The 144179-nt window shown below is 35.8% G+C and overlaps 1 protein-coding gene across 2 annotated transcripts; it reads right to left on the reverse strand.

Annotated features, from left to right (window-relative positions):
- Positions 1–6910: 6910 nt before the first annotated feature.
- EMCN (endomucin) lies at positions 6911–116150 on the reverse strand. 2 transcript variants are annotated; one of them, XM_063108498.1, is made up of 12 exons: positions 115988–116150; positions 80371–80496; positions 74083–74157; positions 62585–62701; positions 41397–41435; positions 25228–25320; positions 24934–24987; positions 22861–22956; positions 19426–19450; positions 18193–18254; positions 12565–12638; positions 6911–7984 (listed from the first exon to the last, which is right to left on the reverse strand). In XM_063108498.1, exons 1-11 carry the CDS (start codon positions 116055–116057, stop codon positions 12604–12606), a joined length of 792 nt encoding a protein of 263 aa, XP_062964568.1. In that variant the 5' UTR covers positions 116058–116150; the 3' UTR covers positions 6911–7984; positions 12565–12603. The 2 variants fall into 2 exon arrangements, with proteins under 2 accessions (XP_062964568.1, XP_062964569.1); XM_063108499.1 differs by lacking the exon at positions 24934–24987.
- Positions 116151–144179: the final 28029 nt, after the last annotated feature.

Here is a 144179-nt window from a genome sequence, read left to right on the forward strand (position 1 = left end):
CAGACAGTGAGATTGCATGCATATTTTTAACCTATTTTCAAAAGGAAAAATACATTTATAGTTTTTATATAGCAGAAGTCTTGCTAAGACTAAAGTATACTGAGTTTACCCTGTGCTCCTGAATACCAGCAAGAGATAATGACCTTAACTATTTCTGTTTTCAGTTCTTCTGGAATTCATCAATACCATTCTAAATAATAAGTATATTACTTTTTCTGTAACAACTTTAGACAGTGGCTATTAACCCCATGCTATGAATGAAAAAGAATTTAGCTCACTAACACTACTTCACACTTTCCCTCTTCTCACCTCCCAAGTTATATAGCCTATATTACTATTAAATACTGCTTATCCTTTTAACTTAATATAATTAAATTATAATTTTCTTTTTCATGAACTTAGGTAGTACCTTAAGATTTCTTTCTCTGTAAAATAATTGCTTTAGGGTCCCTAATTTGTCTTGTACCTCTCCTCTTTCTTTCCATCTCATAACTCCTTTGGACTATAACATTATTTTAAATCCTTAAAGTTTATAACATTTTAGGGTCAACCTTAAATTCTATCTACAGGATTATTCCAAAATCGAGAACTTATAAACACATCTTACATTTTTATGTTAGATAAAAAGTATTAATTGCAGAATCTAGTAGTGAGATTTACCTTCCCACAGGGGGTCTTTGGAAAACTTTGCTGGGACTTTCTTCTTGTGAACTTGACAAACCATACCTAGGTATGTTATATCAGGTCTTATGTTATTCTGTGCCAACATATAACTTGTGATTAAGATACTAGTGACAATACAAGATGCATCTAAGTCATCACAGCTTGCACTTGCATGAGAGTTTTTGCTTACTTGCAGCTTGGTAATGTCTTTTAGAGAAGAGTGGAAACCTGTTTCCCAATGCCCATAATATGAAGTACAGATCATAATTGATTTTTATTATGATTTTATTTTATTTTTATCATCTTGGGATAAGAGAAGTGGGAAGATCACCTAGCAAGACAGATGTGGTGATCTCTCAACCCTGATCCTGGATGAATTCAGTTTTTAAATCCACCCCTTTTAAGATAGGAGCAGAATGAGGTGAGTTACACAAAATCTCAGGCCTTTGAAACCATTATAGGAGAGAGACTCACCTGACTAAAGTTTGAGAATCAGGTGTGGGTAATAGTTGTTTATTAAATAATATTAAGATAAGTTGCAAATAAAAAGATTTTTCAAGAAATCTTTAGATTAATGTTTGTACCTTAAGGTGTGAACCTTTTACTGTCTTAGTAAAATACCTTGCTAATTAGTTGGGCTCAGCAAGGACAAGAGAGTTTTCCTTGACCTTTGGCTAAAATCTGTCTTCTAAAATAGACCAAGAGAAGAAAATGTAGTCCTGTATAATTAAATCGGACCACTTAAGGATGATATTTTAAGCATCAATATTGCATGTATTTGGAAATATCTTAACTGTGTGATTTCCCTTTTCTTCTTCAGCAAAAAAGCATAATAAAAAGATTTTCTTTTACATATTTCTTCTGTTTCTTGCTTCCATAAGATACTACCAAGTTGAAACACATTTAATGTTTCTTCAGTGCCTATAGGAAAAAAGCCCAAACTTTTACAGGATGTGACTTCTATTTATGGTCCAACTTTATGTGCCTAATTATTTGTCTGTATTAGCTCTCCGCTCCATTTAACTTTTTGCTTTGAAGTTATTATTTTCCATGCTTGGTTTATATGCCTGGCATTGTGCTAAATGATTTGCATGTATTATTTTACTTAATCATCTCAGAACTTTCATATCACCATTTTAGAATGGAGAGGATAACTGATGGAACCTAGACCTGAGCTCATGTCTAACTGCCTAACAGCTCATCATCTGTTCCACTACTGTGCAGTGGACTGTGTGCAGCTTGGAGTTTAAGCAATGCCACATAACTTTTAGGTTTTCAGATAGTCACTTCACTTCACTTGCCCATATTAAGAGTCAGTAAAGAAACACTATCCTAAGCTATATGCCTTATCTTCTATACTAGACAATAAGGTCTTGGTTGGAATTATTACTTAATATGTCTTTTTTTGTAGCTGCTGTGCATAAAACAATACCTTGAACTAGGAGGAGGTAATACAACATTATTGAAGATAATGATGTGACGAAGAAGATAATAACTATTAGCATTTGATATTAATAGATGATTTCAATTTCTCTTCCCTTCCCACACACATCTTAAAACTTCAACCTTTGAAAGCTTCCCACACTTCTCTATCCAGATAGCTTGACTTCAATTCCATACTTCAGACTTTGAACTTCCACAGAGTGGGAAGTTCAGCTATCAAAACTTTAGAGTTGCTGTTCTTCTTTTGAAATAAAACTTCTTGCCAATCCTGAGGAATAGGCCATGTCCCAGCAACAGCATAACGCTGAGACTGAGCACATCTTTCTAAGCTGCCAAAGTGAAGTTCAATATATTTCTAAACCATAATACTTAGATAATAGAGATATTAAAACCTGCCTCTTGTAGCACACACACCACAAACAGTGGCACTGAACTCAACAGATAAGTGGGCTTTACTGCAAAGCCAGAGGAAACCTCATTGATGCCGCCTCTGAATCTATCAGACCATCTAAGCCGTTTGAAGTAATTAAATGACATTGCAAAGGGAATAGCAATAGAGTGGCTGACAGTTTTTCTTTAAATGCTCTCATTTGCTTTAGTTTTAGTTTCAAGCAAAATGTTGTAAATCATGCAGAGTGCTTATTTATAATTTAAAAGCACATTATTATACTGTATTGCAGCATTATCAGGAGAAGTCCTGTGTTAATATATTGCCGACACACTAAAGAAGCTCTGTCCTTTATTGTAACACACACACACACACACTACCACACACACACACTACCACACACACACACTACCACACACACAGAGGTTTGGTTTATATTTGTGAGCAAGGGGGTGCATGGATATCCACAAAATCTGATACTGGAGAAGGCCTATCTAGACCTGACCTTAAATTTAGATGAATAGGTAAGGTTTTATACTTGAATCATTGCAAACATTATTTTATTTTAAGTGTGCTTAAATTGAGGTGCTTCAGGCCTACATTTGGCCATCAAAATGAATGTATTCCAGAAATCAAACAAATCCATCATTTAAAACAGTGTTTTCTCACATTACTCATCCTTGTTGTCGTCCTCCTCATTATCAAAACACATCCCTAAACATCAGCGATATTAAAAATATCTAATCATGGGTGTGGCATAGAGCAGTGACTTTTCAGAACCTGTTCCTTCACTTTTACCAGGTGTGGCTCCTTTAGGTGCTGGATCCTGGAGAAATCTGAGCATCTGAGGAAAGACACCAGGAGGGCATTTGGGAGAGGGAGAGGCTCAGGACAGAAATTATTTATTTGTAACTGCTGATATATTTCTGTATTATTCTCTACTAAAGCATTTCAATATTTTAACAGCTTATCACGCAAATGACAACCTTGCCAAAAGCTCATTTATATTAATAAGTGGAACTATAATCATGATGCTTGGAAATCTAGATGGTTCTAACCTAGTGGCAGGGTTTAGAAATTTTACAACTATTGGAAAGGAGTCTCAGGCTTGCCTGTCTATATTGAATATAAGCAAAAATATTTCTAGCCCTGCTAGTCACCGGGAAAACCTAGGACAAAAAAATGTTAATATTTTATGTCTCCTCAATACTTTATGTCTCCTCAAGCCATTTGTCACGCACCTATAATGTAAATAAATTCTTCTATTCTTTGACTTGTATTTTCAGTTTATTAATGCTCATTCGAAGAGCAGAAATTTTTAGTTTTGATAAAGGTCAATTTATCATTTTGTCTTTAGTTATGGTCTTTTTGTGTCCTATCTAGGAAATCTTTACTGACTCTAAAGAAGATAAATCTTTTTTATTTCTGCAGGATTTCATTGGCTAGGACTGCCCCTTACCCTGACTCCTTCAAACAATGTTGAATAGAAAAGGTAAGAATGAATATACATACTTTGTTTCTAATATAGATATGGATTTAATGTTTAGGTTTATAATACACGTTGAGTTATTTTGGGGTGTGGTGTGAGGTAAGTGCTGAGCTTAACTTTTTTACTTGGGGATCCTATTGTATGAGAGCCATTTGTTGAAAAGTCTGTCTTTTTCCCATTTAATTACTAAGCCCCCTCATCAAAAGTCAATTGACCATGTGTGTGTGTATAGGAGGAAAAGCACATATTTACTTATTTCTGGAATCTCTATTTTGTTTCATTGATTAAATTCTGTTAAGTCACTGTCACACTGTCTTGATTACTGCAGCTTTATAGTAAGTCTGTAAATCTAGCAGCCTTCCAAATTTATGCTTTAAAAAAACGTTTTAGCTATTCTAAGTCCTTTGCATTTCCATATAAATTTTAGAGCCATCTTATCAATTTCTACAAAGAGCAAAATTGGATTTGTGTTGAAATTGTGATGAATCTACAAATAGTTTAAGTATAAGCATCATGTTGATAATATTGAATCTTTTAATCCATGATTTGTTGTTCTTTAATTTCTCTCAGAAGTTTGACGGTTTTAAGTGTACAAGGAGTGCACATATTTTACAAAATTTGTCCCTAAGTATTTTGTATTTGTTGACATTTTTCTAGGCAGTATTTTTTTTTCAATTTTCATCTATTTTTGTTACTAGTAAAAGATAGCTAATTTTGTATACTGATCTTGTATCCTGCAACTACAACACATTCACTAATTAATTCCAGCAGCTTTTTTATAGATTTCATAGCGTTTATTCATGATCTTTTCATCTTTCTTTTTGACCTATATGTCTTTTTATTTTTGAATGATTTCATTGGTTTGGAACCCCCCCTGTCTCCACCCCCTTTGAATAAAAGAGGTAAGAATGAATATGCTTATTTCGTTTATAATTTTAGGGGAAAGCATTCAGTTTTTTTTTTATTACCATTTATGTAAGAATTTAGCTGTAGGTTTTTCATAACTGTGCTTCTTTATCAGATTGTGAAAGTTCCCTTTTATCTAGTTTTTGTGTTTTTTGGGGTTTTTTTTTTTTTTTTTTTGCTTTTTTTGCTTTTACTTAGTTTGATGAGAGATTTTATGATAAATGAATATTAAATTTTGTCAAGTGCTTTTTCTAGATCTATTGAGATAAGCATATGATTTTATCCTTTATTCTGTTAATATGCTGAATTGCAGTGATTTATTTTCAAATATTAGACAACTTTGAATTCCTGGGATAAATCTCACTTATTATTTTTTCAATTTACTGGATTTAATTTGCTAATATTTAATTAATAGTTTTGATGTTTATGTTCATGAGGGCTCTTAGCCTGTGTGTGTGTGTGTGTGTGTGTGTGTGTGTGTGTGTGTGTGTGTGTGTGTGTGTAGTTAATCACAATGTTGGATATCTTCATAGTCTAGAGGCTACAATCACTCAAAATACAAGTTTTAAAGGACTCATCCAGTTTCCTTTTTAGAATCCCATAAAATCCTGAATGAACAGAGATAATCAGGCAAAGCTAGTATGTTCATTGTTGAAGGTTTGACTATGTCCTAAGCTGATCCTCACAAACTTAAATATGGCAGGTAGACAGGAAATAAAACACAGATTTGTCACCCATATGTAAGGGAATATTTCAGTGCAGCAAGGGGAATTTAGAAGTCTTTCTCTGCTGGTTAATCATAGCCAGTGTGTCAGCCAACAACATCCACTTATTCACAGATGACAACAGTGCCAGTTAATTAGCTCTTGTTTATACTTAGACTATTGATAGACTTAAATTATATTCATGTTGTCATGCAGAACAAACACATAGAAAGTCTTGCCTTTGATCTAAATACAGGCTTTCTTGTGTTGCAGTGACATTTGAAATGTATATCAAAATAAAAAGCTTATAATAAGTCAGGCATAGAAAGTAGATCATCTAAATCAAATAATTTAAAAAACATCTGATTAATGATAATTTCGGCTTGGAAACAGAATACCCTATTTCTACAGAAGTCTAAGTAGGCTTATAAAGATGTAGACATTACCTTTGAGATTGATGCTACAAAATGCCATGAATATCTCTGTAAATTCCTCAATCCTCTTATCGCTTTGACCTTTTTAAAGATTCAGTGCTATATTTGTTAGTTTAATGCATATTCTTTGTGTACAGTTCTTGACCTGGAATGAATTTCATTCTTTCATGACCATTACAAAGTTTTGCCTCTTTCTGATTCTTCTAAACTCTCTTCTAACAATGCTCATGATAGGTAGAGAAAATGCTTTTTCTAGAAGCCAGAATAACATATCACTTGTAGTAATTTAAATTGCAGAAAAGTTTGTTTCTTTGCAATATGTAGCAAAGTTTTTTGAGAAGCTCAGTGAAGCATCCTAGCAGCATGGAGATTTCCTTCTGAAGATAATTGCCCCCTGTGTGGCACATTCCAGCCACTGTCCTGCCCATCTAAAGGCTTATCAGTTGTAATTAAGCATGGGCAAAGCAGTCCTTAAGTGAAGCATATGTAGTGGAGATCCTTGCCCTTTTCCCTCTCCTCTTCCTTTCCTTTTTTTTTTCTTTCTTTCTATTCCCTTTCTTTCTTCTCACAGAGACACCAATCAGAAATATAGATATGCTTGCTCATTGTCCTTGATTAGAAATAGCCCACGCATCGGGAAGCTAAAATTGGGATTATATTCTAGCTCCCCTAGAGCTGGAAGTTGTAAAATACAACAAAAGAAATGTTAAAAGGCAGTTTTAAATACGCCATTCATCTCCACCATACTGCCCTTGGATCACTAAGATAATTAAGCATTAAAATCAGCTTAGATAATCATATAAGTTAAAGAGCTGCCACTGGTAGCTTATTCGTTCCAAAGCTTTCTGCAGAAGCTCAACCTACCTGACATTTTGATCCCATGTGTCAAGGAAGTGGTCAAGATTGAGCAGTCAACTTTCAACAGAAGAATTTGCTCCTGATAGAGTGGCAGTTGTAATCATATGGTATTTTTAGGAAAGTGATACACTGAAAAATAATATCACAATTATGTATTTATGAAGTATTGGCTTTCTACAAACCGGAGATTTAGCAATGATTACTGGAACAAAGTATTACATTTCCAAAAGAAAGAAAAAATACACAGAGACGGTATCAACCAAATGGATTAATGAAAAATCTTGATCCTATTATCTTAATGAATGCAGTACAGAGTGTCATAAGTGCCCTCACCTCCTTGTTACATAGTGTGAATTACAAATAGAAAGACTAAAGAAATGGCAAATTTCCATCCCCCTAACAGGGTCTGATACGAGAATCCTTTGTCCCTTTCTCATTTATTACAGATGCCTTTCATCAGTGAGTACTCATATTCTAATAATCAATCCAAAAAAATCCGTAATTATAGAAAGATAATGCCATGGCTATTTTTACAGTCCTGTTATGATATTTTAGTGTATTGAGTACAGTAATTATTTATTAAAAGTAACACAAGAATATATGAATAAAAGATCTGTATGTACAAAGTGGCATGGTACGATTTCTACCTAATATTTAATAATACACTTGCAAATTTTTCCTGGAATAACATAGTGGAAAACAATAAATACAAACATTAGGTAACATAAGAACAAAAAGAAAGTAGGAAAGTTTCCATGGATAACAGTTGTTGGTCCCGGAAACTTTAAACTCCAGGGAAATGCATGCTGTCAGTGAGCCCACCTGCCTGGGTTGTCAGGAGTACTATTCATAAACACCCCTCCTAAAAGCTGCTCTCCTAGAAATCTTCCTATAAACTGGACTAATGTGCGTGTTTGGGTCGCAAAGGACAGGGGAGGTCCCAATTCTTCTTGATTCTATTAAATTATTGTATGTCATTTGGATGTCACTTGATTGGAATAGGCAACCGATACAGACTAGCGAGCAGGACTGGAAGTCAGGTGGTTCTGCAGGACTTTCTCCTTTTTTATCTCTGGAGTGTAGAGGCTGAAGATTAAGCCTGTGAACAACAACAACAAAAGTTCAGATTTCAAGAAAGTGAAGAAGTGGAGATGCTGGTGGAGACTGTTTCTTCGTAAGATATGTTAGTGACCAGCTGAATGTTTTCCACCCAGACATCCCTTGCATGTCTCACAACCACTTTAAACTCAATGTGTCTGAAAGGAAAGCCCTTGATTGTCTCCAGTCCTGTTCCACCTGACCCCATAATCCCAGTCATTTCTACGACCTCCATGTTGCATCCAGGCACCCAGGCCGGAAGCGTAGGTATCGTCCATAGTCCTGTTCTTCCTCATTCCCCACTGCCCAAACCCAATCAGTCACCACATCTTGAGATTTTTATCTTACAGACATTTCTCTGTTCTATCCTACCTCTTCATGTCCATCTCTCCTATAGCTGCAGCCCTAGTTTGAGCCCTTGTCACTTTCCAGTGGAATATTGCAATAGCCTCTGACCCCTCTGCTTCCCATCTAGCTCCTCTTGAATTAGTCTTCCACATTAAGCACACACTGGTGTATCTCAAGCACAGATCTCACCCTACTTTTTTTCCTGATTAACCGTATCCTATCACTAATGGGATACAGTTCAAGATCTGTTGCTTGGGGTGACAATGTGAGTAATTAAGAAATTCATGGGCAACTTTCATGCTTTGTTGTTGTGTACAGGAGGGATAGCCAGACCTCTGGTTTAGAACTTTGGATTTTTCTTGCTTGAAGTGCAGAAACAACTTTCTGTGTTGGTCCAGAAAAGGGTAAGGGATGGAGGCTTCTGTGCTGCAAGTGGGAAAGGGGCAGGGCCCGAACTGTGGCCTCAGTGGCAGGGTATATGGTGTTGTGCTGCTGATAGCAGTGCTGCTGGTATTTGGAGTCTGGGAAGAGAATGAAATGGTGTGTGGGGGCCTGGGCAGTGGTACCAGTGGTGGAGAACTGTACCCTGCTCTTTCATGGCATGGTTGATGGAGGCAGGACCTTTGATAGGAATGGCTGAACTGTTGCCTTACATGGGGGAAAGTTGGACTCTGGCTGCCATGGCCTAGGGGTAGCAACCACAGAATCCAACTCAAGTCTTTGGGTGTGCGAAGGACTATAGACCAGGGGTATCTCTGCCACACTCCTAGAGCATCTGTGCTGATAGACGGTCCAGCACATGCCAGAGCGTGGTGTAGCAGAAGGAGCACCATGATTATAAGAATGATTGCAGAGCAGGCCCCTACCTCAAATATTGGACTAATTTCATGGGTGTGTTTTATATCCATATTGGGGGTGGGGGATTTCCCTCAAAATGAACAAATGACTTCTTGGTGACATTCACAAATGAGGAAAGCTAGTGCTTCATTCTAACTTTGTAATGTCCTTTTTGGTTACCTTGGGAAATAAGGCCCGTCATGATCTGGTGCCTCTACTACTTCAGCCTCATTTCTTAGCCCTCCTGGCATAGAGCTATATTCTCTAGGCCAGTGCTGCTCAAGCTATCTACAGTGAAGGGCCATATTGATTTTTATAAATGTCTAATCATTTGCAAACTGACATTTTTAAAAGTATAAGAACATGAGTTGCATGTAACAGTAATATCAGATTGCTATGACAATTTTCAAACTTTTTATCATTTCTTTCCTATACCATGCAGTTTTACAATTTTTGCCTTTGCACATGCTGTTCTCTATGCCTAGAAAATCTCTCCTTTCTTCAGCTAGGCTATTTTTTTCCTCATTGTATAAGTCTCAGCTCAAATACCATCTCTAAGAAATTTGCCCTTCAACTTCAGGTTATAATGTCTGTCTTTACATAACACTGTCTTATCATTTATCATATTATACTAAAATATATGTTTTCCTCTCCACTTCTATAAGCTCCCTGAGGATAGCACCATGTCAGATCCCTCTTTATACCTGGCCCAGGATACTTGGCAAGGAATAGGTCTCTGTCACTTTTTCTTCAACTGAGCCATGCTCCTGTGCAGGTCAGTTTCCAAGTGAACTCAAGCGTTTAAAGCATAGTTCAATTATGTGAACATCCTAATTTGTGTGACTAGGATAAGGCTCACAATCAATCTTGTTTTAATCATTTTCTCAAAGATCAGCAAAATATATAGGGACAAACTGGAATTTCAACAGCATATATTCCACAATAACAAGCTTTCTCAAGAAATGGATCTTGCTTCGTTAGTGATTTTTTTTTCATTAGTTGATAGTTTCAGTTAGTATGTCTGTACCAATATCAGTATTTACTTTCTTTCACAATATTATAATACCTCTAAGATTCAGTGTGTTGGTTTCAATAATGACAATACAGGACTTAATGGTCCCTGAATTCCTCACCACCTAAAATTTTATAAATTTGTGATTTTTACAATGATTATTCTATGATAAAGTTTCATAATAGTCTTCTTTAACAATACTGACAACACTTTATAACAAAGAATCCAGTGGTCTTAGAAGGAAAGTCCATTTTGTTCTGGTTTTACAGATGTGGAATCCAGTGCAAAACATTATTAAGAAATTTGATTGGGCCTGTAGAGAAGGATCAGAAAATAAATTTTCTTGACTCATAATGTTTCCCTTTTAGCCCCTGTTATTATTATTTAAAAATGAAAGAAAAGTAATTGAGAAACATGTTAAGCTCCTCTGAAAGTTCACAAAGATGCTCTTAATCAGGGCACCATTTAGAAAATTACAGAAATACAGTGAATTGTATCTAGGAGAAAAATAGAAATGGCTAACATTCCACATGGCCAAAGGCCTGTGGGATGATACGAGCTGCTAGACTTGCCAGCGCCTCAACTCTTCATTGGTATGAAAGTCCCTTCACTTCCTAGCCTGCCAGGTGTCTTGGAACAGAAGGGACATGAGAGCTTGGTGAGGAACAAGCAGGTAGCAGCAGCTCTCTCCCTGACAACAGCACAGAATTGGTCACTCAACAAATGGCTATCAGTTCGGTTCTCAAATTGTTTTTTTCCATTTAACTTTATATCTCAGACATGTTTGCACGTTATTAAAAAATTGTCTTGAGAATTACTTTTGCTAGTTGTATAATGTCACTGAATGGAGGATAATTTATTTTATAATTTCCATATCATTGGACACTTAAATGTTTGCTCCCATTCTTTGTATATTAATATTTAATCACATTTCAAATAATTTCCTTATAAAAATTTCCCCAAAGTGAAGTTACTAGGTGACAAATGTAAATATTTTCAGTTGCTTAGTGAACACTACCAACTACTTTTCAGAAAGATTAATTTAATTTACACTTTCAACCCCTAATTGCTGGCTAGAGAGGAATGAGATTCTAATATTGATGTGTGTGTCTGAATGGCCCTGCTCTGTCTCTGTCTTCCGCTCCTGGCCAAAGTGCACCAGCTTTTCAACAAGAAGTTGCTGAGTGTCTGCAACAGCACCATATTAGTAGCTGGGCAGTAGACGTAGGAGTGGAAACAGTAATGATATTACTCACCCCAGACACTTTACCCAGGGTGACTACCACTGTGGTCAGGCCAATTGTGGGCATGTAAATATTCATTGGTTCTTTTGCTTTTTTATTATCTGTTGCCACAGCGTAGATTCTTCTGCAGGTTCTATAAAGCATCTAACACTAATTGTGAAAGCACTTAATCAATGCTTCTTGTGACAATTAAATTAAAGTCAGAATAAAAAGTCTCCTTACCCAGTTCTAGAAAAGCAAAAGGCAACTGAGCTGGGAGGGTTAATTGCAGAGCAGGCCTGAAATTGGCTTGATCTGTTTTACTAAAACAAGAAATGTACCTGCATTGCACTGACTGCTCCTCAAGGCGTGGAACATACTGAAGAATGGTGTTGCTTGTAACCATATTTTTGAGAAATTTCCATTGTTTATTGATTAACAATTATTGTAGAGATTAATCATCTGTATCTGGTCTTGTTAAGACACCTAGAAGCCTCTGTCACTCAGCTGGTTATATAGCAAGAATATGCTTAATGACCAGCTGGGTAAAAGAAACCCCAGCTGAGACTACATTTTAGGTCAATTTGAGGTATTTTGCACACACATCCATGTTTCCTGGAGCCAGAGAAAAGTGGGTCCTGGTATGGTCTTTACAAAGGGAGAGCAATTGGACCTTCCGTCTAGCTTCTCTGGACCCCTTGCCCTAAGGCAGTCTTTGGCTGTGATGCACATTCTTACTTTAATACAGCTTCTATGCTGTATCCTTTTCCTGCAATAAAATGCAAATTTGCAAACATTGTCACTTGGGTCTTCAGAGTCTTTGTTAGCAAAAAAGCCCTAACCGCCAATGTTAGTGTGTGTTTACTGACCCAGGTAAATGCAGGCTGCATTTACAAGGAAACATTATCAACAGGCAGAAGGAATGAATTTTGTCATTCCTAAGATAGGCAGAGCAACTGGAAGAATCTTCTACGACGACCAAGACATTTTTCTGGCAACTCTTCTCAGAGTTTGTTTTTAAACAAATAGACAATGATGGTTTCACTGACACAAACCATTAGCTTTTCAGCTTATAAAAGTCTTTAAAAATAACCTAAGCTGCAGCAGGCTAACAAAACAGATATTAATGAGTATCTCAGTGAATGAAATTAGGAAACTTACATATTTATTGCCCAGGTGTGGTGAGGATTCACCAAGCTGTCAGTTCTTTTTTTTTCCTTGCACAGAATGCTCACCTAAGAACAGAAGATACGTTTTGATCTATAAGCTCAGAGAGTGACTAAGGATGAAAATAAAGTCTCTTGGCTTGTTTTTGTTTTTCAAGAAAAGTCTGATTATCCTGCAAGAATATCATTAGAGCCACAATTTGCCTCTTGGTATTGCCTGGAGATTATTCACCAAGATTCATGAGTTTTTTCCAGCCATCGTCCATTTTCACCCTGAAGGAGCGATGCTAACTCACTCCCTGGGCGCGGGATGTGGGTTGGGAGATGATAACAACAGGGACATCCTGAGAATGAGTTATTGATTTTTGCTTGTTACATGTGCTGGCTGTGCCTAAGCCAACCCCGTATCATATATTTAAAGTGCCATTTTATCAGGAAGACATTCTAGGGTCTTTCTGTTTAAATAATTCATTGAGAGTTTTGCGAAAATGAGTTTATAGGCCAACACGAACACTTTGGTGACATACAGAATAGCACAGGTGACATTATTCAAAATGACAGTGTTATTCCACCAACCAATATAAAGATAAATATTAACCTAAGATGATGAAAAGCTTAGAGGCCCTAAGCATTCTTTTTTACAAGCCATGGAATTTGTGACGAACATATTTCACATTACTCATGTCCTTGAGTTAGAATCAAGCATCAACATTAGTCACACTATATAAAAGCAATATAGGTCAAAATCTCTAGCTTTTAGAGTAAATGTCATCATTTTATTCCAGCTTTTATCTGCCAGTGACTAGGAAACCTATCATCTGGGGACTCTGTGGATGTCACCTGTTACTTGCATGGTCATAGCAATAATAGATAGTGCCAGCGACCTCCGAGAAGAACAAACTCAGGGTTTCTAGTCAAGTACTCCCTAGGTCCTATGCTCTGAGAAATGCCAGACATGATGCCACAGCCCTCACAGCCTCTGCCCCACCACAACCTATTGCTCACTGTTCGTTTTGCAAAAAGCACAGCACCTGCCTGAAACCCATGGCTATAGAGTAAAGGAATGAGAAGTAAGCAAAATAAACATTTATTGCAAACCTACGATCTGCCAAAAGTCATGGAAAGCAAACCATGAGAAAATCATTACAATTCTTAATATCTCTCTTCAAGGTCTAATTGAGAATAGAAAATGTAACAAAGATTCAATAACAATATGATTTCTATAACAGTTATAATAATGTTATCTATGGTAAAAGCAAATGAAACACACATATACCTAGAGAAAAAACAACTCTATGGAAATATACCAAATGCCAATAATGTTTGTATCAAGGTTGTGTTTCATGGGTAATTTTGAATTCTTTTCTATTTTCCATTTTTTTTCCCTATTTTCCATTATGTATAATGTGGGCAAATATTAAAATGGAAGTTTAAGCCATGAAGAAATATTATAAGGCTGTAATATATATTAATTTGCCAAATTAACAATACATTAAGATGAGAGAAAGACCTTTTAGAGCTGGAAGAGTCAAGGAAGACTTGGTGGAAATAAAGAGAATGAGTCAAATGTTGAAGGGCTGAGAAGACAGAAGATGAATCTATAAATTGCTTTATAAATCTCTCAATGTTTTACTCATTTTTACCCTTTTGTTTATTTCTTGTTGTTAATAAGTTTTATATGTAAAAATAAGTAGATGTGCTAAGGTGTTTGAACTTAACCTGAGGTAATACAAATTTATCAGAGTTTTCTAAGCAGAGGCATATTATAATAAACTCATGTCTGCTTTTGCTTACTCTAAATGGTTCAAAATCAACTAGTGCTTTGAAACTAAGATCAATGATATGATGTCTTCCTTCTTCTGTAGAGTCGTGTACTCTCTAAGAAGTTTTCTTCATAATTCTTATAGTCTTACATATTAAAAATGAGATAAAGTATATTGACTCTCTGAGATGTGATGTAAGTGAAAATCACGTTCAAAATGCATCACATCACATATACAAGCATTTTTCAGTCAATCATGGTGATGTTTAACTTGGCAGGGTTTCTTACTAAAGCTAAGTGGGATCTTGCATGCTCTCATAAAGGGCTCCTTGATCTGATACATTTGGTGCTCAACTTTTTCTGAAAGCATCTTCTTGTTATACCCTACCTAGTAGGCGTTCTCTTTTGCATTAAAGAAAGCTCCAAATTTAAACAGGCATGGGCTACATTTTCAGCAGACGACCCTGCTTGAGAGAGAGCATATTTAAAGGAAGCAGGTAGGGTGAGTGAATGAATACCCATGACATTAGGTCCTGTGTGACCTAATCAGAGGAAGAGGACTTAGCAGCAAGGAACTGTCTTCCTAGGAGAAAATGACCAGAACTCTGACCGTGGCTCATCAAGGCTGTTAGAAACTCAGAAAATTAAGTATCCACTGGCATTTTCCCTGAAGTTGGGTTGCTCAGATTTCTGTTTCCTTGAAAACATTATTTATTGGCCTCCAATAAATGGTACAATTTATTTTGAGATAAAAGTTCAGAATTTCTGTATTGAATTAATGACCAATCCAAAGAATTTTTATGGCCACTGAAGCTCAAATTTCATTGTGTTTTTCACTTCTGCATGTTAATTAACATTATATTTCTTAGGCCTTGAAGCAAACCAGAGGTGGGAAAGGGGGAGGGGGAGAGGGTAAAAGAGGAATTGCTAAATGGCCACAAAAAATGATCAAATTGTATAATGTTGAATATGCTAATTATCCTGATTTGAGCATCACATATTGCACACAGGTATTGATATTCAACTCTGTACCCCACAGATATGTACAATCAACTATGTTACAATAATATTTAAAAAAGGTAAATTGTAATAATCATCAATTCTGAGAGGTGGGCAGTCAGATACTTACTCTCTCAAATTCTTTTCTGTATTTTTAAAATATTTAAATATTTTTATACAGGTGATAGTAGAAAAATTAGGCAAAGCTTGTGAACTTGTATCAAACCTAATCATTTCAGGTTTTCTAGTATTTTTAAAACGATGTTAGTATTGGGCAAGAGATACTTAACTAAAAATAATTTCAATCATGTAATTTTGTTGGGGGTGTTGAACATAGTTTTATATAGAAACTATATTTTAATATGTTTTGAAAGACAGTGGGAAGAGATTTGTTTGTGAATGTTTTAGAAATCATTGAGTCCTGCTAATGATAGACTAATAAAAATTGTGGCAGTGGAAGGAGCATTTGGAGATCATTATGCTTGAGATTATTAATTCTGAACTATTGAAATCTACTCTGAATCACCAATTTCAGTTTTGCTCTATCACCAAATATTTTCCATGGTAATCAGCTGGGTTGATAACCTTTAGAGGTTATTTTGTTAAAAGCAGTGTGATTCCTAAATTGAAGTTGGTAGAAATAAAAGTACCAGAGAACATATCTTATTATTTCCATGATAATATTTCCTTCTTAGACCTGTGACCTGAAAAGTTACTTTTGAAGAAGAGTAAATTTGGAGGGTTAAGGATCTACTTAACTATCCTGCCATGGTCTATTCCACTTACTACTGCAGTCACAACAGGAGTGGGAGACAGCCTATGTAGAATTTTCCCTGGGCCTTACAGAAGGGTCTGCTATTAAATTTGCAACCAAGAAACGTGAGGTTCTCTGAGGTTTTCCCCTGGAAGCTGTGGTTCTGTTGTCAGTAGTCATTTCCTTAATAGAAATGGGTACTAGAAAGCTGCAGGTGGTCCTGATCCAAGTTCCCTCCTCACAAGAAGAGCCAGGAGCTCCTACACAGGGCTACTTCCAGGTGCTGGTTAGCATCCCAGCCACAGCTTGGAGAGCCCAGGAGACTGCAGAGTGTTTGGTTAAATTCCTAAGGCAGTGAGGAAGAATGCATGAAATTATTGTTACACCTGCTTGCAAGCCACAGGCAGATTCTCAGAACTCACGCTCAGGGTCCCTCTTGAGCTTACTCAGACTAGTTCACATTTAGGCTTCTTAACCAATTTCTAGCTCTTTTCCCTGACCTAGTAGAGTAGGCTTGGCTACTGAGTCAAGGCTGGTGAATAGCTAGAGAAGCCAGAGTGGCTTCTGACAGCACTCATTCCTTCATACTTGCTGGTGATTTATTCCAGGACTCCTCCCGTCCCCCTGCCCCTTCTTCCAGGGTACCACAATCTACGGATTCTCAAGTCTCTGATCTAAAATGGTGTAGTATTTGCATACAACCTAACCTATGCACATCCTCCAGTATATTTTAAATCATCTCTAGATTACTTATAATACCTAATACAATGTAAATGCTCTGTAAATAACAGTTATACTATATAGTTTTTTAAAATTTGTATTATTTTTTATTGTCTTGTTTTTTGGGGGGAATATTTTTGATCCACAATTGGTTGAATCCACAGATGTAGAACCCATGTATATGGAGGGCTAAATGTTTTCTATGAATAAATTTTGCTTATTTGCCCTTTCAGATGGTTACAACTAGAGAACGAATAATATGAAAATAAAGGAAATGTGTGCATCAAAGAGTGAAGAGAGACAGGAATGAAAGAGATTTCTCTTAAAAGAAAATGCTCACATATGGGGTCTGTTGTGTCCGTGCAGGTTTTGGATGTCCCGCTCTTCACGTATTCTGTTTGCCTGTTGTACTTTATTCTAGTTTGAATGTCCATAAAATTGGGACCACATTCAGCCTTTGATATCTTGCTTTTGATTTGGGACAGTATTTATAGTTTTCTGTTTTGCAAAATTGTTTTTAGCTACCAGAAATATCTCTAATGTAGTTATCATTCTGTAGTTCTCACTTTATGTAACACATGTATTCTGGGACTCTTTTGTATAAGTAAAATGTGGGGGAATGAATATTGTGAATGTATTAATGTAATTTGATATTTAAATTAAAGCCACACGATTATTTTGTAAAACTAATAAGTAGTTTTCTCTGTTTTGTGATATCAATGTTTTAAATATCTGATCTACTCAAAGTGAGAAAAATCTGTACTTTTTATATTCTTAAAAGCTATCTACCATCTAATTTTTCATTGTTATTGATACAACTCTAACCCATACAAATCACATCTATATTTTCAAAAACCTTTACATTTTAAATCAAATGACTATACCTGTGAAATTGGAAAAAGAAACGCAAATTTTTTCAACAGGTAATTGTGTCTTGTCTTTATTAGGAAGCTCGATTAAAATTATATCAAATGATATAAAACATGATTTACATTTTAACTGATGGATACATCCTGGTTCCAGTTGAGTACACACAGCCATTACCAAAAATGAAACAAAACAATAATAAAAAACCCATTAATAAACTTAATGGTCTTTCTGCCACTCCAGCAAAATAGGAAATGCCCCCACCCCATCATTGCAACACATCTACGCATCTATAAAAAACAACTTCTAAGGGCCAGAGAGCCCAATATTCTTACCAAAAATGAAATGTCTAGGGCCTATCTTTCCTTCATAGGCGAATTTTGTACTTATTAAGCATTACTAATTGACTATTTCTAAAGAAGTTATGCTTTTTGGTTATGTTTCACAAGCATAAAATCCAAGCTTATAGTTAGGTTTTGAAATGATCATTTTTTTATCTAACCAACTGTCCGGGAACTTACCAGACTCGTGAGAAATTGTCTTAACAGTGAGAAGCTTCACACCCTCTTTATCGGACTGAGGTCTATTTGAAACAAAAACATTAAGTTAGAACCACAGTAATTAGGAATGACTTCTGTGAAAAAGAGTAAATGTGCCAAAACAGAATGAAGATACACATGTACATATATATTTACATGTTTCTATGGAAAAATTCTTGTCTCTTGACTAGAAATACACATATACTTTTTAGCGCTTTCCATTTCTGGAATCAAGCCAATAAATCTCTGTCACTTAGTTACGTGGTGATTATCAGCTAAATTAAACATCAATATGGATCATGTGAAACGTTTGTCACAAGGTCCATACTGCCCGTCTCCTGTTCTGAATTATGAAGTGTAAGACATAGAAACATTTCCAAACCTTTTGGGCTGATGCTGAGTTCTGGGGATCTCCCTTTACATAAAGTCCCGAGTCACTGCAGTACTACTGTGTCTGAACTGTCTGTTTTAACCGAGAGTTTACACCTATTCCTTCTCAGATTTCAAACAGTTTCAAATCCTAATTCCTTCCCTTGGACATCTTGATTGTCTCCATTTCTAATTTAGATGTGTGGGTGACAGACAGATATTATTTCTAGAGGTTACAACCTGATGAAATACAAAAACACTTAAATAACGGAACGCTACAAATTCATACAAACAAAGAAAACCTGGCCACAGAATTTGTTTTTCACATGGAAACAATTCGTCATGTCTCCTTGCCCCACTTTGGTTACAACAGTTCCCTGCACTGCTAACAACTGCTTTGTTTGTTTTAATAAAGTCAAAGTAGAGTAACTATCTACATTTAAGGCAAAGCCACTCAGAGCCAGCTCACGGTAGTGTAGATGTGGGTTTCCCTAACTGGGATAAACATACTGAAAATTTAACTGGGAAAACTATTTCAAAACTCTAGATATGTTCTCTATAACATTTTCCCTCATAGTTATATTCATTCTTCTACTTTTCCATTTCATCTTTTTATTTCCCATTTTACCTCTTTATCCAAGTTTAAGAGCAGTTTTCTCTTTTAGTTGTTGGAATTTCTCTGTATAGTAGAGAGCTCTGACAAATAGCTGAATCCCAAATATAGTGCTTTCTACACAAATCTCTTTTAAAAACAATTTAAAAAATATAAGTAGAGGATCAATAATTTTCCTTATCTAAACAGTAGGGTCAGAACTCCTAGGAAAAAAATGATGTGGCCTTACTTACTGATCATTTCCATTTTCCGGCATGCCTAGGAAAAAAGAGAATTGTTATTAGAGTTGGAAAGAGCTTGGCCGCAAAAAAACCTGAAACCCTGACAGCTTTTAGGATAGAGATGTTTCTAAAGCCAGTATTTCTTTTTTTTTTTTTTTATCCCCCACAGACCATTTCCTCAACTATGGTTAATGCACATCTTGACATTCAGGGGATAATCCTAATCAGGTTAACTACACTTAACTGAGTTCTGGACTAATTTTGATCTCATAGTTTCACAGCATTATGTGAAACTACTGTACATTATCATACATCCCACAGACACTAGATAATGTCTCAGTTTATTTCAGAATCTCCGAAAAAATTATCCTCAAACTATTGAATTACCTTTTTATACCAGAGAATTGAATTTCTACATTCCTTTATATATTCCTCTTTCTTGGGATGCAAATCACTGTATTTGTGGTGAGCTACAACGTAGATATTGTTTGTAATTGCATCTTAAGCCCACTGATTCAGCCTCTCAAAAGTGCCCTGCAAAATGTCACTGAGACTACTAATCGTAACTAATCTTTTGTATGCTTTGCCAGGTTGCTTCACAAGTGTCTTCTGGAAAAACGTTGGGTTTAGAGTGAGAACTCAGAATGATTCATTCTGCTCAAGGACATGGTCTTTCTGGAGTGGATGTTGGTGGTTGAACCCTGCATTAATCTGTGGCCAATTAGGCCAGCTTCTCAATGTGATAGCTTAAGGTCCTTCTTATTTTGCTACTGATTTTGCTCTGGTTTTATTCCATTGCTAATCAGCTCTTGCTTCTTGAATTTCTTTTCAGAACTAATCTAGCTGTCACTGGGATATGCCCTTGGAATATAATTCTCCTGGCTTTGACCACTCTTGTTTTATAAAAACCTTGACTTCCACTAATATTTTGGCTGCTTCTATTTCTGTCACCTTGGCTAAGATACCCCATCATAACTCTTAATCCCCAGGATTTAATCCATGGCACCAAAATGCTGTTCACCAGCTAGATTGGACTCCATCTTCTCTCTATCAGTAGGGTATTAACAGCATTTTTTGATTCCGATGAGTGTCATAAACAGTATCACCCGTGATGCTCATAGCTCTGTTTCAAAATGAGTGGATATATTTTATATGCCTGTTTTAATATTTTTTCCTAGAATGCTATAATGATGGAGGTATTAACAGATAGATGCATGCCAATCGACTACTTTCTATGTATATACCATTCTTATTTGGGTTAAAGCTCAGCCCACTGTCAACATTGTCCAGATAACTTAATTTCATACTAAAATCTGATTCATTTTGTCTTCTAGAGAGCAGAGTGGGTTTATTAATTTTCTGAACTTAATGAAGTCTCATCCACACACTTGAAAAATGAGTAACTGCAGATGTTTAATGGTGCTAATTTAATGACAACAATGCTGTAAATTCTGTTTGGAAAATAAAGTTAACAGTAACCAAATAGATTTGGCTAACTGTATTGCCAAACTTGCTTTTAAAGTACTGTATATCTTCAGAATAACTCACCACAATGACAGGAGTTTTATATACTCACAGAGTCCTCTTTAGTAGAAAATGTCAACTTTTCAAATAATGTATTTTCAAATCTTCCTATGCAAAGCAGTTTTTCAGTACAGGGTATTTTTACAAATGTTTTTAGCACACTAATTTCTGCCTATCATATATACTCAACAGCCACAGGCTTCAACTCAGATGGCTGATTTCCCATAAAACATATAGGATAGGCAGTTTAGAAACTTAGAGAAATTAAAATAATTTATAAAAATGCTATTTCCCCTCCAGAAACTGGGTAAGGAAACGTATTTCAGACATTATTATGAAGTTTATCCACTTGCTCCCAAAGGAAAAGACATTGGTTAGTTTTCTTCTTATTTTTCATCAAGAGCTAAAATGAGCACCACTGTTTGGTCTCCTAACATTTCCTTGTACTGTCATGATCATGGTCAGTTGCTGGCCTGGGGAAGGGCATTCATTAGTGTCCTGGGGGCATACTGTCCATGGGGTAAACAAAGCATAGTGCAGCTTATATAGCTTATAAAAATAATTGCTTTTTATCTTTTAACAGTTTATGAGACAGGTAGAATTTTGTTAGTGAAATATTTAGAATCACAGTGGGGAAAGTGAGGTTTCTATTTTATTGAACATTTAAAAATTTAACTCAACAAGCATATAGTAAGGGTCTGCTATATATGAGAGTACTTCAAAAAATTCATGGAAAACTAGAATTAAAAGGTACTATGAATCTTCACATGTATTTTTTGATGGGCCCTCATGTTAGGGACAAGGCAATGTGCATAGCATGTGGTTTGCAACTTGGAGGGTGCCTGACTTGCAGGGGAGGCAGGCACATAAGTAAGTAACTGTACTATAGGAAGATGAATGAGATCATCAAATTCTGTACAATTAAAATTAAAGAAATAATCCATTTTGCTTGAAGAAGTGGAGTGATATAAAAAGATGGAGTAAATTTGTGTTTCAGCTGGATCCTAATGGATAAGTTGGAGATTAGGGGTGTTATAAAAGCTATGAGGTGGGCTGGACATTCCAGGAGAAGAAATAGTATGGACGAAGGCTCAGACACATGACTCTGCATCACACAACCACAGCAGGGGTCTGGAATGGAAAGACTGGAGGTAAGTTAACATAGGGGACAACTGAGCCATGGGAGCCGAAGAGGGATTCAGATGAAGCCTTGAGTAGAAAGAGAGCTAAAGTTCCTGGAACAGAAAAAAAGACTGAATAAAGACTGAAATAAATCTGAATGCAGTAGAGAATTTAGTTAATAATAATTTATCAGTATTGGCTCATTCATTGTAACAAATATTTCACACTAACATATCAATAATAAGGGAAACTAAGTGTGGAGTATATGGGAACTCCCTGTACTGTCTTTGCAACTTTTCTGTAAATCTAAATCTCTTCTGAAATAGAAAGTTTATTTTTAAACAAGAATAAAAAACATAACTGTCATGGAAGGAAGCTGTGCCTCCGTGGAGGGAAGTAAGTCACAGAACACTCTTCGTGAGATTATGGGCCCCTAAACTGAATGCTTAGCAAGCTTTCCCTTTATTCTCTGTTACATGGAAAAGGAATTAATCCTCACTTTAGATAAGGCATGTCACTATGCCCACTTTACTACCATATTCCCCTGATGACTCACAAAATTTGGGCTACTTCACTGAAAAAAGGTGCCCATATTTGATAATACCTACCAGTAGTACTTAATCCCCATTCCTTACATTCACTAGCATTCAATGGATTTCTCTGCCCCTTTTCCTCTATTTCTGTGATCAGGCAATATGGCATTTTATTCCTTTCTAGAACTCCTCTTTTCCTGTAAGAGTTTAAGACTGAGCAAATATTCATTCTCCTTTCAGGAAAACAAAACGAGACACTGTTACCTACCTGGGTCTGTCTTCCAGCACATTCGATACAAACCCACCAGAACAAATACTGAAAGTGTTATTGCAATCAAAGCAATAACCACAGGCAACATAACACCTAAAAAGTATTGGGGACATTGTCAATCAGAGTGACTATTGAATTTCACAGTTTATTAACTGAGCAAAAGCATGCATGTTTCCTTTCTTCTTTACGTATCATTCTATTAAAACTATATTTTAGGCAAAGAAGACTTATTTAGTTTAAAGGTTTTGCACTAGTTGTCATTTTTGACACATCCACTTGATGTCAGTCTTGTAGCCTTTCTGAAACAAAATTCCAAACCAAAGAGAGCTAGTTCTCCCACATCCCTGGAGACTGGAGGAGTGAGGAGATGGAAGACTGCAGAGGCAGAAGATGTTCTCTAGATTATAATTAAACCCACACTCACACATTATATTCCTCAGTTCTTTATAATAAAGTTACTGGAAAAAAAAATATATATGTAGCCCATTTGGGACTACATTAGTCCTAATTCTGGCTTTCTAAAAAACAAATATCTTTCTATAATACTATCTTAAAACTGGAAAAGGCATAAAATAACAAAACTATATACCACAGTGGATGTGATTCTTAAAAACGAACAACACAGTTCGGGAGAAGTGTGTGTGTGTGTATGTGTGTGTGTGTGTGTGTGTGTGTGTTTGTGTGTGTGTGTGTGTCTGTTTTGGGGAGTGGTGTTGCTGCAGTAACCTAGAGTGAATTTTTCCTAATTTCACTGAGAGGAAGGTTTTTGCTGGGGTATTTAGCATCTGTCTTCTTTTCTGATGGTCACTCCCCAGGTTAAAATTATAATGATGGCAAACAAGCTGTCACAGGGATACAACTGGAGGAAGTTAAGGTTACTGCATTTAGTTACATATTCTCATCTACTTGCATATGTGCTCCTCATACATTTATCAGGGGGTGGGAATAATTCTCCAATTCATTGATAGGGTGGTTTATACTTCCACTGTCAGGGTTAAGTGTTTGCGTTAAGTAAGTTCTGCTGATTTCATAGTAGACCTTGAGTGAGGTCATTATTGCCTCCTAAAATGAAGATGCGATGCATCAGCAGGTCAATAATTTCCATGCTGACTTATTTAATGGAATTAAATCTTCTTATTCTCAATTGCTAAGAAAATGATTGAGTATTCTCTATTCAGTGTTAGCATACATGTAAGTGTTATGTGACGTATATGTTTTAGCTAAAATGGAATGTTTGTTAAAGGCCATTTTTAACATTAAGATAAAGTTCTGTCAAGGTGAAAAACTCATTATTTTGTATAATTTACCTTCTCATCTTTTAATTTAAAAATATTTAACAGACAAACAAAGATAGAATATATTCAGGGTATACAACATGATGATTTGGCAACAATTCATTTTTATGGGGATCTCTGCCAGTGTACTTTGGTATATCTGAAACTAGTCCCATCAAGTCATCCCTGACTCTTGGTGGTAATCAATTAGTACTAACGTAAAAAAGAAAAGAAAAGAAAAGAAAAAAGTCACCAAGGTATGCTCATTAAGACCAGGCTTACAAAGTTCTGTAAAATGGAGAAAAAACTGTGATATAGTTTGGATGTACCCCCAGAGCTCATGTCAAAATCTGATCCCCAACTTGGCAATGTTGGGAGTGGTTTGGGTCATGGGAGCGGATCCCTCATGAATGGATTAATGCTGTCCCTTGGGGGTAGGGACAGTGAGTGAGTTCTTGCCCTATTATTTCCTGTGACAGCTGGTTGTTTAAAAGACCCTGGCACCTCCCCTCTCTCTTGCTTCCTCTCATCATGTGATCTGCTTGTACCCGCCGGCTGCCTGCTGCTTTCTTCCATGAGTAGAAGCAGCCTGAGGCCCGCACAAGATGCAGCTGTTGCAGAGTCATAAGCCAAATAAACCTCTGTTCTTTATAAATCACCCAGTCTGAGGTATTGTTATAGTAGCACACAAATGGACTAATATAGACTGACCATAATCTAGTCCTTTCCCCTTATTGGTCACATTTAAACATACTGCATATCTACTACCATGAATGAAGATGTGTCTGTGACTCACTGGAATAAGAGGAGCTAGTTGCTGAAGAGCTGGCATTTTTTCCGACCTCAGTGCCTATTATTTTAAGAAAAAAAAAAAAAAAAAGTCACCTCTGGTGAATATGTGCCAATCCTCACAATCTTCCCTCCACCCTTATTTAAGGAAGCATCTGTGATTTATAGATATGATGTTGCAAGTGCAATAGTCTATCTCATTCTTGCAGAACTCTATTTTGTGAATTAAGATTGGTAGTGCCTTCTTGATGAGGAAGGGTAAAGTAGAGCAAGTTGCCATACATGCCTGTAGAAATCATACCTTGAGACTTTGAGTTGTTTTCTGGAACTGTTACTGATATGGAGGGTAACGTACTGGATGTAGTAAGTGATGCATCTGGTTGTAGAGTGTTAACTGTAGGAAAATCACAAGTCCAGAGTCAAACTATGATGTTACCTCTTCATACAAAATTTCGTTTCAGATTCAGTTTACATTTCTGAAGATCTGTGAAAACCGTTTATTGTCGGTTGTATAGTGTGGATACATACGATTGTAACACTAAATCATAACTTCATCTACTCCTCCTGCAAAGATGATTAAATTTAGAATTACAAAACCTAGGTATCAGTATTACATCTTTAAGAACTGGTCAAAAAAACTCGATCAAGTCTTTTACCCTAGGGTACATCTTGTATAACCTACTGCATAAGATTCTTGTGGGATGCAAATTTATGCAAAAGCATTATTCAAATTTCAGATACTATAACTTCAGGTAATAGTGATTTTTCCTATCACACATACATACACCCATGGACATAAAGTATAGGACTTAAGATTTTATAGTATTTCTCAGTGGTTGAAAAGATTGCAATTGAGGCTTTAGTTAAAAGGATTGAGGAAAAATCAAAGAGAACTCCTTCAGTTTCATTCCTAAAGCTAAGCAGTTGTTTACGCTGTAGGCCTTAGGTAGAGTTACTGTTGCTTGGTTATATTTCCACTACTGTCCATGCTTATTTTTTCCAAGGAAAATGTTAATTAAGTTTATTATTATTATTTGTTTAGTTAACATTTGTCATCTTCAATGAGAAGGAATAAAAACAAAATTATTAATAAAATATTTTTATCCAAAATTTATACATCTGGGCAGGAACCAAGGGCCACCCCCCCCCCCCAACCAGGCAAGGAGCACACTGAAAACACTACTTCCAGACAGGTGGCCTTCCACAGTCACCACCATAGTCACAGCTGCCACAAAAGAAGCTCAACACCACAACAGTAGCCACAGCCACCACACAGGTGGCCCACCAGACACTCAACTGCATTGACAGAAGGAGAGTCACCAGTGGAGACCAGAAAAAGAAGAGGACATCTATTTTTATCTCAAAGTACTCCTCAATTTCCCTGTGATTTTTCTTTTTATACATTGTTTATTTAGGACAGTGTTAATTTCCACATATTCTTGAATTTTCTAAATTTCCTTCTCTTATCGTGGTCAGAGAGCATATTTTTTATGATCTTAGTCTTTTTAAGTGTATTAAGACTTGTTTGATGGCCAAAAATAAAAAAAAAATTAAAAAAACCCACAAAATTTACACATTTTAATAAGTTTAAGGGAAATATGGATAAATGTTTTATAAGGTTATAGAATTTGTTCTTGTGAATTTGAGATAAAATGTAATTCGTATTGGGCCAGCCCATGGAGAGTGTGGTGCTGATAACACAAAGGCCATGGGTTCAGATCCTATATAGGGATGGCCAGTTGGCTCACTTGCTGAGTGTGATGCTGACAACACCAAGGCAAGAGTTGAGATCCCCTTACCAGTCATCTTTAAAAAAAAAAAAAAAAATGTAATTTGTATTTAAAAAATTTTAGAAAATTGTTTCTCTTTCTCTTCCAGTAGGAAGTGTTCTATTTTTCTCATACCTGTTTGCCTTGTCTCTCTACTGGATTGAAAATTCCTGGGGCACAAAGGCCATAACTCTCACCACACTCCACGTGGAGCTCTGGCCACAGTAGGAGTGCAGTAAAATGTAGCTGGCTGATCAGCTGAACTAAGAGGTATCTCTTATGATTAAGACCCCTTAGGAGTATTGAGGTCACATATAATTGTACCAAGGAAATTGATATCTCTGTGACTGCCTTGGCTCTTTCTGTCTTTGCCACCCACAGCCCAGCATGCACTGCATGCTCATGCACTTTTGACACCTGTGGGGGAAGAATAATGTTTAGAGTCTGTACCATTCTTGCCATGCAAGAGATCTGTGGGAGGAAGCTAGATATATGCCCATAAGAACAAAGAAAACGTCAGACTAGTACACCAAGCGGGCAGAAAAAAGGAATATGAAATGAAAGAGTGGGAACTAGCTGAAACCTTGGTACATTTAGTTGCTTTTGCCAATGTTAAGTGCTCTAGTGAGGATGAATGCTCTTTCATTGTGTTGGTAGAGAACAAGATGACTGATTAGATAACCAATGGCATTAATCCTCCTGGAACTTCCCAAGGGTTAGTTTTCAAGACTCCATGTCCTATCTTATTACCTTCTCATAGAGAGGCTAAGAGGTAGCCTCAGGACTGAATATAATCTATCTGGTTCAAATGGAACTCCAAGCTTTCCTATTTAAAACTTGTTGATTGTTCAGTGCCTACAGTTATTGCTAATAATCCACAGGTAGGCAACAGAATTAAGCCTTCTTAATGAAAGGATTTAGTAGCTCCTTGAACAGAGACTTTAAATTTTTTTAACTGCAACCCTCAGTTAAGAAATCATTTCTGAATCTAGCACACACACACACAATTTACCTCTATTATGTGTAATGCCTCTGTTATTTTCTTTTCTTTTCTCTTTTATAGCATTTTTTAAAATACTGGTTATGACCCACTGAGGAGAATTAACCCACAATTTGAGAAACCTCGTCCTCTAGCATGATCATATTGCTGAGATCAAGATACTTGGCTGAATTCACAAATTGTGAGCCTAATGCTACTCTTTCTGTGACTAAGACAGTAGATTCATGATGTGCCCAGAGTTAATGAACTCCATTGGTTTTGTTGAGACTGCATTATCCTACATCACTACCACAATAAAATTGGCAGAGGGAGGTGCAGGAGAGGATTAGTGGAGTAGTTAAGAGCATGATTCTGAAGACAGAGTGCTTGGGTTCAAATTCAACTCTAGCTCTTAGTCCTTCTGGAATCTTAGGCAAGTCACTTAACCTCTTTGTACCTAAGTCTCCACATAGGTAAATGGAGCTTATAATAGTTTTACATCATAGTGTTGTTGTGAGAATTAAGTGAGTTAAAATAAATTTAAGCTGCTTAGAAGATTACTTGATGCCAATATATATACATTATATAATACACAGTACTGTATTATTATATGACATGATAATAATATTCTATTATCATATTATGATTATGCCTCCAGAGAGTTGAACTTTCAACCTAAGTCAATTTGTCTAACCTTCTCAAACTTTCAAAGTATAAAAATACGTGAAGTAAACTGTTCAGACATTTCTGTTTTCGGATGCTTCCTTACTCTAGAGAGGACTTGTAGAAACTGGAGTATAATATGGTGTTTTTAGAGGACATAGGTTAGCTTTTGGACCCTAACTTTAGGTGATTGTGATGATTATTGAATGTTGAATACACTGCATCACTATTTAAATCCAGTTTGTAAATTTCAGGTCAGAATTTGGAAGAGACCCTCATAGCCAAGTCTGTCGTATTAATGTGTACCTTAATTTACCCCATCTATGTCTGACAGTGGTACGTGTTTGGCCCTTGCTGTAAACCAATTATCTGATAAATCATTCGAAGTTTTAAAGACAGAAGCCTTTATTGATGTCCCAGGGCACCTGTGGTTGCCCCGAGAATGCCCTTCATAGAACTCCAACTACAGACAGCTAAGTGTTCAAGGTTCCCCACCTGCTCTCTGAAACCCCTTGCTGTGTTTGCCTCCCCAAGGCTGCTCCCAGCAATGAGTGGAAATGGCAGGGACACTAGGGGTCTGGGATGCTTCCATCCAGTATTCCTGCCCTCTCTCCTCTCCATGTCAGACCTGCATCATGGTCAAATGGCTCTCCCAGCCTCTCCCAGTGCCCTAGCCATTTTCTCTCTCAGGCATTCTTCCAAATAAAATCCTGTGCCTTTTAAAAAATTATTATTTTTATCATTTTTAAAAATTGAAACATGATCAATTTTACATATCTGTGGGGTACAGCTTTGAATATCAATATCTGTGTGCAATAAGTGGTGATCAAATCAGGATAATTAGTATATTCAACATTACACAATGTAATCATGTCTTTGCATGTTGAACTCTGCTTCTCTGAAAATCCAGACTAAAGCAGACTCCACCTGTTTAAAACAGACTGGCATCTGTTTAAAAGATCAAAATGGAGGCTCAGTAGTTTTAGACTGGAACCAGAAGACTCAGGCACTGGAATTACCTGGCTCCTATCTTTCTTTATTCTGTAAGCCACCCAGTATTCTTTTAGTTAAAAAGAAATCTTTATTTGACTTAAATTAGTGAGAGTCAAGTTCTGTTGTTTCCAACCAAATCATCTTGAATATTTTATTTAAATATTGTTTCTTTCTTTTGCCTAATGGTATATAATAGTTTGGGACTTAAGTCCTTCTCTGCAAGAATTTGGAGTCAGAACTGGTCAAGAATATGGTCATGCATTCAGACAGAATAAAATTTGAGCCCCTTATCAGCAGATTACTTACGTGTTTATATATATATATATATATAAAGTTACTTATATATGTATGTATATGTATGTGTGTGTGTATTTGTGTATGTACACACACACACACACACACACACACACACACACACACACACACACACACACACACATATATATATATTCATATATATACATCTTAACCTCTGTAAGTTTTGGTTTATCTCAATCAGTAAAATGGGAATAAAGAAAATATGTGCCTCTGGAGCCAGGGTTGACCCCTCCTCCCACATCCAGGCAAGGAGCACACCAAAAACACCACTTCCATGTGGGTGGCCCACCACAGCCACCACAATAGCCACAGATGCCGCAAAAGTGGCTAGATGCCACAACCACCATGCAGATGGACTGCCAACCACTCAAGTGCATTGACACAAGGAGAGTCACCAGTGGAGGCCAAAGAAAAGAAGAGGATGTCTCTCTCCATAAAGCCCATTCCAGAGTGATAGAAGCAGCATGTATTCTACGATAATAGTGGGGGACCTGAACACATCTCTCTCAGCATTGGACAGATCATCTAGCCAACAAATCGGCAGAATAACTGTTACTCTTTCAGAAGGAGAGAAGAAATCTTGGGTTATCAGAGGTGGGAGGGGGAAGGGAGAGGGAAGTGGGGAGAGATTGGGTAAGGGGCAGAAAGAAAAAGTATGATTTGTAATAATACATATGCTAATAACACTGATTTGATCAACATACATCAGTGTTGAATCCCCAAAATATGTATACCGATTATGACTCAATAATAAAATAAATAAAATAAAATAAAGTACATGCTTCAAAAATCATTGTAAAAATAAAAGGCAATACATGCAAGAGGCTCATGCAAACTTTCAAATTTAGCTAATTTTAATTAATTAATTAATTAGATTAGTATTTGTTGAGGACCTACTATGAGTTAGACCTTGTGCTAGATGTTAGAAGTTGAATTATTGATAAATGCACCTTTTGTTCTGAAAGAAAATACTTTATCAAACCAAAGAATTACTATCATAGTCATGGTATCCAGTTCCTTGAAGCAATGTGATCTTTGGATAGAATGGCAAATCATTTTCATTGTGAGTACAAACCATAATGTATTGGTGGTGACTGTGGAATGCTGTGTTCAGAAATATTATGAAGCCATATCTGAGCAAAAAGTGACATGGTCAATTTGCTATGGGAATGAGAGGAGTTGAGTGGCAGCATCATGGCACACATTTCTAGCCCTGACTTGTCCAAATCTTTTACTTTGTCTGTGACACAACTGAGGCCTGGAGAGGTTTGAAGGGTTTTGTCAAGATCTTGCAGCTATGTAGTGATTGAGCCATACTAGCACCTGGATCTCCTGACTGCTCTTTCCATGTTTTTTCCACTATCCACATTCCCTCTTCTGATTGTGACCAAGCACACAGGGGTCATTCCTTTCTCTTTAGTAAAATCACTGGCCATCTGCACCATATGATTTAAAATGTGTACAAAGCTCCCCCATGCACACTTCAATGCCCCCAAACATCCTCTACTAATCTTTAAGACATAATCTTCATTCTCATTCCAGTCTGGGCTAAAATCTCCCCCTTAGATTTATTGCCTAACCTACACAATAAAGTTGATGGCACCCTCCCTAAGAAAATTGTTATAATTTTGTAACCAGATTTTCCTAAACACTATTGATTTTTTTTTTTTTAATACAACAGTTTTATTCACGGAAAGATCTAAGAATAAAGTTTTGTCATATTTTCACTGTAAAAATAGGGTTTTTTTTCTTCTTTTTTTCCCTTTTTTTCTTTTTTTTTCCTCTCTTTTTTTTTTTTCTTTTTTTAAAAATTTTATTTTGTCGATATACATTGTGGCTGATTATTGCTCCCCATCACCAAAACCTCCCTCCCTTCTCCCTCCCCCCTCCCCCCAACAATGTCTTTTCTGTTTGCTTGTCGTATCAACTTCAAGTAATTGTGGTTGTTTTATCTTCTCCCCCCCCCGGTTTTGTGTGTGTGTGTGTGTGTGTGTGTGTGTGTGTGTGTGTGTGTGTGTGTGTGTGTGTGTGTGTGTGAATTTATATATTAATTTTTAGCTCCCACCAATAAGTGAGAACATGTGGTATTTCTCTTTCTGTGCCTGACTTGTTTCACTTAATATAATTCTCTCAAGGTCCATCCATGTTGTTGCAAATGGCAGTATTTCATTCGTTTTTATAGCTGAGTAGTATTCCATCGTGTAGATGTACCACATTTTCCGTCTCCACTCATCTGATGATAGATATTTGGGCTGGTTCCAACTCTTGGCTGTTGTAAAGAGTGCTGCGATGAACATTGGGGAACAGGTATACCTTCAACTTGATGATTTCCATTCCTCTGGGTATATTCCCAACAGTGGGATAGCTGGGTCGTATGGTAGATCTGTCTGCAATTGTTTGAGGAACCTCCATACCATTTTCCATAGAGGCTGCACCATTTTGCAGACCCACCAACAATGTATGAGAGTTCCTTTGATTTTAATTGTTCCATCAGAATATGTCACATTTATATCCAAGTTGTTTTTAGAATATATAGCTATGATTCCTAGAAAGATTACATGTTAGCCCAGTATTAACATATAAGCTGACATAACACTCAGGCACAACTGAGTTAATCATATTAGATAATTAAAATTTGAAAATTAGAATTAAGGAATTGAGAAGACGTATGAGATACATAGATATTAATGGGAGATAAGTGTGGGAGGCAATAGAGGATAAAATATTCTAGTGTTAGAAAGAAAATAAAACTGAGTGTCATTTTTATTTCCCTTATGCTGCCTACACATCTTTTTAGTATATGGGATTTAATATGTATGTGCCTGAGGGGTTAAACTTCATTGAATCAAGCAATTATTAATTGTTTTACATTATTTATAAATAGTTGGAACTGGTCTCTAATTGCAATTTGACGGATTCCTATCCCATTTTAAAGAAGAACTTCTCAGCCTTTGACACACTAAATCAATCAACTTCTCCTTAACACATTTGCTTCATGTGCTTTCAGCAGGGCGCAGTTGGTTTTTCCACGGCTTATTCTTCTTGGTCTCCTTGGTTGGTCCCTCTTCTTCTCTCTGAATTATAATTTCAGAGTGACCCAGGGCTTAGTCTTGGTCCTTATCCCTAAATAAACTCATTTATTTGGTGATTTTATTCACTTTCAAGGTTTAAATACAACACCAATGCCAATGATCCTCCAATTTATACTTCCAGCCCAGACCTCCTTCCTGAGATCCAGCTGCAGAAATTCACTTGCCTACTTAGCAAATAATAAATATTTTAAACTCAACATGTCTACACTAGAAGTTCTGCTTTATCTGCAGCCTTCTTATCTTGAGGGCAACCATTCCTTCCAATTACTTAGGCCAAAGACCTATTTTTGACTCATCTCTTTCTATCCTATCCTACATTCAATCATCAGGAATATCTGTTGGCTCCACCTCCAAAATACATCCAGAATTTGGAGATTTCGTACCACTTATCCTGCAATCAGCCTGATACAAGATACCATCATTTCTCTTCTAGATGATTTATAAAAGGTATCCTTGCTTCAACCGACAGTTTCTCCTCTGCTCTCAGAGTTATAAAACACGAGACAGATCATGTAACTCCTCTGCATTTACAGAATAAGCTGAAGTCCTGACACAGCTCACAAAACCGTAGGTAATCTGCCTGGCACCCCCCCTGCCCCAACCCTGCCCACTTACTTAGGGCAGTCCTCTCCTCAAGCACGCCAGGCCTCTCCTCAAGTTCTAGCTCTATCTGGCTGCTCTTCCACCACGTATTGATTGGGTGACTCATTTCCTTCTCATATTTACTCAAATCTTTTCAGGCAGCTTCACCTTGACCACTTTTTTCAATCCAACTGGTCCCCACCTCTCCAGCTCTTGTGACCCCTCCCTCCTATAGGTACTTATCACCTTCTCACTTACTATATAATCTAGCAGGTTGTTATTTTTATTAATTATAGTTTGTCTTCCCTACTAGAATACAAGATCCTTGAGGGAAAGGATCTTTATTTCACTCACTGAGGTTTCCCAATTGTTAAAACAATGTCTAGAAGTAGGGCCCATCAGTGTTTGCTAAATGAATAAACAAACTTTTTGGCAGCGGTAGTGACTACTGTTAAAGATAAAGTAAATTCATTAAATTACTTTTTAGTTTAATATTAGGACTGGTATGTATTTAAAATCATTATATTGTTAGTTTTTTTCATTCATCGAACAATAACACACAAAAAAATAGAAACCTACTCTGGGTCCAACATTAGGTGTTGAAGGAAATACAACAGAGTACACCTGTTGTAGCTATCGCACTAAAGGAGCTGACATTCTAGTGGGGGAGGTGAGAAGCACACCTCAAAATTGACAGATGTGAAATAAGAGGTAAAGAACAAGATAAACAGTGTGCCAATGGTCAAAATGAAGGAGACTATGTTATTGTTTATTGAATTTTACTTATAACTCTTAAAAGGATTTGAGGACTTAAGCAATAATATACACTATAAGATGAATAAAATCAAAATAGGTAAACAGCAAATGCAAATGGAAGAAGTAAACGGGCTCCTTCTAAGAATTAATACCAAGCATTAGTACAATTGCTGGTGTTGACCATAGGAATGGACTTTGAGAATCCTGGCACTAGGAAAAGGAAGTACAGTCTATTCTGGGCTCTCATTGGAAAGGAAAATGGTCTGTTATGGAAGGCAGTGGTACACAGGTGGCACAGACAATAAAGGCTATGAGTATAGGCAGTACGATTCATGCTTTGGGAGGGGAATATGCTGATATGATTTTCGATTCTTGTCAAGGTTCTTTTTAATTCATGACTTTGTCACAGCTAGTATGTATTTTCACCTACAATGGCACTTTCTATCTACTTAATAGGCAGAATATCAAAGGGGAAGTTTTCTGCCTTCACATGAAGAAAGTAAACTTCTTCTGTCATCAGACCTTACCTTTCTGACTTATTTGTTCCCTTACAGCAATGCGAAAAAAGGTTTTACATCAAGTTTTCTTCACTTTAGTTTGGGCCATCAATGTGACCATCCTTAGGTGATAACATCTTCTAACCTAGTAACAACTGCAAATGGAGACTTATTTACTTTCGGCAACTCTGCAGAAATGTATGTTGAGGAAGGAGGATGTATTTTTCTTTTTTGATTTGACTAGTTATTAGTTTCCAGAAAATTATGTACAATATACAAAGAATCAATGAGGAACTGTGCTAATTACTTTTGTATGTGCTGATCCATTTTATTCTTAAGCAAACATTTTTTAATTTAATTTTTTTTATTTTAATATTTACTTGTACATATTTGTGGAGTACACTGTGTTGTTTCAATACATGCATGCACTGCACGATGATTCACTTTGGGTAGATAGCATAGTTTTATACCTGCTGGTAGACCACTTCTCTCCCCTGCCCTCACTCCCCTCCCAGCCTCTGGTAACCATTATTCTACTCTACTTCCATGAGGACCACTTTTTTTCCTCTTCTTAGATTCCACATATGAGATCATGTGGTATTTGTCTTTCTGTGCCTGACTTACTTCACTTAACATGATGATTTCCATTTCCATTCATGTTGCTGCGAATGATAGGATTTCATTTTTTAAAAAAGTAGCTGAATAGTATTCCATTGTGCACAGTTTTTTTTTTTATTAATTCATCCATTGATGGCATTTAGGTTGGTTCCATCGCTTGGCTATTATGAATAGGGCTGCCATGAACATGGGAGTGCAGGTATCTTTTTGATATATTGATTTAATTTCCTTTGGGTATATATACTCAGTAGTGAGATAGCTGATGGTAAGGTAGATCTATTTTCAGTTCTTTGAGGAATCTCCATACTGTTTTCCACTGTGGCTGTACTAATTTACATTCCCACCAACAATGCAGCAGAGTTTCTTTTTCTCCGCATCCTCACCAGCATTTGCTATTTTCTTTCGTGTTGATAATAATCAGTCTAACTGATGATATCTCAATGTGCTTTTAATTTACATTTCTCTGATGATTAGTGATGTAGAGCATTTTTTCATGTGCCTGTTGTTCATCTGTATGTCTGTGCAGTTTCTTTGCCTATTTTCTACTTGGGTTACTTGTTTTTTGTTGTTAAGCTGCTTGAGTTCCTTATATATTCTGGATATTAGCCCCTTGTCTGATGTGTAGTTTGCAAACAATTTCTCCCATTCTGTACGTTCTCTCTTCACTTTGTTGACAGTGTCCCTTGCTGTGCAGAAGCTTTTTAGTTAGATGAAGTTCCATTTATGTACTTTTGCTTTATTGCCTGTACCTTTCTAGTCTTGCTCAAAAAAGGCGTGCCAACTCCTATTTTGTGTAGTGTTTGCCCTATGTTTTGTTCTAGCAGTTTCACAATTTTGAGTCTTAAATTTAGGTCTTTGATCCATTTGGAGTTGATTTTCTGTGTGTGCTAAGGGATAGGGGTCTAGTTTCAATCTTGTGCATGTGGATATCCAGTTGTCCAGGCACTATTTATTGAAGAAGCTTTCCTTTCCACAATGTATATTCTTGGCATCTTTTTGAAAATCAGTTGGCTGTAAGTACATGAGTTTACTTCTGGACTCTCTATCCTCTCCCATTGGTCTATTTGTGTGTTTTTATTCCAGTATCATGCTGTTTTTGTTACTATAGCTTTATAGTATATTTTGAACTCAGGAAATATGATGCCTCCAACTCTGTTCTTTTTGTTCAAGATTGCTTTGGCCATACAGGTTCTTTTGTGTTTCCATACGAATTTTAAGATCATTTTCTCTGTGAAGAATGTCAAAATACCAAGTATTTTGATAGGGATTGCACTGAATCTATAGATTGTCTTAAGTGAACATGTCTAATCCTGTGTTTTAAAGATGAGAGATACTATGGATCAGAGAAATAATGTGACATGCCTGACAGTAGTGGAAGAGCTAAAACATAGGCCAAATATGACTCAAAACCCTTTCCATTATTCCATCTAAGCAATAGATTTTAAGTAAGTTTATCTTACTTGCTTTTGGCATCATTATCAACAAGATCAATATAATTTGTTCTTAGCATTCTCAAAGGTTTCAAATGTTCTCACACCCTCCCTCAATGTGGATATGGATATGAAAACATTAAAAAGGATTTTATTTTTAAACCCTTATGGAACATTATGTGCTAGGCATTGTTCTAAGTGTTTCAGAAATGTTAACACACTCAATTATTGTTTTATTAATATTTGCATTTTACAAAGTGGAAACTGAAGGCCAGAGTGATTAAGTGATTTATCCAAGGTCACACAGCAAGGTGGCAGAGCAAGGATTTGAATGAGGGCTCTAAAGTGTAGGCTGTCAACCATGACTTTATGCTGCCTAAGCTTCTGCATTTCAGCAGGAATAAATCATAAGGACATGTCTCTTATTTTTGTTATGTGAGATATAATCTATTTTCAGTTTAGGCCCCAATCAAGAAGGTATTCTTCCCATGAAAGCAAACTGAACACTTCCATCCTTCAACAAGTCAAACTAGATCATGCAGATAAATACAAAAAGACAGGGAGAATTATTGTTAATGTATTAAATAAAGCAAATTGTAGAGTTCATTAGAGGACCATACCTCCTTATCAATACCATCAAAATATGTTGGTTCCTAAAGGGAATGTTGGGCAGCTCATCAGTTAAGACTATGAGTTTTTATAACCTTTCAGTGAAGACCAGAGTGGTACAAGAACAGTGCAAATTGCTTCTTTGAGACTTAGTAGATCGCTAAACTAGACCAAGAAAACCACTTAGCCATACCCAGAATCTGTACAATTTCCTAAGTGCAAGTTTATGCTGACCTGATCACACTAAACATTGATATATTTATCATTCCATGAGTGATTTCTTTTATCCACAACTAATCTTTTAAATATCATAAAACCCCAAGTTAAAAAAATCCCCAAACTTTAGGTATTACTTTGCTATAGGTATATGTCTAGCTTGAGTGGATCCTAATGGCAACAGCATCAAGATTTTGTCATTCAAAATTAGAAAACTCAGATATGCAACCCTCTGTATAGAATGATTCATGCTTCATTTTATATGAATTCCTGGAGATCAGCAACCAATACCTGGAAAAACAGAGTGCCCAGCACAATTAATATGCTTAGATAGAATGGCATGTCCTCCTTTCCAAAGGCCAGAGGTCAAGTTTTAAGGGACTTGTAATGTTTTTTGTAGTTTCTGTTTTCTACTAAATTTAATGTCCACAATGCAATTAAGGCTCTGAAACACAATTAAAGAAAGTGAGGAAGACAGGTATAGTGAGATCTTTCACAAGTTGTGCTGGTCACTATGGGAATGTTGTTGTGATGGCTAATTTTTTATGTAAACTTGACTGAGCCACAGGGTGCCCAGATATTTGGTGAAGCATTATTTTGAGTGTCTCTGGGAGGGTGTTTTTGGATAAAATTAACATTGGAATCAGTAACCTGAGCAAAGCAGATTGCCCTTCCTAATATGGGTGAGCCTTATTGAACCAGTTGAAGTCCTAGATAGAACAAAGAGGGAATTCTTCCTGCCTAACTGCCTTGAAGTGGAACATTAATCTTTCCCTGTGTTAGGACTCAAACTGAAACAATGGCTCCTCTTGAGTACTGAGTCTGCCAACTTTTGGACTGAAACTTGCACCATCAGCCACCTGGTTCTCAGACCTTTGGACTCAGGCAAAAACTACAGCTTGCCTGGGTCGCCAGCTTGCTGACTGCAGGTCTTGAGACTTCTCAGCCTCCATAATTGTGTGGTCCAAATTTTTATAATGAATCGCTCTCTCTCTCTCTTTCAACACACACACACACACACACACACACACACACACACACACACACACACACACACACACACTATTGGTTCTTTATTTAGAGAACCCTGACTACTATACTTGTTTTTCCCCAAAAATCAAGGACAAATAGTCTATTTCTTTTCCAATATGCCGAGACTCAATGATGCAGTGTTAGCTTGTATGATGCAATGGTGAATGGAAGGAAGGGTTGACTGCTACAGTGTGCTGGAGGCCTGAGGTCCCTAGTGGACAAAACGACACTTTAGATTAGCCCTAAGGGGAGGGTTCACCAGCAACTGGAATCAGGTGAAGGGATGGAGCAATTATGTGGTAAGCTTGGCCCTACAGAGAAGGATATAGAAGCAGCTTGGCTTGGGGATGGTGCAGCACTACCAGATGAGCATGTTGTAGTGGTGGCAAAGCATCAGGGATGAAGGGCTGCAATGGCTACTGTCACCCAGAGCAGGATGCACTCCAGCAGTGGCTCCAGTTCCAAGGTGGCACAGCATGGGCCATGGCAAGGGGTGGGGGACACAGAGTTTGCTCCTTCTCTGGGAGTAGCTTAGCATGTGAGCTTTCTTTGGGGAGAGCCCTCAGCTGGACTCAGCCTATGTGGACTGCAGAAGTCTCTGGTAGCAAAAACTGCAGGTGTCTGTGGTGAAGATGGGGGCTTCTGTGGTCCTCTTGATTATGTTTTCCCTGCAGGAAAGAGTCCCTCCTGGTTCAGAGCTGATCCCAACTGGAGGGATGGGATGGCAGAAGTGAGGTGTTTCCTTCCCTTTCTTATGCAGCCATCTTGGGCTTCTGTGCTCTGCAGGATTTCTGCTGCTGCTTTGTTGTTCTCTGGAGCTTTTCTTCAGTTATTTTGGTCAAGACACAGTTGTTTATTTGTTATTTTTTTTTTGAGGGGGTAGAGTCAGCCATCTTACTGACTCAGCATGGATCTATTTTTATTTTATAATGTGAAAACATTATATCCATTTATAACTGCATATAATTCAAATTTTATAGAGTTGCCTTACTTATTCCTCATACCCAAAAAGGTCCCATGCAAAATAACCATCAATTTCTAGACCCTTAACAATTTTTGAAGTAGGTGTAAAAATGTAATTTTGGGGGGAAATTAAAGCTAATATGAAAGAATGATAAGATGTATAATATGAAAGAAAATATCACATGTGAGAACTATATATTCATATATTCAAAGACTAAATACATATTAGCTCATATTTATAGAACACAGTACTAGTAATTCAATGGGCTAGACTTCTATGTCAACTTCTACTTAAAAGATAAATACTAATTATTTTTAATAATACACCTATCCTTTATCCTATAAATAAATATTTCACAAATTTGATATTTTAACATCTTGATGACAAATACATGAGACTAAAGAAGACTTTAATCTGCAAATACAAATTATTAGAGTTGTTAACAGAAGTATAAGGAATACCCTGTTAGTAAATTTGTTAATTCTTCTTTGTGTGTGTGTGTGTGTGTGTGTGTGTGTGTGTGTGTGTGTGTGTGTGTGTGGCAGGGGGCAGTGAATCTGGAATTAGTCTTTAGCCACAGCATATATCTGAAGTTTGAATGTGAAGAAATAAGAATGACTTTTCTTGTAACTTACTGAAGCAGTTTCATTTCTTTCTAGTCCACTATTCAAATCAATGGTTTGTCTATTACCTATTTTAGGAGAACTAGTTTATATAACTCAAAAATTAAAATAACCTAAATGAGCTTTTTATTTCATCTAAAATCAATTATAATTATAGCTGGCATTTTGTAAATACAATCTTTTAAATGAAATGAAAGATACTTCAATCCCTTGTTAAAAGGAGTTGACAACTTGGCAGCTTCTCCATATTCCTCCATCTTTGACTTCTCCTTGACATTCATGGCAGAGGGAAAGACTCCTCCTAGAACTGTTTCAGCTCTCTGTGCCTGAGTCACTGCTTTTGTGCCTTGCTTTGCTTTGACTTCTCTAATGCACGCCCTTTCTAGGCTATGAAGATGGAAGTAAGAAAACATACAATGATGAGGTGGAATAAAGAGAATTAATAATATAAAAATAATTATAATATTAATAAGATATATTACACAGCAGAAGATAATAATTAAAAGTTAAAAGCAAAATAATTTATTTCAAATGCCTTGAACACAGGAGGTAGAAAGCAGACTAAGATGATTATTTAGGACATTTGCTGTGAAAATGGTATTAGAGACACTCATAATTTTATTTTTACTTTGTCTGATTTTTTAAAGTTACATAATCTTCTAGGTTTATTTCACATTTTTGTTTTATATCCATCAAAGTTGACCAGAATTGAGAGCCTATGTGATTTGTTATTCAGGTAATTACCAGGCAGGATATAGGAAGATTAAAGTCCCCTACTTAGTTATAATATCAAAATAACAGGAAGACTCAACATTCCCATTTTTCCCTGCCCAATGATCTTTTTCAACTCCTGTTGCTCCATCATCAAAAATTTAAAACTAAGTTTAAAACTAAGGGAAGATAAGACATAAGCACTTCTTGGAATGTTAACATTTAAATTATTAACTATGGCTTCCAACATCATCTTTTTTGGATGCCAAGACCAGACTTTGTCAGAAAGTACAAAGACACCATGTACTTCTGGGAGCGGGCACACGGACAACAGAAACAGACCACGAACAGCGGGTTCTGGGCAGAGGACATTCCACAAGTGTCACAAGTTCACTAGGGCTGCTTCACTCACCTCAGTCACAGAGCACTCGGGCACATCCTCGTATGTTCTCCTGGTCTGTGTGTTCATTTTTAACCCAAGGTCTCCTAGACATTTTACTTGCCACGTAAAGATTTTCTTTGTGTTCTTTCATCCTGCTCTCAGACTGATTGATCTACTTTGTCTCATTCTTGGGACTTTACTCATGAAGATACTCAGAGAAAAGAAAATTAACTTACCTAGTCTTTTTGTTGTGTTGATCGAACTCTGATTCTCAGCTTTAGAGAAAAGAAAAGAAAAAAATCACTAAAATTAAACGTTGCATATCAGATCTACTCTCACAATTGTTTCAGGTGGTAAATGCAAATGAATTTTCGTGCATTTCTGATTCACTTTTCCTCAAATCATAAAATAATGATGCTTCATGACTAGAAAAAACTTTAGAGCAGGTTCAACCTTTTCTTAAAGGACCAAATATTTTCGGCTTTGTGGGTCACAAGTCTCTGCTGCAACTAGTCGACTCTGCCATTTGGTGTGTATAGCAGCTACACATAATACCTAAAGAAGGGGAATGGTTGTGTTCCAATAAAACTTTATTTAGAAAAATAGGTAGGGGGCTAGATTTGGACTGTGGGCCACAGTTTGCATAATCCCTCTTTAGAACTTCTGGTTCAACTTCATATCTTGAGTACCCCAAGATTATTTAGAGCACAACCAATCCTTCAGTAGGTGTTTCGTTAAGTGGGGCTGCCATGCGTTGTAATCATACTAAGACATGATGCATCTCACAACCTGGAGATGATGCAGGAAAGTTCAGCCAGATACTTTTGATAGTCAGGGAATTCCTTTACAGTAAATATAGTCCAGGAAAGCTTTCTGCAAGGAAAATCACTTGAGAGAATTATAATCAAAGATTAATTCAGCAACTTGGAGTATATGCAGCATGAACAGGATTTGCCACGTGAAAGTACAGAAAATAATTTCAAAACAAATAGAAGCACAATAATGACATTTAAAAATATCCATTTGCCTTCTTTGTATATTTACTTGACTGTCCATATCAGTGTATCAAATTTAACATGCCAAAAACAGAATTCTTGACTGGCATCCTCAAATCTGCCTCTTCCTCCACCTTCTTAGATCAATGCATGGTACCATGGTCTCCCAGTTGCACAAGACAAAAAGCTAGTGGCCTTTCTTGAGTGTTCTCTTTATCTCACCCTTATTAGCTCTAATTTCAAAATATATTCCACATTCAAACATATCCCACCATTTGCTCTGCCACTGCCCACCCAGCACCAATATCTCTCCCCTCGGTACCTAGAAACAGCTGCCTAGAAAAATCGCTTTAAATTTAAACTTGATTGCTCCAGTGACTCTATTCCTCTCCTTGCCATGGCTGGCAAGTCTTTACAGGACCGGCCCTGCCTTGCTCCTCAGTGCTTCCCCAACCTTCAGGCCCCTGTTTCACCCTGCTCCACTTTGTGGCTTTGCTTTGGTTGATCAAAGACACGGGGCTCTTTCTGCAGCAGATGTCCTTTCTTACTCTTCTCTATGCCTCAATATTCCTCTGTTCGGACTACACTGGCTTCCTTCTTCCTTCCTTTCATGACTCTGCTCAGATGTTGCCACTTAGAGACATCTTCCCGACCACCTTATCCAAATTGTCCCCTCATACTAGTCCATCAACCTGCTTCATTAGCTCAGCAGCACTTTTATTGCTACAATGACATTTACTTTCTTTAAAAAATGTTTACTTTCTGCAGATCTGCAAATATTAACTGAGAGAAGTGAAATTACTTTTTCGTGGGGAGAACCAGGATTATAATTCAGATCTGCTGGTTCCAAATTATGTCTTCTTTCACTAAAATACGCAGCTTCTCCTTCCACTAAAGTGGTCCCAATGGAAAGCTTATGCAATTAATTCCGACTTTTGATAACTAGTTAAAGTACTTCTGAACATGGTATAATACTGCATTTGGAAGATACAGATAAATAAATATTAGTTGCTAGCGGATTAGAATACAAAGAAAATCAAAACCCTTTGTTCTTCTTATTACCAGGTCATAACCTTTCTTGCTGGCAGACTTAATTGAGAATGAAAAATTTTAAACTTGTATCAGATAAACATTCTGACTATCCTTTATTTGAATTTTTTCAGCCTCCAAAAATGTGTAATAATTTTAGAGGAATATAGAATATAAGAAATACATCTGTACCTTAAGATATAGCTGAATCTTTAAAAAATAACATATATCAATTCAAAACCCTTATGAGTGTGCTAAGGGGTCCTGACTTTTATATACATGAATAAATAAATTGATATTCTGAGGACAAAATTCTGCAAATATTAAATATTTAATCAAGACTGGAATATAAGACTTTTTTTCTGAAATCAGGGAGATATCTTAAAGATGTTAAAGTGTTTTCATGTGACTCTAACTTTCAAATTTGGACTCAGTTCTGTGGATATAAAAGCTTAATAGAGATGAATGCTATCGAATATGGCTCAAGTTGTGAAAATTAATGAAAAGTGAAGACATTCATGATTACTCCTGGTTTTTATTTACATTTTTCATGAAACACCTGTGTTTGGAGAAAAGGCCAACCTCTGATCAACAGAGGAAATGAGGGAAGTCCAGTGGCATGTGAGTGCAGTGTGCTGCTGTCTGTCGTGCTCGAACCTGGATGCTTAGGAAGACCAAACCTTAGTCAGGGTGGTTGGCAACTCAAAATTTGATTGTCAAGATTTTTTTTAATTGAACATAATTGATTATACATATTTGTAGAGTACAAAGATGACTATTAATACTTGTCCACAATATGTGACGATCAAATGAGTAAATTAGCATATTCATCATTACAAAAAGTAATCATTCCTTGTGTTCATTAACCAATTTCTTGCTACCCTCTCCACATCTGGTAACCACAGTTCTGCTCTCTCCTGAAAGTTCGACATATTATTGTGATTACTCTTTCCTTATTCCTTCCTTCCTTCCTTCCTTCCTTCCTTCCTTCCTTCCTTCCTTCCTCTCTCTCTCATTCCCTCTCTCCTCTCTCTCTTTCTTTCTTAGCTCCCTCTTATGAGTGAGGACATGAGGTATTTACCTGTTGAGTTTGGCTCTCTGAACACCAAAATGCTGATCTCATTAATCCAAAGCTGAACTTTGTCCAAAAATTTAATTTTTAAATAAGAAAGCTTAAACAGCAATACAGCAAATAATTTTGCTAAATATTGTGTTTGTAGCTAAAAAAGTATAATTACACATAAAACATGAAAATATCATTAGCAGGTATAGGAGAAAGAGTATATACAGCTATTTCCATATATAATTCTTTCCTGATTTGCTACAGAATAATTTAGTATGACCAATTCAAGTTCTCTTTATCATTTTCCCATACAGCATTGATTGAGTCATTGGACATGAGATTATTTCTAGTTTACCTAAACCATGACTTGTTTGGACTTTATTTATTTATTTTTTTTGACATTTCTTGACATTTCTTTTTCTATTTTTATTAATTTTAGTTTCTTTTAATTTCTCAAGATACATTGTAGTTGATTTTCATGACTCTTTACCCGTTCCTCTTCCCCCTTCCCTCTCTCCCCTCTCCCCCACATCATATCTGTTCACTTGTCTTAACAAATTCAAGGAATTGTGATTGTTGTGTCTTCCTCTCCCTCCCCACCCTTTATTTGTTTGTGTTTTTATTTATTTATTTATTTTTAGCTCCCACAAATAAGTGAGAACATGTGGTATTTCTCTTTTTGTGCCTGACTTGTTTCACTTAAGATAATTTTCTCAAAGTCTATCCATGTTGCTGCAAATGGTAGTATTTCATTCTTTTTTATAGCAGAGTAGAATCCATTGTGTAGATGTACCACAGTTTCCTTATCCACTCATCTGATGATGGACATTTAGGCTGATTCCAACACTTGGCTATTGTAAATAGGGCTGCAGTAAACATTGGAGTACAGATATCCCTTTGGCATGATGATTTCCATTCCTCTGGGTATATTCCCAGCAGTGGAATAGCTGGGTTATATGGTAGATCTATCTGTAATTGTTTGAGAAACCTCCATACCATTTTCCATAAAGGTTGTACCATTTTGCAGTCCCATCAACAATGTATGAGAGTCCCTTTTTCTCCACAACCTCGCCAGCACTTATCATTCTCAGTCTTTTGGATATTAGCCATCCTGACTGGAGTGAGATGGTATCTCAAAGTGGTCTTGATTTGAATTTCCCAGGTGCTGAGTGATGCTGAGCATTTTTTCATGTGTCTGTTGGCCATTCGTATATATTCCTTTGAGAAATGCCTATTCAGCTCCTTTGCCCATTTTTTAATGGGGTTATTTGTTTTTTTGCTGTAAAGTTGATTGAGTTCCTTGTATATTTGGGACATTAATCCTTTGTCAGATGTCTATTTTGCAAATATTTTCTCCCACTCTGTCGGTGGTCTTTTCACTCTGTTGATTGTTTCCTTTGCTGTGCAGAAGCTTTTTAGTTTGATATAATCCCATTTGTTTATTTTTTCTTTTGTTACTTGTGCTTTTGGGGTCTTATTCATAAAGTCTTTGCCCAGTCCTACATCCTACAGAGTTTTCCCTGTTTTCTTTTAGGAGTTTTATAGTTGCAGGTCTTACGCTTAAGTCTTTAATCCATTTTGAGTTGATTTTTCCAACAATCCCACTTCTGGATATATACCCAAAAGATTGGAAATCATCATAGTGAAGGGATACCTGTATTCTCATGTTCATCACAGTTCTATTTACAATAGCCAAAATATAGAACCAACCTAAATGTCCACTAACAGAAAATGTGGATAAGGAAAATGAGGTATATATATATATACAATGGAATACCACTCAGCCAAAAAAAGAATGAAATTCTGCCATTCACAGAAACATGGATAAGCTTAATTACGTTAAGTGAAATAAGCCAGGCACGGAAAGAGAAATATCACATGTCCTCACTCATAAGTGGGAGCTAAGAAATAAGGAATGAAAGACCATAATAAAACATTAAACTTTCAGAAGGAGAGAACAGATCTATAGTTACTAAAGGTGGAGAAGGGGGAGGAAAAGAGGGGTAGGGAATAACTGGTTGAGGGACACAAAAAGTAATTATGATTTGTAATGATGTACATGCTAATAATATTGATTTGATCATCACATACTGTACACAAATACGGATAGTCAACTCTGTACCCCATAAATATGTATAAATAAAAACAGTAAAAATAAAGATAAATAAAAATAAACTTGGCCAAGTCATTTTGTCTTTCTAAACCTGTTTCTTATTTATAAAACTGGTATCATGAATACCTATTTTGCCTAACTTTTGTAAGAATTACTATTAATAAAATAATAGCTAACATTTACCGTGTTTACTTGCCAGAGACTGTTTTTAGATTTTTATGTTTTATCTCTTGTAATCTGCCCAAGGATCCTGTGAGGGTGTAATCTTATTATGACCATTTTACAGATGAGGAAACTGAGGCACAGAGAAGTGGCTGTTAAGTAGGAGTTAGGTGGTACAAATAAATGGCTGTGCTATTTTTTGAAACTAATAAATCTGACTTCAGAATGATTATTCATAGCCAATAAGCCTAACTTCCTCTTGGCATGATTGGAGTGACCAATTTTTATTTCATAAAGGGTGTGGTGCCTTGAAGAACAAAGGCTTGGATGGAAGCCATTCTCATGTTCAGCCAGTAGCATATCTAAAATGTCTACTTGGTTACTGTATCTATGCTTTTTGCATAAGTATAAACTTTATATTAAGCTAGTATAAATTATGCACCAAAGGAATATATTTGATAATCTCCTTATTATATATAAATGTCATTAACTCCTGCTTAATAACCTACTGGTTACTTATAAATGTTATTCATTTCTACTAAACAAAAGCCAGATCCTCTCTTCAAATTTCAAGTCTGTAAGATTGTGTATTCTGTGGTAGCAGAAGCTCTGGCTTGGCCAAGCCCTTAGAGGTATCACTATCCAAGTACTTGAAGCAGTAGAACTCAGTATTGGAGTTCTTCCCATCTCAATTTAATGTCTATCTATAATCTTATTCCACATTCTTTCCTTGGCCAAGTCCGAATTTAACCTGAAGAAAGGAGAAAGAGCAAAAGTCTCTCCTTCCCTGCCAATCTCTTGCAGATGCCTGCTTTCAAATACGGTTATAGATTTGAAATTACCAGAATGACTAAGTATCATCAAGAAAAGCATCTATTTTGCTTTCTCCCCTCCATCTCTTCCTCTTTCCTTTCTCTTCTCTCCTAAGAAACCATCAGGATGTACAAAGGAAATAAAAAAGACTCAAAGAGGATGCCACATTTTCAAGCCATTAGCAAAAAATAGAGAACTGAGGAAGAGGAAACTTGTAGTTTTACCAGGAGTTTTGCAACCAATTCCTCCACAATTAGAATTATTGGAGGGTGGAGACTGTTGTGATCAATGCTTTCTTTGAATCACCCCTCAGTGTCCAGCAAGGTAGCTCTTATATAGTCAATGATAAATGCATGGATGACGAAGTCTTCTAGGTGTAGGAAGGGTTAATGCAGGGGCCTGGTTTGTAGTGGGTTAAATGGTAACACCCTTCCCCAGTCCCCCAAAATATGTGGACCTGGAACCTGTGATCTTATTTGGAAAAAAGGTCTTTGCAGATGTAATTAAGTTAAGGATCTTGAGATGAGATCATTCAGATTAGGCTCTAAATCCAATGACAAGTGTCCTTATAAGAATAGAAGACAGACTAGGAGACACAGAAGAGAAGACCATACGAAGACACCCAGAGAAAAAGGTGATGTGACAATGGAGACAGAGATTAAAGTGATGCATCTACGAGTCATGAAGCTTAGGAAGAGGTCTTAGCTTCTCCCTCAGAGCCTCTGGAACCAACCCTGCAGACACCTTAATTTCAAACTTCTGGCCACTAGAACTGTTAGGGAATTAGTTTTGCTGTTGGAGCTACTCAGTATGCGATACTTTGTTATAGCAGCCCTAGCGAACTAACAGGAGGGGTTTTCAAAAAGGTCAGGAAAAGATTTGTATTAGTTTTTAATTCGATTTTTCCACAAATTTTCTAAAGTACCCTCATATATGATTCAAAACATCCAGGCAAGTATTTATAAACTTCTCTTTACTGTAGAGCTAAAGGAGTTATAAAATATTTTACTATATTTGTATCAATATAGTACATTTAGCTTCATTATTCACTTTTAAAAAATTCTCTCAGTAAACAAATTTGTTTATAGTAATTTTTAAAAGTTGGCATATTCATTCACATTTTCTGATTTCCATACTCTGAGATCTTTTGTAGATTATTTTGCAATTATTAATATTGTTTCTTTGTAAATGTCTGACATTCTTCCACAAGTCTGTAAGTTCCTTTAGGTCAGGACTTCGCGTCCTAAATTTTGATACTCTATACGTTAAGAGCTCCAAACCTCCACTCTTTCCCCAATATACAACTCAGATTTAAAAATAGAATGCGTAAAAATTCAAGATTTTTAGATTTTATTTCACAACACAAAGTGTTTCTTTGATTGAGTGTCAATCATCTAAAATTTGGACAATCATAAATAGAAAATAATTTAGGGGTTTGTGGTATCAATAAAGGACGTTAGACAGGTAACCTCTGCTTCTTACCATGGATATGTGGTATGTTTCTATCTGATTAGCAAGAATGTAAAATGAAAATATTTCATTGAGATAATGTGAGATTTCTACTGTAAGTAATATAAACATAAAAGTCACTGTCCTCTTTTATGAGCATATACTTTTTTTCCCTTTTTTTCCTGCAGAATGTGCTTAGAGTGAGAATACTGGATAACTGCCACCAAAGATGTCAAAGTTTAGACCTTTGTATAAAATGTTATTTAAATATTCAGTGTTTTGTATTTTTCTTCAGAAAGTCAGAGTAGAAATGACCCATTTTATCCCTGCTAAAATTTCTTCCTCTGAAAACTTCTCTTTCATATTAATATAGCCCCTTCAGCTTTCTTTTAATTAGTTTTAACAAAGTATACCTTTCCCTGTCTTTTACCTTTTTTTGGCAGCTGGCTGGTACAGGGATTGAACCCTGGACCTTGGTGTTATCAGCACCCACTAACCAACAGAGATAACCAGCCAGCCCCTCCTGTCTTACTTCTAATAAATTTATATTTAAAGCGAGTTTCTTGAATACTGCATATAGTTGGGTCATGCTTTTTATCTAATCTGACAATCTCACCTTTATAATCGAAATATTTAAACCATTTCATTTTATGTAATTATCATTATAATCGGTTTTAAATATACAATTCCATTTTTTTTTAATTCCACCCGTTTTGTTTCTTTCTTTTTTTTCTTATTGCCTCCTTTTGGATTAATCAAGTGTTTTTTAAGATTCTAGTTTATCTCTGTTATTTAACTTACGACAGTACATCTATAATCTTTCTCCTATTCTGTTGTTTGTGCTATTGTGCTATTGTTGTTATACATTCTCTTTCTATGTATATTTTAAAACTTCAGTACACTTTTGTTATTTTTTTTCTTTAAGCAATCAATTATCTTTTGAAGAGACTAAAAACGAGATAAATGTATTTTATATTTACTCACATATTTATCTTTTCTAATGCTCTTCATACCTTTATTTAGATTCAAATTTCCATCTGGCATCATATTTTCCTCTTCCTGAATGTCTTTCCTGATCGTGAATATTCTCAGCTTTTGTATGGATGAAAAAATATTTATAGAACTCTAGGGGGACAATTTTTTTTCCCTTCCAGTACTAAAGATACTTCATTGTTTTCTGACATGCATTGTTCGTAATGAGACTCTGCTGTCATTTTTATCTTTGTTCCTCTCTACTTAATGTGTCTTTTTTTTTTTTAAACAGCTCTTTCAAGATTTTCTCTTTGTCTCTCGTTTTCCATTATTTGATTATGATGTGCTTTATTTGGTTGGTATGGTTTTGTTCCTGTTTTTCAGCTCATTGAGTTCCCTGATTCTATAAGTTTATGGTTTTTATCACATTTGGAAAATATTTCTTCAAATATTTTTCTGTCCATTCTTCTCATCTCTTTTTCTGGAACTTCAATTATATGTATGTTGGGCCCCTTCATATTGTTCCAAAACTTGTTGATATTTCATTCTTATTTTTCCATTTTTCTGCCCTTTGTTTCATTTCATTTTACTTTTTTTTTAGTTTCTATTGCTGTCTTCATGTTCAAACCAAATTTTTATGTTGTTGATTCACTGTATTGTATATTTACTTTCTAATGCATTAATTTCTATTCTTATTTTTATTATTTTCTTCCTTCCACTTTCTTTGGATTTATTCTTTTTTTTCTAACTTCTTGAGATGATTGTTCAAATAATCGAGTTTGAAACATTCTTTTTTCTCTCTAATATATGCATTTTAGAATTATAAATTTCATTGTTAGACCAACTTAATATGCACAAATTTTAATGTCATATTTTCATTATCATTTAGTTCAAAGTATTTGCCGATTGCCATTGGATTACTTCTTTGACCCACAGATTACTGAGTAGTATATTTTGAAATTTATGAGCATATGCAGAGATTGTAGTTACCTTTTAGGTTTTGATGTCTAGATTAATTACTCCATGGTCAAGAGACACATTCTTTATGATTTATTTAAAATGTGTCGAGTCTTGCTTTATGACACAGGCTATGAGCTACTACAGTAAAGGATTCTTGTCTTTTTTTTTTTTCAAGATGGCCAACTAGAGAGGTCTGGTGCTAGTCCCTTCCCCATAAAAGGAGACCCAACAACAGGCAAACAAATATGTTTTACTGGAACCTGAGGGAACATGATGCAGGACACCGAGAGTGAGGAGATTCTTGCAAAGTGTGGAATAAGGAAACGGCATTATAGAGAGCAGAATAGAGGGCATCCAGCCTCAGCTCTGCCACAGGGCCCAGCCCAGAACCAGGCGGAGAGAAGGCAAGCTGGAAAAGACCCTGACTATTCCCACTGCCATCACAAATACCAGAAGTCGCTGCCCCAGAGTCCACATCTGAACTCACTCAGCACTCTCTCTCCCCCCAGGTGAGCAGGCAGACCTGCTGAGCAGAAAATCCACAGGAGTGATGTGGTTCCCCATATTCACAGTCTGCCTTGCACAGCTCATGTGGGCTGAGCCCACAGGTGCCAGCACAGCCCATGACTAGGTCAGTGGAGGTTCTGCCTCCAAGCAGAAACCTCTACACACTCACTCCAGTACTTACATTCAAGCTGTTTGGAGACTGGACTCTGGTGCCAGAGGCCAGCCTGTGTCCCTTTGTCTGAAGGCACTGCCTGTATTCCACATCATGCACTTGGGTGCCAGTGGTGTCAGGGCACAGGCTGTCTGGACTCTGGAACAGACAGTAACTGAAATCCCAGTGTCTGAACTCACTCAGCCCCCGTCGCCCCCCCCCCCCAGGCAAGCAGGCAGATTGCCTGAGCAGAAAATCCACTGGAGTGCAGTGGTTTTTATATTTGCAGTCTGCCTTGCATGTCGAGTAGGAGCTGAGAACACGGGTGCCCACACAACCCATGGCTAGCGCAGTGGAAGCCCAGCCTCCCCTGGAACCCTCTACATACTCACTCAGGCACTGGCATCTCAGCTATTTGGAGCCTAGACCCTTTCACTGGACCCAGCAAAGCCTGAGTCACTTTGTCTGAAGGCTCTGCCTGCATTCTGCTGTGCTTGCTCACGCACAGGTGGAACAAAGGCACAGGCTGCCTGGAGCCTAAGACAGATGGAAGGACTGAGACCCAAATGTCTGAACACATACAGCACACTATCCCAAAAGCAGTCCTCTATAGTGCTGCTGAGCTTGGCTGTACCCTTGCAGGCTCACATTAGGTTCAACAGCGACTGGGTAGCAGCTTTGCCTTCCTACAACACACCTCCAGAGAGCCACTGGGTCCTACATCATTCACACATGCTTGCTTCAGGCTCAACAGCTGAGCCAGGGGTCCTCTACCGAGCTCCCAGGACCTGTTGCCTCAGAGTACATCTGCTCCCAGACCAACTGCAGACCAGATATGGTCTCTGATGCCCCAAGGCAGGCCTCTGCAGAGCTGCTGACCTCAGCTGCACCCTTACACTCTTGCATCAGGCTCAACAGCTGAATAGGTAGTCACCTTCAAAGCTGCCAGGCCCTGTGACAGCAGTGTACACCTACTTCCAAAGCAACAGCTGATTGGTAGAAGACGTTCTTTCTTACAGCACCCTGTCGAAAGTTGCTGTGTCCCACAAAGGCTTGTTCCATACTCAACAGCTGAGCCAGTGTCTCTCTATAGATCTACCAGGAACTCCTGCCATGGTACACACCTACCCAGTGACTAACAGAAGACCATCCACCCCAACAACAAAAAACTCACCAAGAAAACCATCTATAAGAAACTGCCAAGGGCTCCTCCACCTAGGCCACGAGGACACCCAACAGCAATTCTACTCTAAGATTAAATGGAATTTAAGAAGTCACATGAAGGCAGCACTACCACACTCACCCAGATCCAAACATAAAAGCCAAACATGACTACAGATATAGACTACTTCTACAGGAAAGAGTCTCCCTCTTCCAAAGTGACTCCTAGAATTAAAAGAAGTTACTTCACCAACAGATGCTCAGATATCAATGCAGAGATATGAGAAGCATGAAGAAACAAGGAAGTTGACTCACCCAGAATAAGACTACAATTCTCCAGTACCAGACCCCATACAATAGGAAATAGATGAATTGCCTGAGGAAGAATCCCAAAGGGCAATACTAAGGAAACTCAAAATGATGGATGAAAAATAAATAGAAATCACAATGAAGTAAAAAAGAAATTTGAGGGCATGTATGAGAAATTCAAGAAAGAGATATAAGCACTTTTAGAAAATCTAGCAGAAATCTCAAAACTGAAGAATTTATTCAAAGAAATAAAAATACAACTGAGAACATAAACAGCAGACTAGAACAAGCAGAAGAAAGAATCTCTGAACTAGAGGACAGACTTTTTGAATTAACATAGTTGGACCAAAAAAAGAAAAAAGAATTTTTAAAAATGAATTAAATCTGCAAAATCTTTCTGATCATCTTAAGCATACAAGCATCCATATTGCAGACATACAGGAAGGGGAAGAGAAATGAAAAGGCATTGAGAGCCTATTTAATGAAATAATAGCTGAAAACTTTCCAAATATTGGGAGAGAGATGGTTTTACAGATCCAAGAAGCTCAAAGATCCCCAAACAGATTCAACCCAAAAAGGAACTCCCCAAGACACACTGTAGTCAAATTATCAAAAGTCAAAGACAAAGAAGAATTCTAAAAACATCAAGAGAAGCTTCAAATCACCTATAAGTGGGTCCTCATCAGGCTAACAGCATACTTCTCCACAGAGACCCTACAGGCCAGGAGACAGTGGAATGACATATTCAAAGTGCTAAAGGAAAATCAAAACAAAACAAAAAAAACTGCCATCCAAGAATACTATATCTAGCAAAGCTTTCCTTCACAAGTGAAGGAAAGACAGTATCTTTCCCAGATAAACAAAAACTGTGGGAATTCACCACCACAAGGCTGGTCCTTCAACTAATCCTCAAGGGAGTCCCATGTCTGGAATCAAAAGAGATATAGGTCACCATAAATACATGAGAAAGAATAAAAACTGATAATGCAAATGAGAAAGAGAAAGAAGATACATTTTATCACTACAAAAAGCTCCAACAGCAAACATAAACAATAAAATGGAAAGAAAGGAGCATAAGAAATATAAAACAACTGTAGACAAATTAACAAAATGGCAAGAATAAGGCAATACCTTTCAACAGCAGCCCTTAATATAAATGGACTAAATTCCCCACTTAAAAGATATAGTCTGGCTGAACAGATTAAAAATCTAGACCAACCATATGCTGACTGCAAGAAACTCACTTCACCAATAAAGACACACATAGACACATAGTGAAGGGATGGAAAATGACATTTCATGCAAATGTAAACCAAAAATGAGCAGGAGTTGCCATACTTATACCAGATAAAATGGACTTCAAACCAAGAACTATAAAATGAGACAAAGATGGACATTACATAATGACAAAAGATCAACGCAGCAAGAAGATGTAACAATCATAAATATATATGCCCCCAACATTGGAACACCCAGGTATATATAGTAACTGTTATTGGAACTAAGGGGAGAAGTAGATCCCAAAACAGTAGTAGCTGAGTACTTCAACACACTGTTCTCAGAATTGGACAGATCCTCTAGACAAAGAACCAGCAGAGAAATATTGGATTTAAACAACCCCTTAAACCAAATAGACTTGACAGACATATACAGAGCATTTCTTCCAATGACAGAACATACATTCTTCTCATCAGCACACAGATCATTCTCCAGGACAGGCCACATGTTAGGTCACAAATTAAGTCTCAATAAATTTTAAAACACTGAAATCATATCAAGTATATTTTCAGGCCACAATGGAATGAAATGACAAATTAATAACAAACAAAACTATGGAAACTATACAAATTCATGGAAATTAAACAATATGTTAACAACCAGTGGGTCAAAGAAGAAGTAAAGCAGGAAATCAAAAAATTCCTCGAAATGGATGAAAATACAAGTACAACTTACCAAAACCTATGGGATACTGCAAAAGTAGTACTATGAAGGAATTTTATTGCAATAAATGCTTACATTTAAAGAATAGAAAGGCTTCAAATAAACATTTAATCTCAACATTAAATCTCAAAGAGCTACAACAGCAATCCCAAAACTAGTAGATGGAAGGAAATAATTAAAATCGGAGCAGAACTAAATGCAACAGAGACCAAAAGAATGGTAGAAAAAAAATCAACATAACAAAAATTTGGTTTTTTGAGAGGATAAACAAAATAGACAAGCCATTGGCCAGAGAGTAGGCACAGTAACAAAAAATCAGAAATGAAAAAGGAGACATTGCAACTGATATCACAGAAATACAAAGAATCATTAGAAACTATTATGAACAAGTATACATGAACAAATTCAAAAACTTGGAAGAAATGGAGAAATTTCTGGAACCACATAAACTACCAAGACTGAACAAAGAAGAAATAGAAAACCTGAACAGACCAATAACAAGCAATGAGATTGAAGCAGTAGCAGCAGTCTCCCAACAAAGAAAATCCCAGGTCCAGATGGCTTCACCACTGAATTCTACCAAACCTTTATAGAATTGAGACCAATCCTTCTCAAACCATTCCAAAAAATTGAAACAGAGGCCATTCTCCCAAATTCATTCTATGAGGCCAGCATCACCCTGATACCAAAACCAGACAAAGACACAACAAAAAGAAAAGAAAGCTACAGGCCAATATTCTTGATGAACATAAATGTGAAAATCCTTAACAAGCTATTACAAACAGAATACAATAGCACATCAAAAAGATTATACACCATGATCAAGTGGGATTCATCCCAGGGATGCAAGGTTGGTTCATCATATGCAAATCAATAAATATGATACACCACACAACAAAAACAAGGACAAAAACCATATGATTATCTCAATAGACACAGAAAACACATTTGACAAAATTCAGCATCGCTTTATGATAAAGGCTGTCAACAAATTAGGCATAGGAGGAAAATGTCTCAACACAATAAAAGCCATATGTGACAAACCCACCACCCAAATCATCCTGAATGGGGAAAAGTTGAAAGGCTTTCCTTTAAGAACAGGAACAAGATAAGGATGCTCACTCTCACCACTCCTATTCAACATAGTTTTGGAAGTATTAGCCAGAGCAATCAGACAAGATAAAGAAATAAAGGGCATCTAAGCTGGAAAAGAAGAGTCAAATTGTCCCTGTTCACACATGACATGATCCTATATATAGAAAAGTCCATAAACTCTAGCAAAAAACTCCTAGAGCTGATAAATGAATTAAGTAAAGTTGCAGGATACAAAATCAATACACAAAAATATTATACACCAAGAATGAACAAGCAGAAAAAGAAATCAAGAAAGCAAGTTCATTTACAAGAGCTACCCAAAGAATAAAATACCTTGGAATAAATTAAACCATAGAGGTGAAAGATCTCTACAATGAGAACTACAAAATTCTTCTGAGAGAAATTAAAGAGGAAACAAAATGATAGAGACATCCCTCGTTCATGGATTGGAAGAATTCATGTTGTGAATATGTCCATACTACCCCAAATGATCTACAGATTTGATGAAATTCCCATCAAAAAACCAATGACATTCTTCACAGAACTAGAAAAAACAATCCTAAAATTCATATGGAACAATGAAAGACCCCCAAATAGCCAAAGCAATCTTGAGCACAAAGAAATAAAATCAGAGACACTACACTACTTGACTTCAAATTATACTACAAAGCTGCAGTAACCAAAACAGCATGGTACTGGCATAAAAACAGACACATGGACCAGGGCAAAAGAATAGAGAACCCAGAAATCAATCCAGGTACTTAAAGCCAGCTGATCTTTGACAAAGGTGCCAAGAACTTACATTGGAGAAAAGACAGCCTCTTCCATAAACAGTGCCATGAAAACTGGATATCTGTGTGTAGACAAATGACACTAGACCTGTACCTCTTGCCATATGCCAAAATCAACTCAAAACAGATTAAAGAGTTAAGTATAAGACCTGAAACTATAAAACTCCTAGAAGAAACATAGGGGAAATACTTCATGATGTAGGATTGAGCAAAGACTTTATGAACAACACCTCAAAAGCACAGGCAACAAAAGAGAAAATAAATGGGATTATATCAAACTAAAAAGCTTCTGCACAGCAAAGGAAATAATCATCAGAGTGAAAAGAAAACCTACTGAATGGGTGAAAATATTTGGAAACCATACATCTGACAAAAGATTAATATCTAGAATATAAAAGCCATTCAAATTACTTCACAATAAAAATAAACGCAAATAATCCAGTTAAAACAGGGGCAAAGAAGCTGAATAGACATTTTTCTAAGGAAGACTCATGGTTGGCCAACAGGTGCATGAGAAAATGCTCAACATCACTAGTCATCAGGGAAATGCAAATCAAAACCACCTTGGGGTATCATCTCACCCCAGCTAGACTGGCTACTATCAAAAAGACTGAGAATAACATGCTGGTGAGGATGTAGAGACAAGGGAACACTTCGCTGTTGGTGGGACAGTAAATTAGTACAGTCATTATGAAGAACAGTACGGAAGTTCATCAAAGAACTACAGATACAACTACCATATGATCCAGCAATCCCACTTCTGGTATTTACCGAAAGGAATGGAAATCATTATGTCAAAGGGATACCTGCACTACCGTGTTCCTTGCAGCTCTATATGCAATAGCCAAGATATGGAACCAACCTAAATGTCCATTGCTGGATGACTGGATAAGAAAAATATGGTATATATGCTCAATGGAATATTACTCTGCTATACAAAAGAATGAAATTCTTCCTTTTGCAGCAACATGGATGAGCTTGGAGAAAATTGTTAAGTGAAATAAGCCAAGCACAGGAAGAGAAATATTCCATGTCCTCACTCATAAATGGTAGGAAGGAAAGAGAGAGAGAGAGAGAAAGAGAGAGAAAGACCATAATAATATATTGAACTTTCAGAAAGAGAGCACTGACCTGTAGTTACTAGAGGTGTGAGAGGGGGAGCAGGAGGGGAGTAGGGAGTAACTGGGTGAGGAAACAAAAAATAATTACAATTTGTAAGGATGAGCATGCTAATTTTGATCTGATCGTCACATACTGTACACAAATACTGAGTCAGTCAACTCTGTACCCCATAAATATGTACAAATAAATTTTTTAAAAGATGTTTATCTACTTGAAAATAATTTGCTTTCTGTAGTTGAGGTGCAGTGTTCCACAATGTCCACTAAATTAAGATTGTTAATTGTGTTGGTTACGTCTGTATTATTACTGATTTGCTTGTTTTGTGAACTACTGAGAAAGGTATGTGAAAATGTTCACAGTAATTGTGGACTTGTCTTCTTTATGAAAGTTTTGCTTTATCCATTTTTAGGCTATATTATTGCATATATAAAAATTTTAACTTGTTTTATTTTCTGAAAAGTTAAATATTTTAATACCCATGAAATAACCCTGTTTATCTCCATTTAGTTTTCTTTGCCTTAAATTCTACTTTTTCTCATATTAATGTATTTTTATCATCTTTATTTAATTAGGGTTTTCAGGGTATATCTTTTTTCATCCTTTTAAATTCAACTGTTGTGTGTCTTTTGTAAACAGCATATGGTTGGGTAGGGGAAATGTGTTTCATTCTGACAATATTTTTTTTTTAATTTAGAATATCTAGACCATTGACTTTAATTATAGTTACTTATATATAGGTAGTGTTTTATTCACCATCTTATTCCTTGCTTTTTATTTGTCCTACCTGTGGTATATTCCTGTTTTAAATAACTTTTTAAACGTTATTTTGAATTGAGTACACGGCTTTTTATTTTTCTCTATTTCTCTTTATTTTGGGTATTTTCTTCTGATCTATTTCCAGCATAATGATTCTTTTTCACTTGTCTCTAAACTACTTTGAAGCTCATTAAATTCTTACATTTCACATATTAAGTTTTAGCTCTAAAACTAGAGCTAAATTTCCATTGGGTTTTTTTTTCCCCTATCATTTCTAAAACTGGTGAAATCATCAATCTCCTATTTAATGTCCCTTTGAACACATTATGAATATCTAATAAATTCAATATACGCTTCTCCTGTCTGCTTGTTTCTATTATCTGTTGTCCTTTCTCCTCTTGGTTTTTAATCAAATGGTGCTGTTCCCCATACTATCTAGCTATTTTTTATTTAGTCCAAAGTACAGTATTTAAAAATGTAGAGATAATTTGAGATCTGCTATGATGTTATGTTCTTCCAAAAAAGAGTTATGTTTGTTTCTGGAAGCCCTACGCCCACTAGCTACCCTAGGTCATCCTAACCCAGGAACCCAGGAATTGAGATGATTTATAATTGAGCTTCAGTGTCTGAGGGCAGCTTATTTCTGCTTCACCTTTACTCAGCTATTTGGGATTCCTACCCATTCAAGAGAGATTTGTCAGTGCCCTTTCTCCTTCATAGGACCCGAACTCCACTTTTTAGTTCTTCTAAACTTGAGAGGAATGTGGTCAAAATTTCCCTTTAATTCCCAGCTTCTCATTAGCCTGTTTGAGAGGAGCAGATTATTCTAGAAGAAAAGCTGTCTCTAATACCAACCCATATCTGTGAACTTCTTCTTTCAGGAACTTGATCCTATAATCTATACTACCTTATTAAATCTTAATTCTTTCAACATATATATATATATATATATATGTTAATATATATATATATATGTTAATATATATATATGTTAATATATATATATATATGTTAATATATATATATAATATATTCTTCCCAACTTTTCTAATTTTCTGAATGGGAGAAGGTAACAAAACTATTGGAAGCAGACAGAAGACTCTGGATTGATTTTATTTTAATCCACTTCCTAGGTGCTTTTTGTTTTTGTTTTTATTTGTATTTGTTTTATTGTGGTCAAAACCACAAAACATACAAGTTTCATCTTAACAAGTGTACAGTCCAATAGTGTTAACATTGTTGCAGAACAAATCTCTAGAACTTTTTTATCTTGTAAACTTCAAGTTCTGTATTCGTTGAACAATTCCCTTTTCTCCCTTTATTCAGCCCCCTAGCAACTACCATTCCACATTGACTACTTCAGATACTTCCTGTAAATGGAATCACACAGTGTTTGTGTTTTTTGTAACTGGCTTATTTCACTTAGCATGGTGTCCTCAAGGTTCATTCATGTTGCAGCATATGACAGTTTCCTTCTTTTTTTAAAGGCTGAATAATATTTCACTGTATGTGTATACTTGCCATCTCCCTCTACCTTAGAGGTCTACCAAGAAGAGTCTTAGAGACTGAGTCATCTGTCACTGCTTCTTATTAAGGGCTATGGACATGCCAAAAATGCACTCATCATTTATAATGAATGATAAGGCTATTGTTGTTGGCTCTTCTAGTCAGAATATTTTGACTATATATACAGATTACCTATATCATGGAGGCCAGAATGTGGGAAATACTTGTTGTAAGGATGTATGTGGACTGGGACTGGAAAGCTGTCAGAAATCAGGGGAGGTCTAGGTTCTGCTACTTTCTCTGTCTCTCATGAGCAATTTAATTTTGCTCTTGAAGTCTCTCCATCTCCCCACATACACTCCATTCTTCTCTACCAATTCTACTTATAATATCTGCTTCCTTATGCCATAGGCATGCACATAAATCACCATGACCATCTCAGCCTCACTCTACTATAATTTTGTAGCTTCAGTTCCCATAGCTAACTCCTTTTTTGTTTGTTTGGGTTTTCTACCTCAGTTTACTCAGAAAGAAAATTTGGTTGGCTGAGTTCAGCATTTTCTTTCCTTTTGTTTTTAAATAAAGCTTTAAAAAGATAGTATTTTTATACCACTAAATTTTCTCATTTTAAGCATACAACCAATATTTTTTAGTATATTTTCAGAGTTGTGCAAACCATCACCATAATACAGTTTTAGAACATATCCATTAACATGAAAAACTTCCTTAAGCCTTCTTGCAGTTGATTTCCACTCCCACTTCTAGTTGCAGGCAACCATTTATCTGCTTTCTGTTTCTATAAAAATGTTTTTTCTGTACATTTAACATAAATAGAATCATACTGCATTTCATATTTTGTGCATGACTTCTTTCACTGAGCATAATGTTTTTGAGGTTCATACTTGATTACCATAGCTTTAGAGTAACTTTGGAAATTGGGTTATGTAAGTCTTCCAACTTTGTTGTTCTTTTTCAAAAACGTCTTGGCTATTCTAGGTCCTTTTCATTTCCATACATATTTGCAGAACAACTCATCAATTCCTTAAAAAACGTTTTGGGATTCTGATAAGGGTTGCATTTAATATATTAATCATTATTGATCAACTTGAGGAGAAGTGCCCTTTAAAATATCTAGTCTTCAATTCATGAATATGTGACATTTCTCTATTTAGCTATTTAATTTTTCACCATAATGCTTTGTAGTTTAGTGTACAAATTTTGCACTTCTGTTGTTAAATTTATTCCTAAATATTTTATACTTTTTGATATTATTATGAATGGAATTATTTTCTCAATTTTATTTTGTGTTGCTATCACTAACATACAAAACTATGATTTATTTTCATACACCTCTGTTCTGTGATACAAACTACTCTTCATTGGTCCTGGTAGTTCTATTGTAAATCCTTTGAATTTTCTACATAGATGATTTTATATCTGTTCATGAAAACTTTTATTTCTTCCTTTCCAATCTAGATGAATCTATTTATTTATTGTCCTATTGTACTATCTAGAACCTCTGGTTATAATGTTCAATAGAAGTGACGAGAATGGACATTTTTGCTGTGTTCCAGATCTTAGGGGAAAAACATTAAATCTTTCACTATTACGTGTGATGTTAGCTATATCTTTTTTGTAGATGTCCTTTATCAGGTTGAGGAAGTTCCGTTTTATTTCTAGTTTATTGAGAGTTTTTATTTTGAGTGAGTTTTAGGTTTTTGTCAAATGCTCTGTTTTGCATGTACTGATTCTACTAATATGGTGTATATTATACCATTGGAATTTCATTTGTTAAACCAACCTTGAATTTCTGGGATAAATCCCACTTGTTCATTATTTATATTTCTTTTTGATGTGCTACTGAATTTGCTAATATTTTATTAAGGATATTTGCATCCATGTTCATGAGGGATATTGGGCTGTAGTTTTCTTTCCTTGCTTTTCCTTTTCATTCTGTTATAGCTTTGGTATCAGAGTAATACTGGCCTCAGGGGATTACTTGTGCAGTGTTTCCTCCTCCTCTACTTTCTGAAAGAGTTTGGGAAGAATTGGTATTATTTCTTTGGAAAATATCTTATAGAATTTACAATTAAATCCATCTTGGCTTTTAAATAAAATACAACTTATGGGAATATTTTAAATTTCTATTTCAAAGTCTTTAATTGTTATAGGTATTTTCAGACTTTCATTTCTTCTTGAGTTAGTTTTAGCAATTTGTTTCTAAGAATTTTCTCATTTCATCAAAGTTGTCTAATTTGTTGGCTAAGCTGTCCTCTTTCTGCCAGTTGGTATCATAGATTACTGAGAACCTTGAACTAATCTTCCTTGGCACCCACCCATTTGTTAGTACAGTGGAATCTAGTATCACTGTAAAAACAAGGTTTCCGAATGGTTCTCCAATATGGTAGAGACTAGGAGAGAATATAAGTAGGGCATAGCTCCATGGTAGCTGTGGGGTGGAAAACATTCTGAGGTTAGTCCTATTCAACACACTAGTTTATCATTGTCAGCATGAATCCTCATACTTACTCTTGTTCTGGGGACTTTGGATTGTTGAAACAGCATTTGGAGGTGGAAGATTTGTCACTGTTGTATTTGTAGTGATGGACTCATTCTTCATGACTCCATTGGTTTTGGTTCCTAATTCTGTAAAAAGAATGAGCAGCCATGAGAGCTATAACAAATCATTACATAGTCTTATTAATATTCATATTAGCATCCAGTTACAATTTAAAGATTAATTGCTGAACATCTTCTGACAAAGTTCTAGAAATCCAGCATTTTAAGGTTCACCTTTTGGTGATCCAGTTACTTACTTTAAAGAAACAGAGGACATTAGACTTGCTTGCTATAGGTGATCATATTTGATCAGCACAGTAATCCTATGAATTAAGTAATTATTATGATCATTATTTTATACATAAGACCCTAAGAAGTTAATTAATTCCCCACAGTCACATAACTTGTAATAGGAGAGAGCCGTGACCTGAATCTAAACCTTTCTGATGCAAAAGTTAATCACTCAGCTACTCTGAGAAGGGTATAGTAAGGAAATGGTGGTAGTTACAGATGGCACTGAGGGTCTCATGCTGCCGGGAAGGAATTTTCAGGAAGATGGAATAGCCATGGGAGGAGGGATAACAGGAACTAAATAAACTAAATACACTTTAAATTATACTTAGTGTTTTTTAAAAATTAGCAGCAAATAAAAAATAAGCTTAGCTTTTCAAAAATAACATTGAAATAAGATGACTTGAAACAATCTATATTTGCATAAATACTGTAAAAACAAAATGATTGATGCCCTTTAGTCTGTTCAAAGTTTAGTATGGGGAACACTGGGCTAGTGAAGAAAAGACAGACATGCCATTTAGTACATGCTTGGTATTAGCTAGACAAATGTTAGCTGGAGATGGGAGTAATGCAGTTTAGTAGATTCCTATCACAGAGTAGGATGGGGTGTGAGTTGCTGGTGCCTTCAGGAAATGCCAGTCAGTTTTCATTCTATGGCAATAAGAATCTACTGTGTAATGCAAATTCTTAGTGCAGTTGAGAGATTCATGCTAGAGAAACTGATAGTTTGCAAAAACACATGGACAGTAAATAGATACGTTTTCAGGTAAAATGACTTCAGGAATTGGTATGCAAACAAAAATGAAAAATTCAAATATAGACTACAGTGTTAACCTTGCATGTGGAGGAAGAATGAGTGGAAATGGACACCAACCTCAGAGGCATTGTGGAGTATTAAGTTGAGAGGTAAACACTTGAGCAAGTAGAAGTATGTTTTATTGTAGGAGAAAAGCAGAATTTGGTGCTCATTTTAGCATGGAAGTGGGAAAGGTCACCCAAAGTGTTGAAACTCAACACCTGATGATGGAAGAACACTTGGGGGTAAAGAATCTGCTTCTTACTGAAACCTCAACATATGCATGAAATATATCAGAACAGGAGTTCCTCTTTAGAAATCTGTGGAGAATTTTTCAGCTAAGCTAAAATTGGAAAGCATGAAAAAGCTATCCTGATAGCCTAAAGAATTCCCTAGAGCAAAGCAGTCTTAAGTTGGGGTGGTGGAAAAGAGAATACAGTATGTAGCTAAGAAAGATGTGGAGGGCTGCCAAGCTGGAAAAATACAAAAAGAAGAGTAAAATAATGGAATAGCAGGGGATACAATGCAAAATATTTTGCTTAGAGAATTACCTACTGTTATTGCGAAATATAGTTTACAAATGAGAGTGGAGTTAGAGCCACACTTAGTTCAGGGCAGGTTGTCAATTACACAGCATCAAGTAGGCAGTGAAGGGAATCTTGAACTCTTCAAAGGTAAATCAAAATACTTTTAAATATACATGGTTGAACCATAATGAAAAGAATGAAAGATGTGAAGACTAATGCTGCCATAGCCATTAACTTGTCTAAAGAAACGCTTCTTCAAATCGTAGTCTCAGGAGAAAAGGATTTATGCCTGGGTGACTACCATTTATTGTGATATGAGAATGATAGTCTTTGTTAACATCCTTTTGGGGAAATTTTCCCAATTGTACTTTGGGCTCACACGTAGCAGATTCTGGACTACTGCTGAGTGATTGACAGCTCAGAGAAAAATAAAATCAATCTTAAAGCTGATCTTTAAGCTTAAATACTCTGGTCTCTTTCAGTTTTTCTGTCTGGCCACTTTCACATGAATAACAATATGTATCTGCTTTGGTCTGCAGGTGTGAACCGCACTGTAAGTCTAGATAATAATATATGTATTAGGTTTGCCAAACATAATTTTGCTTGAGAAATACTAATTTTTAAGAGAACTGCATCATCGAGATAACATTAGCTTTACTTTTAGGACTTGTGTTTTTGATATTCATGGCCTTTTAAATCTTAGATTTTGGTGTAGGTGGAATGCATGAAAGGCAAAACATAAGGAATTATCATCTATATTTTAGTTGGAATAAAGAAAATTTAACACAAGAGATGCTATCGGGATTCATATCAGTACCAGGCTGTAAGTTTACAGAAGAAATCTTAACTTTATATCCTTAAGTGAAACCACTGCCTCCAGTTGAGCAAAAGAGTATGAGGGAGACAGGCTGTTTTATAATTGTCTTGGAATTATTAATCTGAGATTCATTTTTTATATTTTGAAGAATTAAATTTATTGAAGGAAACAACGTGTGGGGACATTAATTACATTAGTAATTTAATGTGTGGTTACAACAGATTGACTTGAAAGTAAGAGTTTATGGATTTTAATTGTTTGGGGGGATTAGGAGCTTTGTTCCTTTGGAATTATATTATTGGAATTTCAGTATTGTTTAATCTTATCCTCATGAAAAAAGTGTCTGGCCACTTTGTCTTAAGAAATAAAATAAGGGGAAGTGACTTTTTGACAAAGTTAGCATTACTAAACTATGTACTGTAGAATCCTTGTGTTGTGGTATGATATTTGGTTTTATATTTTGAAAAGTTGTAAAAATACTTAGGAATAAATTTAATCAAGGAAGTATTAGATCTATGCACTGAGATCTATAAAACATTGAAGAAATTGAAGACGACATGCAAAAAAATGGAAAGATATTCTGTGTTCAAGGATTAGAATTAATATTGTTAAAATATCCACACAACCCACAGCAACATACAGATTCAATGCAATCCCTATCAAAATCTCAATAGCATTCCTCACAGAAATAGAAAAGAACAGTCCTAAAATTTGTATGGAAACATGAAAGACTCCAAATAGCCAAATCAATCCTTAGAAAGAAAAACAAAGTTGGAGGCCTCACATTTCCTGATTAAAATTATATTACAAAGTTATAGCAATCAAAACTGTATAGCAGAAAAACAGACATGCAGACCAGTGGAACAGAATAGAGAAACCAGATATAATCCTTTATGAGGTGACTTTCCAAATACATACAGCCAATTAATTTTTGACAAGGGCACCAAAAGGTCACAGTGGGGAAAGGGAGTCTTTTCAATAAATCATGCTGAAAAAACTAGATTTGCAATTGCAAAAGAGTGAAATCAGACCCTTATCTTACACCATACACAAAAATCAACTCAACTAAACATAAGATCTGAAACCATAATATTTTTAGAAGAGACCATAGGGGAAAAGCTCTTGGACATTATTATTATTATTATTTTTTTTTTGCATATCGTGCTAAAATCTGAAACCACGAACGCAAAAATAAACAAATGGGACTAAATCAAACTAGAAAGCTTCTGCACAGGAAAAAAAAAAATCAACAAAATAAAATAGCCACCTACGGACAGATTGGGAAAAATATTTGCAAAACATACATCTGATAAGATCCAAGATTTTTTAAATGGGCAAAATAAATAAACAGACATTTCTTCAAAGAAGACATGAGAATTGCCAAAAGGTATGTGAAAAGGTGCTAAACATCATTAATCATGAGAGAAAGGCAAACCAAAACCACTATGAGATATCACTTTACACCCGTTAGGATGGCTGTTATCAAAATGTCAAGTGATAACAAGTGTTGGAAAGACTGTAAAGAAAAGGGAACTCTTGCACACTGTTGGTAGAAATGTAGATTGGTGCAGCCACTATAGAAAACAGTATGGAGGTCCCTAAAGAAATTAAAAATATAGATACCATATAACACAGCAATTCTTCTTTGGGTTATATACCCAAATAAAATGAAATCACCACCTCATAAAGGTATCTGCATTCTCATGCTCATTTCAGCGTTATTCTCAATAGCCAAGTAATGGACACAACCTAAGTGTCCATCTACAGAACAACAGACAAAGAAACTGTGGTGTGTATATATATACACAATGGTATATTATTCCATCATGGAAAAGGAGATAATGTCATTTGCCACAACCTGAATGAACTTGGAAGGCATGCTAAGTGAAATAAGACAGACACAGAAAGAAAAATATTGCATGACTTCACTTATATGTGGACTCTTTAAAAAAGTCAAGTGCACAGAGATAGAGAATAAAAAAGTGGCTACTAGATATAGAGAGAATGTAAGTCAGAGGATACAAAGTAGCAGATGTGCAGGATGAACAAGTCTAGAGGTCTAATGTAGGACATGAGGACTATAGTTAACACACACTGTGTTGGGGATTTCTGCTAAATGAGCAGATGTTAGTTGCTCTTCCCACATAAAAAAAATGGATAATGATGTGAGATAATGGATATGTTAATTTACTTTACTATAGTAAATATTTTACTGTTTATATGTATCCCATAACTTCACGTTGTATACCTTAAATACGCAAAATAAAATTTAAGGAAAAGTTGTTGGTATAGTCAAATTAATTCAGAGCTGCATAGATTTAAAAAGTTAAGTGGATTCCATTACATTAAGACTGCAAAATTTAAAAAAAAATTATAGTGCATTATAAAAACCTAGGAGGGTAAAATTTCTAAAGTAATTTGCTCAAGGACCTCCATTTTCAAGGACCATTTTATGAGTGAGTGCTCCATAGAGATTCTGTCCCCATGACAAGGAGTGTAGTCTGGGGTAAACTTAAAGTAATGTCTTGATTTATTTCAGTGACTTCCAGGATAATATTAAAGAGCCATTTGCAGAAAGATTGTGAGAAGCCTAAATGTTCATATCAATGATCCTAGGAAAATGTTCCTAAGCATTGGCAAAGACTGTAAAAGAAGTTTCTTGAAGATTTTGCTTAGACTTTTTTGATCTCTCCCCTTGGGGTGAAAAGCAATGCCACAGACTATAAATAAATTTCAGTAAGTCCAAGAGAAAAAAAAAAAGATGTGAAGGAATGTAGGTAAAACACTTGAAAAATCTAAGGAGAACTTAAGATTCGTCTCCTCCAGTGTTTCACTCGTAGGGAAGAAGACATTAGACAATGCAATCAGGCTACAGTGAAGTCCCAAGGGTTCTGAAGAGAACAAAAAAACCTTAATGGAAACACATAGAGCTTAGTTGGAGATAAAAAGGAGCAACGGTTTCATTTCTCTGTAAGTTTCATATCTCTTTCTTATTTTCCCTGTCACTTAGATGATGGGTTAAGGTAGGCATTAAGGCTTCTTTGGAATTGCATGTGCAGCAATGTCCTTGCTCTTGCAAGACTGGGTAGGTTCTGGATATAACCCTAGAGAGCAGACCACCAAGTGCTCCCTGCCATTCAGGCCTTGGCTAACAGGGTAATTAGGTGTCTCCAGATCTATCCATTACTAACCCTGTTTACCAAGATAGGTTCACATAGGAATTTAGGGCTTATTCCAGGCCAGGAATAAAGTTATATTTGTACTTAAAGTGACCCTTTATATATAATCCCAAGAAACCAAATGGGTTGGGGTAGTTTGATGGCCTCAGAGGAATCCAGTAATTTTGGATTTTTTAAAATCCTTCTGCTCTTTCTTCAAGACTACATTAACACATAGATGTTGACTTGACTCTTTTTTAAAGTTCATTTTAACAGTGTTTCTTTGGAGTCATAGTAAATATTGGTAGGGGATTTTCCTTTGTTTTCTCAGATTTATTAATTCTATTTACCCACAAAGTCTTACATATCAGTAAATAATTAGCAACAGTGCTTATGGGAACTTTAAAAGCTTCTGGAACATTTGAACTGCCCTTTTTGAAAACTGTGGTTCACAACAACTACCAATGGGGTCAGGTGGTGGGTGAAAATGAGTTGCTTTGTTTGTTTTCTGGTTGTAGAATGCACATTAATTTTTTTTATTTTACTGAGAATAGGATTGAAATAAACATTAAAACCTTATTTCAGTCATTTAAAACTGTATTCCTGAAGTCCTAAGAGCTCAGTGGGGAAGCCTCAAGGACTGCTTTTGGTGCTGAGAGAAAAACAGGTAGAAGTCCCACTTGCTCACACACACCACCACTATCCTGCTTCACACAGAGCAGTTGCAGTGGATTGAATGGCCCCCCAAAGTCATTGGAGCTGAATCCCCACTGTAACTGTTGAGGGTGGGAAATCCTATTATGGTAATTGAAAGGTAGGGCCTAGAAGAGGAGATTAGATTATAAGGACCATGCCATAGTAAATAGATTAATAATGGTGGTCATGGGTGTGGTTCTGAAGGCTTTAGAAGGAGAGCATGTGAGAGTCTCTCTCTCTCTCTCTCTCTCTGCTCCACCATTTTCTATATGTGAAAACCTAGCATTGCTGTAAAGTCACCACCAAAGAAGAACCTCCCTGAACTTTGAACTTCCCAGCCTCTGAAATTTTAAACAATAAATTTTGTTTTCTTTATAAATCATTTAGTTTCAGATATTTATGTTATAAGAAACACAAACAGATTAATAACAGCAGTTAAACTCCAAATTGTTTGAAATATTGGCATTTCAAATTTCCTTATAATATTTTTTGAAGAACTGTTTCTGCAGATTAAAAAAAAAAAAATTAGACAACAATTGCTTTACTTAATAGTGAGGCTCCTAAATAGTAACCTTGCCTATCCACACTCAAAGTAAGATGAAGAACATCACAGCTGGCAGAAATAACAAGATCTATTGTGAAGTTCATGTGTTAATATTCCTACACTATGCTCAAGAATAAGGGTTTTCACCTAGACTTATTTACTCTTTTCTAGATACAGTGCTAACAAGTTTGGTGTGTGTGTGTGTGTGTGCACGAGCATGTGTGTGTGTGTATCCCACTTAAAATAAAGTAGCAACTTAAGAGAAATAACCAGCCACAGCAGGCTGGCAATCTAACCAAAGTGACAGCCTGAAAGCAGAACAAGAGCATACACTAAAAACAGAAAAGAAAAGCAAAAAATTACAGAATTTGGTGACTATTTTGTGCAGAAAGAAAAAAAAATGCCCTATAAGCCTTGTTTATATCTAAGGAGCTCACTATATAATAACCAAATGTAGTAATAATACTGACCCATTAAAAAAATAGTTAATTTTGAATTAGTTAAATAATAAGAAAAAAATTCAAAGTCAAAGAACCAGGTTTCAAATTCCAAATTATTATTATAAATTTTTTGCTTTTTCTTGTTATTATGTTAATTTCTCTGAAATTCAGATTTTTGTCTTTAGATAATAATATGTAAATAATTTTAAACAATCTTTTCAATATGATAATACGTCCCTTAAAATGAGTACCAAATGCACTATTGAAAAAATAGTGCTTTCGAACAAATTGCAGGTCACTTGCAGATCAAGTTTGTTATGCTTTTCTTAATGTGGCAAGGATGTACAATATGCTTTAAAATAGTCTTCATACCATTTTTAAAATGTAATTTAATTTAATTTTAAGATTGGATGATTAAACAAGGTAACATCTGACAGGTAGTAAATACATTAAAATGAAAAGAATAATTTTTTTAAAACATTGTGGAAATAAATTCATGAATATGTGCCAATTGAGTAATACACTCCTCAATAACCAATGGGTCAAGGAATAAATCACATGAAGTATTAGAAAATATTCTGAGACAAATGAACTTGGAAACACAACACATCAAAATTTATGAATTGCAGAGAAAGCAACACTGAGGGAAATTTATAGGAGTTAATACCTATATTAAAAAAGAAGAAAGTTATCAAATCAAAGTCCTAATCTGTCAACTAAGAAACTAGAAGAAGAGAAAACTAAATCCAGAGCAAGAAGGAGAAAAGAAATACTAAGGATTAAAGAAGAAAGAAAGAAAATAGAGAATAGAAAGACAATAGAGAAAACAATAAAATCAAAAGTTGGTTCTTTGAAAAGATCAACAAAATTGACAGACCTTTAGTTAACTAAGAAAGAAAAAAGGAGAGAGGACTCAAATTACCATAATCATGAATGAAAGAGGACTTATTACTACTAAACTTACAGAAATAAGAAGGGTTCTAAGGTAATTCTATAAATAATTGTATGCCAACAAATTAGATAACCTAGATGAAAGGAACAAATTCCTAGAAAATCACCAACTATGAAAACTGAGGCAAGAAGGAATGGAAAATCTAATAGAGCTGTAACAAGTAAAGAGATTGTTAGTAATAATAAGTTTTTAAAAAAACTTTCCAAAAAGAAAAGCCCAGGAATAGATGGCTTCACTCATAAATTCCACCAAAATTTAAAGAACAATTATCACCAATCACCACAAACTTTACCAATAATTAGTGGAGGAGAGAACACATCCAAATCATTCTATTAGCTAGTTACCCTGATACCAAAAACCAGACAAAGATAGCACAAGAAAAGAGAACTACAAACTTACATCTCTAATAAATATAGACACAAAAATCCTTAACAAAATAATACAAATAAATCTAGCCCCATATAAAAAGAATTATTCACGACCAAGTTGGATTTATCTCAGGAATGCAAGGTTGGTTCAATATACAGAAATCAATATCAACTCCATATTAATAAAATAAAGGATAATAACCACATGATAATCTCAATGTACTAAGAAAAGGTATTGCATGATAAAAACATTCAACAAACTAGTAATAGAAAGGAACTTCCTCATCATGATAAAGGGGATTTCTGTGATTTAAATGTCACCTCAAAAACTCATGTTGACGTGTAATTGCCGATTTAATGGTATTGGGAGGTGGAGCCGTTAAGAGGTGATTAGGTCATGAGAACTCTGCCTTTATGAATGGATTAATGTTATTATTGTGGGAATGGGCTCCTGATAAAAGGATAAGTTTGGCCCGCATCTTGTTTCTTGGTCTGGCATGTTCACTTGCCCTTCCACCATAAGATAACACAGCATGAAGGCCCTTGCCAGATGCAAGCACCATGTTCTTAGACTTCCCAGACTCCAGAACCATGAGCCAAATAAACTTCTGTTTTTTATAAATGACCCAGTCTGTAGTATTCTGTTATAGTAGAAAATGAACTAAGACAGCATCTGTGAAAAATTCATAGCTAACATTATACTTATTGGTGAAAGACTGACTGCTTTTCCTTATAATTAGGAACAAGACAAGGATGTCCCCTCTCACCACTTCTATTTAATATTGTATTGGAGGTTCTAACCTGGGCAATTAGGCAAAAATAAAATAAATAAAATAAAATAAAATAAAATAAAACAGGCATTCACACTTAAAAGGAAGAAGTAACACTATCTCTATTTGCAGATGGCTTGATCTTGTATATAGAAAATCCTAAGAAACACACACACACACACATGAATTAGAATCATTAAACAAGTTTATCAATGTAGCAGGATATAATATCAATATATAAAAATAAACTGTATTTCTATGCAGTAGCAATGAACAACCCAAAACTGAAATTAAGAAAAATGATTCCACTTATAAAAACATTAGGAATAAATTAAACAAAAGAAGTGTGAGTCTTGTACATGGAAAACTATAAACATGATCAAAAAAAATTAAAGATGACTTTGGTAAATGAAAAGACATCCTGTGCCCATGGATTGGAAGACTTAAGATTTTTAAGGCGAAAATACTCCCCAAATTGATCTACAGATCCAATGCAATCCCTATCACAATCCCAGGTGGCTTTTTGCAGACATTGAAAAGTTGATCATAAAATTCATACTGAAATTTAAGTGACCCAGAATAGCCAAATAATCTAGAAAAAGAAAAAAAAAGTTGGAGGATACACATATTCTGTTTTCAAAACTTAATACAAAGCTATATTAATCAAGAATCTGGCATAATGATAGACATACAGATAAATGGAGTAGATTTAGGAGTCCAGAAAAAAAAAAAAAACATACATTTATAGTCAATTGATGTTCATCAAGGGTGCAAGGTGATTCAAATGGGAAAAGAATAATCTTTTCAACAAATGGTGCTAGGAAACTGGATATCTACATGCAAAAGAAAGCAGTTGGATGTCTACCTCACACTATATGCAAAAATTAACCTTAAATGTAAGAGCTAAAACTATGGAACTCTTAGAAGAAAACAATATTGTTATAAATCTTTGTGACCTTGAATTAGGCAATGATTTCTTAGGTTTGACTAAGAAACTAATACAAAAGTGATGCGTCAAAGGATACTGTCAAGGAAATAAGAAGACAATCTATAGAATGGAAGAAAATATTTGCAGATTATCTATCAGATAAGTATCTAGTCTCTAATATATAAAGAACTCTTGCAACTCAACAAGAAGACAAGTAGCCCAATTTTTTTAAATGGGCAAAAATTTGAAAAGACATTTATTCAGAGAAAATATATGAATGGATAACAAGCACATGAAATATGTTCAACATCATTCGTCATTAGGGAAATGTAAATCAAAATCAAAAAAGAGCTACCACTTCATACCCACTAGGATGAATATAATGAAAAAGACAGACAACAAGTATTGGCTAGAATATGAAGATATTGGAACTCTCATACATTGCTGGTAGGAATGTAATACAGTATAGCTACTTTGGAAATCAGTTCCTCAAAATGTTACCTTTTTTTTTTTTTTTGGCTGCTGGCCCACATGGGGACTTTAACCTTGGTGTTACCAACACCATGCTCTAACCAAATGAGCTAACCAGCCAGCCATTTCCTCAAAATGTTAAACACAGTTACCATATAACTCAGCAATTCCACTCCAGCATACATACTCAAGAGAAATGACAAACATGTAGGCACACAAAAAACTTGTACACAAATGTTTACAGCAGCATTATTTATTATCAACAAAAGTCCATAATCTAATACATAAAGAAAATGTAGTATATCTATACAATGAAATATTAAAGTCATAAAAAATGAACTACAGATTCATGCTACAACACAGATGAACCTGAGAACATTATGCTAAGTGAAAGAAGCCAGACAGAAAAGGTCATGTATTGTATGATTTAATTTACATGAAATGTACAGAATAGGCAAATTTTTAGAGGCAGAAAGTAGGTTAGTGATTATCAGAGGCTGGAGAAAGAGGGAGAAGGGGAGTGATTGGTAATGGATACAAGGTTTCCTTGGGGGGAGATGAAAATATTCTGGAATTAGATAGCGGTGATGGTTGCACAATCTTATGAACATACTAAAAACCACTGAATTGTATGCTTTAAAAGGTCACCATTATGGTGTGTGAATTATATATTTAACAAAATGGTGGCAAAATGAATCACTACTCACCTTCACCTTTAGCAGTTGTTAACGCAGGAGTTGTTGGCGTTAGAGATGTTTCTAATAATTTGCTGTTGGCTGTTCCTAGTTTGATAAGATAGATGACATTATTATTAATCATAATCTCATCTCACCTGCCAAGGGATAAATAGAAATAAATCATATCTGGAGGTTGACTGGAATCTCTCTGCAGAAGTATTGGTAAGCCTTTGTCCATCTTTAGTTTTTCCATTTTTTAGCACCTTTTGTCCAAAGAGAAAAGTAAGTATTGAATGCTTGGGGGCTGATTTAAAAAAAAAAAAAAACAAACATAGTTTTGTAGGAAAGGCCCCCAAACTAAATTTCCACTGTCGATTGTTACCTAGGTATCTTTAAAGATGCAAAAAGTTATTGCAAAAAACTCTAAACACTAATAATTTAAAATCATTTTATTTTTTTCTGTGGGAAAAATGACTTAGTCAATGCAACCTAAGAATATCATGCCCTTTCTTTAGAATCACTTTTCATTTTGTTGATTTAGTTATGGCATTGAAATTTTCAAAATACATAAATCATAAAGAAACTCGTAAACTCCTGTAATTACTTTGTTCATTCATAAAATGTACTTTGGGTTCCTACTACATGCCAGGTCCCCTCTCAGACTCTCGAGGGCAGTAGCCAAATCTTTGTCATCTTTTTATACTAAAGAATAATTCCTGGCATATAGTAGGCATTTAGGAAAGGTTGTTTCAAATAAGGGGGTACTCATGCAGGACATGACGATCAATGAAGGGATAAAGAACTGCCTGAAGTAGTTGACGTGACTCATTAGATACCTACTCTCTGTAATATCAGCATTCCCTTCTTAAAACACTTTCGAATGTCCTTTTGTGATTAGATCGCAGGTCTCATATTCACTATGTAACATATGTAAAAACTTAGTTCTTATATGTATGCATGCTAAATTTGGCTCTGCACAGTTAATCTAATGCTTTAAAACCCTAGTCCAGAGGAAGATTTTAAAGGATAAGTTGGCTGGAGCTGTACATCAGAGTATATGTAAGGAATCACAAGAGGAAAATAAGAGCTGTGGAAGATTACTGAGGACAAACTTTCAAGGAGGCAGTGAAAATTTTGTCTAATGCTTATTCATCTGTCCTCGCTGCTGATTAGGGGATACAGATTATTATAGCAATGGAAAGTGGCCGTCATAGGCAGATTCTGTGAATTATATTGTAATATGGACAGCACCTAAGCACTTATGACTTTAGGACTCTCATGTGGTTGTATTTCAAAAGAAGAATCAAACAAAGGAAACCTTATTCCTAAAAGCTATGTTTGAGATTTTGCATTGCTCACTCACATGATGCCAGCATTTCATAGGTAAGGATGTCCCCTCTAGCCAGACATGATGCTTTTGTTTTCACTTCATCACTATTCATGGGATTATTGGTACCAATAACAGGCTGAATTAAATTTTTAAGATCACTTTCCCATTACTTTTCACTGGCATATATCTCATATATTGCTTGAAAATTCAAAACATAAAGATCAATTAGGACATATAAAATGATAATAATGAACATAAATGCAGGAAGTTTCAAGTGTGTGCAGTCTTTGAGTTTTCAAAGCCTTGACCTTTTTCTTTTATACCTATCCTGACTTTATGTTTGATAAGGGGAAGAAATGTAACAAAGTGGATATTTGGACTCAGTATTCAGTCAGAATTTTTCATGTGGCTTCAGTTTCAGCCTTGGGCTTTGCAAAACTGAAGATCTAAGCATTTCTGCTGCTCCTAAATTTGTGAGTGAACAGTGATCTTATGATCATGTTGATGATCATTATACATAATCTGTGTAAAAATAGCTATAACATAAATGGGACACAAGTTATTTTATTTTTTTTAATGTTACTTTTTCTAGCTTTAGTGAGTTACAATTGACAAATAAAAATTTTACATATTTGAAGTGTACAATATGATGTTTTGACATATGCATACTTCATGAAATTATTACTACAACCAATCTAATTAACCTATCTATCACCTCAAATAGTATTTTTTTGGGGGGGGATGGTGAGAACAGAGACACTATTTTATATTTATTGTTAATGTATGAACATTCACTTTCAAACACAAGTAAGCATTCTACATATAAGCTATAGTGAAATCCTCCTAATGTGCTAGATATGTTAAAATTCTGAACTATAAATGCATATTTATTATTGTAAGAGTAAAATGTTGCAATAACTAATGATAAGTGTGTTTTCTGTTAATTTTATGAGCAAAAATGATTAAATACTTTCAAGTAGTTAATTAGAGAAATAGATTGAAGTTAATATAAACTTAAAGAGAATACTATAGCATTCTCTGTGAAACTAGACTTTAAGGATATTACATCATTTTGAGTCAACAAATGTTTATAGAAGATTACATCATTAGAATATCATAATTCTACTCTCTGTAAAATTGTTCAGTGAACTAGAATTCATAACATTTTCCCAAATGAGAACTGTGTTAAATTCCATTTGGGTGACAAGTATTTCAAGAAAATGTCTAATTTGTCAACATTTCATACTTTGTGAGGATAAACTAAAAGCAAAATTTTAACCTTACTACTTCAAAGTTCTATGAAAAGGAGGAACAAGAAAATCATAAACAAAGATATCCCAGGTAGTCAATTTTCAAAATTCAAACTTAACAAGGAATGGAAAGACAATGGATACAAAGAGGAAGAGTATGGAGAAAAATAAGGTACCCAAACCCATTTTTTCCAACCAATCATACAATAAAATTACAAGAATGCTTTTAGAATGTATGTTATTTATAGTTTTATCTAGTCAGTTTCTACAGGGAGGATGTGAAACTAGACATTGCCATATCTAGCATATGTGAGATAGATGGCCAAAATATCTGGTTCTTCTACTGACCTCAATTGAAATTGAATATCTATTTAGTATCAGGAATTTTTAGTATCAGTGCTGAGAAATTTTTATTCCTGAATTATAATCCAACTCATTAAAAAGAACTATTAAATGTGTGTAAAATCAAGCTGAAGAATATACACATTTTTAAAGTAAAATTTCAAGTCCATATCCTAGAAATTCATTTTATGATGGTGATATGCAATGTCTGCCAAATGTTGATTTTTAACTCTGGCCATTTGGCCTCTGCACATCGTGTGCAGTGTTCTTGATGTATATCTAGCAAAAGGTCAAGTCCCATCTCTCTAATTTGGTAAATTTCTGAAAGCAAGCCCTGCTCTGGGCAAAGCTCTATCAATCACTTCTGTCACTGTTACTATGTTGCTGCAAGAAGAATTCTAATCTCAGTTGCACAATTTCCACTTTTTTGATGATAGAATTTCTGCCATTGGCAAGAAAAAGAAAATTTATATGCTTTAGATAGACATAGGCACTATTAAACCAACTGTTTTTCACCTTTAAACAAAAAATATCTGATTGGGAAGCCTTAAAATGAAAATAAAGAAGCTTCCTCATGTTTTTTTTTAGTAAATACTTTATTATGGCTAAGAGAGCCAAACTGGCCATGAGGAACGGAGAATAAAGAACTGCTTCACTATAGATAAGTTTTTGGGGTATTATTGTATAATTTTTAAATCGTTAGTTTGGAGAATGAGACAATGTATAAAACTCCTCCAAATTTAAACCCCTCACAGGCCTGAAATTAGGAATCCAAGTATACTGATGCTCTAATTAGAGCATGAGAACTTGAGACAAATTTTCCATTGTCTTCATTACCGTGTATTAGTTATGTTGTCTTTAGGATCATGGGCATAATATCCAGTATACGTAGTCCAACTCACCTACACCCTTAATACACAAATGGTGATCAAGTAAGCTGGACAAAAAGGAGTTCCTTTCTCTGTCTGCCTCCTCCAATGTTTTCCTTCCTTTCTTTTATAAGCACAATAGACCATCCCTCTCCCCCAACTGCCTGACAGCTCCATTCAGCCCTACCACCATGTCCAACTTTCTGTTTCTCATACTGGACCCAAGCAGCTGTGGACATCAGGGCATACCTTTGGTGCCATGTCTCCCTTCCAGCTCACTCTCTCAGCTGGTCTCACAAGAGACCCCAGAAGGGATTCACTTCCTTCCCTTAAACCTCCTCCCACTGCTATATTCATGGTTACTAGATGCAAACTCTAAAACTTCTCTAAATGGATATTAGATGATATTACAGAATTATTATTAATTTGATGAGTTTGATAATGTCATTAAATGCCCATGTTTTTTGAGATGCAAAATTAGTGTGTAGAGGTAAAATGGTATGAAGTTGGGACTCCTTCCAAAATACTTTGACAAACAAATAAAAAGAAAGAGAGAAAAGAAAAGAAAAGAAAAAAAAGGAAGGAGAAAAAACAAAAAAGGAAGCAAATGTAAAGACTAGACAAATATTGATTTTGGGAGATGAATATATTGAAATTAAGTACAGTAATCTCTACTTTTGGATGTATGTGAACATTTTTATAATAAAAATTAATAAAAAGTAAAACTTCTCTGGCCTATTACAATTTTTACAATTGAATGTGAATAATTTAAAATTCATCTGGATCGCTTTTGAAGAACACAGACCAGAGTTTATAATTTCTATTAACTGGGTAATATAAATCAGTGAAAGTGTCCAGAAAAAAAGGAATTAAAGGAACATGCGTGCAGGTGTGTACATATAAGCTCAAGTGTTCTATGCACTTGCTTCAGAGAGGGGTGCTTAAGTGTCCCACTCCAGGAGCTACCAATGGTAAAGTTGCCAGAAAGGTCTCCTACATATGTTTTGCATGAACAGGTTCTGAAGTAACCTGTCGGAGCCAGCAAGATAAAATGCATTCTTGGTATCACAAATTACAATCCTGCCTGAATTTCTTCTGAACCCTCACTTCTGCCCTTTCATAGCTGCTTAACATAGTGGTTAGTGTTTGTGTTATTATTTGGACAGTGGTATTCACCAAAGATCCTTATACGCCAGGCTAGGAATCTACTCACTGAGAAAGTGTAAGTTCGCAGCAGTTAACATAAAAATTGTGGAACTTCAAACTTTTAGATCTGCATGCAACGTCAGCACCTACCTTCTCTGTAGTGGTACTTTTGGGGGGATATTATTACCAAATAAGTGACAGTTTTATGCCAAGGACTCAGCTGGTAATTCACAGACAGAAAGAGAGAGGGAGACAAGCAAATAGATATATTTTTGTAAACATGCAAGGATGCCTCTGCTTGAAACCTGGGAACACAAGACTAATATAATTTTTAAAAATAAAATTAAAAATACAGTGTGCAGGAGTTGGCTGGAGGCTTCATGGGCCCTGCCTTTCTGATTATGTCATTTAGAATTTCCCTTGACTGGAAATATACGTTGCACAGTATTCGGGGAATAAAATCCCCTTTGCTGCCCTCATTGTGTAATGCTTTCTCCTGGTTTGGTAGAGAAGTTCTAGGAAAACTGGTTTGGTTTCATCTGAGAATCAAAAATTGCAGAAATAATGCACAATGATCATGATATCTTTTATCTCTGAGAATCACCACCCCATTCAAGCCCAGTGAACTAGCCCTCATTGGTCCTCTGCATGTGTTTGAGTTTAGTCTTAGAATGAAAATTAAGGGAAAAATGGAGAAGTGAGAAAGACAGCAGTAGGAATTTCAGTAATCCATTCATCAGGTTTATGAGTTCTGGTCTTTCTAACCAGAGTTTCTGCCCATAAGGGATCAACCAACATTTCTATTTTTCTCCTCCATTGATTATGGCACCTGAATGATATGCCTCATTTTACGTGTATTGCAGGACAGGAAATGTGGTATGCATTAGATTGATAACCTGCTGAGTTTAACTGAATGATTCTAATGGCTTTTTAAATTTTTATGGATGATAAGGTAATCCCCTTTAATACCTAGCCAGAAAACATGATAAAGCTGTTGTCACTCAGTTCAGTAACAATAATGATAATATTGCTACTGAAACCTACAAATTAAATCTATTGGATATTTAGAAAGATATTTTTATGACTTGGGACATGGTAACTTTTTTCTTTTCTAAAAATAAACTTTGTGCATGTAACATTCACAATACAATCATTCTCAAACAGGAAGTTATCCAAAAGAATATCATCAAAGAAGCCCTCTGAGAACTCAGGGTTCTGCAAGCAACCCAAAATAACACATGGATTTCAAAATAATGAAATAGCACAGACTTTCATAACATTCAAACATAAGATCCTGAATTATTTTCCTGTATTAAATTACATAGGTACTCTAATTTTGCTTGTTAAAGTTAAAATAAATTCTACTAAGAGTTAATCATACCTTTAGGAGATGTTTCAGACGTTGCTTTGGTAACAAGAATTGGTAATGATGTTGTGTTTGGTGTTGTTACAAAGGTTTTTGTTGTAGGAATAGATGATGGTGATACAGAAAATGTGTTTGTAACACCTGAAAAAAAGCAAATTTTGTTAGCGTAGCTGCATTAACATTTTGCATTTATTTTATTTATTTATTTTATTTTAACTTCTCAATAAACGTTGTAGTTGATTTTCGTGACCCGTTACCCATTCCTCTTTCTACCTCTCTCCCCCCACACATCATACCTGTTCACTTGTCTGAACAAGTTCAAGGAATTGTTGTGATTGTTGTGTCTTCTTCCCCCCTACCCTTTATTTTTTTGTTTGGTTATTTATTTATTTATTTATTTTTAGCTCCCACAAATAAGTTAGAACACACTTTTTGTGCCTGATATGTTTCATTTAATATAATTTTCTCTAAGTCCATCCATGTTGTTGCAAATGGTAGTATTTCATTCTTTTTTATAGCAGAGTAGTATTCCATTGTGTAGATATACCACATTTTCCTTATTCACTCATCTGATGATGGACATTTGGGCTGGTTCCAACTCTTGGCTATTGTAAATAGTGCTGCAATAAACATGGGAGCACAGGTATCCCTTTGGCATGATAATTTCCATTCTTCTGGGTATATTCCCAGCAGTGGAATAGCTGGTTCATATGGTAGATCTATCTGTAATTGTTTGAGGAACCTCCATACCATTTTCCGTAAAGGCTGCACCATATTGCAGTCCCACTATCAGTGTACAAGAGTTCCTTTTTTTCTGCAACCTCTCCAGCATTTATCATTCTCAGTCTTTTGGATATTAGCCATCCTGACTGGAGTGAGATGGTATCTCAAAGTGGTCTGGATTTACATTTCCTGAATGCTGAGTGATGTTGAGCATTTTTTCATGTGTCTGTTGGCTATTTGTATATCTTCCTTTGAGAAATGCCACATTTTGCATTTCTTTTGACAATCAATAGACTAGTATATTTAAAAAAAAAGTATATATACTTCTGCCAACCCAGTCACTAGAGCATGGATTTGGAACTAATTTTCTAGTTGTGATGAATTCATCCTTAGGTCAGTATCATTCACTAACTCCATCTGCTTCTCATCAATAGCCTGAATTTTCAAGGTGGCTAGCAGGAACAGTCTGTGGTTCTGAAACTATATAATATCTGAGAAAACTAATAAGAAATAAATGTATAAATTTGAAGTTTAACAATATTTTTAAGCCAACTGTACTAACCTTGCTAGATGAAATAACTAAATGGGCACTCTCTGGGCAATGGATGCTTTACTAAATATTTTCATAGCACATTAAAGTTATTAAGTAGTAAAATGTCATTAGTATTTATCTTTTTGATATAAACCACTCTCTCTCTCCATATAATATACTATGTATAAAGTATAAAATTTTCAATATTGTGTATATAAAGATAAATTCCAAAGAAATGCAGTAAACTTTAAAGAAATTCAACAGTTGCAACCTTTTTACATTTTTGGTGATGGAGCCACCAAAAATATGCATTTTCAAATTGCTTATCTCTCTAAATTATAACAGTATTTGGGCAACAAAAGCCACAGAAATGAAGGTAATATATTGTGTTCCATATTATATATTTCTTTTTAACAATAATTCTTAAAATTTTCATTGAAATATATGAGGGAACAAGCCTTCTATAAAAGCAGGTTGTCAAAATCATCACTTTATTATTATTTTTTTCAAAGTGAAGTATGTAGGGCTTAACTCTCATTGTCCTATGAAAAGATTTGCTTCACATAAAATTGTAATAATTTATTAGCATTTCTATATTTTAATTCTATATTTTATTGGTCTTATATCTGAACATTCACTGCCATGTTAAAGATCAAAATACAGGAAGAAAATGTTTACAAAGGGTTTGGGAAAAGTATTCAGATCTATGGAAAACATTGTTTTCTGTATTGCTACTTAGTCCGTATAGAGCATATGAGTATATGGTACTAGTATAGCATGTTAGTTAAGAAGATGGACTTTGTATAACAAAGACTTATGTTCAAATCCTAGTCAAATGGGGGATGTCAGTAAATATATGTAATTAGTATGACTTCTCAAATTTAAATTACATTCAAAATTTCCTCTTTGAATTTGAGAAAAACCAATAATATGACATGTCAGTGAAAACCAATATCTCAGATGTCATGGGATAGAGTAAATCCTGTTTTACTTTATAGGCTTGGGTGTATGGAAGTGTTAGCTCTTGGCACTGACTTTGTTTATGGACACAGTACATGGAAATTGCTTAATGTATTCAGCACATAGAGATGTGTTCAGCACATATACAAATGACAGAACTGCATTTTCACAGCCTTTGTGGAAATCAAGTTAAAAGTTTTTTTCACCTTTGGAGGTACACTTCACACCCTTGGTCTAACCCTGCCCCACCCCCCAATAATTCAGCAGAGAGCAGGACACAGCCTGTATGAGATTATGTTTTCTCATTTAGCCATTTTGATCTAGCTATCTTTCTTTTACTCCTAGATTTCATGATGTAACACTAATTTTAAGCTTATATTGAAATTGAAGAAATTACTTAAATATATCACTTAGACTAGAAAATTCACCTGTAAATAGTTCGACTGTCTGTTGACTTCCTAATTAGCAACAATCCTAATTTTTGAGCATAATCAACATCTCCAGAGATCATTTCCTTACTTCCTTTCCTTCTCTCTCCTTCCCTTCCTTTCTTCCTTCCTTCCGTCCTTCTTTTCTTCCACAATACTTATTGGGAAATGATCTATATGAAAATCATGATTAGACACAGTAAAAGACTCTATGATGCACTACATAGTATCACCCTTGGGTAACTTTCAGTCTGGTAGGGAACATAACACCTATGCACAATAAACAATATAGGATATTCTATATGGGTCGTACAGACCAGTGTTTTTCAAACTGCACATTGTGATACAATTAAAGGGTAATTAAATCTCTTTAGTGGATTGCAGTCAGAACTTTTGCCACATTAAAAAAAAAAGAGACAATATTAGAGTGGTATTGCAAATAAAGTGGGTAAGTATTGTTCATGAAGCTTTTGTGTAGGTGTGTGAGTGTGGTTGGTGGGTGTGAGTCTGCATGAAATGTGTGCCAAGAAAATGCATTACTGTGACTCCAATTAAAAATCTGAAAGCTGCTGGACCAATAATAAATTGGGCAAAAGTTCATGAGATAAAAGACAACCACCCTGCTGACATGAGCAAGGAATACTTCATGAGAGAGTTGACATAGGAGCTGGACGTTGAAGCCTAAGTATGTCCTCACAAAGGAAAGGACATGAGCAAAGCTTCAGAGTGAGAAAATGAGATATTTGAGAAGATACAAACAGTGCTGTTTGGTTGGACTGCAGTGTGCTATAAAAGGGCATAGTGGAAGTTGTCTGGGAAAATAATGGAGGCCAGATTGTACAGGTTCATGAACAAAAAGCCCAGGACTTTGGATTTTATCAAGTCAGTGGGGAGCCATGGAAAGTGACCAAACAGAAATTCCACTGTAGGAAAAATGATGGGGAAATGGGTGGGACAGAGAATGAGCACACAACAGTTGAATTGGACTGCAAGACTTCGTTTTTATATTTACCAGTGTCCTCTGCCCTCTTGAGGTCATCATGTGATATCAGTGAGTTCACTTCCATAAAATGACTTGATGCAAACTACAAGTAGGCAAATTTGTAACCACCGGTGTGGTAACATTGAGACGTACTGCAAGGCTTTTTCTCCTTCCATCCTTAAACATATTTGGCCTCTGATTTCTCCTGAGTAAAACTTTAATCCACTAGCATGCTTTAACATCTTCATTATCAGTTCTTTGGACTGTTCAGCAGGGACCATGCCCTCTTTTGGGCAAGGGCTAACAACTCCTACAAGTACTGAGTGTGCCATGCACCAGGTTCAATGTAAGCACTTTCTATGGATTATCTAATTTAATCCTGGCAAAGACACTAAGAGACCCATACTTTTATGATCATACTTTTACGGATGAGGACACTGAGGCTCAAAAAGGGAAGATAGCTTGCCCACACTTTACACTGGAAAGGGATATAGTTGGCATTTTAATTCAGACAGCCTTGACTCCAGAGAATATACCTTTAGCCACCACACTTCTGGCCATGGGAAGGTAGTGCCAAGCAAAGCTACTACCCGGCTTCCCTGTGCTCTGCTGTAGACAGGGTATAACATAAAAGGGAAGCAAGTGACTAGACACACAGTTGTTTTGCCCTTATGTACCTATAATGAGGAAATAGACAAAATATCTCATTTTTTCTTAAAAAATAAACACTTCATGTTGTCACATATATGTATGTATATACGTATATACACACAAACACATAAAATGTTTCCATACTAGAATTAACGCTTTAAAGGAAATTTTCCATTGACTAAATCTATTTATATTTAAAAAATAAAAATAGAGGTTTCTTCAATTTGAAAAAACTCTGCAACTGGAAAATTTCTCTTACAATGTGGGAAGAATTATTTCCTCTAACTACTGCAGTTGAAGGTTATATTGACCATGACGCAAGTAACCACCAGCCTTACTTTTGCTGTATTATTGGTAAATTTCTTCTAGGTTTGATTTGATCTCATTATTGAAGGAAATGGCTTATTCTGAAGTATTTTTCTTCACAGGACATGGTGAGATAGCATTTTTTCCCTCTCTATCTTCAAAGCGATTAAAGATAAATTTAAGAAGGCAACCTGAGCCTCATGACTTTGCTTGTACCAAACCAGATAGTGCTGCTCTTAGAACATTGTAGGAGAAACAGATGGCATTTTGTCCTGATGCCATCCTACACTCAAGAGAGCTCAAGGGATACTGTTGCTAGTTTCCTGTATTTTGAAAGGATGAAGTATTATCTGGATTTTAACAAAATAAGTACTCTAATTATAAAATTTAATTATAAAAGATAAACTTATGCTAAAGAATTTCCATAAATCCTGAGATAGTTCTGCATTCATTGAATTTCAAGATAGGAAATTCCCAACTGTTCACATATAATAGCATGTAGGATCGTACATGGGAACTTTTCTTGTCTTTGAGAATTCAGTTTATGGCTGCAAACCAAATATGTTTTCTCCTGTTCTCAAATGATCAAGTCATCTACTCCATGTAGTTACAAAGTGTCTAATAGCCTTTCTATGCAACTCATAAATAGCATCTAAATGTTAGAATTTCATCCAACCTTATAATGAGCAGCTCTCTCTCTCTAGTTATGGCTAAAGTCCACTGGAAATCCACTACTGAAGAAGATAGATCTTGTTTCATTTAGGTGGACACAAAAACTGAATTACAGTGGCTTAGAATTCTAGGATTTGAGACCTGAAAGGAACTTTTTGTGATATACTAATGTAATACAACCTCTGCATTTTCTAGCTTAGAAAATATATGAGATTAAGGTATTTCAAAACATCACAGCACTTGTTAGTAAAAAAGATGCCTTGATTTCCATTTCAGTGCTCTTCATTATATGAAATAGAAAAATCTGTTTTTGTTTCTAATTCTACTACCTGGGCATGTGGAATGCACTTGCCCTCTGAACCATCTCTAAGAAAATATTTACTTTGACAGGTATATTCATAAGCAAAATTTCAGAAGAAAGATTTAAACTCTTTAAGGAAACAAGAGTGACTTCAGAAATATATAATAGCAGTACATACAAAGTGCTAATTAACAAATGGTCTTATAAACCCCCAATGTACCTTTATTAGGTAATGATTTAATAACTAGATCAATTAATCTATGGAATTAATGGTAAAACAATTGTATTTTTTAGTAGTTTATAATGTTTATTATTTTATGATAATAAGTGTGTACTTCTACAAACTTATTATCTTCATGCAATGCCAATTCCTATACATACCCAGCCCTCAGACTATTAAATTTTTTCCAAGATTTATCCTAAAATAAAGTAATCACCAATTTTTCATTTGTGGTTTTGTGGATGCTTATCCCCTTACAGATCATAATGTATAATGAACAAAGATCCATTTCTTAGGTTTGCATGTAATGGCAATGCATAAATCAGGGTCTTATAAATGGTAGGAAGGTCCTTTTTCATAGTAACTTAACAGTAATTCTTGTTGCTCAACTAATAAATACTTTATACTTCTTTTATTAGTAAATTACCATTAGTTTAAGTTGAAAATTAATTTTCCCTCACATATTAAAAAGACATATACAAATATATAACAAATAATAATAAAATATATAAAAATAAATAAATACAAATAAAATAGGGTACTACTTCCCATCCATATTCCCATCAAAACACAGCTTTTATGAAAGACATGACATCAATTCCTTCTGATTATTAATTTCATATTAACACATTTTTACACTAATGGTGATCCTTCTCTTTTGACATAGGAGAGGTCATTTTGATTTGCTGCCAATCAAAATAAATGTAGCTAATTTTTTCAATTAAAAGAAAAAAGATGTGATGATGCAGCCTTGATGATTTCTTCTATTTGCACTGATCCCAAAATTTCATGATATCCTATAAGAAATTTACAAGTAAGTCACTAGCCAATGAGTTATTTACCTCAATAAATATTTATTAAGCATTGATTTCAACAGATGCTAAGCAAAGTTACAAATATATGTGTTTTTCATAGAGGAACTTAGAGTTATTTTGATATTCAAGCTGTACAAATATGAAACAACTACAAGATTATGGTTGTAGATGTGCCATATAAAAATGGTACTATATAATTAGTATTTTGCATAGCTGGCCCTGTGCAATGTTAAGTGAAATGAAAGTAAAGTCATGTCACTCTCTGTGTCTGAGATAAACAATAATTTTCTTGGAGGAAGAGATTTCAAGAGGAATCAGAAAATTGAGCACAACAAAGAAAGAAACAAATATTTCATATTCAAGTAGAAGGGGAAATCAATAGTATCAAATAAAACAGAGGCTATATAATATGAAACCTGAAAGGGCATTGTGATGATGTTAGTCACTCATTAGCATAATCTTTTGAGAGAGGAAAACAGAAAAATCCCATTTTCAAGGAAAACATCAGAGCTAGTGGCAACTCTTGAAAAAGAGGATTTTAAATTTAAAGTACAATTTCAATTAAAGCTAAAAGATACTGTAGCAAGCTCAACATTTTTGAGAATGCTTAAGTTTCCTATTTTGGAATGACTTTGGGGGATAAGTAACACGAAAATCTCCATCTCTCACAAAGAGGAAAATATTCAGGTATGTGGGAGAAAGCTGCACTCAAAAGAGGAATCTCCCCAGGTTGCCGCCATCTGTGAGGTGGGGAGGCAGTGCCAAGCCTGGCGGGCGGAGAGTGTGGACAGGTGTCTCAGCCACCTGGCCCCTCCAGGGAGAACAGGAAGGCAGCATTACATCGGTGTGTTTGTTAAACAGAAAACAACAATATCTGCAAAATGGACCCAAGAATCTGAGGCTTTCCGGCTGACAAATGGATGGAGGTGTACAAGGCAAACTGCCTCCACTCACCCAGGTGTCATGTGCAAAATTATGGGTCAGTGCAGCTGTATTTCCCTCACAAACTGGTGATTCTTTAAACATCATGTTGCATAATGATGGGATATCTTTAGATTGTGGACTTTATTGTAAAGATTCTTTTCACATATCGTACCCAGTTTGATTGGAGAATTTCAAGTCCATAAGGTACAAAAAGGCAAAGGTTATATTTAGTATTTATAGGGGTGGGAATGAGAGGGAAAAGGAACAGCCTGGTCATAGTCCTGGGCTCTCAGACAAAAGTCCCAAATCCCTACTTCCATGAAGGTCTCTGACTCGAGAGAGGAATGGTGGTTCTACAGCTCAAAAGATGTCTTCCAAGGAAACAGGATGCAGAGGCTCAGTGCATCCTCGTGGGCACCAGCAAATATCATGAGCAAGGCTCTTGGGCCCATCTCATAACTTCAGACCAACTCAGGTGCCTTCTCAGTCCTGGGAGCAGCAGCCCTGCTCTGTCCCTTCTCTGGTGCCATGTAGAGGAGGCCACAGTAGGGGAGAGCGCAGTTCCTATTCTTTCCAGAATGGCACCTTCAACCTCTACACACAAAGAAAAACTATCTAGCTGATTTTAAATGCTCTTTAATTTGTATCAGCTGAAACACATATTTTTAGTTGCAAAGGAGTAAAATCAAAAGAAAAACAGTTATTTCTATCTTCTGAAGAATCAAAGCTTCATTTCCCTGAAAACAGTTATTTGAAGGGACAGAAAACTTTAAGGAATAGACATTCCAAGAAAGCAAGCATGTGTAACAATAATTACTTTTGCTTACATCATTTGATTCGAATAACAATTCTGTGAAACAGTTAAACAGGCACTACTTGTATCTCCATTTTATAGATGAAGAAACTGAGGCCCTGGTCACCAATTTTAACTTTTCAAGACATGAAATCAGAAGTTTTGAGAGCCTTGCTCAAATCCAGGTGTAATCTCTCCTTCTCCCTTTCTCTGTGTTACCTAGAGGTGTAGAACTACAGTGTCACTGTTGTTTGTGGCTGCAGTATCGCTATGCTGCTGCTTAAGTACTCGAATGACTTTAGAGTCCATTTTTTTTTACCCCTATGCTATTCCTAATTGTTATGAAAATAAATGTAATAAATTAGGGTACGTAAAATGAAAAATACTGATCATCAGTAGCACCTGCTCTGTTTTTGTTTGACTAACTACTTCATACATCTGGGATTATTAAAGAAATAAAAACAAAACAAAATCTCTTAGCTAAAAGTTTTCTTTTATCTTATTCATCATTAGAACATTACTGTGAAGCAGTTTTACTAAAAATCTTAAAAGCAGGGAGGTCAACTTTAATAATAATATTAAATAAGCCACAAAAAAATTATGAAGGGCTTTCTAAGATATAACTTTTAGTGTTCTATTCACTTTATCTGATACTTCTCCTGGATTTAGGGCAATATTATATAAAAAAAAATCCTTTCTTGTTTTGGTGTAAAATAACAATGATATGGTAAAACATTATTGTTTGGTCTCACTTTTGTAACAAAATCACCAATTACTCTACCTGATGACATCAAAGAACTACCTTGCCCCCTTTATTTCATTTGTGTTCACATTATTCTTCAATGTAAATATCCAGTGTCTTTTGTGAATGGAAGAGAAGACACTAAATAAATGAAAATAATTTATTATCAAGAAATAAAGCAAGGAGCAGTGTAACGTAGGAAGTGGATAATGGCAGGGCTGTAGGGCCATGTCGTCCAGTTTGAGTCCAGGCCCCACCACTTACCAGCTGTGTGACTTTATGTAAATTTCTTTACCTCTTTAACCTCAGTTTTCACTTACAGAAACCTACTCTATAGTTTTTGTGCAGATCAAAGATTAAAACATATGAAAAGGAAAGAGGTACAATGAACATGTGGATTACACTTGATTTTACCCTGATTAAAAACTCAATAATTTGAAGTACACTTTAGAGTCCTATCATTAGGCCAAGTAAATTTATGCTTCTTGTTATAAGGTCATCTTCAACCCAGTCAGTAGGTTCAAGCCAATAAAATCTTTCTGAGAAAATTTTAAGCTCCTCTCTAAGTCATAATCTGATTCTGCTGATTGATGTGAAAACTTTGGTGACAATTTTGCTATATTTTATAAATTATTTTTATTATTCTCTTTTTCTAATATCCTTACACCATTCCTTCCAAGAAACTGAGATTATAGTAGAGAAAAGAAAGATGGCAGGATAGAAAAAAGGAAACTTGGAAGTTGGTTTCATGCAATGGAAGAAAGAGGTTTGACGTGCTGTAGTTCTGTAGCCCCTCCATTGATGGTTATCACATGTGGGCATTGGACTATTGGGATCTGAAGAGTTTCTACCAGGGATCCTTAAATCCATATTCACACTAAATATTGTCTCTGTGTTGATGAAATGATTCACACAGATGTGCTACTATTTTAAGTATCTGTAGTTTCTATTGTGATTCATAAAATATGAATTTTAAAAATTGCTAAATTTTAGCAGCATTTTATTTCTATTTCTTCACTTGATGGAGACAATTATTACCTTATGGGGAGGTGTTTAACAATTTTTTCCATGCAAATGAGGTGTTTATCTTCAGAAAGTTGATAGGCCACTTCCTGTGGATCTTTCGTATATCAATAATAGTAGAGCTAATTAATTTCACCCAAGGCTTCAGGTAACATCACAGGACTGAGCCAGAATTTGAAATCTTTTCTTATTCATTCCCTGCAAATAGTCAGAGACTCTCTTCAAGCGCCCGTGACTCAAACTTTTTAATTAAAAACAAACAAGCAAATACCTACAGAGAAGGGGATTTGCAGCTCTTTGGTTTCAGTTTATATCAGTTCCAAGTTTAACTTTTTTTTCTCTGAATCTATTTCCCCACAGTTTCTCCACACTGGAGATGGAAAAATTCTCTGAACTACATGCTCAGCAGCAGTCCATCATGTATTTATCTGAGAACAGAAGAATTCATGCTGTCTACTTTCTGATTTTAGGGACTAGCTTTTATATGGTATATTTTCCAAATTAAAAATATCTTGAACCATTCCATTAGGATGCCATCAAAAGAGTTACTTGTGGTGGTTAATTAAATCTAACACATTTAAAAATAACTCTACATGTTGTGGGACAGATGCAGCCTTTGCAAAAAGAAAGATGTTACACTGAACATTACAGCAGATTTTTGTATTCAGTAGTAGGCATCAGACACACTTCCAGGATATGTTCCCAAAGCCTCATTGGGAAGTTTATTCTTTGCTGACAGTGGGAGAAATTGGAAAATCCATATTTAAAGGGAAGGAGAGAAAGAAGTAAACTGTATATTTTTGCTTCTCAATCAATTCAAACTTGCCTCACTATTTAAAAGTAATATCCCATTGTATATATTGTCCAGTTTTAACTGGAAAAGTGAACCACTCCAAAATCCCTTCCCTAACACCAAGGCAAAGACCAGGATAGAAATGGTACTTATATAAGAGCACATGGTCAGGTGTTCCCTTGAAAGGCGTAATTTTGGAAATTTAAAAGGATGTCCAGAACTGATTGTAAGAGAAAGGGCTGGATAGTACTATATTGCTCTGCCTGAACAAATGAAACAATTTGTTGTTTTTTACTCTGAAAGTGTGGGGAAAAGAAGAAAGAAAAAGCTGAGAGAAGATGGAGCATCCAAATGAGTTTTTAAGAGCAGAGATTTTTAGAACTCACCCCTAATTTTGCATCACTCTGATGCAAACCTCCCTTCCTTTGCTAAAGTCTGCAAGTACCTACCAAGACTTTAGGTAAGTAGATTTTTTCTGGGCATGAAGGAAAGAGGAACTACATTTTGGTTGTTGCTTATGCAAAGGGAAAGAAAATGTCATAAGACATTTCTCAAAAGAAAACATGAATGGCCAACAGGTACATGAAAAAGTGCTAAACATCACTAGTCATTAGGGAATGCAAATCGAAACCAAAATGAGATATCATCTCACTCCAGTTAGACTGGCTATTATCAAAAAGACAGAAAATAAATGCTGGCAAAGGTGCCAGGAAAGGAGAACTCTTATACTCTGTTGGTGGGACTGTAAATTAGTATAGCCTTTGTGGGAAACAATATGGAATTTCCTCAAAAAATTAAAAATAAAACTACCATATGACTGAGCAATCCCACTACTTGGTATATATATCCACAGTAAAGGGAATCAGTATATCAAAGAGATATTTTCACTCCCAGGTTCATTGTAGCAGTATTCACAATAGTCAAGATATGAAATCAAAACCCAAGTATTCATCAAAAGAGGAATGGATAAAGAAAATGTGGTATATGTACACAATGGAATACTATTCAGCCGTTTAAAAACAGTGAAATTCTGTCTTTTGTGGCAACATGGATGATCTTAGGGGACATTTTTAAAAGTAAATCAGAAACAGAAAGAGAAATACTGTATGTACACATTCATATGTAGAAGGTAAGAAAGTTGAACACACGGAAGCAGAGAGTAGAAAGACAGTTACCAGAAAGGTTATGGGTGAGGTGGGATAGTGAGAGGGTGGTTAATGGACACAAAACTACAGCTAGATAGGAGGAATAATATCTACTGTTCTATAGCACTGTAGGATGACTATAATTAACAATTAATTGTATACTCTCAATTAGCTAGAAGAGAAGATTCTGAATATTCCCAACACAAAAAAAAGGATAAATGTTTGAAGTATTGGGAAAAAAAAAATAGTGGTTGCCAGGGTGTCAGAGGAAGAGAGAGGGAGGCAGAGAGGGATGAGTAGGTGGAGCACAGAAGATTTTTAGGGCAGCAAAACTATTCTGTATGACTCTGTAATGATGAATATTGCATTTGGCAAAACCCACAGAATTGTATAACAGAGGGAAACCTAATGTAAAGCTGAGTTAATAATAATGCAAGTGTACTTCAAAAAGTTTATGGAAAATAGAATTAAAAGTTAATTTGAATCTTTCTATGAACTTTTTGAAGACTGCTCATATATCAATATTGGTTCATAATCGTGACAAATATACCACACTAATGTAACATGTTTATAATGTTGGGGGGCAGGGTACAGGAACTATCTGTCCTTTGTGCTCAATTTCTCTGTAAACCTAAAACTGCTATAAAAATAGAGTGTATTACATAAGGGAAAAAATGAAAGAAAATGTCATATGAAACCAAAAGAAGTACAAGATTTGACAGATGAAAGTTGGAAAGAAAGGTGAGCGTGGGAACTTAACCCTTCCTCAGCCACAAGGGATTTGCAGAAATTTGGGGCATTGGGTTTTTCCCCAGAGCAGAGGATAAGTCTTCAATCTAAACATGTTTTTTTATATCAAAGGATGGAGATACCTAGGTGATGTTCAAGTTAAATAAAATAGTTTTCTTATTTCATTAAACAGTTTACTAGACTTAGATTCAAATTTGTTGAGTCACAATTATGTGTTTGCCAAGTAGAAGATAATCGTAAACTTATTCTACAGCAAATTTTTCCAGGTATTGGCTATAAATTGCTTTACAAATACAGCAGAATAGATAATTAGAACAAACAGACTCTGGAGCTATGGAATAAGCACTTCACTGCAGCAGCAATAATTACTTAGACCTGAGATATTAATTAAATTAATTAATACCTGAGGTATTAATAAAGTGTTTTCTAAGTGTGATCTACCATTAAATCAGAGCTAACATTTGTAAACTGATTTTTTCTGCTTTTGGTGACAAATTCATGCCAGAAAATACAAAAATGTATTTTCCTGACAAAGTAACAGATATAAATAAGAGAAAACTAATAGATGTCATTTCACATTATTATCAATATGTAATTAATTTCTTTTATCTAAGCCTAAGAAATATAGTGCTCTTTATAACTCAGCATTTTATTAGTTTAGAGTCATTACATAAAATATACAAGAATGATCAATTTTTGAAGAATTTTGATAACATTAACATTTATCTGTGTATCTTCTGCTACTAGTCCAGGACTTGACATTAGGCTCTTAATAAATGTTTATTAAATGTTAAATATAAGTGAGATTTTCCTAATAGCCAGAATCTCCAAAATATCGCAATTATTCTATCATTTTAAATACAATTACCACCTGCTAAAAATAGAAGAGTAAAAATTATTTATATTGAAGATATGACTTATGGTTGAAACTGCATATTGCAATGAAATTTCTGGGTTTAAATTTACAAATCATTCTCCCTTATACTTAATTACTATTGGTAAACATACCTCTGCTCTTTTGTGATCTCAATAGTGTCAAATGCTGAATAAATTTGAATTTATGATTTTTTTCTGATATAGGATTACTTTAAAATCTGGGAATAATTCATAGTGCATTTCGTGTGTTCTTGGCATTTTTCTTATCTCTCACAAGACTCTGTAACATTTGAAAACATTACTCTTCAGATCCTCCTGGGTGATAAAGGTTGAAGTAAAATGTATTTGATAAGTTCAGAAGAGTCATTTATCAACTATCAAAGTGTCTTCAAAAATCTCGTCTATTTTAGCAGCCTCCTACTGAGGAAAAAAGAGAGGGCAAAAGGAAATGCCAAATTTGGCTGCAGCAGCTTCCTAAGGCTTAATCTCCAGAAATGTGTGTCCACTTCATTCACGCCTGTATCATCTTTATGAGTTTTTTCATATCCTTTATTTACAATTATTTCCTTGCTCTTTTTCTTAAAATCAACTCACTTTAAAAAATTTGATATTTAAAAAATGATATAATACTATCACAAATAAAATAGGATTATTTATTAATAGAAGCAACCATAAAAAATAGATACTATGAAAAAAATATTCTATTCTAGGTAGATACCATTAACTATGATGGTTTCATGCTTGAGTCCTGCTATGTTAATGTTAAAAAGTGAAATTACTGAGTATTAGGACATGATAAAAACATAAAAAACACCAAACACACATGTTCTTCCTTAGAAAACCAGAGCATATTAGAGATTTGAGTCAGTTACTTAATTCCATGCCATTTATGCCTGAAATTATCTCAAGTACCATCAATTGTACTCCATTATACACGCTGTAAATATGGCTCTAGGTAAAGCCTTCAAAGGTCACCAAATCAGTCATAAAGGATGTTGTAATGCACCAAATTGTATCTTCTTTATATGACAGAAAGTAAGCCCTACTCCATTTTCTCTTCTTCTTTTTTTTTTTTTTCATACTAGCATGTGTCATTCCCAATTTCTTTGAGAACTAACGTCAAAGAAGCCCAAAGCTCAGCATTGTTTTAGGGTCTAATAATATAGGTATTATTAGCAGGGGCTGAGTAGGTGACTAATAACAATTTAATCGCTCAAAAACACATGCAGAGAAAATATTATAAATAAAAAGGAGCCATAGGACCTACAATAATCTAGTTAGGTTTGAGTAAGTCTTTTAATTTTTATCTCATATAACATTACTATCAATAAGCTACATTAAACCATAAGCCAGTAAATAACAGAATCAATCTCAGAAAAAGATTTAGCATAGCATTTCAAAGAAATCTGACCTTTACAATTTAAAAAATAATTCAAATCAAATATTTAAAGGACACTAAGTTGAACTGCATTTTTAATATCTTGGAAAATATTAGTAAGGAAAGTGACAATAGAAAAATAATTAGAGAAATTATTGCTCATTTATAGAATAAAGTACAGAAGAAATAAATATAAAGCTACATAAGAATTAAGAAGTAAGTATTGCTATTTTTTTCAATAGTGGTTGGATTCTTATTACGGCATGAATTCATTTTTGATCTCTGAATTTTAAACAAGAAATAAGTCGTCAAAGAAGAGAAACTAATGTGAGTAAAAATGCAAATTGGATTCCAGGAGGAGATGGAAAAGGAGTTGAAATGATTTACTGTTTAATCTGAAGAAACAGTGTCTGAAACTAATTTTAATCCCTTCCAAGTTTAAATTTTTATAATATTATTTTTCTCTCTATCTTAATTTCCATATATGAAAATGAAAGTAAAGAGAAGTTCACCCTGAAATATCTGATGAAAAAAGTCAATTACTTTCCCAATATTTAGATAAAATAAATGAGCAAATATAGTTCATGAACAAAGTAACTCTTATGTAGTAGGCACATCAAGAATTGCAAATAATAATTGTAAGCAAAGTTATTAGTAAAAACATCTGCCATAAAAATAACATGACACCTTCCATAACGACAGTGTATAACTTTTAAATTATTTATGTCAGAATAAATTGTATTGCTTACAGCATTTATTTGCTAGTATTATTACTATAGTATTACAAAAAAGGTGATAAAGCATTATTCGGATTCTATTTGTAAATGGTAAATTAAAGCTCTGAACTTTAAGAATTCAATAGGCAAGACATAATCCTAAAGATATTTTTGGCTTTATGGAGCAACTAAATAATTAATCAATTAAATAAATTCAACCAGTATTAATTTAACATTTACTATGAGTATAGCTTGAGAGAAAAGAATTTACCCTGCAATCTAAAAAAATTTCCTTGGTGCAAAGTATTGTTTTATTTCATCTGAATTTCAATCAAATTTACATCAAAAATGTGAACGTATTAAAGTTTTAAATGATGACAGTTGGGGCCGAGCCCGTGGCGCACTCGGTAGAGTGCTGCGCTGGGAGCGCGGCGACGCTCCCGCCGCGGGTTCGGATCCTATATAGGAATGACCGGTGCACTCACTGGCTGAGTGCCGGTCACGAAAACGACAAAAAAAAAATAAAAAATAAAAAAAAATAAATGATGACAGTTGTATTAGCTATCTCTTGCCACATAACAAATTATCCCTGAATATGTGTCTAAAAACAACCACCATATACGATCACTCACAGTTTCTGTGTAGCAGTAATTTGAAAGCAGCTTTGAGCAATTCTGGCTTGGGGTGTCTCCTGAGACACCTGTCAGATTATCAGCTGGAGCTGCAATCCTCTGAAGGTTGGATGGTCTGTAAATTCCATTGACAAGGTGGCTCACTCACATTGCTGACAAGCTGATGCTGGTGGCTATTGGCTGAAGGCCTCCATTTTTCTCCAGTGGGTGTTTCCATAATGCTGCCTGACGGTTTTCACAATATGATGCCTGCCTTCCCCCGGAGAAAGCAATCTGATAGACCAAGATAGAAGCCATAATGTCTTTTCCTAACTAGCTTGGAAGTCACACAACATCTCTTGCACCATATTCTACCCGTTATACAATTCATCCTCAGTTCCCTGTAGGAATGGTCCACCCAAAGGCATGAATACCAGAGGCAAGGATTGCTGGAGGCCATCTTGGAGATTGGCGACCACAGTACCTAAAATGGGTTGAATTGCTTTTAAGGAAAGAGATTATTAGATTTTAAAAAAATAAATTTCTGTACCCCAGAAGAAATTTTGAAAGTTTTAGTTATATCTTAAACCTGTCTACTCTGATTTCCCATTGCTGCCCAGCAGATAAGCTGGTTTGATTGATATCCATTAAATATGGCATTTTTATTCCCTACTCTGTAGCTGTGCTTATGTTGTTTCTGTCTCTCTTTTATTTGATAAAAACTTTAGAGAACACGGATAATTTTTATTTCTTTAAAGCTCAAGGTGTACCACCTGCATGAAGCCTTATTTTTTAGTCTCATTTACAATGACTGTCCTTTTCCCAGAATTCCTATACGTACAATTCTTAAACCCCACAGTTGAACATTTAATGTGTCTTTTTCATTCATTTAACACAGACAATTAACTGAATACCCACTATGTACTCAGGCTGCATTGATAGTGACAGAAACATTAATTATTTATTTCTCTTTTCAATTCAAACAATTCACTCATATATCATATTCATGATACTAATATTTAGTATGTTTTGCAGATATGTTCTTCAAATAGTTAAATGTAAGAGCTTTTTAAAAACATCCTCAAGAATATATTTTGTGTGCAGAAAAGATTTTGCAGAGGTTAATTAGGCTTTGAAAATTAATATTCAATTTTTTTAAAGTCACAGAATTAAAAAATCAATTTCTCTTTTAAGCTTTTAAGTTCAATTTACAATTGCTCTTTTTCTATTTATTAATATAGCAAATTTAGAAATCACTTTGGGTCCCTTTAACATTTAATCCTTGATAACACCAAGGTCAAGTGTTCAGATCCCTGTACTTGCCAGTCACCAAAAGACAAACAAACAAACAAACGAAAAAATTGCCAAATGTTTTAAAAGAAAAAAAAAATTAATCCTATTTGTATGTTTTGTTAATAAAACTCCCTTAAGTATTGAAAACTAATAAGTTGAAAATAGCACATACCACTTAGCCTGCCTTTAGGATTTTGTAGAAATAACGTATATAAAAGTACTTTGTGAACCCTCAATTCATACACAAATATGGCACTATTGTTAATAAATTATAAAGTCAGATGTGCTACCATATTGGAATGATTCTCTAGAGAATAAAACACGTGTCTTTGTTTATTAGTGCTTTTAATAAACATGTGATCAATTCATAACACGGTTAAAAAAATTTTTTAAAGTATTAGATGGGAATTGGGAAATGTCAAATTTAAGTGAAACTAAAATCCTCAGTAGGATTGAAACATTGTTTCAACTGATGATAGCCTGTCTTAAGCACCAAGGAGCATAACGATTAGAACTTTAGACGACAGGTCCCTCAGCCTGGTGACAAGGACCTTGTGGAGACCAGGGATCCTGAGGTGCACAGCCAGCCTTGGGGTCAGTCTTCAGTTTAGTTGGACAACAAACCAACCAACTAGTGTATAACTAAAGATGCTGAATGCCTCTATCTCCTAAAATAATGCAAGACAGTGACATTTTACAGAACACTATCCCACTACATGGGGACAAGCCTGAGCAGGGGTAAAACTTCTGACCCTAAAATAAGTAAGGATTAATGAAAATCTAAAATCCAGGAGAATAACAGAATGGAATTGAAAGGAAATCTATAATAACTAAATTAAAGCTTAAAAGTATGCAATATGTCTTCCCTATTCACATGAGACTTGTTCTAGAGATATGAGGAAATGGAGAATCCACAAATAGTGTACAAGTAATAATAAGAGATTTATTTGCTGGAAAGAGATTGTTCTTGTCACAAAACACTTTAGGAGTCTGCTGATATTTCTCTCTATAGCTTCCTTTTCTTTATATTACTTAAGGTTTTCTGATTGAATACCTTCAGCCTCTGTTAAGTACTAATTACTCCTAGAAACTTGAAGGGTCTTATCATCTCTACCCAATAAAACTTTTAATAGATACCTGCTTCAATTTTAAATTTATTAAACTCATAATCTGTGTTTTATTCATTCCTCCCTAAATTTCGTTACAATTATAAAAGGTAGCAGGCAGAAAAAGTACAAAAATATAAATATACATATAATGAGTAAACCTTAGCCAAAACCTGGTATAATTATGACCCAGATTAAAAAATAGAATGTTAACAGCAGTGCAGAAGCTCCTTGGCAACACTCTTCTATGAATTACATCTCATGCCTACTACTCTAGAGGTACCTGCCAATCTGATTTTAAATAACCATTCTTAGCCTTTCTTTATAGACCTTTACATTTCTCATTGAAATATAAATAGTTTAGATGTGACTATTTCTAACTTTATGTTAATGCCAACATATTATACATTTTTTTTTGCTCAGTATGTTTGAAGATTTTTCATTTTATTTGTTATAACTATAACATGTTCATTGTTATTTGTGTATATGATTCATTGAATGAATAAACCATTATTTACATATTTATTTTGCAATTGATGGACAGTGGAACTGTCACTAATTTGGGGCTATTCTAAAAAGTGCTGCTATGAACATATTTGTATTTCTATTCTTGTGCAAAAGCAAAGTACCTATTTAAGTCTGCCAACTTTTTGGGGGGGGGGCATTGGGTTATTTTTATTTTTCTTACTGAATCATAGTTTTTTCTATATATGGTAGATGAGTCTTTTTTGAGTTATATACATGGCATATATCTTCTCCCATTTTGTGGCTGTCTTTTCACTTTTGCTACTGTGTCTTGTTCAATAAAGTAATTAATCCTAATGCAATCAAATGTTTGTCTTTTATAGTCAGTGTTTTTTGTGTGTTTTCCCAGATAAGGTTGTAAAGATATATTTTCTTCTTAAAGTTTTAAAGATTTACATTTTACCCTTAAGTCAGTAATTCATGTGGAATTGTCTTTCATATGTATTGTTACATAGGAAACCAATTTAATTTTTTTTCCAATGGCTACCCAATGGCCCCAGCAGCATTTATTGAAGAGACCAGTCCTCTTCCCACTCCTCTGTTGTACAGTCTTAGTTTTATATCAAAGATCAATATTTTTTAGGTCTGTCTCAGAGCTCTCTACTTTATTCCACTGTTCTATGTGGCATCAGTGTCATTACTGCTTGATTTGTCTACCGTGTACCAATTTGACAGTTTTAATTACTCTATCTTTATTATGGGACTTGATAAATAGTATAGAAAGTTCTCCTTTCTTGTTTTTCTTCTTTAAGAACCCCTAAGGATTTTTGTTTGTTTGTTCTTATGCATTTCCATATAAAATTTATGATCAGCTTCTTATATTCCATTTACTGGTTTACTCAATCAATGAACATGGAATTTTTTCCCCAATATTTCAGGTTTTCTTTATTGTTATTCAATAAAGTTTTTTTATTCTTCTCACAGAAATTATGCATATCTTGTATTAGAATTATTTATAGGTACTTGATTATTTTCATGTTTCTTAAATAGCATAGTGGTAAATTTTTAAAAAAATTTGTTGCATCAACAGAAATACTAGTGATTTTATTATTTTATTTTTATTTTTATTTTTTTCTGGGTTTTTTTCTTCCAAATTTTATTTTATTTTGTCACTATACAATGTGGTTGATTATTGTGGCCCATTACTGAAACCTCCTTCCCCTTCCCTCTCACCCCTCCCTCCCAACAAACTCCTGTCTGTTTGCTTGTCGTATCAACTTCAAGGAATTGTATTTGTTATGTCTTCTCCCCCCCCCGTTTTTTTTTTTTTTTTTTTTTTTGTGTGTGTGTGTGTGTGTGTGTGTGTATTTATTTATTTATTTTTAGCTCCCACAAATAAATGAGAACATGTGGTTCTTCTCTTTCTGTGTCTGATTTGTTTCACTTAATATAATTCTCTCTAGGTCCACCATGTCATTGAAAATGGCAGTATTTCGTTCTTTTTTATAGCTGAGTAGTAGTCCATTGTGTAGATATACCATTTTCCGTATCCACTCATCTGATGATGGACATTTGGGCTGGTTCCAACTCTTAGCTATTGTAAAGAGTGCTGCGATGAACATTGGGGAACAGGTATACCTTTGACTTGATGATTTCCATTCCTCTGGGTATATTCCCAACAGTGGGATAGCTGGGTCGTATGGTAGCTCTATCTGCAATTGTTTGAGGAACCTCCATACCATTTTCCATAGAGGCTGCACCATTTTGCAGTCCCACCAACAATGTATAAGAGTTCCTTTTTCTCCGCAGCCTCGCCAGCATTTATCATTCACAGTCTTTTGGATATTAGCCATCCTAACTGGGGTGAGATGGTATCTCAGTGTGGTTTTTATTTGCATTTCCCGAATGCTGAGTGATGTTGAGCATTTTTTCATATGTCTGTTGGCCATTCATATATCTTCCTTTGAGAAATGCCTATTTAGCTCTTTTATTATTTCATATCCAGAAATTTTGATGAACTCATTAATTTTAATAATTTGTTAATAAATTCTTATGGATTTTCTACTTATACAATCATATCATCTACAGATAATATCAGTTTTGATTTTTTTTTCTTTTCCAATTCGTGTAATACTTATTTTTCTTGTTTTACAGCACTAACTAGCATACTTAGTGCAATGTTTTATAAAGATAGAACTGCTGGGCAAGATTGTCTTGTTCCTATTTTAAAAGGAAAGCTAACATTTCACCATTACCCATGATGATTGCTATAGTCTGTCATATTAAGGAAATTCCCTTATAGTCTTAGTTTCTTAACTGTTTTTATCAACAATAAATATTGAATTTTTAGAAGTCCTTTTTCTGTATCCATTGAGATGATCAAATATTTTTCTACCTGTTCTAACAATGTTGTGATTTATGTTGATTGATTTTCTAGTGTTAAATCAACTTCATATTGTTGAGATAATCCCAGTTGGGCACAATGAAGTACCTTTGTATCCTATTTTGCTGGATTTTTAAAAACTTTTTGAACTGTTTTTAATAATGAGATTGTCCTACAGAATCCCTCTCTTATGATATTCATGTCAGGTTTTAGTTTTAATTTTCACCATATGCTAATTTTACAACATAAATTGGGGAGTAAAATCTCTATTTTTATTCTCTAGAATTGTTCATGCAAAACTAGCTTTATTTATTATTTAAGTGTTTTGTGTAACTTTATGGTGCCATCAACTGGGCTGGTAATTTTCTTTATGAGAAGATTATTAATTGCTAAGTTGATTTCTTTAATGATTAAAGTCCTACCAAAGTTTTGTATTTATTCTTGAGTCAGTTTTGATAGGCTATAGTTTCTAGAAATTTATTCATGTTATATAAATTTCAAAAATTATTGGTATAGAACTTTTCATGATACCCATTTATTAAAGTTAAATTTCTGTAGTATTTTCTTCTTTATTTTTATTTATTTATTTATTCTCTCCTTTTTCTTGATTAGTATTGGCAGAGACTTAGCAATCATTATTACATACAAATGCTCTTTGTATTAAATATTTCTTTTTCATGTCATTAAATTTTGCTCTTATTTGTATTGTTTTCTACCATCCATTTTATTTGGGTTTATTTTGGTCTTCTTTTATTTATCCCTTTCTAATATGGACATTTAAGACTATGAAGTTCTTTTTAATCACTTGTTTAGCTGTATCATACACATTTAATTACAAAATATTCTATTTATCTTTATATCGAACATATTTTCTAATTCCATCATTATTTTATCTTTGAAATATAGGTTATTTATAAGTGAATGTCTTAATTTATAAACATACAGTGATTTTTATTCTAATCATGATATCAATTTATTGTATAATTATATTAAACACAAAGAAAATACATATTCAGGTCATTAGTTGTTTTCTAAGGAAGAATGAATGCAAGATATGTAGTATGTGAACATTAAAGTCTTACACAGGAATCTGGATATGCAAAATCACAAAGGGGTGAGACAAATAGTCATATACAGATTTTCAAATAAAATATCTAAACCTGTTCTGTGGACCCCTGAATCCCTTTGCCTACTCCATAACATAAAAAGAATCATAGTGTAATGAGAGAGAGAGAAAAAGAGAGAGATTGAGATCATTTGAGAACAGGTTGTCTTTGCCAAATACTGTCTTGTGAGTCCCATTCCGACTTTCTCCATCCCCAAGGAGAAAGTCTTGTCTGCAGTCCCCTCAATTCCAACCCACTTTAATATGTGAACAGTACATCTAGAAGGCAGTGGCCTGGGATCTGACTCAAACCTGGGATATCCACAGAATGAAAGATCGCTGCGTAACTGCTTTGGTGCAGGGCCAGGAGAATTGTTATTATGTTGAGAATAAACCTCTCTGCCAGAGATTGTTAGGGAAAGAGATATGTGAATGTTTCCTGTGGACCAAATGAAGGCGAAAAAGAATGAGAGAGTGTTGGCTTAGGGTCATCTTAGTTCTGTTCCTTAGGGCTGCCTGGAGAGTTGGGGACATCGAGAAGCTCTGGGTTAGTGAAGGATGACTAGTGCTTTGGAAGGAATAACCAGTGAACTCCCAGAATTGGGATCCATTTTCATGAGCGAAAGAACTGCAGGGGAGAGCAGCCCCCTCAAAAGCCCACTTTTGAGGAACCCATGAAAATGTGCCATTGAGCAGTAGGCTTTAACCATCAGCCAGGTTGTGGGCACAGCTGACAGTGCCTGGTCAAGCAATATCTTTCATTCTGCCATCTCACTACTCTCTCACTCTGCTCCCGTCATGGCAGCCAGAAGGCGATGGAAAGAAAACACGGAAGAAGGAACAAAGAGAATGTGTAAAGAAGCCACTTTGTAGACTTCTATCCCTCATTGGCATGACCTGCGAGAGTGAAGTTTCCATTATTATTTTGTATTGTGCATTCTAATTTTGAATTGATACACTGCAAATTTAGTTGTCCACAGAACTGTTCATTGCTTAAGAGTGAGCAAAAAAGCCATGGGCCTCCAATAATTTATTCAAGGATGGGAAGCTTATGTTCACTATACCAATATTAAAGAGATGGTAGGAAACAAAACAAAATAGAATTTTAATTACAGTTTATGATTTGTGGTTTTTATGTTCTTTAAATCATTTTCCAAGTTTTAAGCTTTCTTAAGACTATGAAACAAGAGTAATAATCAGTGCTAAGTTATTTAATATTTAACAATCAGTGTTAAGTTATTTATAGCAATATTTTAATAAAAGCATTCATCATTATGGACAATGGAAAAATGTGTTGGCTGGAATAAGTCTTTATAATTCTGAGATGGAAGTGGCAAGCCTACCCATTTGTAGGAAATGGCCCCAGAACCCTGTCCTTTCAGTATCAGTTTAACCACCACAAATATGGTGACAGCTTTGCAAACTGTATGCCGTATTCTTAGATGAAACCCTACAGATAGTATGAATTGAGTAAACCAAATGCCGATGCGCTGGGCAGAGAGTTAAACAAGAGGATCAGGTAGGGGGTAAGCGTGCACATTTGTAGGAAAGAGGGCCTCCCTAAGTTAAAGGGGCACTAATCACTCAGGTCTAATTCAATGATACCACGAGGGAATATAAGGCTCAGAGTTGCCAGAAAAGCTGAAAATAAGATTTTATCTTTGTTTCATTGCTGCTATTGTTGTTCTGTGAAATTATTTTATTTTTAAATATTATCCGATAGTCATAAAACAATACACACTGTAGGTTATACATCAAGGGTTGTGAGTTTGTAAATTCTGGGAGAGAGGCTGTTGAATTCTTCCTGTAGCTTATCCCAGTTTATTAAGTAATGACAGAGTAAGGAACTAGTTGACAAATTTCAGTCTTTTTCCAGTTCTAGAAGTTTTCCTGCACATGTAGCACAGATGCATAATAACATATCTTCTCCATTTCTTCTCACATTCACAAGATATTTATTAACGCTAGTCATTTAATCTGCCATACCTTCCCAAGCTCTTCTGACTTTTCACAGTTCTTTGAGAACCAGAAATATTGTGTTTGGATTATCAGACACATCTGACCCCACTTGAAACTTTGAAGGGAATATTGTAGCAGTTTCCTTAATCAAACTATTATTAACAGTAGCAAAGTTTTCTGAGTAGCCTATAGGGTAGAGGCCCAGGGCCTTTCAATGTTAATGAAAGCAGGAGGGAGATTAATAATACAATTGAAAGCAATCAATAAGATCTCATAATGCATAGGGGATGAAGGATGCCTTTTTATGAGAAGATGGTCAGACAAAGCTGGAATTTAAGCCTATGTGCCTAGGAAGATTTCAGTACTTCACCTAATATTTGTCTTGGCCAAATATAAACAAGTACAAGCAAAAAAAAATTTTTTTTAAATTAGATTTTACTGAATTCATACCAAAATTTTCCACACCAAAAAGCACTAGACCCTAATGCTTTCCTTGAAAGGTGAACAGCTCTGCTTATCTCATGGGTGGGGGACGGTAGAAAGAGAACTCTGCAAATGGAACACATGGAGGGAAGGACTGGCAAGTGCTTTAATGCTTAGAAGAAAGAACTCCACTGGTTACCAGCCCTGTAAGAGTAGAGAACGCTCTTCCCAAATCCTTAGAGCAATTAGGAAGGTTTCCCATTTCCCCCTCCCAACCCACACAGACAAGTTCTCTCTTTTTTCCAGCCTCTATCACTTTCTCAATTTCACCACACTCTCTGAAGTGAACTAACTGCCCATCCCTATATAGGGATCCGAACCCATGGCTTTGGTGTTATCAGCACCACACTCTCCCAAGTGAGCCATGGGCTGGCCCTTCAATTTTTTTTAAACATAATTTTTACTCTTGATCTTTATCTGTACGTTAATGAGTTTGTTTCTCTCCCCTGAGTACTTTTTCTAGGCATACCCCCAATGAGTCTCTCCAATTTACATACATGGAAAATGTAAAAAAAAATTTTTGTTATTGGTTTGTACTGTGAGAAATGTCTCTCATGGCAGAGAATTGGCCTTTTACACGTGAAGCAGACACTTTCCAAAATCTCCTAATGAGGTAAATATTAGGGAATAGAATTGAATATCTTATTCCCAAATGAGCATATCTAATAACAGGATGAAAGTGAGCCAAGATAATTGGAGGCAAAATGTATAGAAATTGTTTGTTATAATAAGATCACAGAACTGTAGATCTGGAAGAAACTTTCAATGTCATTGTGTCAAACCAAACCTCATTCATTTTATAGAAGGGGAAATTAAAGGCTTGAGAGTTTAAAAATTTGCTTACCTCAATCACACAGCAAGCATGTGACCCCTGGTAACTAAGACCAAATGCTCCCGGCTCAGACGTCAGTACAGTCTGCCATTGCACAGTGCTGGCTTGTGGCACCAGTCAGGGCTCAATGGAAAAATATAAGAAAGTTCTTATATTGCCAAATATATTCTTTTTTTTTTTCTTTTTTAGCTGAAGTATCCTTTCTTTTATGTAATACTCTGATAAATAGGATATGCGCTGTGAAGGTTTTGTGTCCATATTTGACAAAGAGCGAGGCTGTTAATTTCGTGTCAATTGCAAAAGGGCATTTTGATTATTTACTGATTTATGAAATTTCAGAGACTTGGAGACTTGTATCTGATGCCTTTGCTTCTGTACAGGATTAGAATAAAGTTAATTACTCAACATACTACACAAAGACTTCAGAGGTGCAGAGGTGAATTATGTAATCAATGTTTCTTTATATTTGAATGTCTATAATTTTACATTTTATCTTAATGGAGGTGGGGACTAACTCGATCTCAGTGGTTCAGAATTACCTCGTGAATGATGCATAGAATTAGAGGACACCGATTTTTTCTTGTGAGCAAGATATAGGAATGATTCGACACTTGCGTTCAGATAATCACATCATTTTGGTGTGATTTGGATCATCAATATAATTCAAATGCATTTTCTGGAATTTATACAACAATAGGATGGCAGGTTGACTTCATAAAGCAAATCAAATAAACTCAGCCAATCAAGAGAGTAACCCAAAATGATACTCACAGCTTCTTCACTACTGGGCCAAGGATAAAAATAGATACTCCCCTCAAGTAACTGAAAACAAATCCAGGAATGCCTTGTGTATTTCAACTCTGCTAACTTTTGATGAAATACAGTTCTCCAAATTAAAGCAAAGGCTAAATATCACCCATGTGCCCAAAGGTAGGTCCTGGGGGGTAAAAATCAATTAGACATTGTCCCTGTTCCCAAGAGATTTATATACAGTTAGGTTGTAACAGACCCTGATAACAGGTGTTTAAATTGTTGGCAGCATTGCCATTTTTCTTTCTTTTTTTTTTTTTACTTTGTACATGTATAGAGTTTTAAATTTTAGTTAATATAAAACTTGTACTCAACAAATGAGGCTGTCAAAAAAATGAAAAGGAAAGAAGAAAAATAATAAAAAGCTAATTGTTTCACATTGATTCACATGATTTAATTATTGTAATCCCAATACTGCAATTACTATTAATAAATCGTTAAATTTGTTAATTCTGTACATTTTAAAAGGTAAGTACTGCTTTTTAAAATTGGATTTGCAGGGAGAGAGATAATTAGGGAAGTCTCAAAGTTGGACAAAGGAGTTTTCACAACAGCTTTGAGCTGACGAATGCAGGGGTGGCCTCTGTACCCTGGGGATAGTGTCCAAGAGCTAAGCGTTTATGTCCTCACACTTGCCGAACACCCTAGGAGGGCAATTTCACAGTTCATAACACAAAAAAGCATTTGTTTTCCCACTTCAGTTAAAAATAAATTCAATGTGTGATACAAATGGTTTTCTGTGTTTTGTGTAAATGATTTTTATAACTGAAGCATTATTTCAACACACGGCCATTTCAATGAGAACAGCCATAAAACAATACGTAAAGGCATTATGGCTGTAAAAGGAATGGTGGAATGGCAGTTACAGCCCCAGCTAGTAAGAAAATTCTGAAATTTGTGAAATGCCTTCTGTGAGTTAATGTTAATTTACTCAATAATGAATATTTTAACAGTAATGTATGACTTACACAGCATCTAAAATAGGTTTTCTCATTGTCATGTAACACCAATACTGTGTCAACATATCTATATATACACACATAAATATACATATATATGTGTGTGTGTATATATATACACACACACACACATATGCATGTATTTTCTCATTTTTTAGATGCAGAAATTGAGGCTAAGAAAGATTTAGAGTCTTGGCCAATTTCAACTTGCTAAGAAGCTAGACCCAAACTTTAGTTCTCCCATTAAGGCCAAGTCTCCTTCCACTAACATATTCAGCCTCTCAGATTAAGCAGTTCTCAGTACTTTATGACAGGTGATTGTACTTCAGGATGTTCTCTATTCTCAAACTAAAAAGTTAGAACTCTCATTAAATATAAACACAATTTTGCTTATTACTTTGAATGATTAGTTCACAGAGTAAGTGAAATAACTTACAAATCTGAATGGAATTCTAGAAAATATACCAGTTTACATATATCAAATTGTGCCTGCATATATTGTGATTAAAAATATATACTGTCAATCACCTTTCTAGTATCTTATATCAAATCTATTGTGAAATTTTTTTATATGCTCATTTTTTACTTTGTGAGAATTAAAGTTATAATTATTTAAATGTTTGCTGATTCTGGATTGAAATTAAATTGGAAATAAAGTGTTTTATCTAAGGTATAGGATGTAGTAAGCTAAAGGACTCCTAGTTCCAAAATTTAGCAAAACTTAGGTAGTATTTACCACATCCCAGGCACTATTCTAGATGCTCTATACATATAACATCTTGTGACTCTTCAAATATCCCTATGAGGTAGGGACTACACTCACCCCCATTCTACAGCTCAGGAAGCTGAAAGTTAAGTAACTTGCTCAAGTTCATAGAGCTAATAAGTGGTGGAGCTGGAGTTAGAGCACAGACAATCTGTCACCAGAAGATTATTAATGTGACACTAAGTGATTACCATCGGTGGATGGTTATTTCCTCTTTGCTTCTTTCATTCCTCTCCGGCAAGTCCCACATTAGCTTCACTGACATTTAGAGCCAAGCACACTTTTTTCTCAATCAACGTAACAATGGGTAGGTGGGCAAATGCCTGTAACTCCTTCCAACCCATCGCCTAAGGATTCACCAAATCTAGGGTATTAAGAAATTATTATTGCTAAGTAGAAATTTATTCATGGCATTGTGATCTTAGTTGTCAGTTCAGAGGAGCTGGAGGTGCTGTAAGAGGCAGCAGTGGTTTCTAAATTACTCAAGTGGTGAGTCTCTATCCTTATTCTTTTTGACCAGAAAACAACTTACTGGAGCATCACTGCATTGGAAAGTAGCAAGCTATAGGGAAAGGTATTGAAGAGCAACAGCTGTTGGTTTGAATTTAAGCCACATTACACTAGTATAACTTTATACTCTTTCTAAGCCTCGGTTTCTAATCAGTAAAATGGATATGATAAAGCTGGTTTCGAAAATTAGTAAGACAGGAATGATAAAGCCAGTCTTAAAATGTTGTGATGGAAGTGATGTGTGTAAAGTGCCTGGCACAGTAAACAGTAGATGTTAGATATCATGACAATACTTCTTTGGGTTAACTTGGAACATTCTCAACCATGATCTCCATTCTCTGGTCTTCGACACTAATACAGGTTTTAGCCAGAATATGACTGATTCAATAGATTAAAAAGCAGTCCATATTTCATATGAGTAGTATGCCAAGAATAAAATCAAAGACATTGACATTTTTGACTATTAACTTCACAGTATAATTCATTATTGAGTCTATGCAAACAGGCAAATAATTGTTTTAGAACAGGATCTGCTCAGAATATTGTTAGGCTTATTCAACAAGATTGATCATAACTTTTTCATATTTTTAATTTAAGAGGAAGATGGGTAGTGCATATTAATTGGCCTGTCAGAGAAACTGAAACTAATCTATACCTAGATATACACTATCATCCTAACCAAAATGTTCCCATCAAGGAAAATAAAAAATCCTGAATTCCCCTAGAAGGTACACCTGAAGACAAGGACATGTAGGCAGACAGTTTACAAAAGGGAAGTGGTCTTAGGGAAAGGAGAAGAGGACTAAAACAGTGAAACTGGAGCAGGAATAGAAGAGAAAAGCATTTATACACTGGATCCATTCTCCCTTTGGCCAAGAGCTGTCTCATAAAATGCTAATGCTAGCTCAGGCATCTGACAGTGCCAAGTTCTGAAATACACCTTGGTATCAGAATAGCACCAGACAGAAAGCAAGATAAGAGGGTACTTCAAAAAGTTCGTGGAAAGATTCGTGTTATCTTTTCATTCTATTTTCCACGAACTTTTTGAAGTACCTTCATGTATGTTTTGAAGTGAGGCAAGGTGCTGCCAGGTTACACTTGTGGGTAGCTGTTTGCCACAGCAATGACTGGAGTAAACATGGCCATAGGATGTAGGGAAAAACACTATGGTGACTGCTTCCACTTAGAGACTAGTTATGATGACCTCTACAATGTATCTTTCTACAGGATACAAAGCTTCTATTCCTGTTTAGAAAGCTATTTTTCTTGTAGTTGCCCCAAATTTGGAAACCATATAGTGGCCTTTCTAGACGTAATTGACACTGCTAATGTTTCCCATGCTGATACTGCTATTGTGTGCAACAGTACAAAAGGATCTTGCTTGCTATCTGAGAGAGCTTCTTAGAACAACCAACAGGCATTATTAGCCTAAACTGATAAAGCTATAATGACCCATAGGAATTCTGTAACAGGGAAGGAGACACTACACAGGAATTGAATGACACTTAGAGTAAATTCCTGCTTCAACATTCATTGTTTAGAAATGTGCATCTCAAATTGTCTTGAAGAGGAAATCAGAAAGCGATTACTAACACAAAAAGAATATAAATAACTTGGATTAGATAATTATTTACAAATTAAAACATTTAAATGAAGCTTGGAATGTAACTTCACTAATGAAAAAGAAAGGATGGGCAGTTATCTAGTAAAATTATAAGCTTTTTGAAACCCTCAAATGTCCATCATTTTTTCCTCAATATTTTGAATAATTAAAATCTGCAAGATAAAATTGCTTTAGAATTTAATTCTGACCACTGTTATGAATCTCCTGAAAATAGGGATTCATAGAATAATTACATCTACTTTTAGGACGGGGCCCTTAAAAATGAGTAGTGAAGAAAGAATGCTACAGAAATGGTTGGGGACTAAATACTTTTCCCATTGGATTTGCTCCGTATTTGTTTACTCTTTCTATAATGGATTACCCATCTCAGGCAAGAGATATTGATATAGATTCCGCTAAACAGAAGTACTAAGTAAAATAATCTGCTTTGAAGTAACTCATGTTACCTAAAATGACGCATAAAGTAATGATGGGTGGTATTATTTAACTTTCTTCCAACTTCTCTTTTGTGAACTTTGCTTTTAAAAAAGGCCATTTTGCATTTTTGAGAAGTTGATTGAAAAAAGGGATCTCCCTGAATATTTCTAAGTGTAGGGAGGTATTATGTTGAATATTTGATACCCAAAAAGGGGAAGTAGAGCTAATTCTGCTTAAATATTCTTTCTTCCAGTGATTATGGTCACAGCAGTATTTTTCTTCCAGATTTGTTGCAAACTACTGTTACCTGATACTAGGTTGTTTGTATATTCTCATCATTTTTTCTCTTGCTTGGGTTTGGGCACTGGCTGACCTTTGAGAAGAAGCCCTTTCCCTTATATTTGGTGAGCATTTCATAGCCTGGAATCAAAATAATCCAGTTGTATCTATGTTATGTTCTGTGATTTTTATCTGTCCATAAACTGTTCATAAGGACAAGGCAATAAATTGAGAAGTGATTGTCATAGGAAGAAATTAAAGATGAAAATAATAAGGAGGCAACTATTTTATTCACTGTACATTTATTCAGATAGCTATGTCCTCATTCTACATTTATAAATGTCACTGGGCAAATAAACTATAATAAATATGGCACCCACTTTCAAGGTGCTTATAGTCTGGTAGAGGAGATAAGATTTCATACAAATAATTATAATAAAATCGGAAAATAAGTGCCATAAGGAAGTGAGATATATGGGCATCTGAAAGAGAAATAAATTGCTTGTCTATGTTGTTAATGCTACAATGGGTACTAAGAACTCTGGATTCAAGACTAAAGAACACTCATCCTTTACCACCACCTTCAGCTCCAGGGGTGTTCCAACTACCTGCCAATTTTAATTCACCACTAGATATCTCCACTTAAATATCTTATCAGGATTTCAAAAGCACCAAGTCCAAAATTAAACACCATTTTCTTCTCTCAACCATCTCCTCCTATCTTGCTTTACCTAGGCTCCCAAGCCATTTCCTTACTTCTAGTATTCACATAACCCTACCTCTACATTTCAGCCACCTTCTCCCCTCATTGCCAGTCAAAGATATGTGAAATCACACACTTTCTCCCCTCATTGCCAGTCAATGATATGTCAAATCACACACTTTCTACTTCCTTTCATTTTATTGACAAAATCTCAGACTTGCAATAACAGTTAACCTAGTTTCTTTAATATTTATCTATCTTGATTCCAATAGTCTAATCTATGTTTTTCTGACAGATCAATCTTCCCAATTTATATAGTTCCAACCATATAATTCCTATATTCAAACACATTTACAGGTTCTAAACTAATTAACTATGTTGGTCAATATTTCTCATCCTTGTAATCAATATCTCTAAGGCTATACAAGTGTTTTCAACTTTATTTCTTAGTACTTAACTACGCCCAACCTGTGGCCTCTACATTTCTAGACTAGAACATACTTATGTTTCTGTGTTTCTACTCAAGAAATTCCATCCATCTGGAACCTCCTGATTTTCAAGCTTCAAAGTTCATTGGAATTTCCAATTTCATATGAAGCCTTTTCTGGTGTTCCTACACCTAAAACCAAGCAGTTGCAAATTTTCCATATCCTTCTTTACTTATGTCTTATGGCCTAAAATATAATCAAACTTACAACGCTTGGCTTATCTTCATTCCTCCCTTCTAGTGCCAGGGCTGAGTCTTACATATCTCTATAAACCTACAATGTTTAGCATAGCATGTTCAATCATTTTTTTTTTCATGAAATTGAATGTTCAATCACTAATAAATGAATTACTCCAAGCAATTAAACCCTTTTTAGATACCAATAAAGTGGTGTTTGTTCCTGCCTGAAAATGTCTAAAACATAGTTCAAAAAGCAAATGGCACTTGAAGAATAAATACATATTGTTTCTAGGGCCTCCTTTTCTTGGAATCCCTGTTCACTCAACTTCTCTCAGTCCTGACAGTCAAAAGCTCATCGATCTAGACTTAAAAGCCAAAGGGGTTTAAAAGCCACTGTAGGGGTCTGTCTAATTTTAAATACAATTTAGAAAATATTAGGAAAGAATGATAGTTCCTTTTCAGGAACTCCCATACATATTTCAATAGTATGGCTTTATACATTGGAGGTTGTAAAATATTAGATCATCAACCAATTAATAAAATGTCACTCACTGCCTTATGGAAAGATTCTCTTGATTTCCACAAAGAACACAAAAGACTATATTGTATTTATTTAAATCTGAGACTGACAAAAGTGGCAGGAGAAAAAGAAGTAAATTTATCAAAAAGATTATTATTTAGAAATAAATTATTATGCAAAAAAGGATGGATCTGCTTGACAACTTGCTAATTTATGGCAGATGAAATGTCTCTCTCCTCACCCCCAATAATCAACTTTGCTGAAGAAATGTGTTAATCATTCTAAGCTTGAGGAACATGTAAGGCTCTGAAATCAATGTGTTTCTGGTACAGGAGGCTGAGGAAAGAACTCACTAAATCACCTTAGGAAATGCTTCATTTCCTGTGCCCAATCTGTGAAGGAAAACACAGAACAGACAGAGCCAGGTGCAACTACATGTAGACGGGAAGATCTCTTCCAACTCCTCTAGGTGCCACTCAGATTGAACATCCAAACTATATGCTCCTGAGCTATAGCTTCCTTTTCTAAGATAAATGGGATTGCTTTTGTTTTGTTTTTACAGATACTAGCCTTAAATTAACAAGTAGGCTTGTTGGCAAAGGTTGAAGAAGATAGTTATCATATCTCCACTCAAATGGGAAATTATCCTACACGGATTAAGAGTTCTTTAGAAAGAAGACACTGTTAACAGGTGGAGCTCATTACCAGTGAGCTAAAGGAGGTTGGTATTTTCCCAAAATGACCATAACCAAAAAATCTGCCAGTCCCTCACTGAGTTGTCCTCCACCTTCATGTCTTCTTCATGGCCAGGTTTTGCAGGCTCTTTCTATTGATCATATTCCACTGTGCTTGCAGAAGAACACGTAAGCCATTCACAGTTGAACAATGCTGGCAAAGAGGTGTATTTACTGATGCTTGCAGAACTGGAGCAGTGAGCAGCCGCACCCAGGCTATGAGAATGTATATTAACCTGACATGTATTTGTGAGCAGCGTTTTTCATGGCATTGGGATTTCTATCAGTCTTTCCCATGCTTACTGAAAGGTTACATATAAGCTAGTGCATTGATTTCTGTGGCACCTCATCAATATTCTTTATTTTAAAAAAATCAGATGCTAGAGAGTTTTTTAAGTTAAATTTTCTGGCCTTGATACCTGTGGCAACTTAACCCCGAAAACTCCAAGATGCATGTTGAACAAGCATATGTGACTTTGAAGTGTTTCTGAATTTATCCTAAATTTACATAGATATTTAGAGAAATTAATGATGAAATGTTCAAGAAGGAGTGTGCTTATTTTTTCCTACATTATCACTGTAAATTAGAATTTTGTAGGCAGCAAACTTTTGAAAAGAGCACAAGCAACATTAATTAAAACCGAGTCCCCAACCACCCTCCCCCGGCCCACCACCCCAGGGCCCCTCGGAGTCTGAAGCAGTCCTTCCCTGTGTATTCTTTTATGGTAGTTTGTACTTTGGTTTTCACACTTATTTAATCTGTCTTGTATTAGAATCACATGCTTATTTCTCCCCACAGTAAATTTACCACTGTGGGCAAGGACGTCTTACTCATTTTTATATTCCTTGCACTGCCCAGTGAAGGGTAGGAGCCTAATAAATATTGATTCAACTTAATTGTTTATTTTGAATCACTCAGGAAAAGTTCAAAATCAAATGTAATCATTTCTCACAAGGCGTCATTAATATAGTCAGGGCTTATGTAGGTACATATATATCCTATATATTCTCTACCTGAGTTTCTTAACCTACAGTCAATGGGTAGGGTTTTAAGTCTATAAATTCCTGAAATGTTATACAGAATGTTGAGTTTAGATATGTGCATGTTTCTGCAGCAAAAGTCTATAAACTTTAATTAAATGACTCTCCCTCTACTCACCCTACCTCCTCAAGATATTAAAATGCACTGCCCTGGGCAGCTTCACCCAACCTCTCAATCTAGTACAGCTGAAAGACACTTGGGTGAATACAGTACAGCATCTGCGATGCAATATTTCCAGTTACAGCCTTTCACCCACACATGACAATCTTACGATTTCAGAACTTATGTCTGAAAAGAATACATTTTTGAGAAATAGTACATTTTTAACCAGCATTCTATCCCCAGATTTTCACTCTCTACAAAGGCCATTGTATATTCCCAGTACCTTTATGATTCCACAAACACACTTTGAGGCCACTGCACCAGCAAACATTTCCCTTCAGCGAAAGCAAACATCCTGTCCTCTCCGTGAAGCCTTCTCCATGCACTTCAAGTCAACACCCACACGTCCCACTCAGCAAATGAACTGTTGCATTGACATTTCAGGGGAAGGTCCCTGAAGGTAAACGAAGGCTAAGAGCTCCTGCTAGTTATTTCTAATCTTCATCATCAGAATAATAAGAGAAAATGGTACCTGGGTTGGTTTCACTACTGCAAAAACTAGACAGAAGAAGAAAAGGAATGGTCACTTGAAGCAGTTCCATGGTGCCTGTGGATCGTCTCAGTGGCTTCCCTTTCCAGAGTCACGCAGGGACAACTCCCTCCCAGCCTGGCAGGGCCTTATTAGCAAATGGAAAAGGTGTGCTGAATGCAAACAGCCACTGCCCGTTCCTACTTATTTTGGGGGCTCCGATAAAGAACGGGAGGAAATACACACAGTCCCTCTGGGAGTTCAGCAGAGAGGAGATTTATTGTTTCAGTCCCTTACAGGAACTCTTTTTTATTTTTTTTTCTCTTCCTTTGGCAGCCACTTGTGTTTTTGTTACTACATTATTTTGTTCTTCTTCAACAGAAAGGTCAGGACGGGTTTTGAACAGAAACAGATCCTTCTTGAGAATGGATCATAGAGCTTTCCAACTTTTGTTTTGAACGTGCGTGTTGGAGTGGTTATAAAGGGCCCTCATTAAGCGGCTCCTCAGTTTTGATAAAGAGGCTTAAATTTTAGAGCAAAATGTACAAGGAATCAACGTTTCTTCCCTCTTTCCAACTTGAAAGCCAGGTTAGTGAAGACCACCTTCCGGAGCTAAGTGCAAAATCTTATTAAACAAGAGCATGCTCTGCTCTTAGGTAATCAAAGAGACTTCTTAAGGATGTCCAGAGAGGTTATCCAGGATATTTCTAATAGAATTAAGCAAGGACATGCGAATATCCACTGCTCATTCCTGGTTTTTATTGGCACACTTTGATGAAGAATAAAGAAACATTACTCATAATACGTCATGGGTCTTCTTCTGTACAGAACAGGATGAGCTGGAATGCCATCACAACATATCAGTGAGGCTGGAAAGAGCAATGCTTTGGGACTGGAATGCCAACCAGTCAGGATAATCAACATATCAGGGTCTCTCTGATATTAGTAGGGACTGATGAAAACGTGGTGATAACACTGCCACATCCATGAATACAACCCCTGTGTGTTTCAGTAACTTTACATTTTTCCTCAGCCACAGGCTTACATCTAATTTCAGCCAATCGCCCTTTTATGTATGTTTAGGCATGAGGCCTGCTGGACAAGAGTGTCATTGGATAAGTGTCATTCATCTACCCCACCAAAAAAACTGTTTAAAAAATAATACCTTTACTTGTTTACAAGGAAGGCATACATTTCATTGCTGCACCATGCTGGGAAGGACTCCATACAAAGTAGTAAGAGCAAGTCAACAGGTCAAAACACCTACAAAAACTACCTTGTTTCATCAAAACGTATACCAAGTGTCAGAAGAGCCATGTTTATATTTTGTGCATAAGCAAGACTTAATTTTATCTTCTTTTTTAATAGATTTCTTATTAAAAAATATAGATCACCTTTTGGGTTGTTACTTTATTTAACATATCCTGGAGAATATAAAGATAGCAATGTATGTGATTAGATATCACATGCAGTTTCCAGAAATAAATGGGGTGTGGTTGTGTGAAATCACAGGGGAGCACTCACATTACCTCACTTCCTGCTCCTAGCTATACTCTAACTCTGGAGGTGTCAGCACACAGAGTCACTACCAATGCTGGTCACAATCATTTCTACAGGGATTCAATGACATCTGGATTTCTCGGCCCTGACTGCAATGCATTTCCATGAAGTAGACTAGATACCTATGTCAAGAATGCTTGAAAATAGAATATTAAGGCTATTTAAAAGACAGAAGACTTGTAGACAAAAAAAAAAAAAGAAAGAAAGAAAAACAAAAACTAATAAAATGCATCTTAAAATGGATGAGCTAAAAAAAAGAGAGAGAGAGAAAAATTGGGGGTGGGGGGGGTCAGCTTTGCCTTACTCGATGAGAAGGTACTTTTAAGGTAAAATAATTAACTAAAACAGTGGTGACTGCCAGAAGAGACAGACAGATCAATGGCATAGAATAGAAAGAACAGACACAAATATATACTCATGTATTTATACCTATCTTCATATGAATATGTATACACATATAGAGATATTCGCAGTTGTATATATATGTATGTGTTTGTGTGTACATGCACGTTGGTAGACAGATTAGATATAGGTGAGTGTAACATATAGTAAATGTGATGAGCAGGGTGTATATTTAATAAGAGCTGTTTTGGTTTTTTTAAGAGTAAGTCCCCAAATTAAACATCCTTTTCATACTCAGAGACAACACTTTTCCTCTCTGGAAACTCATCACTGTGAATAAAATCATCTAAAATGGTAGGAAAGCCAAGAGGTGATCTCGTGAACTGAAGAAGAGGGTGAGCTCTGAGTTCAAATCCTGACTCACTCCCTTAGTGCTATGAGATTTGACTGGATTATTTGGCTTCTCTATACCTCAGCAGCCCCATGGAAATATGGGAAGCTGAGGTAATGTTGTTTAGAGGATAAAGTGAGATCCTGGAAAGACTTCTAAAAGTGCATACTAAAACAAAACAACAACAACAAAAACAAAACTAATTAACCTTAAACTTCTAGAATCTTTAGGCTAAAAAATGTTATCTCATTTCTGTGATATGTTTTCAGGTTGTTAGGATTTTATATAAACCATCTCATTCCAAAGTGATTAACCAATTTCCTAAGAAATATTCAGATGATGAGGGTCCCAAAATATTGTGGAGAACAGATTATACAGACTCCCAACTCTTACAGTCAGAAATTTGTTTCATGCTCGAATTAAGATACTTTAAATATTGAGCACTTTATTCAGTGAAGCTAGACTCTAAAAGCTTATTTTTGTCACTTACCTATTTGAAATAGGAATTGGGTGATCTCCTGAAGGTATTGGGAACAGAGCTAAAACCAAACAGATGTTTAGAGCCCATGGTACTAGAGATATTAAGTCCCCCTCCTACAGAGCCAAAATAGATAATGAGCATCAATGGTGGGAAGGCCCAGCCATTTGGCCAAATTTATGCCAATAAAACAAATATATTCCTCACCTACCACACTTCTATTAATCAACTCTAATGGAGTTTGGACGTGTTGTCCCCTCCAAAACTCATGTGGAAATTTGATTCCCAATGTGGCAGTATTGGAAACTGGTTGAGTCATGGAGGTGGATCCCTTATGAATGGATTAATGCTCTCCCTGGGGGAGGAGGGAGTAATGAATGAGTTCTCACTCTATTAGTTCCCGTGAGAGCTGGTTGTTTATAGGACCCTGTCACCTCCTCTCTTTCTCCCTCTTGCTTCCTCTTGCCATGTGATCTGCTTGTACCCACCAGCTCCCTGCTACTTTCCACCATGAGTAGAAGCAGCCTGAGGCCCATGCCAGATGCAGCTGTCCCAGAATTGTAAGCCAAATAAATCTCTCTTCTTTATAAATTACCCAGTCTCAGGTATTTCTGTTATAGCAACACAAAATGTACTAAAACAGAAAATTGGTACTGAGGAGTGGGGTGTTGCTATACAGATACCTAAAAATGTGGATGAAGCTTTGGAACTGGGTACTGGGTAAAGGTTGGAGGAGTTTGGAGGACTTAAAAGACAAAAAGATAAGAGAATGTTTGGAACATTTTAGAGATTGGTTAAATGGTGATGGCGAGCAGAATGTTGATAGAAATATGGACAGTAAAGACCATTTTAAGGAGGTCTTAGGTAGAAATCAGAAGGAGTTTATTGGAAACTGGGACACAGATCACTCTTGCTGTGAACTGGCAAAGAATTTGGCTGCATTGTGTCCATGCCCTAGGACTTTGTGGGAGTTGGAATGTACAAGTTGTGAACCAGAGTATCTGGCAGAAGAAATTTCTAAGCAGCAAAACATTAAGGATGCTGCATGGCTACTTCTAACAGTCTACTCTGAGTTATGGTGGCAAAGGCATGATGTAAAGCCAGAATTTAAAATGGAAGCAGAGCGCAAAGATTTGGAAAATTTGCAGCCTGGCCATGTGGTAGAGAAGCGGAGAGCAGAAGAAAATGCAAGGGTGAAGCAGATAAACTGGTTGCTAAAGACATTATCTTGATGGTGAGGCAGTCAGATGCTAATAGCAGAGACAATGAGAGGAAAGCCCTGTAGGCATTTGAGAAGTCTGGAAGGGTGGCCCATCTGTCACTGGCCCTGAGACCTAGAAGGACTGAGTTGTCCCAAAGGACAGACCTGGGACACAGCTGCCCCTGGGAACCTGCTCCCTGCAACCCAGCTGCTCTGGCTGGAGCAGCCTAAAGTGTGGTTCATGCAGCAGCCCTGGAGAGTAGAGGCCTGAAAACTTGGTGGAGTCCATGTCATGTTAAGTCTGCAGGCAGGCAGGACATGAGAGCAGTGGAGGTGTGGCAGCCTCCACCCAGATTCTAGAGGATGCATGGAAAAGCCTGGAGGCCCAGGCAGAGACTTGGTGCAGGGGCGGAGCCACCACAGAGGCCATCTGCTAGAGCAATGCTGAGCAGGAATGTGGGGTTGGAGACCCCACAGAGAGCCCTCACCAGGGAAATGTCTAATAAGGCCAAAGCCGTGGGACTGCCGCCAGGACCCTGGAACTGCAGTACCACTGGTAACATGCAACACCAGCCTGGAAAAGCTGCAGGCACCAGTGAGCCCAATGGGCTATGCCTGGCAGAGCTGTGAGAATGAGGCTGCCTGAGGCTTTGGGGTCCAGATGCCCAATTGTGACCAGGATGCAGGACTTGGAGTCAAAGAAGATTATTTTGGAGCTTTAAGACATAATGTCTGCCCTGCTGGGTTTTGGACTTGTTTGGGGCCTGTTTTTCCTTTCTTCTGGCCTATTCCTCCCTTTTGGAATAGGAATGTATACTCAATGCCTGTTCCACCATTGTATCTTGGCAGTAGATAAATTTGGTTTTGACTTTTACAGGTTCACAGCTGGAAGGACTTTTGGTTTTGGTCTCAGATGAGATTTTGGACTTTGGACTTTAAAGTTGATGCTGGAGCAAGCTAAGACTTTTGGGACCATTGGGATAGAATGATTGTGTTTTGTATGTGAGTGACATGAGTTTTGGGGGGCTAGGGATGGAATGATGGAGTTTGGATGTGTTGTCCCCTCCAAAACTCACGTGAAAATTTGATCTCGTCCCCTCCAATACTCATGTGGAAATTTGATCTCCAATGTGGCAATGTTGGAAACTGATTGAGTCATGGGGGCATATCCCTCATGAATGAATTAATGCTCTCCCTGGGGGAGGAGAGAGTAATGAATGAGTTCTCACTCTATTAGTTCCCGTGAGAGCTTGTTGTTTATAGGACCCTGGCACCTCCTCTCTGTCTCTCTCTTGCTTCCTCGAGCCATGTGATCTGCTTGTACCCGCTGGCTCCCTGCCACTTTCCACCAAGAGTAGAAGCAGCCTGAGGCCTGTGCCAGATGCAGCTGTCCCAGAATCATAAGCCAAATAAACCTTTTACCTTTATAAATTACCCAGTCTCAGGTATTTCTGTTATAGCAACACAAAATGGACTAATACAAACTCCCAGGGGCACAGGGCCAGTGTTATTTCATTATTACTAAAATGAAAAAAGGCATCATGGTAAACTGTTTCTTAAAGCTTCTAAAGAGCTTATCTTTCACATTCCCCAATTGTCCATCACAATTTTCCTCTTTGACACATAAAGATGGTTCTCTCTCTTCACACTAACTTGCTAGCTTTGCATAAATCTCTTGATACATAAAGACATGAATATCAGGGAATCATAAAAGCACAGTAGCTCAGAGATGAGATATATAAGAAGTTATTTTAGTATAAACAATTACCTAGCACAGAAATCCCCTTGGTAAATGCTGAGTGAGCCTCCATGTTAATGGTTGGAATGATCGGAGCTCATTACTCTGGGAGGTAGTGCATTCTCCTATTGGACAGCTCTTCTTGGTAAAAGTTTAGTCACCGTTTCTTCAATCCTATCTGTCTTTAGAAGCTCTAGAAATCACTGTCATAAATTAATTGATTCTTCCTTTATAAAACTGAGCTGTAGAATATTTTTTCATTAATTATGTAGATCATATTATTAACAGGGAAATTGAGGTTTTTCCAAGAACTTTAGAATTCCTGGGATATATATTCATAATCAAATTTTAATTATATTTAATGAGGCATCTAGATGATTATTTCCTTGGAATTCTGGAATATGTAAATTAACTTAGAAACAAAGGGACAAAGTAAGATTCTTCAACAGTTTACTCAGCTTTCTGCTTAGCTCAGCTCTTGCCAACCAAACAGCCTATGTTCAAGATTTCTGCTCAGATGTCCCATTTTTGGTGTGCCAGAAGTAGCACCTTAGGGGAATATTCTTTTCTTATGTGAAATGGGACCTATTAAAAAATTATTGTCTACTATGTGCCAGGAATTTTTACAGGCATGTTCATACAAGAGTGTGACATTTAAGGAATGATATCTAAGTGCCTTCAATTTTCACTCTATGTATGCTCCATCCAGCTTTACTAATTTATCAGTGGTTATGTTTTATATAACGCTTTTATTCACCCATTTTAGCTCTTGTTCTCACTTTCCCAAGTCCCCTTTGCATTGTCTGTCTCTATGGCCATTTTGTCATAATCAGAGGACACATTCATCGGAGCAGATCTGAACCAATTTAAAAGCTTGATGAACTGATTTATTTGCTTCTCCCTTCTTAACCTCCAGAGCAATTGAGGTTTGTTGCTTTGCCCCCATGGATTTGTCACCCCACTTCCCCTGGGTGACAGAGCCACAAAGGATTACTCAAAGCCCATCTCTTCTGAGCAGCGAGAAGCCCTGAAGTGGTTAAATCCCCTGGAACCTTCAAGCAAGAGACATCCCTTCCTTGGGAAATTAACCCCGAATTGGGGTTCTCTTCCAGCATTTATTTTCCACACCAGAAAGTTACAGGAAGAGAACATAGGTGGGGTTATAGTTTAACAATATAGGCTGGTAACTCTCAGTGAAACAAGTCAGATGACATTCCATTAGACAATTAAGTAATCCAGCAACAAAAATCTGATCTTAGCAACCATTCCTTCTTACAGCAATTTCTCAGTATCTTTACATAACAATCAGTAACTAGTCTGTCCTTGAGCCAGCAATCTTGCTGTGCCACAAATCTTTATCTTCCATCAGAGACTTTATTGTCTGAGGAAAATTTCCTGTCCTTTGCAAGGTCAATATTTGAAACTGCAAGGCTTTGGAAAACCAGGTCCTGTGAAGTACATTTGCTTTAAGAATTCTCTACATTTCCCCACATTTTATTTATTTAAAAGAAAAACCAAAAGCTATAGGCCAGGTGGGCACAGTTAAAACAAAAGCATTTAAAGCAAAGTTGGTATCATTTAGCATGGCAAGTCCTTTTAATTTACTTCAGGTGAGGACCAATGATGTCATTGTCTCTCAGGGCGACTGCAGTGGCATCAATCCAGGTGCTGTGAATTGGGTGTAATTACCAATTGCTGAAACTCCAGAAAGGGATTCTGTTCTGTATAATAGTTGATTCTGAGTTCAGAGAGTTTGTTAATGTTAAACTGTCCAGGACATTACTGCTTTCAGAGCTTCTAGTCTTTTGTAAGATTTTTGATCAACTACAAGACTTTTGTTTAAGAACAGGATGTCTCATCCAAGTTACAAACACCCTCTTTAAGGACAGGAAAATTTAGAGTACTGCTTTTGTAGAGAAGATGTTATTTCCCCCTTTATGATCAAGGCATTCCTCATAAAAGCATTGATGATCAATATCTTGATTGAAAAGTTCTTACTTTTCTTTGTATAAGTCCCACTCTGCTGGCAATGCTGTTTCCCAGATGAAGATCTGTCTGTCCCATGTTGGGGGGAAAGACAAACAGCAGGATGAAGCAGCATCAGGCCAAATTCACGCAACATAAAAGAGGGATCAGCAACTTGGAAATGAGACATGCTATCTTATATCCAAAGTTCTAAATTATACCCTGTTAAAAAGAGAGAGAGATAATTTTCATTGAACTTACAAAAATAGCCATATTGCCATAATAATCATAAGGATACTTAAAGTTATTAAATTTGGGGGGGATCAAATAGGGAGAATACAAATGCTTTTATCTCTGTTTTAAATGACTTTTTACCAAACTGTTGTTAGTTATAGATAGCGCGTGTGCGAGAGAGAGAGAGAGAGAGAGTTTTCTTACATCTGGAAAACATTAGGAGAACCAGCAATGTTTTAAAATAAGGAAATTGTAAAAACCCATTATTTTTTTTATTAGTTCACTAATTAACTTTTGTTTTTTTAACCTTAGTGAACAATTTCACAAACCCATCAGTTTCTTCATTAAAATTTTGGAACTTTAGTTTAAAGCTATGAACTCAAGGTTTGTCGGAAACTGTACCTATCAGAATTTTTTCATGAAATATTTGAAGACATAACATTTTAAAATTATAATTAAACCAAAGTTATGAATGGTAGCATTTATATCAAGACACAGATATTTAAGAATATTACAAGATTTTGGAACACATATCCATAACACCTTCAGTACTGACAATGCTTTCCCGTATAGTCTAATTTATTAAATAAGCCAATTAGTTTTGATACATTTTTATATATCCTTTGAGAAAATCCAGGGCCCTTGGAATTCCTCAAAGTTAAAGTTAAAATGCTGAGCTTTCAGAATTTGGTTTTGGAATGTTTTGTTAAATAACAAAAGGCTTAAAACATTTGGTTGAATAAGATCACAAATTACTACAAAAAATAAAACCAAAGTGACAAAGGGTTTTAAAGGCAAGAACTTATCATGAAATAAGTTTTTTAAACCAGTTATCTAAAGGACAAAGAAAGTCTTTTACAACTTTGTATTAAGAGCAGTTAAGTGAAAAGACCTTTAGTAATCCTGTTTGATTAGTAAACTCAGGCAATGACGTGTGATGATAAGAAAATGTTTATACATTCAGGTTAGAAAATAGGCATCTATTGATCAGAGCAAATTATACAAAACCCAGTTTGAGTTTTAGCTATATTTACCAAATACATTTTTATGGTTTTCCAGCCAAAAACTTGGTGTATTAGATTTATACCCTTATCAGTAAATGCTAACTAGGGCCTATATGATATTTGGCATAGGTTTCTTTTCACTAGCCATTTCAGGTCCCAGGTTTCCACGTGGCATTTGGAGCCACGTGGAGCTTAAGACAGAGGGCGGTATATACATAAAAGATATTGTTTCTCCCAGCATGCTAGGAGGCAGAGCTGAGATAACAAGGAGACATATTGACCTAGAGACAAATTTAGGTAAAAGTTTTGAATCAAATTTTTCAAATATATTTATCAAAACTTTAGAAGATTTAAGTCACATGAACTTGAAAAGTATACTTATTTATTTAATGAGCATGCATTAATTATAAGCCAATTTGGTACCTTGCACATAACACAATTACACAAACAGACATGAACATATAGACATAACATACAGATTACACATGCATATATGCAGACATAAACAACAAGAACAAACAAGGATCTTACAGGTTTTGTTCAAGATGTAAAAAAAAGCTCAGTAGTGAAAAGGACAGTCGGATTTAGATTGTGTTATTTCAAAAAGACTTATTGGTGAGGCCTCACCCTGCCTTAAAGAAAGCAAGATAACAAATGTACATTGTAAAGCAAAGTATGCAAGCCTTTTCAAGAAGATGCAGAGAAGATTATTTTCCTTTTAAAAAAATAGCATAGAATTCTACCATAGGATTTTGTGAAGAAATACATAGATGAGACTAGAAGAGAATTTAGACGATGCCAGAAAATTTGTGACCATCTAGTTAAACAGGTAGATTTTAGTCTAGTTTTTGTTTCTCAAATGGGTTACTGAGCTCAAGAGCTGAGCCACTAATCAGAGATGAAACCATTTGACTCTTGAGGTTTTTAGGAGAAAAGCAGTAGACCCAAAAGGAGTCTGATTGGCACCATGGCTGCTTCTCTTCATAAAACCCCAGAGTCTTCAGCGCAAAAGAGTAGTACACGCAGTTAAGAAAAGAACCACTGCTTTTAAGAGAAGAAAGAAGCATTGTGCAGATAAGAAAGAAAAACATGCTCAAACAATACCAACACTAAAGAAATATTAGCTTCCTTTACTTTAGATTGTCCAATTTAAAGTTTTCTCAGTCACTGGCAAAGATTAAGTTTTATCCTTTTTTGGTGACATAAACATGTCTTAGTTTTTGTTAAATCTTGGATAGGTTTCAGAACGACTTGACATAGATTCCTAGTTGTTAGGTGGGAAGCCTTAACAAGACCCATTGCATAATTAACCAGTGATCAATTTGTTCCCCAATTTTTATGTTAAAGCTCCCTTCCTTCAGGTATCAAGGACATGGTTGTTCAATATCCACTAACAGTTTTACAAGCTGTCATTCAGTTACTTACAACCTACTGCTTTGAGACATTGGAGCTCTAATGTATGTTCAGTCTCCCCTTTTGTTAATGAATTATCCATATTTTAAAAGTAAAAGAGAAGGAAAAAATGCCTCCGGGGTTGAAAAGACCTAACTTTGACCTGCTGCAGGCGTGCAATCACTAATCAAAAGCCACCTGTGATTCCCTTACCGGGATGCGTCTCCCTTATTAGGAACTCCCTTGCCGGGATGAGTTGGATGTCCTTTTCCTCTCCAGTATTTGGCAGGTCTGTCTTTGATCCATGAAGAATGTCCTCACATGGGGCACCATTTTGTTGCTTTGCCCCCCACAGATTTGTCACCCCACTTCCCCTGGGTGACAGAGCTGCAAAGGATTACTCAAAGCCCGTCTCTTCTCAGCAATGAGAAGCCCTGAAGTGGTTAACTTCCCCAGAACCCTCAAGCGAGAGGCATCCCTTCCTTGTGCCTCCATCACCCAGGGAAAGTGGGGTGACAAATCCGTGGGGGGCAAAGCAACAAGATTGAAGTTAATTCATTAAAAAATGTATTTTTTTTTCTCTTTTTTCCAAATTAAAACAAAAATCCAACTTCAGGCACAGCTTTCTGGTATTCATAGTGTGAAAGCTGACTACACAAACTGGGTCATTCTTGTCATACCCAAACTAAATCAGAGTTGAGGGGGCAGGGGGAAAAGCACCTGGGGCATATAGCATGTGCTCCCAGAGTTTTCGATAGCCCAGCTGCTAAAAGGACCTGCTATAATTCTAAGAGCAGTTTTACTTAGTAGCTGCTAAAACAAACAGCAATGACTCTACGACTAGTTTCACCTACCACCACCTCTCCCCCATCAGAGCTCGCCAACTCCCAAAGACCTTGCTAGTGCCAGTAAGCTTTCTTTCAAAGCAGTATATAGCGTTTCTCTTCCTAATACAGTTTCCAAATCTTTTTTGTTGTTGGTCTTGGGATATACTGAAGACCACCCCAGTCTGTGTGTGTGTGCCCCAAATTGCAATTCTGTGATTCCCAAATAAAAGGTTTCGTTTAGAGATCGTCTCTATATTTGATTTGACTTTGACAATAGAAACATAAACTTAGAGCTATAATGGAGTGTCCGCCTGGCTCATTCCTTTAAATAAGTCCCTCCCTACACATTACTCAGTGAAGGAACAGCCTTATTAATGGCTCCTGGGCTAATCCTCAGGGATTCAAAAATCCGCTACTTGTTCTCTGTCTGATTTCACTCCCAATTTTCTTTGGTTGCTCTCTTCTAGGATTCTCACTTTTAGCCTAGTCTGTTCCCTTCAGAATGACCTCTACCAGGTGGTAGTTTAATTTGGTTTTGCCTTTGGGTGCTGTATCTCAGATCAGTGTTCTGCTAACCTGTGGAGAGATTTCCCAGATGATAATGTTCTATACTCTCTACAAGTCCTTCATGTTTTCTGTTCCTCTTCTGTAGTAACTTTTGAGACCTGATAGTGCAGTCTGAGTCCCTAAGTGACTGTGTGGAGCCAACTCCTCCATTCCCAGCACCATAGATCTGCATGAGTAGCACATAAACATTTATTGTATTAAATCACTGAAACTTCAAGTTTGTTTTGTTACTGAAGCATAGCCTAGCCTATCTTGAGCAGTAGAGGATCCTATTAGCTTCTCTTGAAAATCATCATTTGATGAAATTAAGACTAACTTGGTCACACTTTTCAGACATCATCAGCCTCCTACACTAGACTATAAACTTCTCAAAGTCAGAACTTTTGTCTTGGCCATCTATTCCTGTGGTTTAGCACAGTGCCTGGCTCAAAATAAGTAACTTTTTATATCAGCTAGATTGACTTCTCAGCTCTGATCCTAACCTTTTAGGAAGGTCTTATATATTGGGTCCTATTTGCTCCCCTCAGTCTCCCCCTCCTATTTTCCTGCTCGACTTTGCCTTTAGCAATAAAATGCAATTGAAGCCTCATCAATCCAATTGAAGGCTGTTGATCACTCTTTGGCTCTTTACTTCTGATTCACATCCAGGCTTTGGTTCTCAGGTCCCCCACAGGTTCAGATCCTGCCAGCTTCATCTCGATTCCTGGGCTGGCTGGAATCACAGGAACTTAGCTTCATTCTATCCCCGAAAATAAGCTTACAGCAGTCCAGGAGATGGGTGGGGAGAGGAGAGGTCCAGGATGGTTCGCATGATCATGTAGATGTCCTTTTTTTACTGAGAGGAGATAGCATATCATGAGAACATGATAAGCTTTGAGAACAAATAGTTCTGCTCTGTCGCTTTCTCTATGTGACCGAGGGCAAGTTAATAAAACTCTCTAATCCTCAGTTTCTCTTCTTAAAATAGAGAAAAATACTTTTTTATAGGGCTGTTGGAATATACATGTGATTCATTTATGTAAATTACCTGAAGCAGTTGACACTCTTTACATTCCAGTCCTGTTACATGACACTAAAATAGAAATAACTTTTTCTCTGAGTCTATGAAATGGTAATGACAGTTTTTAGTTCTAAAACTATCAAGCTTACAGTATTATTTCAAAAAATCGGAGATGATTTGAACTGAAGGATTCTGAAATCTATTAATTTCTATGCAAAAATAAGATACTGTTGTTTAAGTTTTCTGAAAATTAAGATGATGTTTTATAAAGTAATACAAATAGCTTCAGGATCAGAGTGTTAACAATTAAGAACAAGTCTATTATCATATTCCCTGCCTTGCTAGAAAGCAAACAATCTTAACAAAATGCAAATATTTTTTCTACTAAGTTTCTCAAATAAATCATTTCCATTTCATCACCAAATAGAATTGTTTACAAATGCTTTCAACTTTATTAAACTAGCACTTGCTTAATATTTTCTCACCCAATTATATATTACTAAACATAAAAATATCTTTGATGAACAACAAAGCTGGGACCCAGCCTGAACTATCCTTTCAAATTCAGCCTTTGGTCAGACGAAATGACATAGTAATAGCTTTCACGGGCACATGAGTGCTGCATCTGAGCACATTTCCAATCATAGAATCCAAACTTCCTGTCTTATGAGGTTTGGGATTCTGATATCTTGGACTGGCCTGACGCTGTAACACTGGCAGCTTTGCCCATGTTTATCCTTGAATCTTAGCATCAGAATCACCCCATGGAGCTTTTCAAAAACATATATATGTTTAAGCCTTACCTATAAAATTTCTATTCAGAAAGCACAGGGTGGGGACTAGGCATATATATGAGCGGAAAATTCATTTGTGATTCTGATGATCACTCTTAGTTAATAATTACTGACTTAGATCATTATGTAACAGATCTTTCAAAAAAAATGTGTGCTTGCTACTATTTAAAAGGAAGCAGCTGTGTTTCCTGATCCTCACTGACAGCATCCACCCAGAAAGCCTTCGCTTTAAGATTCTGTTAATGTTTCTAATTGATTTCTATCAAGCCTTCTCGACATCTTTCAGTATATTCAAATTTTAAAAAGCAGTAACAATATTTCAGAAACTCACTTTTACAAAATTTTTACCACTTTAAATTAAAATATAAATTTCATTTACATGGTCAAACTCATATCTAAATAAACCTGGCTTAATCTTTTCCAGTGGCGATGAGCCCTGTCTTTGTGAAGGCATAATTAGTTTGTATGATTTTTGAGCCCTTAAATTCCAAATGGCCTTGTATAATCATTCATAAATCCCCTACTGAATCTCATTATATTTGCATTCTGATTTATAAAGCGAAGATAAAATACCTTCAACTCTTGAAGTAATGGTTATTTTCTAAGTGGTTTTAGGGGGTTTTTGTTTCTATTTGACTGAGGTGTTTTTGTGAACACTCATGTTCGAGACACGGTGAGCAGAGTGTGATTCCATTATAATGGCATTCTGTCCAATCAATTTTATACCATGTTTTATGCTATGTTATATTTCATTCTTCTAATTATAAGTTTGTTACCAATTCTCTGCTTGAAAAATATAACATGCTGGCCCATCAGGCAAGTGTTTATACAGCTTAGCCTTAACTTTACTCTATTTAAATCAGTACGTTAACATTTGTGTTTCTGTACAACCAGTCTCTTCTGAATATGACTAGTTTGGTTTAATTCTCCAGATCTGATAAATTTCAATTTCTTGGCTAGTCAGACCCTGATCTATTGTGACCTAAGTCATGCCTCTACAACAGCCCTGCCTGAGTGTCACTGGATGACATCTCTGTTTTTGTTGTTGTTCCTGTCACAGCAAGAAATTCCTGAATTTCATGATCCACTAGGCTGTATAGAACATACTGCTTTCTTTTCTTTATTTTTCCAAAAATAACTATTTTAAACTTCAAGGATGACTCTCTAAGCCCAGATTTCAGAAATTTCATGAAAAAGTTTACATTTTCCCTTAATATTGCTTTCCTGTTTTTATAAACTATGATGGTCTCCCAATGATAAATGTTTCTTTTTGTTTATTTTGTTTCTTTAAGTAACATTCTATTAAATCTCTAATTCGTTAAATCTTTTATTTCTAAAGAATGATGACTTTTGCTTTATGCTCTTGTTAACATCTGCAAATACCTTTAGTAAAAGTGTGTTGCATGTTGTGAGAAAGACAAATACGGGCATAACATTCTACAATAACTATGGCCCTATGCAGTGGGAGCACCACTCCTTGCATTACAATCAGATACTTTATCCAGAAATTTCTCTTTGCTTCTGCACTTCCACAATAAGATTATAGAAACTCCATAGCTGATACTGATCTTGAACTAATTAGATCTGAATTTCCAAGAACTGATTTGGTTTTTCAATATTTTTTGCCAAAGTTTCATAGTAGGCTAGACAAAATTGATCTTAGTGGCTGTTTTGTCTCACTGAATTGCTTGCTTTCTCTTGAATGTGATTTTGCAGAGGACAAAGTATACTTTTTTAAGGAGAAGAATTCAAGAAAAGAGGAAAATTATAATGGAATGACTAAGAAGGATATCTGACAATTATTGAAAACAGCAAAATTTATCCACCCCAATTCTTTTTCCCAGTACCTAATTTTAATGTCTGAAAATTATCTTAATTCAGTATTTAAAAATTTTTAATGGATCATAACGTGAGAAATAAAACAAAGAAACAATCAAAGCTAGAAAGAACTCTTAATTATGGAAAGACAAGAAAGAGAAAATACTCAATACTTATACATTAGTACTGGCTGTTGGCTCTAACCCAATCTGACGCTGACCTGAGTAATAACCATCAAAAGAGTCCTGGTTTGTCAACCTGAGCTCAGAAATACTATAGCACAATGCTTCCCTAAGTGGTGGTGGTTCACAAGCATGATCATCACCAAGTATACTTGTTAAAAAATAAAGAGCATACATTTCAAGTCTGGACTAGATAGTCAAAATCTCTAAGAATAGAACTGAAAAATTATATTGAGAGTCTTATTCAGGTAATTCTTATGCACACTACAGTTTTCAAAGAACAGCTATAGTTTTTTGTGTGTATCTATTTTGTTTATTTGTTTTCCCTTGAGTTTACTGAGTGTGAACACTATGTGGAACCTGAAACTTGTCAATCAGCAACCAAGACAACCAAGCCCCTTTGCACATGATGAAAATCGACATGTTTTTTTCTGAAGATGTTTTAATCCATACTGGATGTTCTAGATCAGCTTCAAGATAAAGGGATCCATCAATACCCCAGACTCCAGCCTTGCCCCACATGCATCCTTTCTAGCTCATTGGTAAGTGTAGGAATGTCAGTGAGGAGCAAAGGATTGGGAATGCTTCTGTTTACTTAAATGTTGGCTTACTGATCTTATTTGATAAAGAAAACAAAGCTCCAGTAACTACAGACATAGCTATTTTTCTAAGCCCGGAGCCGCAGTGTAGTAAACATGTACTTTGCGGAATTTGTTTGTAGATAGACCTGAGGATGAGATGAGTAGCTGACTGACAGAATGGAGTTATTTACTTGATAATTGCAATGATCTGAGGCTTTTGGAGGACAAGGACCACATATAGAGCAGAAACACAAACATTCGGAAGATGTTAAGTCAATGGGATGTGAGAAGAACTCGTAACTTGTTTTATATTCTTTCAGGTATGTTCTTATTATAGTAGCTATCATTTTGTGCACAGAAAACAACCTAAACCTTTGATATTAGAATCTGTCTTTTTTGTTGATTTTCTTCATGATGAACATAATGAAAAGGAGAAACACTTGCTATAACAAGTATAAATTAATTTTCCACTTGACCTGAGAGACAGAAGATCTAAAAGACAAACTGCCAGAGGCCAGACTCCCTTTCCATCTCAGTGGTCTTCCCCAGTCTTCATTCTTCAAGAAAAATCATAGATTGATGGATAAAACTTCACCAGAGACAGATCAGGGACAGAGACAGAATTACCACAAGGTTAATGAAATTTGCACTTCAGAGTCTTTCACTTGCGTGCACTCATTCCAAGGTCATCTGGGTGGTATTTAGCAATGTATTCTTGTACTCATATGGTTTTGCTGTGAAATTTGCAAAAGGATGATGCCTTAACTGAAATTAGTTAAGATGACTTTCTCTTTCTCCACTGTTTCCCTTCTTTTCCTGCTGGGTAGCACTGGAAATGAGTATTTTCGGTTATGGCTAACAGGAAATTGAGTTGGGAATGTAGTTAGGGTTTGTTGGTATTTATTTATGTGGTTTCACAGTCACTTCTATGTGTTGTCAAGTTTCGGCAACTGTTCCAGGGTACTAGCTGTTCCAGGGTACTAGCTGTTCCAGGGTACTAGCTGTTCCAGGGTACTAGCTGTTCCAGGGTACTAGTGCTTTTAGGAGCATCCTTGGGGCTCACTGCTCTGCTAGGCCTTGTACGTAAACGGGCAAGGCAGTTGTCTGATTAGAATAAAGAGGTGTTTTATGGCTTCAGAATTTTGTGGATCATGAAAGCAAAACAGTTTTGAATGTATGAAGCCAGATGCTAGCTTTGTGGATAATTCTTCTAATCACCGTATGTATTAAGTTTTAAGTAGAGCATGTGGTTCCCTTTGTTTTCTTCTGTCACGAAAACAATTAATGTCATATATTCTAGTACATAATGCAATGTAATTTTTATAAGAATCATGAGAAATAAAATTAATGATGTTGCCTGTATTTCTTGGATCAGCATAACAAAAAGCAAATATATATGTGTGTGAAGTCACATGTTTAGACATTCCAACTATGAGTAACCCAGCACAAATTTTGTCCAATCCAGATTGGGAAAGACTGATTATTTTTCTCTTCTCCCTGCAAAAAATTGTTTTACAAAATCTTTGTCACATGAAACAGTGATCAAATATTACAAAATCAAAATTGGTGGAAAATAGTGTTATAGAAGTGCGTTTTTTTGTGAAATTTGTGATACTTGTAGACTTTTAAAATACATAATTTGTTGTGCTTTTTTCTTTCATTGTAAATTAATAATTGGTTTTATGCTTTACATCTTTTCCTTAAAAGTGACCATCACATTTTATAAGATTTAGGTCCCACAAAATCTTGTTTCTGTCCTTCCTAAGGGAGTTAAATTGAGGATATTAATGTCTAAAATATTCAACTAAAAAATAATGTGGCTCTGAACAAAAAGTCTCCAGAACTCTATAGGGTAGCATGAAACTGTACCGTGTCTTTGCCTTTCAGTCTCTCCTTCTCTCTCTCTCTCACACACACACACACACACACGCACACGCACACGCACACACACACACGCACGCATGCACGCACACACACACACAGATGCTATCTAGACTTTTCAAACTTTAGAGAACCGAACAGACATTCCCTCCATTCAACATTGTAATTTACATAGGAGACAAGTCACTCTTAGTGAGAGAGTTCTACAGTGGATTTTGTTTTCTTTTCTGCACAAAAGACCGAATAATACTTCCCCTCTATTGACAACAAAGCAACCTGGAAAATTCACTCTTCTCAAGTCCCTATGTCTCTAAACAATGTTTGTTTGCTCTGTGTTTCTGAGTGCAATCTTTAAACTCCTCTTATTCCTGAGCAGTTGTCCTTGATTATTTATGCTGCAGATGCTAACTAGGAGAACAACTCAAAACCATGCAGAAAAATGTTCAGTTCTCTCAGAAAAAGCCACAAAAAAGAAAGACCTCTTGATCAGATGAATAGATCATGTAAATAAGTCTACAGAACTGACTGGATTTACTTTTTGTACACAGACTTTAAAACAAAGGGAAATTATTCAGCTGGAATTTTACTCTGAAAGAAACTTGAGAGATCCCCATTTAATCCAATACTCACACTAAAATCTCAGAAGCTGAGTAGTTCATTGTCAGGCTCTGAACCACCTTCCCTGCCTTGGTCGAGTGCTTTCCTGGTTATTCTCCTGTGCAATGTCCAGCACTCTGACAAGAGACAGCAGGACTGTGATAGCAATGGATTCAAGTTCAGCATCACAAAATAACCTCAGGGATTAAGAACAGGATAGAGTTCAGCCTAGTGGGCAATTTGGGAGTTCTAAGAAAAACTGAAGTCAAACAAAATGCACCAGTATATAAAGATTAAATCAGCAGTATCCACTGAATACCCATTATGAGCCCATCTCTGGTCTAGGAACTAGGTATTAAACAATGAACAGGGAAGCTCTAGTACCAGCCCTCATGGTGTTTATGATGTGGAAACAAATCTTAATTATTTTTGATTATTTAATTAACAACATTTATTTATTTATCTATTTTTAAATATACAAATATAATTATAAGCATTGAATTATTAAACTTATTATTTAATTATAGTTATGATAAGAGTTAGAAGAGAAATGTACATTATGCAATGAAAATATGTAACAAGGGAGCTCACTTTTAGTAACTGAGAATCCTCTAAAAATGGATACTAAATGTGGATCCAGAGGATGTTAGATGAGTGTTAGATGGGCAGTGAGAAATTTGGGAAATTGTAAAGGCCCTGAAAAAGAAAAAACTCACTGCATTCATGGCAGAGGAAAATAGGTCATTGTGGCTACAGAAGAATGAGCAAGAGGGAGGTAGTAGTACAATATGAGATCAGGAAGGTGGGCAGGAGCCAGGTCATTCAGAACCCTGCTTTGAATTTTATTTTAAGGGCCAAGAGATTTCAGAGAAGTATTCTAGGCAGCGGAGTGAGTTGCTTATGAGGTAAGAGAGAAAACATTATCTTTCATCATAATTCTTAGGGAGCAAAGGCAGACAAATGAAACTCACAGGGCTTTTCTCCGTGAGGAAAACTGCTGGAGGAAAGCTGGACTGCGAATCCCAGAGATCTGTGCATAGGGGAAGATCATGGGTTAAGTCTGGGAAAGCAATGAAGGGCAGACTGGTGGTCTAGAGAAAAAAGGAAGTGAGATTGAGGCCAATAAGAGGGTAGGTTACCTTGGGCACTAGGCAATTCTCTGTGAAAACACACATCTTTAGTAAAACTCCAAAAACCGAAATAAGCTTGGTGGGGCCAGATTTCTTGTGAAAGGTGCAAGAGACTGTGTTTTCCACCAAGCTCACTAGAGGAAATAAAATCTGAATAGCTTACCAACATCCATGAGCATAAAAGGAAGGAAGCATGAAGAAATAATGTTAGCAACTGCAATAGCTACCGTTGAATGAGCACTTTCTATGTGACAGACTGCTAAGCCACTTACTTGCATTTTTCATATGATCCTCAGAAGAACTGAAAGCCATAGTATAAATACCATCTTCATTTATCAGAAACTGAGGCTTAGAAGGGTTAAATAATTCTCAGAGGTCACACAGACATTAGGCAACAAAGCCAGATTTGGATCCCAGGCAACCTGACTTTGGAGCTTAGCTTTCCACCAGTAATCTTAATTTCTCCAGGATTACAAAGAGGGCATTAAAGTCACTCATATTTTGAAGTTTTCAGTATTACCTAAATCTTCGAAAGGAGAGAAGACTGCAAGCAATATGCCACATGCATTTGTTTATTTGATTATCCAACACATATTAATTGAGTATCTGTTACATGCTCAGTACTGTCCTAGACACTAGGGACAACATGGTGAGCACCATCATAGTTCTTCCCAGGAAGATGTCAATCGAGTGGGAATAGGTTGGAGCCAGGAGCAGACATGAATCAAATATGTACAGAAAATGTCAAATTTCAACATCTATTTGATATGCTATGAGAAAATAGTATTTGAGAATGTAGTTTAGTAGAATTTGTACACATGGGAGATTTTATTCAGTTAGGAAGGTATGGCAGGACTTCTCTGGAAAAGTGACAATTATGTTTTCATCCAAAGGATGAGTATGAGTTAACTAGTCAGTGGAAGGTGAGATGATCACTCCAGGCAGAAAGAAAACCTGCAAAGGCCTTGTGGCAAGTGGGAGTGTGGAAGGCACAAGGGGCAGAAGGAAGGCCAGTATGTCTGGGAAGTGTGTTCAGTGACAGACACATATAAGGTGAGACAAAGTTACATATGAAGTGGGGGAAGGTGATGTAAGGGTTTCCGGGCTCTGTTAAGAATTTAGGCTTTTATTATAAGAGTGTATGTGCAGACTATCATACTTGCTCTTGACTCTGTCAAATCCATTCTCAACACAGTAGGCAGGGTGATAAAGCACAATTAAAAACTATGCAAGGTTTCAGGAGAGAGTTCATAAATTTGGGTCTGCAGATACTGAGTTTAATTTCTCTTTAGATTTTCAAGAGGGGATGCAAGTAGGCACTTGCATATCTCTATAGGAAGATAAGAGGAAAAGCATGAACTGGAGATGTGAATTTAGCATATCCTGTGTATACATTGTCATTTAAAGAGGTGGTAGTGGATGAAATTGCCCAAGGAGAAAGTACCTAAAGTAATTCCAACATTTAATTGCTGGGTAAAGAACAAACAGTGTACTAAGACACAAATAACAAAAATTAGAAATGAAAAAGAAGACATTACAGCCAACACCACAGAAATACAAAGAATCATTAGAGACTATTATAAGCAGCTATACACCAACAAATTTGAAAAACCTAGAGGAAATAGAAAAATTTCTGGACACATACAAACTACCAAGATCAAACCAAGAAGACATAGAAAACCTGAACAGACTAATAACAAGCAAAGAGATTGAAGCTGTTATCAGCAGTCTCCCAAGGATCAGATGGCTGTACTGCTGAATTATACTGAACCTTTGAAGAAAAATTAATACAAATTCTCTTCAAACTATTCCAAAAAATTGAAACAGAGGCCATTCTCACAGACTCATTCTATGAGGCAAACATCACCTTATGTCCAATACTAGACAGAGATACAAAAAATAAAAGAAAGAAAGAAAACTATATGCCAATATCTTCGATGAATATAGATGCAAAAATCCTCAATAAAATATTAGCAAATAGAAAACAGCAGCGCATACAAAAACTTATACACCATGATCAAGTGGGATTCATCCCAGATATGCAAGGATGTTTCAACATATGCAAGTCAATAAATGTCATAAACCACTTCAACAAAATGAAGGACAAAAACCATGTGATTATTTCAATAGATGATGAAAAAGCATTTGACAAAATTAACATTGCTTAGTGATAAAGACCCTCAGCAAAGTAGGCGTAGGAGGAAATTGTCTCAACACAATAAAAGCCAAATACCACAGACTCACTGCCAATATCATCCTGAATGGGGAAAAGTTGAAAGCTTTTCCCTTAAGAATGAGAATAAGACAGGAATGCCCACTCTCACCACTCCTATTTAACACAGTGTTGGAAGTACTAGTCAGATCAATCAGTCAAGAGAAAGAAACAAAAGGCATACAGACTAGAAAAAACAAAGTCAAACTGTCCCTGTTTGCGTATGACATGATCCTATATAAAGAAAAACCTAAAGACACTACCAAAAAGTAGAGCTGATAAAGAACTTCAGTAAAGTCGAAGGATATAAAGTCAATATGCAAAAATCAGTAGCATTTTAATACTCCAACAATAAACTAGTAGAAAAAAATCAAGAAAGCTAGCCCATTAACAATAGTCACCAGAAAATTAAAATACCTAGGAATAAAGTTAACCAAGGATGTGAAAGATCTCTACAACAAGAGCTACAAGTCACTGTTGAAAGAAATTAAAGAGGACACAAGAAGATGGAAAGATATCCCATTCTCTTGGATTGGAAGAGTTAACATTGTGAAAATGTCCATACTACCCAAAGCAATCTACAGAGTCAATGCAATCCTCATCAATAAACTAATGACATTCTTCACAGAAATAGAAAAAACAATCCTAACATTAATATGGAACAACAAAAGACCCCCAATAGCCAAAGCAATCCTAAGCAATAAAAATAAAGCCAGAGGCATAACACTCCCTGAGTTCAAACTATACTGCAAAGCTATAGTAACCAAAACAGCATGGTACTAGCATAAAAACACACAGAGATCAATGGAGCAGAATAGAGAACCCAGAAATCAGCACATATACCTACAGCCAACTGATCTTCAACAAAGGCACCAAGAAAATACACTGGATAAAAGACTGCCTGTTTGATAAATAGTGTGGAGAAAATCAGACATCCATATGTATGTAGAAAAAATGAAACTAGAACTGTACCTCTTGCCATAAGACAAAATCAACTCAAAACAGATTAAAGAATTAATTATATGTCCTGAAACTGTAAAACTCCTGAAAGAAAACAGGGAAAACCATTCAGGAAGTAGAAATGGGCAAAGACTTTATGAATATGACACCAAAAGCGCAGGTAACAAAAGGAAAAAGAAATGAAAGAAGATTGAAAATGTTATTGGGTTTAGAGCCATGTAGGTCATTGATGGCTGTACTGGGAGCCATTTGAATGTAGAGTTAGGATTAGTGTCGAAACCAAATTTTAGAGTTCATAGCAGTAAAGAAGAAACAGTGTGTAGACAAATATTTCAAGAAGCATGTAAAGAGGTGAAGAGGTAGGAGTCAATTTGAGGGGGCTATATTGCTGCATCAGCCATAAAGACTATGTGACTAACCATATTCCTTTGGCACTGTCTTTATCCCAGGTCCTTGGCTCCAGTGGAGGCCAACCAAATCTGTATGGTTAACACAGATTTATGGTCTGGACTCACTTGCCCTGGGAACACCAGGCCCTCTCTCTTGACTACTTTTATGCAGCCAAGCTTACCAGCTACAACACTGGATTTCTGGGCTTCTCATGACATTTCTGAGCTTAGATGAATCATAACTACACTGACAGATTCCAGTGTGGAATCTGGCATCCAAAAGTACCAGACCCCCAAACCCAAAAGAGCAGAGAAGTTAAGTCCCCAAGGGCTATGCATTGCCCAGTGGAAAATAAGATCTGGGAAGGAGATAGGCAAATCAATTTTCTTACTTTTCTTTCTCCCCAGAGCTAGTGACACATTTTCTTGCAGCCTGCCCAGAGAAATTGCAAATGTCAAGCAGTCACATCTGAAGAAGAACCCACTGCATACTTTAGAGCTTCTCATGAAAAGGCAGCTATTTGGGAAGACCTCATTTAATGTTGCTTTACAGCCATCTTTGCCTCACTTTTCTTTCCTCTCAAATAAAGGATCAACACTTCATTTTTAAAAATTTTTCTGAAACAAAATTGATTGCACATATCTATGGGTACAGTATTGAATATAAATCCCTGTGTGTAATACATGATGTTCAAGTCAGGATAATTACCATGTTTATCAATACACAATGTAATCATTTTTTGTGGCCTTTTAACATCTTTGTATGTTCTCTATAGTTTATAATAAACCTGAGCAAAAACAAGGGTGGGTCCAGGAAGGCTTTTTTTTCCCCCCCAAAGTTGGGATGACCTGAACATGTTTAATTACTGATAAAAAGGATCTGTCAGGAAGAAAATGTTGAAGATGCAGGAGAAAGGGAGAATTACCATTGGGGTAAGGTTTTCATGTAAGGGGAAAGATGGATTCCCTAGCATGCATGGAAGGTGAAACTAAGTTTTATTGAGCTTTAATTATGAACTAGGCTCTCTTTGCAATGATGGCAATGCATTTGCTTTTGGTTTCTGGCGCTGTTTTTTGTTTGTTTGGTTGGTTGGTTCTTACACCATCTGTTAAATCTGTTGAAGTAATCCTTACCATTGTTCTCATCTTGTAGATAGAGAAAATGAGGCACAGATCTGCTAAGGAATTTTCCCAAGTCATGTAATTTAGGTGGAGGAGACAGAATTATATTCCAGGCATCTATTTCCAGAGCCAACATTCTCAGTGCATTTTACTGCTTATCTGTCATTAGAAGAGGATGATTTCCTCCATTGTGATAAAAAGAAAGGAAGAGAGGTTGAACACAGTTACAGATTTGAAGATGTTTGTGGTGGAATGGCGAGGGAGTTCCTATGAGATTGCTGCAAATTTCCAAGTGGAATATACCATCAGGAAAGGGTGAATGGAGGAAAGGTGTGCTGGGAATTTGACAACTGAATGGAAAATTAAAAATCATTTCAACTATAGCCAAGGTTACTGAAGTATCTTCCAACTCATTTACATGGCTTCTACCTTCATCTTGCTCCAATCTATTCTCAATGCAACAACAGCACAGTGATCCTGCTAACTTAAGTCAGATCACATCTCTCTGCTCAAACCCACTGATGACTTCACATCTCATTCATGTAAGAACCAAACGATTTCTATTGTTTGACCTGTAAGGCACTATATTAATCAATGCTGCCTCTACCTGTCTCCTTTTAAAGCTCTTCACCTACTTCTGTCCCCCTTGTTTGCTCAGCTCCAAACTTCCATGAAAGTACCAGTCATGATTCCAGTATCTAGTACATTTTCTCAAGACATTCAAGTGGCTAGATTCTATATATATATTTCAGGATTTGCTCAAGAGTTGCCTCTCAGAGAAGACTTTCCTGACCACATTAAGTTCTCAACTGTCCTACCAATATTTTCTGTCTCCTTCCCTTCTTTTTTATTTTCTCCTTACCACTTATAATTACCTATATTATTACATTTTTAATTTTTTTTTCTCTTATGGTCTTTCTTTCCTACTACAATTTAAAGCTCCCAAGGGAACAGCTTTTCATCTGCTTTTTTACTGCTGTTGGAGTGAGCAGGACTGAAGCCATGTTGGGACCTAAAGCCATATGGGCTGTAGGCAAATTTTAAAAAGACAGTTTTTTCCTTGGCATGTATTTCTCTGAGTTCCCTCTTTTTCCATGGTCATTTGATATTTTGAACCTTGGTTATGGGGCAATATGGCATTATTTACATGAATGCAAAGTCGTTTTCCAGCCAACCTGAAGCTGCAGGCTTGTGCATACCATCTACCCAGACCCTGAGATAACAGCAAGGATGGGAGCAGAAACCAGATGGAGAATTTGCACTGGGGCCCTAGCACGTCCCCCTCTCCCCTGCTTTTCATTTCCTACCTTCCATTCCCTCAGCCCCCTCTTTAAAAAACCCTCAATAAGTCTGAGTCTTGGAGATGGCTTTAGTCTGATCATTTTCCTTCAGGTTTACCAGAGAGATGTGTTACCCTACCGTCTCTCCTTAGGTCACCTGTACTCCTGAATAAAAGCTGGCCTCCATTTTCACCAACATTTCACTTTTGAGTGGTTTGTTTTTGAAAGGGGGAAGGCAGCCGGACATGTGCCCAGTAACAACCAGAGCAGCTAGCACAATGCCTGGCTCATAGATGTTGATAAATATTTGTTGAATGAATGAAAGTTGTAGAGAATAGGAGAGCCAGGTGCTTAATAAAATGTACTAAGATATCTAGGCAATACAGGACACCAATTTGAGGGTGGTGACCATGAATACATGATTTTCTGCTATAACTCTCAATTGCTAGGGTTCAGGCATGGGGAATGGGATGCTTTTCTAACACCAGAATTTGTTTCAGAGTTTACCTTTTCTCTCTTGTCTTCTTCCTTGGACCCATCTTAGACTTCCTTTTCTGTCTTATGAACTTTTAGATAGATGAAAATTAATGATAAGCCACTTTTAGAGAGCTTCTAAAAATTCAGGTAGGAGTTATTAATTGTCAAGTATATGATATATATTTTGAATAAAGGACATTGTTTTCACATCACAAGGTGAGCCCAAGTTCAGACCTTAAGTTACACATCTGTTTTTTTCATTTAGGAAAAATTTGTACTTCTCAGCAGACATGTAAATTTGCAGCTTAGATGCTGTGTTCAGTCAGCATTGAAGTTAGGAGGGTCACAGACCAGACCTGCAGTCCTGATATGTAGGTTAGTACATTTCCATCTAATTTTCCACTCCCAAGAAATGGAAACAATTGAGTCATTAAGCGATAAGAAGCTTCCTAATTGAGACAAACAAGTCTTCTAGTGCAGCATGGAAAGTTAGAACTAGCCATAACTGAGAAGATCAAAGATAAAGAAAAAATTCAAATGAGAATTTAAAGAAGGTACCATGATCTTCAACTGATTAATGTCACTTACACAGGAACAGTGTTGTTTTGAAATTTGGGCACAAAAATCCTATGAGGTGTTTGCTAAATGCAGAATCCTCAGATTTTAATATGTAAGAGTCTCTAAGGCTGAGGCCCTAAAATCTTACCTTTTAGTAAGCAATACAGCTGATTTTATTGTAAACTGTTAATAAACGAAACATGAGCATTGCTGTAGAATATAGCCCATAATAAAAAAGAAAGTAATATTGGCCTTTACATTACCAAATTGGTGAAAGTCAGACACAAAAGCATCTGCATGTTCCTAAACAAGGTAACTTCATGTTTTCATTCAGTCTTTTCACTTTTGTCTTAACCAAATGTATAGCACCATTACTTGGTTAACCATTTCTCATTTTCATAATTGAATTGAAATGGCAATTAGAAGAAGGAATGATGCCTGCTAAAGCCAGGCAAGCTGAAGTCTAATAATAAAAACTAACAGCAGACAGTCTGTCTGGTAATCAGGAAAACAAAAACTATTTCCAAAAGTGCACAAGAGCACGAGAAAGAATTGCCATCTAGGAGCTCTTTAGGTAGGAATAAACAGACCTCAATAGGTCCAGAAGGTATCACTATGTTACAGACTAATAATGTCCCTGAGTTCATAACGAAAGATTCAATCGTTTTTATTTAAGGCTTTGGGGAAGAGCAATGAGTCTTACCAAGACTTAGATGCACAAAAACAATATTAAATATAGATTAGAGTACATTTCAGTTATTTGGAAAATTAACAGGAGTGGAAAAGCTCATTCCACAGATAAATGAGATACTCACATACTTTCCGTGTGAGCAATGGTTAAATAACACCCTTCTGTTGGACCTGGGGCTGGCCCAGCCTAGGAAGTGGTCTGGCGGGTGTCAACAAAGTTTGTACTCAAGGTGCCAGAAACTGGGAGAGATTCCTGCCTGAGTCAGTACAGGGCAATGAGAGTCAGAGAGAAAAGCAGAAAGCCACATCAGAGTTACTAGAGCTTTGCAACTCCAAGTGCAGCCCATATAACCCAGCAGCTGCAACATCGCCTGGGAGCTTGTTAGAAGTACAGATTCTCAGATCCCACCGCAGACCTCCTGAGTCAGAATCTGTAGTTTGGTAAGATTCCTGGGCACATTGGAGTTTTAAAAATGCTACACTATTAAAGCTGGGATTTCAGTTTTAAGGGATGTAGCTGGTGTTGAAAAGCTGAGAGATTGGAGTTCAGAGACGAGAAGTTCAAAAGAAGGTTTAAAATATATAAAACTGCCAAGAATAACCCAAGGACATCCATATAAAAGGGAGTCAGAGGTGGCCAGGCTAACAGGCAGCACAGATACCTTGCAATTTTTTTCCTATGAAATCTCACATATCAATCTCAAATTTTCTTTAAAGTGTTTTTATTATAATATGAAATAAATATTGAAACACCAATGTGTGCACAAACTAAGGCACTTTAAAACTGTTTTATTTCATTGATTTTTTGTATCATTTTGGGGGTTT

This window comes from Cynocephalus volans, chromosome 9 (assembly GCF_027409185.1).
Source record: "Cynocephalus volans isolate mCynVol1 chromosome 9, mCynVol1.pri, whole genome shotgun sequence".
NCBI classification, from domain to species: domain Eukaryota; kingdom Metazoa; phylum Chordata; class Mammalia; order Dermoptera; family Cynocephalidae; genus Cynocephalus; species Cynocephalus volans.

Coding starts and splice junctions, on each gene's coding strand:
- EMCN (XM_063108498.1), bottom strand. CDS start 116,057: ATGGAACTGCTTCAAGTGACCATTCCTTTTCTTCTTCTGTCTAGTTTT. Junction 41,436..62,584: donor CCAAAGTCCCCAGAACAAGA/GTAAGTATGAGG, acceptor TTTTCTCTAAAG/CTGAGAATCAGAGTTCGATC. Junction 18,255..19,425: donor CCGGAAAATGGAAATGATCA/GTAAGTAAGGCC, acceptor TGTTTCAAATAG/ACCTCAGTCCGATAAAGAGG.